We start from the raw sequence: 138,935 nt of genomic DNA on the forward strand, positions 1-138,935 counted from the left end.
GGGCAAGGACAGATGTTTGCCACTTCGATGTAACCCACGAGTACGGGTGTGATGCTGACAAACCTAGAAACATAGTCGGGGCGATCCGGTATTCAAACCCACGATCATAGGACCAACAGTGAGTGAGGGAGTTGGGTTTAACGCCGCTTTTAACAGTATTCCAGTCATATCACGGCGTGTCAGCTTAATGTGGGAGGAAAGCCCGAAGTGATTCCGGTCTCAGACGTTTACCACTTCGGTGAAACCCACGAGCACGGGTATGGTGCTGACAAACCTAGAAACATCATCGGGGCGAACCGGGATTCGAACCTACAATCATAGGTTTCTGGCGTGCCTAAGGGACGCAACTCTGCACAGCGAATCGCGGCGCCTTAGACGACTGGGCCACCCGTGCCCCCATAAGACCAACAGACCACACGTACGTTTGCTTTGGAGGACATTCAAAAGGGTGCCAACCCCCTCGGGTACGTGTGATTCGGGGGTCTATTTCGTGGGTATTAGGGAGCATTCTGCATTTCTAGAATGAATTCTGACATGTGTTTTTGAGATTAGTGTCATGTAATATTCGGGATTCAGGGGTGAGCGAATGAGACTCGAAGTGAAAAACTGATGGTATTCGAGATTCGGAGGAGGGGGTGACCAAGGTCTTCACGCAACCCATATGCTTGCCGTAAAAGGCGACTATGCTTGTCGTAAGAAGCGACTAACATGATCGGGTGGTCAGGCTCGGTGACTTGGTTGATCCATGTCATCGTATCCCAATTGCGTGGATCGATGCTCATGATGTCAATCACTGGATTGTCTGGTCTAGACTCGATTATTTACAGACTGTCATCATATAGCTGGAGTATTGCCGAGTGTGGCGTTAAACAACAAACAAACAGATACATTATTACTAATAAATCTTCACTTTACTAAACTGTAGGGCAAAGGAAAGTCGACTGAAAAAATCACGAACATTATCAAAACATTACTTGGCTAAAAAGTGGCCGAAACACTGTATAAGGTCCAAAACATAACTATTACACCCGTATCAAATATACTACTCAAAATTTGATAAGGATCGTAGATATTTTTCTTAATAAAAAAACAAAATAACTGCATTACTGGCAATATTGTGTTCAAGTGAAATCAAAAACGTCTCCAACACACGTGCACTTGCATTTCATGCCATGGGAAATGCGTTTCACATCACAGTTCATGCTTTTGCTACCATTGCACGATTTCCAATCAGGCAACGGTGTCTGATTCATTGTGAAACTGTAAACTCAATTGAGTGTTTACACTACGTTTATCTACGCAATGCCCCCTCAACGTGTAAGGCGTCGCCTGACGACAGAACAACTGGGCAGATGTATTGGAATGCTTGATGCTGGCTATTCACAACGTGACGTTGCCAATGCACTAAACGTCAGCCAGAGCGTTGTAAGCAGGGCCTGGTCCCGACAGCAAAATTATGGTACAGCAGCACACCGACATGGGGGTGGTCGTCAGAGGTCGACAACCCAACGCCAAGATCATTTTGTGGCTCTTCAGGCACGACGTCATCCCTTCTGGACAGCAACCAGCCTACGTAACGACCTCCTGAACGCCTCGGGGGTGAATGTGTCCACTCAGACGATACGGAATCGTCTTCACAATGCAGGTCTCTACTCGAGAAGGGCATGTGTCCGAATCCCCCTGACTGTTCGACACCGGCGGGAGCGATTGGAATGGGCTGAAGATCATGTCACTTGGACACGGAACGATTGGGTTCCAGTTCTGTTCACCGATGAGTCCAGGTATTGTTTGGACTTTACAGACAGGAGGCAGCGGGTGTGGCGACGACAACGTGAACTTTTCCATGATGCCAACATCAGTGAACATGACCGTTATGGTGGTGGTTCCAACATGGTCTGGGGTGGAATCAACAGAGATCGAAGGACAGATCTTCATGTCCTGGAGAGAGGAACAATGACGGGGGTGAGGTACCGGGATGAGATCCTCGATGTGTACGTCAGAACCTACGCTGGTGTTGTTGGCCCTGAGTTCATCCTGATGGATGATAACGCCCGTCCTCATCGCGCCAGGGTGGTTGAGCAGTACCTTGAGCAGGAGACAATTGTCCGCATGGATTGGCCAGCGCGCTCGCCGGACTTGAACCCGATTGAGCATGTCTTGAACATGCTGCAGGGTGCCGTAGAGCACAACCCACGACTTTGGCAGAGCTCGGACATGCCCTCGTGGAAGAGTGGAACAACCTTCCCATTGGGAACATCCGGGTGCTTATTGACAGCATATCTCGACGTTGTCAGGCCGTCATTGATGCAAGGGGAGGTAATACTCGATATTGACACTTCATCGACTAAGTGTAATGATGGACTATCCCTCATAACTGTGTAATTCTTTCTCTTGTTTGCTGTTAACATTTTTTAATGAAATGCCTTTTGGTGTTTGCAACAACATTCCATATTGATACAAGTTCATGCCGTTCATGAATTTTCATTCATAACATGATTAAACACGTTTCTGAGTCAGAGTCATGTCTTTTGTTATGTTTGTGGTAACTTACACACATATCACCTAGTGATCCTTATCAAATTTTGAGTAGTATATATCACCTTCGAATAACCATTTCTTGTTTGTATCATATTTAACCACCTTCAAACATGGGTTTACAATTTCTTTTGCCTGGCATAGTCTAACTTTTATCAGGCTCTGTGACTTCGTGAGCGCATTATCAAGCTCCTCACAGCGATAGTACGTTCCCGGAGCTCTCTATACCGAGAGTGTAACGAAGGTGTCACGCGCTGGGAAGGAGCTTGGCGCATTATGATCTAAGGGAAACAACTCCATTCATTCGAAAGTTGCCTCCCTTTAATTAGCAGAATCAGTAATGTACACATCTGACGCATAAAATTATTGAATGTTCTTTTGTTTCAAATCACCACTTAACACGTGTGCCATTGTCCAACACTGGTCCACTGTGTAAAAAGCACCATAGATTTGTCAGAAAGGGGGGGGGGGGGGGGGGGGGGGGGTAGTTCCTCCACACGGGCATACTCTGCAGGAACAAAATCACTATTAAATAAACCACACGAGGAAACAAGTCAAATTATCTAGGGGCGGTGGGGTTGCCTAGTAGGGCAGTAGCGGTAGTAAGCGGTCGATCGTTACGCCGTCGCGGTTTCGATTCCCCACATGGGTACAATGTGTGACCCCTATTGCTGGAATATTCTTAAACCCATACTCACTCAAATTATCCAGCCGACATAATACACGCTTGACTCCGCCACGACATACCTATGTAATCAGAGAACACCTGGCAGGTATCATGTTGCGTGATTGCGTGCTGGTCGAACTGATCGAACCAGACAAGCTATGTCTTTGACTTGACGGTTTGCGTGTCTGTGTCATCTCAGAAAGAGTTCGTCTTGCTTCAAACAATTTGTCCCTTAACAGCGTAACCAAACCCAGCTGGGTCACATACATCATTAACCTTGTATTGAAGTATACACCATGCACCCCTTGTAGTCGAAATAACAATATAAATCATAATTGTTTGTTGTTTTTCGAAAAAGTATAAGTTTTGAATCGATGGCTTATATTCATGAGTTGTATCAATTGATGACCGACGCTAAATCAGTGGGTTGTTTTCTCTCTTATTCGCGTTGCATACTAATACAACTACTGACACAGTTCGTTGGTGCATGACATCCCATATCCAATCACTTCCTTGTAACGTATTTCACACTGCTAGACGGTCGTGAAGTAGACCTGTAGTCTACTGCGTATTGCATCGAAGCCGAACAAAGCATTGCAATAATTCTTGGGATCTACCTATAAGTTTGATTCTGATTTCGGATTAATTTACCCTGACGTTTTTCTATCCTAATCGAGACGAGATCCCGGGGTATACGTATAAAGCCATTGTTGAGTCGAGCTTGGAAACTATTGTGATTAAGCGGAACAGTAGAACATGGCTTTTGGAATATTCAGGCTCGTCTGTCTACTCGGAGTGCTGCCTTTTTCAAGTAAGTGAAAACTTTGTCATTTCCTGCTAATATCGAGCTTAATTAATACAATTAATACAATTCACACATCTACAAATTTATACACAGTGATATCCGCTTGTTCCAGACCCCGTTATTACGTAGAATCTCATCTTCTGGACTGTTACCATTGGCAACGTACCTGTATAATTATACCTTTTGATAATCCGGAACTGTGGTACAGTCTTGAATAACGGGGTTTCAATTGATTTCTACTTTAGATCACAAGTTAAGCATATCTGTATATTTATGGTTTATTAATTTTATTGGTAAAAAAAGCGATATTAGCCGGCAAGTTTTGTATTTGTATAAACGACAAACGATCCGGTTTCGTTGTTATTGTGCGGCCTAAACTCTAAATGGCAGAGCGGGCCTGGTCATCGCTTGGCAAGGGGCCATTGGGCATATTGACTGTACCGTCACGCTACGAATGGCGGGTGTGCTTTGTATGGGACCCTAGAAGAGACATCGTCGCGATGTCGCCCTTAAACACTCACTACAAAATAACGAAAACAACCAAAACAATAGCCGCGGTTCACATTGTCGCGTTTTGAATATTTATTTATTTTAACCAAAGGGCCACAATGGATAATTTTATAACGGAATAAATAAAGGTAAAAAAGCGAACTGTGGATCCTTGAGCCCATCATGCGCGCTGGTATAAACGAGGTTACGCTATTAAAGTATATATTCCCATGGCAGAAAGGAGCTTCCATACTATTCAAAGTAGAAACAAATAAAGGACAAACAGTAAATAAGGATGGATGAGTGAATTGGGTTTAACACCACATTGAACAGAATTCCTCTTCTAGAAACCAAGAACGTAAGTGGTGATTACTAGTATTTAAGAAAGTTGGCCGTGTCACATGTACTTTGACTTCTTGTTCGGGGCTGACAGTCACAAATTATTTGCTTTGGAAATTGGACCGCCTCCGTGGTCTAGTGGTAGAGCGTCCGCCCGGAGAGCGGAAGGTCCAGGGTTCGATCCCCGACCGCGTCATACCAATAGGTGTTAAAAGATGGTACTTGCCGTTACCCTGCCTGGCGCTCGGCACAAAGAGGCTAAGACAAGGAATGGTAGACTCGGAGTCAGTATACTGTGTCTGAGTGGGGTTTCATGTTAAACTGCGGCATGGTATCTCAGTGAGCTAGCACTATAAATCGGCATCAGTCCGGACTAGTACAATCAGCCACAAACACACACACGCGCATGCACGTCGCTATATAAGTACAATAATGATGGACGCGACGTCACTCCATTTCACCTCACTTCACCTTTGGAAATTGAAATACATGAATGAAGTAAAGTTACACTTATGACCTAAAATCTGAGTGAACCTTTTCCATGATTTGGAAGTTTATTCAAGATTAAGATACAGCTTGTGTAGTCTAAGTATCTGCAGCCAGAGAGAGTAAGTAGAAACAGCTGGAAATAAAACAGAATACTCTTATCACATCAATTGTCAAATGGTATCTTGCCCCAGGCACAAAGTATATATAGCTCTGCAAAGCAAGGGAGACGCGCACTCTGGTTGCGGTATTTACCAATATAGGCCCGTGAAGATCCGGGGAAGAATAGATCTTCAGCAACCCATGCTTGCCGTAACAGGCCACTATGCTTGTCGTAAAAGGTGACTAACGGGATCGGGTGTTCAGGCTCGCTGACTTGGTTGATGCATGTTATCGATCCCAATTGCGTGGATCGATGCTCGTGATATTAATCACTGGATTGTCTTGTCCAGACTCGATTATTTACAGACCGCCGTCTGGAATATTGCTGAGTGCGGCGTTAAACAACAAACCAACCAACCAACTATTTATCAATATTACCAATAGTCTTTAACTCAAACCGATGCTCCTAGCAGAGGTAGGCACAAACAGAACATACAATACTAACCCACAGTCATATCAATATTATAATAACTTGTGTTGCAATTGTAAGAACTGCAACTGGTATATCTAACAATTCCAAAGCGTCAAGAAGACGCTGATTGAGTATGTCGTATAATCATGATTGTAAACTTTAACGTGTTTGTGCAACCATTATGTTTTCAGGTTGTCTTCTGTGCTATCAGTGCAGTTCTTCTGGGGGTAAAGGGGACTGTATTGACGGGCATCAAAATTTCCTGACTGTGGCTAAACAGGTCTTTGATGCCAAAAACAACAGCAACGCGGTTATTGTGGATGATTCCGGCAGTCAGGCTCTTCACTACAAGAACTGCGATACCTTCGTCAACAGAACCATGTGTATGATCGAAGAGGTGCGAAATGGAAGTAGGTGCAACTAACTGCCGGATGAAAATTTCTTTGTTTATTGTTAAACGCCGCACTCAGAAATATTCCAGGAATATCATATCATCATGTAAATAAACTGACTGACAAACGATTGATATTATGAGTGAGTGAGTTTGATTTTAGGCCGTTTTTAGCAATATTCCACGGCGGGGGACACCAGAAATGGGCTTCACACATTGGGAATCGAACCCGGGTCTTCGGCGTGACGAGCGAACGCTTTAACCACTAGGCTACCCGACCGCTCCGATTGATATTATGAGCATGTCCCATGCCGTCGGAGTATTAGAGCATACAATAAAATCAAGTCACCAAGGCTGGCCACCCGATCCATTTTGTCGCCTCTCACAAGTATAAGTGACCCGTGAAGATCCGGGGTAGAATAGGTCTTCAGCAACCCATGCTTGTCGTAAAAGGCGACTATGCTTGTCGTAAAAGGCGACTAACGGGATCGGGTGGTCAGGCTCGCTGACTTGGTTGATGCATGTCATCGATCCCAACTGCGTAGATCCATGCTCATACCATTAATCACTGGATTGTCTGGTCCAGACTCGATTATTTACAGACCGCCGTCAAACAGCTGGAATATTGCTGAGTGCGGCGTTAAAAGGCAAACCAACAAGTATTAGTTGGTGTGGGCTATTCTAACCCGGATCACCGGGGTGTCAGATGTACAGTGTTTGGAAGTTCAAAAGAAATTATTGGACACAGAAACATGAAGAGAAAAGTTAGGTGTCATATCTACATTTGATCATATTTGTAGACGGTGCCATGTCACGTGTAGTTGGGCCATTATAGAGACGCAAGAGTGAGATGTTTTACGCCACAATCGGCAATATTCCAGCTACACCACGCCGCCATAATCTAGACATTATCGAGTGTAGACAAGACATTTTATAAAAGATTGATATGTATTCTGAAATAGAACATTTTGACCGAAAAGGCCATTGTGTAACAACCTACTGGCGGCGTTAGTCAGTGTTCACTCTATCGATCGCTGGTCTAGATATGTCTACTACTGGTTTCAAAGCCTCATCCTTCTATCTATCCGCAGTTGCCGGGACTATTTTAAGCTACATCCGGGATTGTTCGGACGGGTGGACGTTTTCTTTCGACCTGTCCATCCTGAAGAACCTCAGCCCGTCCAACTTCACCACCTGCGGCTACGACAACCGCGGCTACCAGGTGTGCATCACTCTGTGCAACTCCACCGACCTCTGCAACGGACCACGGTACATAGCCGGAGCCTCGGGGCGCCCTGCCCTAGATGTGCTGCTGTGTCTTCTGTGTCTATTGGCTGTCTGTTTGAGGGTGTAGATGTTCCCGAAGGAGGTGGCCAGTGGTTGGACATCAATAATAATGATGGAATATAGTTTTTAGAAATGTCACTAAATGGCAAGAGAACCAGAACAATATATATAGATAGGGTCTGACCATGTCATATTCTGAGGGGGGTGTTGCTTGGATCGTTGAGACAATTTTTATTCATTTTTTCTGGGACTGGAAGATGTCACAACACCTGTTTCAGGGCAAGACTCTTTTATTTACATATTATGAAAATATAAAGTAGTTTTTTTTCCTTCCTATCGATTTTTAAGAACGTTTACAAATATAAAAGATACAAAGATCAATAGGGATGTGGGATGGAAAGTAACAAAGTTCATTTTTTAATAATTTTCACTCTTATTGCAAAATATAATATGTCTTTGAAGTCTTATCTTATCATTTATCGAGACATGTAACTCACATGGACAAAGAAACAATGGCTCATGCCGGCAGGTTTCACTGGATTCCGCATGAAAGTTCGCCACTCTTAAAATCGAAGAAATATCAAATGTCATGCAGAACATGTCAAATATCTTCACATACAGTTTCACATTGGAGGTATCTCGGTTAAATAAAAGCAGCAAAACCATTTCCACCAACACAAGAAATCCCCGATAAAAACACAGTTCATTCATTCATGACCGACTCGTGTTATTCCGGGACAAGTCTTCTTGCGAGTGATGACGAATGACAGTCCTTTGTACGATTCGGACTAAACAAATCAAAAGCATCTGTTTCACAATCACTATCAAATAGTGATGAAAAAGGTAGTCGGCAGGGAGAGCGTATCCTGCCCCATCGATTGCACCCTCCACATTGTCATTTCAGCGTCACATGATTTACTACATGTACACTACACCAATTGGTGTTCATATGTCCCGCTCAACTGGGCCGAGAGTACCATTCGTGTAAGCTCAAGTGAGTACCTGTTTCTCTGTTGTCCGCACTACGTGGTTTTCCGTGAACATATCATGAGTGAATTGGGGTGTAAGACCACTTTTAATCTTATCACGGCAAGTCAGATGAAAGTGAGACCAAAGCCTAAAAAGGACACAGGTCGTAAAGGTTAAGTACACTGGTATGGTTTTTCCTGGCCAAGGATCTTAATGGGAATGGACATCGGACTCGAACCAGTAGGAGATCGTGGCACGCCAAAGGGCGTAACTTTGCATAATGATCTTTGGGTCATTGTGCCACCAGTACCCTATCTCCCCTTAATACGTCGAATTGAAGAATATTTAACTTGGCATACCAACAATGACAGCAAAGTTAATTAAAACCATATTACTTCGCTTTGCGCAAAGTAAATATTTGAAATAAAAATCCTTATACACCATCTCTTTAGACACAGGGCTGAAGAAGATCCAGTAAGTACTTCTGTAATACATTGAAGAATAAATATATTTTACAATATCCAAACTAATGATCTTATCTGATACCACAGGGATCAGACAAAATCGATTCTCGCTGCGAGCCATAAGGGCAGTATGTAGCATTTACAAATTGTTCAAAGCAAATTTATTAGCATTTCAGCTATTAGCTTATCAGCTAAAGTGATATAGTGAGTCGATGTTGTTTTGCAGCAATCAGTCATATTCCCTCTATATCACAGCAGCCTGTAAAGTCTGGGCCAGACAAACCAGTGACTATTTCCATAAGAAACAAGCCACGCTGTCGGACGTTCACGCACAATTAGCATGTCACATCCAATTGTCATTCGTCGGATCATACAAGCATGGGGCACTGTGGACTTAAAAAGTCTGCGCCAAGGAGGGTATGTTTGGAACCTATCCTGCGAAGGGGAGACAAGCAGGGAATACGTGAGACCTCTTTAGCGCTGCGATCCCCAAAGGGAGACACGAATGGCTTACCTGGAACTTATTCTGCCCCTCGAAACCCCAGGGGAGACACGAATAGATTACCTGGGACTTATTCTGCCCCTCGAAGTGTGAGTGAGTGAGTGAGTGAGTGAGTGAGTGAGTTGGGTTCAACGCCGCTTTTAACAGTATTCCAGTTATATCACGGCGTGTCAGCTTAATGTGGGAGGAAAGCCCCAAGTGATGCAGGTCTCGGACGTTTACCACTACGGTGAAACCCACGAAAACGGGTATGGTGCCGAAAAACCTAGAAACATAATCGGGGCGAACCGGGATTCGAACCCACAATCATAGGTTTCTGGCGTGCCCGAGGGACGCAACTCTCCACAGCGAATCGCGGCGCCTTAGACGACTGGGCCCTCCGTACCCCCTTGCCCCTCGAAGCCCCAGGGGAGACACGAATAGCTTACCTGGGACTTATCCTGTTCCTCGATACCCAAGGGAAGACAATCATGCCACACTTCGGAGCTCTTCAGCGCCTGTATACCAAGGTGAGAAAAATATGTGACACATGGAAGTACAACTGTTGAGAGCATCATTAGCATCAGGGGGTGAAGTTGGATTCAGAATTTGATAGATAAAATCTTTTCGGTTTTGTTAGCTTTTCGGGGCTAAATTGGTTGGGTTCAAGTTAGTCGCCTCTTACGAAAAGCACAGCCGCCTTTAAGAGCAAGCATGGGTTGCTGAAGACCAATTCTACCTGGGATCTTCACGGGTCTGGTTTTAAATGTATACATGAAAGCCGTGGACCATAATCAGAAACGATTGACCATGATAGGATATGTAAATTCTACAGTGCTGTGCTTTTCTCCACTTCAGGAGAACTCGGAGCAGCATTTATATAAGCGACAAAACCATTTCCAGTATCACAAGAATCTATGCTAAAACTAAAACAGAGGATATTCTATGAATCCACTATACATGTATCATAACCATGCGTTTAGGAACATCACTTTCAAATAGTGATGATGTGCTATGTACTATTTAACTTAAATTCACAAATCACTAATATTCATAGACAAGGTCACACCACAAACTTGTGGTCACATTTAAATTGTTGTGCACATAAATGAAACTAACCAATCACAGTTCATAATACTTGAAATGTTTGATAGGAGTCGACTGACAACAAAGCAAACACACCTTATGGATTGCTTGACAACAGTATAAGGTGAGGTGAGGTGAAATTGGGTTTAACGTCGCGTCCAAGATTATTGCACTTATATAGCGACGTGCATGCACGTGTGTGTGTGTGTGTGTGTGTGTGCGTGTGTGTGTGTGCGTTTGTGGCTGCTTGTGCTAGTCCGGACTGATGCCGATTTATAGTGCTAGCTCACTGAGATACCATGCCGCAGTTTAACATGAATACTGACTCGGAGCCGACCAGTCCTTGTTTTAGTCCATAAATGCCGAGCGCCAGGCAGGGTAACAACATGTACCATCTTTCAACGTCTTGACGTCTCTCCGGGCGGACGCTCTACCACAAAACCACGGAGGCGGCGCAACAGTATAAGGACCAAAACGTCGTAATAACAGTATATTAAAGAAGCTGTTATCCATAAAGTGTGTCTGTTTGTCATCATAACTTGTTTAAAGAACACAAATAGAAGCAGAATTTAAAGTTTTGATACTTTGATTAAGTGAAAATACTGGGTTGGGGCGTTTGGAATCTGTTCTTCAAAATACAAACCAGTACACATTAAATCATCAGAGAAACGGAGTGGTTGATTTAGGTGTTTCTGAAAAATTACAATATTATTCATATACTAATCGTGAGAAGTTAAGGGTCGCCTGCTTCTTGCATACTACTAAAGTTTTTCTGTGGTCATGGCATATCAGACTAACTATAGTAACAGGAAAGAAACAGGTGGTCCTTAACCTTTTTTGAGTAGCATAAGAATATGATCACAGCTACTTTGAATATATATGTTTAAATGAAAATATGAAACACAACATGAAACACGATCATTGAAGAATTGTCTTCGGTTTATTCTTGAAGTTTATAATAATTACATATGCAAAGCAATTGTAATGTATGTGGTATTACAGGACAGAAAATGGCCAACATAATTATCAACATTATCAACCTTACAGTATTTGTCTGTGTGTGTGTGCATCGCGTTGACTCAGTTCCTGCCTGATATATAACCAGATGCCCATCTGAAAGATTGTTATTACACTGGAAGCTCGACAACTCAAGGTATTGTGGATATTAGAAACAATATGGAGTTAAGGTCTTTCGGGAGGAGTGGATTGTCCATACAGAACCATTCTATGGCTAAACATTCTACCAGGACTGTTCATGTTGTAGTGTAAACCGCTGGCATTGTATCTGCTTAATTGGGTAATCTTGTTTGAACTACATGTATATCATACAGCAAGACGTCAAGGAAAGTACTTCAATAATGTGATTCACATTTGCTGAGTACGGAGTCTCTCTTTAAACAAAAAACACACAGATATTCAATAAAGTCAAAAATGACATCACAACAATACATTGTATTAATGTCATACACATGGGGGCATTGGGGAAGCTGACAAACGAATGAGTGACAGGAAACTGGTCACCGTGAAGATGGCAATGGTTGACAGTGCACCATCACGAGTTCTCAATCACGTTTTGGACGCAATTCACTCGCATTTAAATATAGTGTTTACAGTAGTACTAGATGCAAATGTGACTTTGTCAAGAATCATTAGAACATAGCTTCGGCACTGATTTCAACAGTGGACCTGTGACTTATACACTATAATACTCAAGGTTAAGGACACATCAATCGGACAACTCATTAGTCCTATATTCAATATATAACAAGACGAAGACATATTCGTGTCACACTTATCAAGACAACGTTCATAAATTATAGTAGTCATTAACATCCTGTACATAAGTAAATCATCCTGTTCACGTATGCTGACCTAACCGGGCTGTATGAGTATCATGACCTCATTGTTTCAGAGGGGAAGACCTCGGGAGACAGACGGCGGAGACCTGAGGTTCGTGTAAGGGAGGATGGGGTGATACCGGGATCTTGTTTCTTCCAGAAAATACTGGGAAACAATTCTGCCTATTTCTAACACCCTAAAAAGTTTTTGCTGGTCGTCCTTGATGCCTGAAAGTAAAACAACAAGTTACTACATTTCCATAATGTTTCTAAATCTGTAAAATTGAATGCACTATTTGTCAGGGTGCCAACCCCTCCTCTAAATCCTTACACCATCTAAGTTTTCACTCTGGGTATCATTGCTTACTCCTGAATCCTGAATACTCCTTCACACAAATCGCAAAAGCAATGAGAAAAAGGTGCCACTTGGAGGTTCCTGATGACATTTACTGACAATGTTCACTGGACGGACGCGAGACAAACATCCCAGGACAAAAGACCACTTGACTTTCAGTCAGACAAACATCCCAGGACAAAAGACCACTTGACTTTCAGTCAGGTGAGCAAACTTGAGTTGTGAAAAACATATGGTCTGTCCCTAACCATGAAACAGAGAGACAATGGATATGTTACATAGGTTATCTCATCTCAGTGTATTCCTGGAAGAGACATCAGTCAAAACGACCACATGCATACTACTTTAACAATAAAAGGGATTACAACATCCTCATGACAACATTCAGTTACAACACACACAAGATATGTGTTAATACACAACATCAACACTAGAGAACTAGGCCCGACCACCCATCGAAACAGACACTCACCGGGCCCAAAAGGCAAAATAGTGGTGAAAACTATATGAATGGATCACTGTAAATCAGTGATGACACTGGAGCTCCTTCAAAAAAGTGCCAGTGTTCGAAATAATCACTTGTCGGTACACCGTGGCAGGTAGATCATGTGTTGGTCCGCAGTTTCAAATTTGTATGGGTCCTTATGGCCTACAGTTAATTTACATGTTGATTTATTGTCACAAAAAGCTGCATTTTTTTAATGAGGGCCTGAAGAGTTTAGTCAGGGCCTGCAATTTCTAAACTCTGTTGGTCCTGTTGGTCGCCTGATAATTTTATTTATTTCAACACTGGTCAGTACTCATCACTAGGTACAGGTGTACGGCTGTACAAAAAGAAAGAAAGGTGTTAGTCTCAAAACATAATCCTTAATCCCAGTTAATTGTGAGTGCTGGATAATGAAGGTGCTGGTTTAGACAGGGTTATTTCTTCTGTAAAACTGGTAAATAAAGTAAACACTGAAGGTAAAGAGCTGTGTATACTCAGGTACACAACCTTGAACAGCCAACCACATCAATCAAATGTTCCCCTTTCCTCACAGCAAATAACGTGGGCTAGAACAAACTGCAATGCATTATTATATTCTATAACAAAGATATGAAGAAACGTGTCCCAGTAGAAATACCAAGTAGCAGAAAGCAAACACCATCAAGAAGAGTTATCTCCCATGTGTTACGAAAACCCATATGACTTACAACATTTTGTTTTACAAGACTTTAAGTATATTGTCTGATTTTTTCAGCAATCATTCTGAATAATATTACACTCGATTTCTAATATATATATGTTGTTAAATATTGACAAAATATACTGAAAATACAAATCAGCTTTGTCTCTCAAAAGTGTAGACTACACTGTGCAAACAATAGTATTTTGAGTGAGCATAATGAGTTTGTGCATTATATTTTGTTTCCTCCTTCAATAACAAATATGAAAATGAGAATACATGATTACATATAATGCATTATTATGCATGATGAAGGTCAGTGTTTAATATTTCAATATACTGAGGACAAAGATCACCAAATAAACACACTAACTTAATACTGAAGAAAGTAATATCTGGGATTATGTATAACTAATAAAACCTTGATATAAACAGGTAAGACTAAACTGTGGTGATACATTAGGTCAAGTTACTATAAATATGATTGCAAATCTGAAAATCAACAAAATCAAACAAATACAGTTACTGATTCTGATTTAAGCTTTGTTTTGTTTTGTTTGATGATTGACGCCGCACTCAGCAATATTCCAGCTATATGTTGGCGGTTTGTAAATAATCTAGTCTGGACCAGACAATCCAGTGATTGATATCATGATCATCGATCCACGCAATTGGGATCGATGACATGCATCAACCAAGTCAGCGAGCCTGACCACCCGATCCCGTTTGTCGCCTTTTACGACAAGCATAGTCGCCTTTTATGGCAAGCATGGGTTGCTGAAGACCTGTTCTACCCAGGAATCTTCACGGGTCTCTGATTTATGCATTTATGATGCAGCATGACAGTTGATGCCATGTTGACACATTATGGCAGATAAAACTACTAAACTGGTAACAGGGGTTTGGATGACAAGATTCTATTGTGCAAGTAGATGTACCTATAATGAACAATCTGTAGCTTTATGCTTAGTGGAAATACTTTTATGAATTTCTAAATTGTTTCCATGGAAACATAAGAAATTTTTTTTAAAAATTGCCAAATATGAAAAGGCATTAGACCAGCATGTGGTCATTGGCAATGTGTAGTTTCATGCCAACATATTCATTAGCTTGAGAGTTATGGCTCAAAAACGGAGCCTAAATTGTTTGTAAAACTTTAAAATGGCAAAAGGCACCAGTTAAGCTAATCAACATTGCATATGCCAAGTTTTGTTTAAAAACATGTTGAGGTTTTCAACCTGGAAACAAACATTACCCTCATTTAAGACAAAGTCAAATTGTTTTCATGGTAACATAAGAAGATAAAACATAGAAAACTTTCAAAATAGCAAAAGGCACCAGTTAAGTTGATGAGAAATGCAGATGCCAAGTTTCATGGAAAAAGACTGATTGGATTGAACGGACCCTACCCTCGTTTGAGACATGATATGTTGTACATGTAATGCAAATACAAAATACCATTAATACTAAAACTACAACAAATATCAAGTTGTGAGGAGTTCGAGAGAAGCGAGTGCAGTGTGAAACTAGGGTGAGCATACAAGTGACATAAAAGTTGACAGAGTCCTGGTTAACAAGTCTTCACTGAACAGTTATATCCCCATTGCTAAGTGCCAACAAGCAAGATGTCGACATCACATTCGCCACCCCTTGCCAATAGTTATGATCATGAAAGGTAACTTTGAGAACAAAAGAGAATCTTGCTTCATCTGTCTGTTATTGGTATATCTGTTCAGACGATAGATCCCATCTTGTCAGTTCAGGGCGCCTCACTGAACTTTGCAAGGTTCCTCAAGGTCGGCTCGCTCTGAAATGGCAAAACACTGGGTAAGCCCAATGATTTTTATAGTGCATGGATGGTTTGCTATCCAATAAGGTTGAAATAAAAAAATGTGGCACTTAATATGATTTATGTTTAATGACATAACGATATTGGCTGACCAGTTTATTGGGAATACATGGTAATTCTGTTTTCAGTGCAGTGAGTGAGTGAGTTTGGTTTAACACTGCTTTTAACAGTATTCTAGTTTTACCACAGCATGTCAGCTTAATGTGGGAGGAAAGCCCCAAGTGATGCAGGTCTCAGTCGTTTACCACTTCGGTGAAACCCAAGAGCATGGTTATGGTGCTGACAAACCAAGAAACATTATCGAGGCGAACCGGGATTCAAACCCACAATCATAGGGTTCTGGCGTGCTAAGGGATGCAACTTTGCACAGCGAATCGCAGCGCCTCAGACGATTGGGTCACCCGTGCCCCCTCAGGATATACAGAATGTTTACAGCTAGTGCACCTGTGATGAGTTGTGTCAGACAAAACCATGGCTCATGCTCATTATAAAAGTAATTGTAGTTTCACAAACATATAGTATCATCTTTATTTGAGATTGATTCAGAGACACATGCCTTTGATATAGTCGTAATCATACAATGGAGTGTGATTTTAGTAGAGATTTTTTATGATTATGAAAATAATTTTTGTGGACTTCATTCTTACTTGTATTTAGCAGTGGGCCTAACGAATTGAATTTGATTTTTTTTCTGGTTCTGGCTGGTGAAAAATAAAACCATCTCATCTTCCTGGGGGTAACAGGTATTACAACAACAAAAATCATTCACAAGGTGTGCTGTCACTCCAAAAAGTAATTTGTTGTGCTGTTTTAACGGAAAAGAAATAGAAAAGAACAAGTATTTGTCACTAAGTGACGAAATGTCCCCCGCCTGTATATACACCATAGTACCAAATATGAAGACAATCCAGCGATTAGTTCTTGAGATATCGCGGCAACACCGTTTTCCAACTCCAAAAGCAGATTTGCCTGCTGTGACCTTGAAAATGGGGTCAAGGTCACCAAAACCTACTGGTGTCTGCCGTGTCTGTACATACACCATAGTTCCAAATATGAAGACAATCCAGTGTATAGTTCTTGAGATATCGCGGCAACAAACAGGTGGGATGTACGGACAGACATACGGACGGTCGTGAATACTATATCCCCCGCTTCACACTTTCGCGCGGCGGGTGACAAAAAGACATATGTGGGACTATTTTAGATGGTTCCTGCTAGAAGGCGAGCAGGACCTATTTTGCCACGGAACCATCACTGAGATCGTTCACAGGAGTTAATGTTTATCTTGTCTCATGGTGAATCTCACTGCCATCTTATGTCTTACCTTTTTTGGCGAGTCTACGCTCAATGTGGGTCTCACAGAGTGGACATATCTCGGTAGTCAGGCAACACTGTCGACACAAGATCTTGTGCCCACACGGCATCAGGGTGATGTCCGCCATCTTGCTCATACACTTGGCACACGGGAGCTGCATGTCAAACATGGTGGTGCCCAGCCGGACCCTTGACCCACCCCCTCGGGGGTTGGAGGTGACGGAACGCTGGATGGAACCCTGACTGGAAGAGTGTACAATCGTCAACAGTGGGGCTTCTATTATTTTCAGTGTTGGTTCTTCCATGCATACCAATTTAACCATAAGAATATCTATCTCGCCAAAGTGTTCCTTAAACATATTGACACCTGAGGTTCAAACCTGGACAATAATGAAACAACCCACTGCTGTATCAATTACACTGAGTGAGTGAATGTTGTGTTACGTCATATTCAGCAATATTAGAAACAGGGTATGAAACTCCCAAATATTTCAGCCAGACCACAGGACTGGCTAGCTGAAATACTTGCCAGCCCTGACCAAAACCTGCCTGCCCACTATAATCATATGTTTCTCAGGATAAGCTAACGGGGTTTCTCTTTGGTTACATTTTATCATTCATCTTTACATGTGAATTAATGATTATCATCGGGAAATATTTAGAATATTGTAACATATGAAATATAACCCGACCGTCGGGCAGGGGGATTTGAAAATCTGGCAGCCCGAGTTGAAATCAACCCGTCTCGGACGGTCGGGCAGGCAGGTATTTCAAACACTGTTAGAAGCTAACAGTTTTTGTCCACTAGTCCTTATAATAATAACATAAAGCAAAACCTTAAAAAAGGCCAATTTCTACTAGTCCTTTACTACTGGGCAGATTAGTAAGGACTACAGGACTAGTGCCAATTTCTAACGCTGCTGATCCAGGCTACACCAGACAAACCAGTGGTTGACAGCATGAGCACTGATACACATCATCTGGATACAATGACATACCGGTAGCCAGGGCACACAATCTAACAATGCAATAGGCTTTGATCGTCTCTTGCGAGTAGGAAACTGGGGGCCTATTCTCTCATCAATCTTTAAACTCTCCAGGGAGACACATGCAAGTGATGAGGGATTTATTTTGCCAAGACGTGCCAACAGGGGGACAAGCATGGGATACGGGGACTTATTCTTCCCCCGAACCCAAACAGGGAGACAAGCAACTGACACAGGGAGCTATTCTACCCCTGAAACCCAACAGAGTGACAAGTATGGGGTACAAGGACCTATTCTATCCCTGAACCCCAACAGAGTGACAAGTAGGGGGTGCAAGGACCTATTCTATCCCTGAAACCCAACAGAGTGACAAGTAGGGGGTACAAGGACCTATTCTACCCCTGAACCCCAACAGAGTGACAAGTATGGGGTACAAGGACCTATTCTATCCCTGAACCCCAACAGAGTGACAAGTATGGGGTCCAGGGACCTATTCTACCCCTGAACCCCAACAGAGTGACAAGTAGGGGGTACAAGGACCTATTCTACCCCTGAACCCCAACAGAGTGACAAGTAGGGGGTACAAGGACCTATTCTACCCCAGAACCCCAACAGAGTGACAAGTAGGGGGTACGAGAACCTATTCTACCCCTGAACCCCAACAGTGACAATTATGGGGTATAGTGCCCTGGGGACTTCTTCTGCCCCTGATATTTCAATAGGGAGACAAGTATTGAATACTGGGGACCTATTCTGCCTCAGAATCCTTGGAAACCCTTAGAAAGTGAGGGAGCTTCACACTGCTTTGAACGTTATTTCACGACAAGTCAGCTTAATGTTGTGGGATAACCCAAACTGACACAGCTTCTAGACCTTTACCTAATTGTTTAAACCAATGAGCACAGGTATAGGGTGGACAGACCAGTATCATTTTGGGGTTAATCTGGGATTTGAACCCACAACTAAGTACTTAACACAAGTTTTCATTATGAGCTTTAAATGATCTCACTTTTGTCTGACAAAAAGCTGTACGGCCTGCCTAACTGTGGGACTCTTGGCCACCTCCAGTGGTGTGGCGCCACAGTTGTTCTTAGCGTCCACGATGGCGTTCTTCTGCAGCAACAGACACGCCAGCTTCACGCGTGCCTCGTCATCAGTGCGTGACGTCAGTCCAAGCAGCGCCGCCAACTGAAACATGACATGCCCTGAGCTTGAAGACTTAGGGTTTAATGTTGTTTTATGCCGCAGTCACCAACATTCTGGTTACTGTCAGTTATACCAGGTCCAGTCTGGATCAGGCAAACCAATGGTTGATAGAGTAAGCACCCTCACTTATTTTGGTTGGTTGGTTGGTTTGTCTTTTAACGCCGCACTCAGCAATATTCCAGCTATATGACAGCGGTCTGTAAATAATCGAGTCCGGACCAGACAATCCAGTGATCAACTGATGACATGCATCAACCAAGTCAGCGAGCCTGACCACCCGATCCCGTTGTCGCCTTTTACGACAAGCAAAGTCGCCTTTTACGGCAAGCATGGGTTGCTGAAGACCTATTCTACCCCGGATCTTCAGGGGTCCCTCACTTATTTGGGTACAATAACACTCAGTCAGCCAAACCACATGACCTGAACACCTGATCCCATTTCAGTCGGTTCTTACAAACATGATCATCCTGAAACCATGTCTGACCCAGAATCCCTATATGTCTGTGTTATTTCTCGTTATTAAAGTTCACTATAGGTATTTTTTTATGGGTACAACACTTGTGTTCACCCACTGATCTTCCAAATATTGATAACAGCTGATCTTTTCGAGGGTACCCTACAGCAATGATTAACACGCACACACTGTTCAGGTAAATGTTTCACTTTGGCAAGTGCATGAACAAGATATCAGTTCTGTTTTGTAAAGGTCACAGCCAGTTCATAACGTACCTCAAATATGTAACTGGTTAAGGGGACAAGACATCTAACACAGCAATGATCACAAGCAAACATAATTTAAGTCATGTCACCAGGGGTCCGGAAAATTCAAAATCCCAATCGGACATTTACATTTATGCCACGCCCCCTTCAAACAGTGTGTTTTAGTACGACTTTTTACACACAAATTACAAGTTGTTACGTATTCATAATATGATAAATTATGAATTGTTTCAATTTAAATTGTTTAATTCACCGGACAATTAATAACAAATAATATCATTTTAGATATATATGGAAAACATACGTTTGTTTCTGTTATAATAACGATCTGTCAACGTTGTGAACGGTCTAATTAATATTCATGAGTCTGCTCAAGTGTACGCGTTGTAACATTTGGATCGAGACTATTATCCCATAACCTTTGATTGGGCACTGTGATAACAAGAATTTTTCCTCTCACTTCTCTAATTTTTTTCAGTACTTGTATGCCACGAGCCTTTGTTTACAAACAAAATACAACTTAGGTACAAACAGTATAAAATACAACATATTTCTTCGGGATTTTTTTCACAAAAGCAGTTTTAACATATTTGCATATTGTCAAATTATTTGGATTCTAAACGCATTGGTATAAAACAAGTACTTTGCTGTATTCATATTGACAACAAGAATTAGATTTAAGTTAAAAAATTTGACCAATAATTATATCCATTTTTACAAACATTGATAACACTAGATAAGAAAATAGATTATTATAACAATCTGTATCTAAGTGACATGCAGAATCATCGCACAAGAGGTGAGTTCAATTGTCAGTTTAAATAAGATGGAATTCAAGTCAAAGGCTTAACCATGGGTTAGATCAGGGCCCCGTTTCACAAAGTCATGATATCTCCTTTACTTAAACACAGAAATACGTTCAGAGCATATAGATGCAAGCTCTAAGTGCATTGAATGTCGAGCCTGTTGACACCAAGCTAAATCTGGTCTCACCAGTTGATGCTCTGTGCCTCTTCCTGTAGATTTGTCTGCGCCCATGGCGATGTGTAACGCTGTGTTGCCGCTCTCATCCTTCACGTTGGGGTCGGCACCTGCGTCAACACGAACATGGCAGGTACACAGGAACAAGGCAAATGCTGGAGTGAATGTTGTTTACGCCACAGGTAGCTTTTACCCACATCATTGATGGTGGTATTACAAGAATCAAGTCTGGCAGTGTGTGATGGCTTAAGAAACAATCCTCCTCATGAAAGGCAATCAATAAAGTCACAGGGCCTGACCTACCACAATTCAAGTGTGCTCCCATGACAAGAATGATCTGATGGGGCCTTTTCTTACACTGAATCCCGAAAGAGACAATAAATAACAAAGGTTACTTAAAGTGAACTTCTTTCAGTGGCGTTTAAAAGTTGGTGTGATAAAGCAAGTGATTTACAGAGTCAACAAGCAGACTGATAGAGATGCTTGATAAAGGTGTTAGGATCTACACCAAAACGTCGCACTAATTTGAATAAAGAAGTTGTTCATCCATAGAACTTGTCTTTCTACTTAAAGTGAAGTTTTGTACAACTGATCAAAATAGGGCACCTGCAAAATTTGTCGGAGAGATTTATATCAATCCAAATCGATTTCAAATAAGTGCTCAATTTGATTGTGCTTTCAAAAAAAGAGGGTCAGTTAACTGAGGGGAGATGGAGATGTTATTCTATCAATGACCTTGACAACCTGAAGCGCTGTGTTGGTTGGTTGGTTTGTTGTTTAACACCGCACTCAGCAATATTCCAGCTATATGACGGCGGTCTGTAAATAATCGAGTCTGGACCAGACAATCCAGTGATTGACAACATGAGCATCCATCCACGCTATTGGAACCGATGACATGCATCAACCAAGTCAGTGAGCCTGACCACCCGATCCCGCTAGTCGCCTTTTACAACAAACGTAGTCGCCTTTTACTGCAAGCATGGGTTGCTGAAGACCTATTCTACCCCAGATCTTCACGGACCTGAAGCGCTGTGTGACAGTAATGTGTGTACCTTTCTCCAAGAGCAACTCTGCTGTCCTGTATAGGGCCTCGTGGCAGGCGAGGTGGAGGGCTGTGGTTCCATTGGCACCCTGGATATTCACCTTGGCCTTCCCCTGTCAACACAAGGTGTGTACAGTTATATCTCAATGTGTCAGCTTAATGTGGGAGGCACGTCCTAGGTGATGTAGTTCTAAGACCTTTACCACTTTGGTGAAACCCATGAGCACAGGCATGGTGCTGACAAACATAAAACCATAATCGGGGTGAACCCACGAACATTGGTTTCTGATCTGCCCTAAGGACGCAGCTCTGCACAGTGATTGCAGCACCTTACTTGACTGGGCCATCCGTGCCCCTGGTTATGACTGGGAATCCGGATCATTGAGATCCTTCACTATTACCGTTACATGAGTGGAAAATCTAACCCCGTCAATCAGGGTTTAGGACGTGGATGTTGTACTGATTGCCTACAACTAGCTCGTCTCTCATCTTTAGAAAGGAGGCATATATCTTTTACCAGTCATAAAGTAGAACAGACAGAAAATAAATCTGCGATCTAGCCTGTCAAAGATAACCTTGGTAGGTTTTGGATAGCTTAGCCTTATAATGATAACTTATGAGTCTTCTGGAAAGCCCACCCTATTAATTGTAAATCTTGTAACATCTGTACCGAATGCCTTACAATGTCAGTTCACATTTTCAAAGCTTATTAGTAAGTCTACTAACTTCCGGAATGCATACCATGTACGTGACAAGTCTGGTCGGTCTTCAAAAGCCTACCATGTACGTAACAAGTCTGGTCAGCCTTCAAAAGCCTACCATGTATGTGACAAGTCTGGTCAGGCTTCAAAAGCCTACCATGTATGTGACAAGTCTGGTCAGCCTTCAAAAGCCTACCATGTATGTGACAAGTCTGGTCAGGCTTCAAAAGCCTACCATGTACAGGACAAGTCTGGTCAGCCCTCAAAAGCCTACCACATCAATGAGAAGTCTGGCACATTCCACATGGTCGTTGATGGCAGCGATGTGGAGAGCGGCGAATCTGTCCTCACCCTTCTGAAGATTAACCACAGAGGTGTCTCTCTTCAAGATGGCCTGAGTAGCGCTGAATCACAATAGCATCTTACAGTTAAACTTTGAAGAGTTACATTCCTATGCTTAGTCAGTGACATGTCAACTATAGCTGTATGAGAACTTATTTGATGTCATCATAAAGCAGTGACACAAGGATTGTCTCAAGTTTAAATCGGAGATAGGGGAAGTTGTCAAACACTTATCACTTAAACGTTATTATTTTGAGGCTTACTCAATTGCTTAGTGACACATGTAATACTGTTTAACACAGAAAAATAATTGTTTATATTATTCATAATGGGCATTATCAATTCTCGGTCACATGACTGTCCTGTGTGGAGTGAGTGAGTGAGTGAGTGAGTGAGTGAGTGAGTGAGTGAGAAATCAGCAATATTCCGCTACATCATGGCAGCCTGTAAATAGCTGTTTCAAGGAAACCTGCTGTGTTTGTTTTGCTTGTAGATACCATGACAAGCGCACCTTTCTTGAGACAGGTGGGAGGGCATATAAAATTAATCACATAAATTGGTAATAAATACGTTGTGAGCAAAAAATAAGTCAATTAATTGTCATTTTGGTTGAAAAGATGTCACCAAATGATTAGGCAAGTTGTTTTATTTACGTAAACATGATTGGCATGCTTCAAAAAGTGTAGCTAATAGGTCCATAACAGACTTCAGATCAGTGCGCGCGCATGCACGCACGCACGCATGCACGTCAATACATGCAACAACCTTCAATGATATGTTAAACTCCATTTCATCGCCATCAAAGCCAAACAATCAGCCACATCACACATTGTTCAGGCCCACAGTCTCTGGTCAAGTCTAACAATCACAGGGTACCTCGTCTGCCCCTGAAGCCCCTTGGGGATGAATCTACACTGCTAGACAAAGCTATCATGACTTTATACCCCGATACTGAGCACTCGGAATCCAGTTGTCTCTACGGCATGGTAGAAACAATCCGAGATGAAGCTACCCATATCTTGATAAACAAGTGTCATTAGAACATGACAAATTCCCCCAGCCCCTTCAATAGTAAAAGGCACCACTTCAGCCACAGACAAATACATATACCAAATTTGGTTGAGTGAGTACGGTTTTATCCCGCTTTTAGCAATATTCCAGCAATATCACAGTGGGGGACACCAGAAATGGACTTCTCACATTGTACCCCTGTTGGGAATCGAACCAGGGTCTTTGCCATGACGAGCGAACGCTTTAACCACTAGGCTACCCGACCGCCCTAAATTTGGATGAAACATCTTTCACGTTTTTCAAGTGATGCTTCAGAAATGAAAGACGGGTGGACAGACGGACAGATGGACAGACAGACCAGATGATGACTTCGAGTGGATGAAAAGGATGATGTTTAAAGAAGTACATGATTTACCTTGTGTTTCCAGTGAAGGCAGCAAACTGCAATGGGTTGAAGCCTTTGTTGTTGGGAATGCTGAGGTCAATCTTGGCAGCTCTCATCAGAAGTTCAATGGCCTCCCTGTTGCCCTTCTGAATGGCGTCATGAAGAGCTGTGTCACCTGCCACATCCTGAAATTTATAGAAGTTAATTATGTATACAAATTGAGACTGAAGTTGAAATATATTTTGCGGATTGAGATTGTGTTGACGAAAAAATTAAAATACAGCCGGTTGTTTAAACATTGGAAAAAAGTAACTTAAGTGTTGGTTTATGCCGAAGTACCGTACATGACCATAGATAAGCCGATCTCGTAGTTAAGCCGAGGTATTAACTTGGTCCTTGAAATCTGTATAAAAATGTTATGTGCGGTACATAAGCTGGACCACCAACCTCAAATTATGTTTTCTCATCATGATCCCTCATCAGAAATAGAATATCAACAAATCCGTATTGATTTACTCAAGTTAAAAATCCTATTGTTACACCATCTGGTAATAAAATGTGTTCATTATATATCTGGACGTATGTTTGTAATGTATTATATTAATTTTCACCAAAATCATGTGTCCCAATAGTTACAACTTCCATTTTCCCCATTCCATAAGGTCTGCTTTACCACATACTGTGACAGCACCAACTCACACTATTCACAGCAACAACGATCATATTACTGCTATTGAGTAAATTTGAAGTTTACGATAATATTACTTTCCATCATTGCATCAAAATATTCTTTTCCTTTATATAATGGTATGTTTTAACACGATCACCAGTAGATTGGGAGAAAACATGTGTAGAGCTGATGGCTATTTCAGGCTTAGTTGATGAAACAATACACACATTAATCTTAATCCCTACATATAAAACAATGCCTAGCATAACAGAAAATACAATCGAAATGGTAAATCATCATGACTAGAGATGTTAAATCCCAAATTTCACATTTTCATTGTCAAAGTTTGTTATAGCGTTCTTTGTTCACCTGAAGTGATTTGATGTAGTTTTTTACCAACAGAAATACAGTTGGATGAAGGTGTAACCCTTACATAGGCCGACCCCTTTTACAGAATCTTCTGGTCCTCAAAATTCAGCTTATCTCCTTTCATGAACAGTAATTGGTACAGTATGTGAAGTCCATTCTTGGTGACAGCCTCCGTGGTCTAGTGGTAGAGGGTCCGCCCGGAGAGCGGAAGGTCCCGGAGTTCGATCCCCGGCCGCGTCATACCAAGAGACGTTAATAGATGGTACTTGTTGTTACCCTGTCTGGCGCTCGGCATTAAGGGGCTCAAACAAGGACTGGTCGGCTCGGAGTCAGTATACTGTGTCTGAGTGGGGTATTCATGTTAAACTGCGGCATGGTATCTCAGTGGGCTAGCACTATAAATTGGCATCAGTCCGGACTAGTTCAAGCAGCCACACACACACGCACACACATGTGCAAGCACGTCGCTATATAAGTGCAATAATCTTGGATGCGACGTTAAACCCCAATTCACCTCACCTCACCCATTCTTGGTATCCCCCGCCATTATAAAGATGGAATTCTGCTCTCTCACCTTTATCATGTTGACACCAAACTATTATTGTACTTCAAATACATAAGGAGACAATTTTTATCAACCATACTAAATTCAAGTATCGTATGTGTTTTGAATTAATAAAAGATCATAAACTGTAAAGAAGACATTATTGCAAAGCCATGTGTGAAAATCGGGTTGGTTGACCAGTCAGTCTCACCTTTGCATTGACGTTACTTCCCCTCTTGATGAGATCCTCCATGACACGTGGGAGGCTGGCGAAGGCAGCGAAGTGGAGGGCTGACCTCTTTTGATGGTTACACACCTGTACATTGGCACCTTTCTCCAACAGCAGCTGAGCTGTTTTCTCCTTTTTTCTGAATGATGAAGAGTCAGCATGTAGAGTTTAATGTCCTACTCAGTTGCCTTGCGGCTTGGCATCTTACAACTGAAGCAAGTGACCATGATGCAGGAGGACGAAGATACAATTTTGATGATGCCCACGAGCAGGGTATGATATTCCAGGCAAATTTTGAAATCGAACAAACAGTGAATGAGTCATGGTAAAGGAACTTAATTCTGCACAGTGAATTTAAACAATTGAACCACTACTGCCCTGGAACTGATTGTCTTTTTTGTTGTGTAATGCCTCACTCAATATAATCTAGCTATATGACTGTCGTTTGTAAATAATCAAGTCTGGAACAGACAATACAGTGATTGACACTATGAGCATCTATCTACGCCATTGGGATACGATGAAATGCATTACCAAGTCAGCATTAGAAATTGGCACTAGTCAAGTAGTCTTTACCAAACTGCCCAATAGTAAAGGTATCCTAAGGACTAGTAGAAATTAGCCCATTTTAAGGGTTTTGCTATATGTTATCATTATAAGGACTAGTGGACAAAAACTGTTAGTTTCTAACCCTCCAAGTCAGCGAGCCTGACCACCCGATCCTGTTAGTTTCTAACCCTCCAAGTCAGCGAGCCTGACCACCCGATCCTGTTAGTTTCTAACCCTCCAAGTCAGCGAGCCTGACCACCCGATCCTGTTAGTTCACCTCTCACAACACGCATGAGTTGCTGGAGATCAAATCTGACCCTGATCTTGGCTGGGCAGTGTACAGATAAATGGAATATTGCTTTCTGGCTTTTTCCAAATGGACTTGATCTCATTATTTGGCTGAGATGGTCCTCATCCTATTCAGGCAACAGACATGACCCTTCCTCACTCACTCACTCACTCTTTCACTCACTCACTCCCCTTGTCTTAAAATTCTAGTGCAGAATATCATTCCTCTACAATCACATGTTAGATACCGTATTCGACAGAAGAAGCACCCAGGGCGCTCTCAATATTAGAAATAGGGGGCTCTTATTAGAATATTATTTTGGTGGAAAAAACACCGGTTGAAAGATAAATTTTGTGGTTTATGCTGACAGCCTGAAATGTTTATGTACGACAGATATATTTTTCCAGAATTTCATTGCCCATAATTAAGGGTGCATATAACACACGAGTGCGTATTATACACGAATAAATAAGTCTTGTGTACATCAATCGGAAGGGGTGCTAATTGGGATTGTTCACTAGTCAATATGTTAGCAATTATCGCTGTGGGCGCTTATTAGAGCAGGGCGCTTATTACGTCGAAAATGGTACTTACCAGGACTTTCAAACTTTCAATTAGCCAGAGCCTACACTCCCCCACCCACACACACAACCCCCCATCCCGCCCCACCCCAACCTACAACCACCACCCACCCAATGAGAGCAGCATGGAGAGCAGTATGGCCCTTCCCATCTGTAGGGCTGGTGTCCGCCCCCAGCTCCAGCAACGCCTTCACAACCTCCATCTGACCCTCATGGGCAGCCAGTATCAGTGGGGTCACACCCTTGTGGTTGACGTTCAGCTGAAAGTGGAATTCAGCAGGTGTTATCATTCAACCAGAATTGGAAATTCTTGAAAATTAATCAAAATCATCTGATGCTCTAACTGTTTTTTTCTTATGTAATCTAATTGTATTATTTATAAATCAACTAATAAATCATTCTGTTTAAATTCATCATCCTTCCAGCTGCGGGAGAAGTGATTTTTCTCGGAATGAATGATCAAAACATATATATACAGTTCCACAGCGTTAGAAACTGGCACTAGTCCTATGGTCCTTGCCAAACTGCCCAATAGTTAAGGTATCATAAGGACTAGAAGAAATTTGCCCTTTTTAAGGATTTTGCTTTATGTTATCATTATAAGGACAAGTGGACGAAAACTATTAGTTTCTACCACTGTTCCACATGACCTCTTTTGCCCCCCGACCCCCCCACCACCCCCCCTGCACTCTGTGTATGTTGAGGCAGGACCTAAGGCTGTGGTGACCAAGGCAACCATACATCTAAGGCTGTGGTGACCAAGGCAACCATACATGTAAATAAGTGATATATAAGTCTCTACAATGATACAGTCAACAAGTCCCTAGCATCTTACCAGTTTAGGGGTTTTGCTGACAATGGACCTGACCATGCCAGCATCGCCTTTCCCAATTGCCTGATACATCATATCTGGGTCAGCGACAGTCATGTGCTGATGAAAATCTTTCATCATCATTGCTGCCATCAGCTTCAAGAGGTCGCCATGTGTTTCTACAAGGACAAGGGTTAGCTTAAAGGTCAAGGTCACATAATATATGCTTCCATGAAATGAAATAAAATGCATCCGGGAAAACCAGGCAATAATACAGATTTGTTTTTTCATTCTTTGTTGGTTGGTTGGTTGGTTCCCACACTCAGCAATATTCCAGTTATATGACGGCGCCCTGTAAATAATCGAGTCTGGACCAGACAATCCACTGATTCATATCATGAGCATCGATCCACGCAATTGGGATCGATGACATGCATTAACAAAGTCAGTGAGCCTGACCACCCGATCCCGTTAGTCGCCTTTTACGACAAGCATAGTCGCCTTTTATGGCAAGCATGGGTTGCTGAAGACCTATTCTACCCCGGAATCTTCACGGGTCTTTCATTCTTTGTAAAGTATTTTGTGGCAAATGACTGACAAAAGTAACCCCCCCTACCTGTGATCCCTGACCCAGAGGACCTGGGAGCAGACAAAGATTCCGCCAGTTCGAACACTCTCTCCCCTGGAGCTGGCACACAGCTAGCTGGGTTCAACAGGAACGTCCTCTTGCCAAACGCCACCACAACATCCCCATCGTCGTCGACCTTCACAACCTTTCCACACTTTCCTAAGACCTGAAATGGTGTTGGTTAAAGTTAGTCATTTCAAAGGGTGTCCTCGTTCAATGGGGTATCTAAATAATTCACTCTTGATTTTGCTTGATTTCATGTGACATGTGACCGAACTCTAATTTGATACATGTCAATCGTACTCAACAATTTCATCCCAAATAACCAGGGACTCCTTCCACAAAGCATTCTTAGCGATGAGACTGTCACAAATAAGGAAATACTTACATAAGGAAATAGCTGTATTGAACCCCTTGTGGGGCTGGCCCGAATTAGTTCTACAGAGATTGCTGTCTTTGCTGGGTAAAACATGTGTCATAGCGACAGATAACTGACCTGTTTCATGTCGGAAGTCCACTCCCCATGGCCATCTTGAAGAGCCTTGACCCGGTCTTCCTCGCTGATCAACTGGACAACCTCGCCTTGTTTCAAGGTCGGAATCTAGCACAACAGCTACACATTAATAGGTTGAACATTAATTTCAAGTTCAATTCATTAAGAGCCCAGGGTGATTCTGCTTAAGAATATAGGACCAGTGCTTGTCAAAGAAGGCAACCAAATAAATCAGGTGTTCAGGCACACTTGTGATGTCAATCAAAGGAATGTCTGGTCGACACTCAAATATTTACAGACTGCCTTCATACAGCTTGATTAGTGCTGTATGTTCAGATTAATAACAAAATAATTCCTACAGGTAAGGCATTTGCTGTTATTGTCCACAGTAAAATTTGATAAAATCAAATAAATTATGTCTGAAAACATGAGTCAGGCTTGACATTGCCATGGTTATTATTTTACAGTAGGGGTCAGAACTGTTTAGTGTCATATCTACAAGGGGCGGTCGGGTAGCCTAGTGGTTAAAGCGTTCGCTCATCACGCCAAGGCCCGGGTTCAATTCCCGACATGGGTACAATGTGTGAAGCCCATTTCTGGTGTCCCCGTTGTGATATTGCTAGAATATTGCAAAAAGCGGTGTAAAACCATACTCACTCACTCATATCTACAAGGTTCAAGATGTTTCTAGTTTAGAGCTCGAAGACACATGAATCTTTTGTTGGAAACTAATCAATCATTTATTGATGAATTCAAGTTACTGTGTCAACTACAGTGAACCATTCAAATTTACAATCATTTTTATAAATGTAATTGTGAAATTGTCATGGATCATAGTTGTAGAGGCTATTTATGTCACAGTGACGTCCAAGTCGGAATGTATCCTACCTTTCTCAGTGCTGCAGGGGTGAATCGGAACCGCATGCCCCCAAACTCTACAGTGGCATCCCCAGACGATGCAAACCCTTTCAGGATCCCGACCTTGCCGATACACTGATACAAAAAAACAACAAGCGTATATCAGGGACAGTTCAAACTACACCCATCAATCACTAGATTGTCTGGTCCAGACTCCATAATCTACAGACCGACATCATACAGCCTGAATATTGATGTGAAAAAACAAACAAGAAAACAGTGTTATTACTTTCCCCATTAGGCACATTAGAAGTTTGTTTGATCATATAGAAGTAAACATAAACTATAAAAAAGAGCCCCATAAAGCCTTATGAATAGAAAGAAAAAAATATTAAATGTGAATCTAAAATACACAAAAGTCCCTTCTCTGGAAAAAATAACTCTATCTTGATAAGTGCCCCCATTGCACAAAAAACATGGACCAAAGGCCGTAACTCAGTGGACAAGTGAGGTCTGTCATCTTCTGTGTGTAGCAGTCGAGACCGGGTGCTCAAAATAATTCAAGACAAGAAACAAGTACGAACAGCTAAGACGCAGATGACATCCTGCTCCACAAGCTTAGAAGTCAGCTTGGTGTCTACTTACATTGGCCATCCCTGATGTCCAGCCTGACCGGTCGCTCTGTAGAGCCTTGAGGGAGGCTGCAGGAACATGGATATACACTTTGTCTCCTACTTGCAGAACTTCCGCTTGTTTGACCGGGGTCTGCTTGGCACTCTCTGCATCTACGATCATTTCAAAATCACCTTGATGTGACCAATTAACATATCACTATTGTGGCAACCTCGACAGGGCTAATGAGGCCACCTAGACATAGCTAATGTGATACCTAGACAGTTTTATGTGACACCTAGATTGTGTAATATGACACCTAGACAGTGTAATGTGACACCTAGACAGTGTAATGAGACACCTAGGCAGTGTAATGTGACACCTAGACAGTGTGATGTGACACCTTGACAGTGTAATATGACACCTAGACAGTGTAATGTGGCACCTAGGCAGTGTAATGTGACACATAGACAGTGTAATATGACACCTAGACAGTGTAATGTGACACCTAGACAGTGTAATGTGACACCTAGACAGTGTAATGTGGCACCTAGGCAGTGTAATGTGACACCTAGACAGTGTAATGTGACACCTAGACAGTGTAATGTGACACTTAGAGAGTGTAATGTGACACCTAGGCAGTGTAATGTGACACTTAGAGAGTGTAATGTGACACCTAGACAGTGTAATGTGACACCTAGACAGTGTAATGTGACACCTAGACAGTGTAATGTGACACCTAGACAGTGTAATGTGACACCTAGACAGTGTAATGTGACACTTAGAGAGTGTAATGTGACACCTAGGCAGTGTAATGTGACACCTAGACAGTGTAATGTGACACCTAGACAGTGTAATGTGACACCTGGACAGTGTAATGTGACACTTAGAGAGTGTAATGTGACACCTAGACAGTGTAATGTGACACCTAGACGGTGTAATGCGACACCTAGACAGTGTAATGCGACACCTAGACAGTGTACTATGACACCAAGACTGTGTAATGTGACATCTACACAGTGTAACGTGACACCTAGACAGTGTAATATGACACCTCGACAGTTTAATGTGACACATAGACAGTTTAATGAGCCACATGGACAGTGTAATGTGATACCTTGACTGTGTAACGTGACACCCAGACTAGGTAACATGACCCACCTAGATAGGGCAGGTGCTCCTTGTAGTAATAAGTCCCGGGGCTCTGCTCTGTGTACTGCAGGTCAACCTTCCCTTGATAGCCCACTCTGTGGGTACTCACTTCACCGCTTGGCCACTTCACCTTGACCATGTTGCGTGTGGAGGGGGTGGAGACGCTGTTGATGAGGGTGATGATATCTCCAACATTCCCGGGCCCACCTGTCAACAAACTCTCACAATGATCACCCAGACAGCACAGAGGTCCTAACACAGCAACACTTATGTTGTGCGTTGCAGGTTATATGTTCATGTAGAGCAGGAGGAGGATTTTTTCTATTTCCCGCTATACAATCTCAATTATGATGCTTGCTACGATAAAAGAAAATTAAATGTAAAGGCAATAATTCCACTGAACTTAGACATCACAGGATAACTATGTCATGACGTAATGATACAACACAACCTGTTTTAGTCTGTCAGTTATGGCCCAATGAGCCAAGTAAATATCAGCGTTAAAAACTGGCACTAGTCCTGAAGTCCTTACCAAACTGCCCAATGGTAAAGGTATCCTAATGACTAGTAGAAATTGGCCCATTTTAAGGGTTTTGCTATATGTTATCATCATAAGGACTAGAGGACAAAAACTGTTAGTTTCTAACCCTGAATATTGTTCTTACTGTTGAAGGCGCTAGCCACTTAAAACAGACAGTCTGAACTCAGAAAATAATGTGATGAACCTGTACGTACTCAGCCAAAATAGCAGCAGCCCCAGATATTCAGAGCAGTATGTCTTGTAACATTTTTAACTTAAAGTTCGAACATGCGTTTGATACAAAGAAACTCTATAATCGCTACATTCCCCTATTGGCTACATGATCACAGTTGGTAGGTTTTGTCTTAATATGTGCTACACAGAACAGTGTAGAACAAAGAAGAAAACAGTTTTGCAGCACTTGTAAACGGTTATTTGGCTGCATGTAATCCGATTATGAACCAGTAACATTAACTATTATACTCCCGACTAGCGGTGTCACGATAAATCGAAATATCGATATATCGCTATTGGTAAGCACTTAAAGTCAATTAATCGATTGTTAAATCAGTTTCCGATCAATAGTATCGATTTCAATTAGGAATATCGATAGTTTCGATTGTTTTACAGTTTCAATAAAATACATGCAATGCTGTTCAAATTTGTTTTTCATTTGATCATGAGTGGTAGTAATTTACACATGGTAATGTCGAAATTTCTTTTTCTTAAATTATTAGGGTAAAGAAAAAACAAATCAGTCATATCTCAAACTCTTCTTTTTATTTGTTATGGTTATCACATCAAAGAAAACTTCAGTTCCAAGGTTTAATTCAACTCTAAAATCCATCTAAAACGATACACTGAAAACTATCGAAATTTATCGCAATAGTTGCTTGCAATATCAATAGTTATCACAATAGTTTCTTTCAATATCAATAGTTATCACAATAGTTTCTTTCAATATCAATAGTTATCGCAATAGTGATTTCCAGACCAATAGTCACCCCTACTCCTGACTAAATTTTTCTTGCTTCCAGTGTGGGGATCAGTCTAGGATGGCGCTGTCCACGTATCTACGGTTATGCATAAATATTCACATACCGTCTAGGTTGGCACTGTTCCAGTCTGCACCTCGCTTGACCTGCGACCCAGGGAACATTCCCATAGCCCGGATCTTCAGACTCGCAGAACGCTTCTTGACCTTCACACTGTCCACAGCAAGACATTGATGAACAATTATCCCACGACAATATGGTTAACAATTAATTAATTATTAAGTGTACTTTCCGTAGAAGATGATCCATGTTTTACACACACAGTAAAACCTTGTTAGTCTGGAACCTCACAATCTGATCGTATATTGTTAAGTACATCTATGGGCATATAAAAAATTTGTCTGTTGTCTAATGGCACACTAAGCAATACTCCAGCTATATGACGGTGGGCTGTAAATAATCCAGTTTGGACCAGACAATCAAGTGATTTGAGCATTGATCTAAACAATTGGGATATGATGACAAGCATTAACAAAGTCTGCAAATCTGATCGCTTTAGTTGCGCTTTCAACAAGCATGGGTTGCTGAAGACAAATTCTAACCTGGATCTTGACTTATGGTGCAGAAATAGGTGTGGACAAATTGGCCCTTTGAATGGTCCTGTCTTGACTGTCACATTTCACTGTGAACAGTTACTTATCAAAGAGGTAGGTCCTTGGTCAATTGAAAGCAACATACCCTTCAGAGGTGGGCGTATCATATCTCAGGAACTCGTGAGCAAGGTCGTGTTTGTCAGTGACGTAGCACAATGAGCACAGGTTGCATCGCTTGCACTTGGTACACGTCCATCGCATCCCAGCAATACCCTGAGACTCACATCCGTCACAGCAGACATCAGGGTGGCGGACTCCTGAAATACACCAACCAACACAAGATGACGAAAATACATACATGATAGACATGCATACACGAACCATCAGGTGGCAAACATCTGCATGTGTGTACCCCAAACAGCCTCCTCATCCTCATCAAGTGCAGATGGCTCAAGTGTCAGCATTTGCAGGACGAGGAAGGGTCATCAGGTTCAACATTTCTCAGATTACTATGCTTACACTTGTTGATATGGACCCTGTTGTGGACTAGATGTCAATCACACTTTCTTCTTAGTATAACATATATTTTTGAGACTTTCTTGTCTGACCTGTTACCAACACATGACGATAAAGACACTGTATCTCCAAATGAGGTAAGTGTTTAGTCATATTTCAATTCTCGGCCATATCTTATTTTCGATCCATCAGAGTCAGAGTAGCCCCATTGCTCAACACTTCCATGACTTCAAGGAGTGGAACAATAAATATTCGAAGCAATGGTTTTAGGAATTTTAGTGTTCTCAGGGAGCATCCATGGACCAATAAAATGGAAAGCATTCTGAACAATATTTGGACAGTGAAGCTGTGATTGTAGACGTCATACCTTCACTTTGAACATTACAGGATGGGTGATATCTTCTAGTCTGGGTTTTCTTGATTTTCAGAATGTTGCATGGCTCTTTTTCAATATTACTCAAGTAAAAAAACCTTGTTCTTCTATCGGATTGAAAGCGGTTGAGAATGCCATGCCTTCATATAATATTCGCTTTTACTGAAGCCTGCACATTTAGTTGGGATATAAACAATGTATGTCTTCATAATCTCTGTTTCAGACAGGATCACATAAATATTGTTGAAACTTATTGTATAGTCTGTGAGGATTAACTGGGACATGCTGCAACAATGTTTGAAACAACATGAGTGCAGAACCTTGCATTAAAATGGCCATTAAAAAAAATGAAACATATATGCGTTCAATTTGACGGTTGCAAATTCGTTTGGGTTATGATATTACAAACACCCCTGTACTGCCCATGCTTGTATCTTTGTTAACCACATGGTTGCATGAAGTCTGACTCTAAAATACATCTACTTTGTTGTTCGGGAGCTTCATATTGGCAGTGAAAGTGGAAAGAGAACAAAAGTCATCTCAACCATGTGTGTCGTTTGTGTCGTTTGAGACGAATCAAGAAGATCTTCTTTCTTCCACACCATCTTGTATTCATCCCCAAGGGAAGTCACTCTCATCGGTACATCAACATCATCAATAAAGGCCAATGAGATTATCTCCCCTTGACCGTTCCCCGACATAATGGCATTCTTACTTATTTTTGGTTCCCATCTCTCTGAACCGGTTCTTTGGCATGGAGAACTTTCTTCAATTTCTGGGTCGGAACTATCTTTCTTGTTGCAAGAGATGCATTCCAGCCTGCTATATAAAATCGATTTTCCTTTCAAGGGGTGAGAGGCGGTCTGGTAGCCTTGTTGTTAAAGCGTTTACTTGTTACGCGAAGACGTGCCCGATTCCCGACATGGGTACAATGTGTGAAGTCCATTTCTGGTGTCCCCCGCTGTGATATTGCTGGAATATTGCAATAAGCAGTGTAAAACCATACTCACTCACTCACTCATGGAGGTGATGTTTGTGGTCAAAGGGAAATAATTCAGCATGGTAAGTAGACTGTGGTCCTGTCTCGCTAAAAACACTGAACAGTGGAACCTTTATTCTTGGTAATTTCAAACGGAGTTACGCCCTTTCTGTAAACCCCCTTCGTGTTCCAAATGCACTTTTTAACTGCGACTGTACTTTATCAAAGGTAATTATTTGTGTTCAGAAAACAATATCAGACTCGTATCCTGTCCTAAGTGCTTGTTGTGAGGCAAGGAGCGCAGGAAAACCAGTTTTAAATAATGTGCGTGCTTGACCGTACGCAAGTTGTGACGTCGTTCGACCTTGTAGCAAGGGAGATAACTTGCAATTTCTAAGCTCCTTCACAGTGCGTGAATGAGCTATCCCAAGCTCCTCACAGCGATAGTACGTTCCCGGAGCTCTCTATATACCGAGAGTGTAACGAAGGTGTCACGCGCTGGGAAGGAGCTTGGAGCTATCCCTGTGAAGAGACTGAGTTTGCCTATAGAATTCGGATCAATCCAAACGATGTGGGGAAGTTACTTCAATACACTGTATGGAGCTCATACAAGGGACTTTACTCTTATTTATAAGTAATATATAAAAATATGATTATATCTCTCAGATCACAAACTGCATTGATTGCGCAGCGCGACACGGCTTGCTGTCTTTACATCAGACCCCGCTGGCAGAGTGACATTTCAACGACGAGTATATAAACGTTTGTTTCTACTACTATCTTGATTCATTGTTCAATTTATTGGGATCATGTGACGACATTTTACATTACACAACAGACCTACCTGAAATATCAAAATTTAAGCTTCTGACGCCTTGAGACAAACGTGGCACAGTGAATAAATATCATAGTTACCGATTTACCCAAAAGCATGTTTGCACAAAACACAACTCACACTTTATCATATAATGGATGGGTTTCTCGGCAGGATAAAGCTAATGGATAAAAACGATATATATGTCATTTGCGGATAGAGATGCAAATATCAAAGGTCAAGTATGGACTACTTTCAGTGTTAACAAACAAACATGGCGTCGCCCTTGTCATTCGGAGATCGAGGAACCATAGTGAATTTGGAGAAACTACAGGGATAGTTGCTATCATTACCAAAAGAACAGTCTAATACCTAAGGCTTGGTTGGTTGGTTTGTTGTTTAACGCCACACTTAGCAATATTCCAGCTATATGACGGCGGTCTGTAAATAATCGAGTCTGGACCAGACAATCCAGTGATTGATATCTTGAACATCGATCCACGTAATTGGGATTCGATGACATGTATCAACCAAGTCAGCGACCCTGACCACCCGATCCCGTAAGTCGCCTTTTACGACAAGCTTGTGTGTTTGGGGTTGGTAAATATCCGGTATAAGGAATATACACTATGTATTCCTAATACAGGATATTTACCATCCCCAAACACACTCGCGTGATAACCTCTGTTGATCGAAACTTTGACGTCACAATATATTTTGTTATAATCGCAAGTAATATGCAGACGACATTACGTATATTTTAGGATTCATCAATCATAAGCCAAGCAGTTAGTAGCAGTAAGGCCGCCTTTACTTGTTTTAGTGTTTCTCTCCTCCAGGTATGTTTTTTCCAGAGGGGGGCGGTGGGCCGCAAAAGGGAAAAAAGGGTTTCTTACAGCAGAATACCTATTCAAGGCTTTGACGATCTATACCAAATATTCGACGAATCAAAAATATGTCTCGTCCACTATTGAGACTCAGAGCAAGCTGAACCCGAAAAAAACGAAATTTATACACATTGTGGAAACGATTTAAAAGTGGAAAACACATGAAGATTAAAAAAGGTAACCATCACCATAAAGTCATTTTGTAGTTGAAAAACATTCTTATCATTTACCTATTTTAAGTCATGAAACATAACACTGATTCGAAAAAGTTCCGAAATCCCGTTAATTTGAAACAAATTTGTATCTTCTGTCGGGCAAAATAGAACTGGATACTATAAATTAATAAAAAAGGGAAAAGAATTTCTACACAGGTTGAGATCTAGATATGTTAAATAAGTTTGGATGTTGTAAATAAGAACGACAGGTGGACCTGATCTAGTTTAATTAAGTTTTACAACAACGTATTGCAAAATATTCTTTCCTTAGTGAAGCCGATTTCATAGTTTAAAACCATTCGTGTAATATATTACTACAATATTAACATGGATTTTATATTCAATGTTTGTTTTGGCTTTTCACGGCTGAACGAAATTAGGACTACAATTTAGTAATAACTTCATTCGACTCATGTCCCGTAAATCCCAGAACTGTTTATTAATAACAGGTTTCTGCAAGGAATATATGAATCAGGAGGTCTTGAATCTTCATTAAATAAGACGGTATCGAAGCACGCACTGGTGATTATTTCTAATTGTGGTAACTGGCACAGTTGCCGTATATATACTTATGTAAAATATGAGATGAATACGTTTCATCAAGAATCGGCATACAAAATTTAATACAGATGGACGGCGATAATTCAGAATAAACAAAACAACTTCTTTTCTTTCTGCGGGGGGGAAATTTCCAGGCGGCGGGAGATGTGTAACAAAAAAATAAGAAAAGACGCCCTAACTCACACTCCAGCGCATTGACGACTTGGCATGATTTATACAACTGCAACAGGCTAATTTGCATATCACGTGACCAGATTTTCCCGTTGTTTGTAAAATAAACGCGCTTATTGTGAAATCAGAACAGACTGTCCTAATGCAAGCTTTTTTCGGTGGCCTCAATATTGTTCAGCTTAATAACATAGATATCTTACTAAAACTACATTGAGGAGCATGACAAGATATCTTTATACATCAAAGATCTACACAGGGCTTCGATGACAGCACGTGGAGCCGAACAACCAATGTAAACAAAGGATTAATACGCAAATGGAAATAGTTGTTTACGTTTTAGGATGTTTTCTATAAGAAAGTTAACCATTTCGTGACATATGTTTGTCTTATTGTGTAGACTTTTCAAAAATGAAACGTATGACAAACGTTTGTAATTTGTTGAAAGGAGATGGGACATTTACAATCCCAACATTTCGCTGGCCTGTAGCAGAGGTACTAGGCGTGTCAGCTGAATGTGGGAGGAAAGCCCGACGTGATGGTCTCAGACGTTTACCACTTCGGTGAAACCCACGGGTATGATACTGACAAACCTAGAACCATTATCGGGGCGAACCGGGATTCGAACCCACAATCATAGGTTTCTGGCGTGCCCAAAGGGACGCAACTCTGCACAGCGAATCGCGGCGCCTTAGCCGACTGGACCACCCGTGCCCCCCAATTACATAAGACCAACGTATGACATCACATTATCGAGGTGTAAGAAAAATATGTCTTCACACATCCAACGTGACATATATCACAACGACTCTGAAGGTCAGAAGTGCAGCCATGATAGTAAACGTGGGCTCCTTGCCAACACTTCAACACTGGGTAGCTATTATCTGGCCTGTGTCAACAATGGCATCGCACAATGTTTACAATGTTCGCACACTGCATGATATGTAACATCTGATATGTCACGCATGCGAGATATATACGAGATGCAAGACGAGTGAGTGTGTTAAAATTTAACGTCACATCGGCAATATTTCAGCCATATCGTGACGAGAACTGAGACAAAATACATCGATTTAGATGGAATAAAAACTGTCAGCGAAGGACAGTAGAATAACTTGAGTATCACAATTTCGATTTTAAAACTAGTTGAGAACATTTAAAAGAATACATTTTCAATCAACAATTCAATATGAAAATAGATCACAAGCAACCAAATTTAAGCCACCTTACTAGGAGTGAGTGAGTGAGTGAGTTGGTTTTTATGCCGCTTTTAACAGTATTCCAGTTATATCACGGCGTGTCAGCTTAATGTGGGAGGAAAGCCCGAAGTGATGCAGGTCTCAGACGTTTACCACTTCGGTGAAACCCACGAGCACGGGTATGGTGCTGACAAACCTAGAAACATAATCGGGGCGAACCGGGATTCGAACCCACAATCATAGGTTTCTGGCTTGCCCAAGGGACGCAACTCTGCACAGCGAATCGCGGCGCCTTAGACGACTGGGCCACCCGTGCCCCCCACCTTACTAGGAACCGTGGGGACTTACAATACTTCTGCTACCTGCACGGCTCCCCAGGATTTACACCATCCCTTCAGCTGCTGGTGATGGTACAACTTTCTTTGAATTATGTGGTTTTATATATCCTCTCAAGGGACGATGGAAGACGAAAAAGTGATCATGTTGTTCGTGCTGTTCTCATGGTGTTCTGAAGCGTGCTTCATCTGCATTTTAGTTAATATATAGCTAGAATTGGCCTCATATTATTTTGCATGTTTGTTGGTGTCAATGCCAAACAATATAGTTTTTAAATATTTGTAAGTGGACAATAATAATTTTACAAACTATGATTTAATCATCAACATAAAATACTGAAGACAACGATGCGAAATCATTGACATTGTTCAGCACACTAATACAACACAAAACCCGACCACTCTTTTATCAGCTAATCAGGAAACAGTACTCTGCTAGTAGGCGTGGTCAAATGTATTTTAGGTTTAGGGAAACAACAGGAAAATAGTTTGCTTGTCACAATCCACATAATCATTTTCAATTATATGTACATGGACATTGCTGTGTAAGTGATTAATTCTCAATCACCAACAACCCTTATTTTCTGTAAGAGGGGCACGGCGGCGTTAAACCCGATTCACTCGTTCATTATTTGCTTTAACAACATTATGAAATGGAAATCCTATGTAGAGTGAGTGAGTGAGTGTTGTTAAACGTCTCAATCCATGTTCCATCTACATCACGGAATGGCCCGGGATTGACATTTCAACAGGACAACGCTCGTCCTCACACGGCTAGGGTCGCAATGGATTTTCTTCACCATAACAATGTCATGTTACTGCCATTGCCTGCAAATTCTCCAGATCTCTCCCCAATAGAGCATGTGTGGGATGAAATGGAGCGCCGTCTGCGTCGTCTTCCACATCCTCCAGATAAAGTCCGTGACTTGGCACAGGATTTGAGGAGGATATGGCAGGCCATTCCCAAGGCCTTCCATGCCCATTTGATGGACTCCACGCGCCGCCGTTGCACTGCTGTGATTCACGCACAGGGTGGTCATACCCGTTATTGACTTGTGACTTTGCCGTTTGACCCCCTACTCCATTTTGATCTTCTGACGTCATCGTAACAGATGTTGTTCAGGTCCCGTTGACATTTTCTTATGGTCCGATCATTCAGCTGCTACAGCGTCTGCATCATTTTGTTCTTGCTGTGTTGTATTTCAATCCAGGAATATATGTTCTCCGTGCACAGTTTCTTTATGTGGCTAGTATAGATTAAAAGCGTCTCGTGCCACATGGGAGCAAATTAGAACTTGTTTAAATTTCCACTCTACAAATTTGAGTAATCAGATGCAGGACATACAATTGTGAGCCTTTTGTACTCCCATATCTCCTACGTTTATTACACAATCTGTCAGGCAAAAAGAATATATTGTTTCATGAATTGTTTCATTTTAGGTCACCAGCCAACATTGGCATATACATTCTTTTGTGTGTGTGTGAAATACATACAACCGTCCTACAATGTGTGAAGACCCCCGACCCAGTTTCTGGTTTCCCCCGCCTGTATATTGCTGGACTCAACGCATCTTCCCGAAGCAAGGGAGTTAACTGACTATAAAAGTCCCGTTTCCACCCTTGCCGAACTCGGCTGGTATTATGGAGTTAGATTTTGGCTGGACTAACGAGTCTCTGTATAGTCCAATTAAAATCGCGAACCGATATCGAAACCCGGTTCGTAAACTGTCATGCAGAGTTCGGTCGATTGCAGGAATTGCAAAGCATGTCCACGGCCAACTCGTTGTCAACAGATATTTTCCAAATCTGTTCAAGTTTTTAATATCAAGGTTCTCACATGATTTGATGCACTTCCCGTTTTATCATAATATAGATTGTCGATCAGATCGTCTTGTCTTTTGTTTGAAACAAATGCAAGTGACACGAGAGGTGGAATCTGATTGGTTCATAAGAGAGGCAGAGAAGGGACATAACTCGCAACAGCCACTGGTGGCGCTACAAACGAGTCCAGGAATTCCAGCCCAGTTCGACAAGGATGGAAACTGGACTTTTAAAGTCAGTTAACTCTCTTGCCTCGGGAAGATGGCCCAACGCGGCGTAAAACCACACTCACTAACATATAACCGTCCTATCTAATGGACTCATAAGTTGGGGCAATTCTACTGGAAGTTACTGTTGAGAAGGACGAAGACGGTCCTGTCACTTTTAAAACGAAGTTATTGTAGCGAAAGGGTATTTATCATAAGTGAGGTGAGGTGAAATGGGGTTTAACGTCACGTCCAAGATTATTGCACTTACATAGCGACGTGCATGCACGTGTGTGTGTGTGTGTGTGGCTGCTTGTACTAGTCCGGACTGATGCCGATTTATAGTGCTAGCCCACTGAGATACCATGCCGCAGTTTAACATGAATACCCCACTCAGACACAGTATACTGACTCCGAGCTGACCAGTCTTTGTTTTAGCCCCTTAATGCCGAGCGCCAGACAGGGTAACAACAAGTACCATCTTTTAACGTCTTTTGGTATGACGCGGCCGGGGATCGAACCCCGTACCTTCCGCTCTCCGGGTGGATGCTCTACCACTAGACCACGGAGGCGGTCTTATCATAAGTGAGTGAATGCGGTTTTACACAGCTTTTAGCAATATTCAAGCAATACGACGGAGGAGACACCAGAAACGGGCTTCCCACATTGTACCCATGTGGGAAAACGAACCCATGTTTTCGACGAGACCAACGAACACTTTAAACAGCAGGCTATCCCAACGCCCCTATCATAAGTGAGATAATACATTGGATAATCAACAAGGCTGCCAACACGTAATCTTACCAATTGTAGCGTTATCGAAAATCCTGAGGTCGTGTTTGCCGAACTTTCCTATTCGACACATGCATCTGTCGCCGCTGTCCCAGAGAACCTCGCACGTGCCCTCGCCGCCCACGCTGGCCACCGTGCCCACGTGACCTTCACCTCCATCACGGTCTTCACTCGACCAATCAGGGCCTCGCAAGACGCGGAGGCCTACTGACATATTCTTAGGTCAGTGGGTCAAGGTCAGAAGGAATATTCTGCAATCATACAAATAACTAGAGTTGTTTGTCCTTCCCAAAATGGAGGCAGAACCCTTCACTAATATTTCTTCAAAGCCCCAATATCATAACATATCAGCAGTCCAAAACATTGAATTTATTTCAGCCCTCGATATGACCTTAATCGAGACAAGTAAAGTTGTAACAGTGTCTGACAATAAATGCTACACTCTCTTTTCACAATAACATGAATACCGATCTGGCCATGTTATTGTTAGAAGGGGGAAACCGGCATTGCTGCCTTACCACAAAGAGGCAGGATGTCTTACTACCAAGGGGCGTGGATGTCTTACTACCAAGGGGCGTGGATGTCTTACTACCAAGGGACATGGATGTCTTACTACCAAGGGGCATGGCTGTCTCAACACCAAGGGGCGTGGATGTCTTACTACCAAGAGGCATGGATGTCTTACCACCAAGAGGCGTGGATGTCTTACTACCAAGGGGCGTGGATGTCTTACTACCAAGAGGCGTGGATGTCTTACTACCAAGAGGCGTGGATGTCTTACTACAAAGGGGCGTGGATGTCTTACTACCAAGAGGCGTGGATGTCTTACTACCAAGAGGCGTGGATGTCTTACTACCAAGAGGCGTGGATGTCTTACTACCAAGGGGCGTGGATGTCGTACTACCAAGGGGCGTGGATGTCTTACTACCAAGGGACGTGGATGTCTTACTACCAAGAGGCGTGGATGTCGTACTACCAAGGGGCGTGGATGTCTTACTACCAAGGGGCGTGGATGTCTTACCGCCAAGAGGCAGGATGTCTTACAACCAGGGGGCGTGGATGTCTTACAACCAAGGGGCGTGGATGTCTTACGGCCAAGAAGCAGGATGTCTTACAACCAAGGGGCGTGGATGTCTTACCGCCAAGAAGCAGGATGTCTTATAACCAAGGGGCGTGGATGTCTTACGGCAAGAAGCAGGATGTCTTACAACCAAGGGGCGTGGATGTCTTACTACCAAGGGGCATGGATGTCTTACTACCAAGAGGCGTGGATGTCTTACTACCAAGGGGCGTGGGTGTCTTACCGCCATGAAGCAGGATGTCTTACAACCAAGGGGCGTGGGTGTCTTACTACCAAGGGGCGTGGATGTCTTACCGCCAAGAAGCAGGATGTCTTACAACCAAGGGGCGTGGATGTCTTACAACCAGGGGGCGCGGATGTCTCAACACCAAGGGGCGTGGATGTCTTACAACCAGGGGGCGCGGATGTCTTACTACAAAGGGGCGTGGCTGTCTCAACACCAAGGGGCGTGAATGTCTTACAACCAAGGGGCGTGGATGTCTTACTACCAAGAGGCGTGGATGTCTTACAACCAAGGGGCGTGGATGTCTTACAACCAAGAGGCGTGGATGTCTTACTACCAAGGGGCGTGGATGTCTTACTACCAAGGGGCGTGGATGTCTTACTACCAAGGGGAGTGGATGTCTTACTACCAAGGGGCGTGGTTGTCTCTCTTAGTCGTTGAAGGGACCGGTGCCCAGTAAAAGTGGTAGACGTCTACGATCTGTGGCACCATGGGTTTTCCTCCGAGGCGCGCTAACACAATGACGCTGTAGAGAAAGGCCAGCCGGCTTAAACTCCCCATAAGGACACAATGTATACCCCCTGCCACGAACTCGCTTGACTGGTCACAACGATCGATCTGTTGTTAAACCCCACCGACAAGATTGGTTTGTTGTTTAACGCCGCAATATTCTAGCTACATGACGGTGGTCTGTAAATAATAGAGTCTGGACCAGACAATCCACTGATTGATATCCGATGAGCATCGATCCACGCAATTGGAATACGATGACATGCATCAACCAAGTCAGCGAGCCTGACCACCCGATTCCGTTAGTCGCCTTTTACGACAAGCATAGTCGCCTTTTACGGCAAGCATGGGTTGCTGAAGACCTATTCTACCCAGGAATCTTCACGGGTCTCACCGACAAGAGCGTGTTTCTTGTACAGTATAGCATTCAATAGGGACACTAGTAACTTCGAATGAGAGTGTAACCTGGTCTACAGGGGCATTTATATGTATTATAGCCGGGTTGGCTCTCTACCAAGGGGTACTTTGACACGTTTACAGCTGCTCACTGGGTGAGCGGTGTGTAATACAATATGGCATTCCTAAGAAGTTTATGATAAAAACCACACACGACTGTGTTCAAACAGTTTTCCTTTTTTGATCGGCACTCTCTTAAGTTGAATATATTCCTTTAGATAAATTGTTAGAGTTAGAATTATTCCTATAATTCTAGTCGGAAATATTTATCTGTATAGCTATGCATGAAAATAAACTGAAATACTCCGTCAATATGTATAATACAATACAAGTGACGACATAATGCAGACAGCAGCATATTACGGAGTGTGGCGTTAAACAACCAAAACAAACATGCTTGATAACGGTAGTGAGGTGAGGTGAAATGGGGTTTAACGTCGCGTCCAAGATTATTACACTTATATAGCGATGTGCATGCACGTGTGTGTGTGTGGCTGCTTGTACTAGACCGGACTGATGCCGATTTATAGTGCTAGCCCACTGAGATACCATGCCGCAGTTTAACATGAATACCCCACTCAGACACAGTATTCTGACTCCGAGCCGACCAGTCCTTGTTTTAGCCCCTTAATGCCGAGCGCCAGACTGGGTAACAACAAGTACCATCTTTTAACGTCTTTTGGTATGACGCGGCCGGGGATCGAACCCCGGACCTTCCGCACTCCGGGCGGACGCTCTACCTCTAGACCACGGAGGCGGTCGGATAACGGTAGTAGCATCTGTACCATAACATCACATTGGAAGAGAAAAGGGACTTAAATTCACGTATTCTGTCTTAATTTAAAAAGCTTTTAAAATACCAATTAAATATATTTCTTTGTTCATTCCGGGCAGGGGATGCGATGCGGGGTCCGACGTGATATATCTTGAAACTAAGTTAATATATATTTTTTTAAATAGATATAATAAATAGATGTAATTTAACTGTAACAACCCAGCTTCCTGCTTTTTGAAACAGTGGTTACATACATCATGACAGAATGTATGTCCGGTCCATCAAACGACCAGCAGTGAACGGATACAAGGCCTTACATCAAACCGAGATACCACTAGTTATTCAAAAACTGTAATTTTATCTAAAATTAATATACTGGTAAATACTAAATAGCACAGAGAGCAAAACTGTCCGAGAGAAGATAGGATTGGAACAGTATCACAGTATATAGCACTCTTATCAAATGTGGAATTATTGTTGAGTGTTATTTTGCCACATATCATATGAAACTAATTATACTGATAGCAGTATCATTGTGACAATCTAACACACTTTGCCTGAAATTGTCCCTTCGTTGGATTTAACATGTTTAATGTCTTCCACTATATTTGTCAACATATATATATTTTGTTTGTAGGAACAGGTTTTCCGCTCATCGTGTATTTGTTGTGTTTTCATTCCCAAACAGTGTAGGGGTGTTGTCCTTCATTCCCCCAGGCGTTATTCCCTTGACACAGCGGACAAATGCGTCACAAAATATGTTATTCAGCTGAAATGTGAATAACGACAATTGACAACATTAAAGGGAATATTGCTCCCCTAAATAGCGTTATAACGAGGTATGAAACATAAAATGATACGCAATATGTAAACATATTGGCCCACCCAATTACTTAATATTACCTCAACACTATTGATCATAACATTTCACTCTTTGGTTTGCAGAACAATAGATACGACCACGTCGACAGAGCTCTATTTTTAGGACAAAGGTAAGATATCGTACTTATTATGCGTCACACTGGCATTGCAGTCAGTTTAGTTCAACGACAATGATAAATCTTGCCCTTCACAACATACACGAGATCACCGTCGTTTTGTCGGGTTCCGATTTCAGTGTAGCGTCGCACAAAGATGAGGCTTTCCAAACCCTTTTTGTATTCGTTCTTCAGATCACTGAGACGATACAAACACGTGCCAATTGTTCTTGTTTCGACATCACATGTAATTTGTCAATCTGTGATCACTTGATTAATGGTAATACGTACTCACCTCGCTGCGAAATATGTCCACACAAGGAAGTGTAACTGCCCTTGTCAGGGTTATTCAAGACAGGTGGGTTTTCCCCACAACTTTCGTTTTACTATTTTGAGGTTGTGAAATTGGGTTTAACGTCACGTTCAATAATATTGCACAATGTAGCGACGTGCATGAATGTGTGTCTGTGTGTGTGTGTGTGTGTGTGTGTGTGTGTGCGCGCGCGCGTTAGTGCTTGTACTAAACTGATGCCGGTATCATTGTGCTTGCCCACTGAGATACCATGCCCCAGTTTAACATGAATACCCCACTAAGACGCAGTATACAAACTCCGAGCCGACCCAATCTCATTAAAATCAGATCTAGGTTCTCGCTGCCGCTAAACAAAGACTTTGTTTAGCGGCAGCGAGAACTAAGATCTTATTTTAATGAGATTGGAGCCGACCAGTCCTTGTTTTTAATCCCCTTAATGCCGAGTGCCAGACAGGGAAACAACAAGTATCATCGTTTAACGTCTTTTGGCAATATCTTTTAAAGTACATTTAAGGGCTAGTTAGTTACAGTTATAGTTACTAGTTATGGCGTCTTGTCTTACGTTTGCACCTAAATTCCCTATCAACTATATGAGATTCAACACTTTGGGATTCCAGGTAAGAATATGGTCCCCAGAAACCTATGTTTGTGGTAAGATGGGGGGGGGGGGGGGCAGGCCCCATGACTTAAGGATGCTCATAATGTCAACCATTTAATTATTATATCTGACCCAGACTCAATTTTCAACAAGCCAATGTGATAAAACTGGCATGTTTGCTGAAGACATGGTAAATAAAAGCTACTAAACCATCTCCATAATCATACGAAATGTCTGCCTAAAGTATAGTCAATTGTATGATTCCAACTATTTCATAAGCAAAAGTGCATGAATCACTGTAGTGATGATACCAGGTGTTTGACAAAACGTGAGCTATCCTTCCCAACTGGAGGCTCCCATCACAAACACATGCAAAGGCAAGTCAAGTGTTCACCTGAAAAGAAACACTGGATCATATCGTAGAAGTCAAAATAGGGAACTGCATGCACAGTCAATGATGGTCAAATTTGAAATACCAGAACACATTAGGAAAGCCTTGCAAAGTCCTTGAATGTTGTAACAACTTTTGAGCAAGAGTAGTAAAATGGAAACAACAAACAAGCTGAAATGACGGCTGATGAAACTTCCAGTGGTTGACAACACAATCATGCCAATGCCATATATAAGATAGCAAGGCAATAACAAACATTGTTCTGTCATGACATCATTTCTGGAGATTCGAACATGCGCTCGCAAGTTGATTTTTCGGAGGTGAATGTCTAGCGAGTTGTTCCCCATAGGTGTAGCTGGACAATGCAGATAAACACAATGGTTGAACGATCGCATTCCAAACGCGGGAGAATAATGACAATCAGTTTGGGGTGAAAAGGTACAGGTAATCGATGTGAGGATTGTGAAAATATTCGGGAAATACCAAAGTGCATAAAATGGACGTGACCAACATTGCAGATGTCAGATTCTATTGAGGGAGTCATCATTATTAAATTATGCATAATTATTTAAAGCTTGTACATTTTGTCATCATCCTTAAAGGGTCTGTACATAAAATTGTCATCTCATATAAGAAATTAACGACTCATCATTGATCGTTCATTAAATCAATCATGGTTTATTCTCCCTGCAGTATTTTAATGGACCATAAACAACTCACACTCATCGTTGATTTCTTAAATAGATAGAGATGTTGGTCCATAACACATTGCTATTAAACCAGACAATCAGAAAAGGATGGCAGGGGAGCAAGGTTGTTGTCTCATGTTGATGTGGCCTGTATTTTCAAAAATACAGTGGTATTATTCTATTGGTTCATGTCATGGCAGTTGATCTTTCCCTCTTTCCCAATAACAACAGTTCTGCCTAATTCCAACCTCATATTCACAACAGGACAGCCAGCTTTCCTTGTGAAACATGTATTTTATTTGACATAACTGTACATCATAAGTATGCCTGTACATCACATAACTCGCTCACATCTTTCATATACATATATACAACCACACCATGAATACCTCAACATATACTTTCAAAACAACAATATTTGGGAGTAGAGATTGCTCTAACTATTGATGAGTTGTCATTGTGCATTGCCCAATGGACAAACTGATGACAAATGAACCAGCTGACAGGGGTACCATGCTAGACTGTCAAACGCTTTGGAAGAGGTCAAGACTGAAGCCCTATCAGTAAAAGTTCCAGTGGGTACTTCACCATTCCATGGTTCATACAAAACATGAACCCCCAAATTTAAGACCTTTTCAAGACAATGGTGATACTTTTCCAGGCAAAAAGTAAGACCCAAGTGCACCTTCAAACAGATCATTCTTCCTTTACTTCACCAGAATAGGTCTTCATCAACCCATGCTTGCTATAAAAAGCGACTATGCTTGTCGCAAGAGGCGACTAACAGGATCAGGTGGTCAGACTCGCTGACTTGGTTGATGCTCATGATGTCAATCAGTGGATTGTCTGGTCCAGACTCAATTATTTACAGACCGCCGTCATATAGCTTGAATATTGCTGAGTGAGGCATTAAACAACAAACAAACAAATCCTTTACTTTGGTCACTTCACTGGACAGACTGGCATGTGCAATGTTGAGCCAACACCAGGTGCTTTATCTGGACCATGTATGTCTTACATGTATGCATGGGGGATGCACTTTGCACAGCAAATTCCAGCGCTTTAGACAATTGGACTACCCTTCCCACAGATAAATCTAAGAATATTCTCTCCATGACAGCTAACTTCTTCAGAAAGACAGGTAAACTAACTGTCGTGATTTGTCACCTTGTTAAAGTAACATCAGTTGGCATGATGTGTGTGTGTCTGTCTGAGATACCATGCCGCACTCCAACATGGATACCCCACTCAGACAGAGGGCGGTCGGGTAGCCCAATAGTTAAAGCGTTCGCTCATCACACTGAAACCCGGGTTCGATTCCTGACATGGGTACAATGTGTGAAGCCCATTTCTGGTGTTCCCCGCCATGATATTGCTGGAATATTGCTAAAAGCAGCGTAAAACCATACTCACTCACTCACTCACTCACAGTATATTGGCTCTGAGCTGATCAGTCCTTGTTTTATCTTGTTAATGACAAACATCAGGCAGGGCAACAAAAAGTACTGTTTTAAAATACTTTGGCATGACTTGCCTGGGGATGGAACACCGAACCTTCCACTCCAGGCAGACACTCTCTCTCTCCACTGGGCCACGGAGGCAGTCCCCGAGGGACTGAACGTCAAAGACGTCTTGTAGTCTTCTAGATAAATATCCCCAAATCTAACAACGCTTCTTAGCTCCTTGTTAATTTGTTTTGTAACACTCAGCAATATTGCAGCAAACTGATGTCAGTCCATAAAAAATTGAGTCTGAACCAGACAGTCTAATGATTCATTTTGATCAATGCAATTGGGATAAAATGACATGAATCAATCAAGTCAGAAAGCCTGACCACACATTCTTGTCAGTTTCCTCGAACGACAAGCATTTGTTGCTGAAGACCAATTCTAACGACTCTTAATTTTCAAGTCTACTCAGACAGTTGAAAATAACTTAGCCAAGATAACGTGATCCCTGCTGAAACTGATAATTTACACCTGATCCTTTCCTTCATCTTTATAGCCTTACAAGAGGTGATGGAGCCTCCCCAGAGAGACAGTGAGATGCAGTGACGATGTGGTGCTATCTGTGGCCATGTCCTGTTTCTCTAATGCTTCTTGTGGCCTCGACCCTGGGGCCCGCCGCGGTTGTAGGTGAAACTTTTGTTCCCTCGGGAGCTGTTGCGTTTCTGATTCTGATAAAAAGAGACAGTGTGAGATTTAATGCAATTGCCAGATCTTTTACAGTTGTATCATACTAACCTTTCCTAAAAACAACATTCCATCATTGATAAAGCTGGAATATTGCTGAATGCAGAGGAAAACAATACTTCATCAAGCAGGTCACATGACACACAATCAACCGGGTCACATGATTCACCAACAACCGGGTCACATGACACACCATCAACCAGGTCACATGACACAACAACAACCAGGTCACATGACACACCATCAGCCAGGTCAAAGTGACACACCATCAGCCAGGTCACATGACACACCATCAGCCAGGTCACAGTGACACAACATCAGCCAGGTCAAAGTGACACACCATCAAGTAGGTCACAGTGACACACCATCAAGTAGGTCACAGTGACACACCAGCAAGTAGGTCACAGTGACACACAAGCAAGTAGGTCACAGTGACACACAATCAACCAGGTCACAGTGACACACAATCAACCAGGTCACAGTTACACACAATCAACCAGGTCACAGTGACACACCATCAATTACACATGACAGCTGATCTGTCACCCAATAAAGTACAAACATTGTTTTCTGGATTTAAAATATGTTGAGATGAATTTCCAACTGAAATTTTTGCATTGCTTACCTTATTCTTTTTTCCTTTCTTGAATTTTCCAGCAGGATTAAACTCATCTTTAGCTTTTGAAGTTCCTGAAATATTGCAGTCAGCATTTTATCACAAGTGGGTGAGAAGTAAGATTCATTGAAACACAAGTACACCACAACACTCAACGATTCAATACACTATATCCTGCAGTCTGTATCTATCACATGTATTTAATCATGATGAACAAAAAAAGAAAATAACTATAAAATTTGTCATTCAGCTCCTGCAGCTAGAGTGAAACCTTGTTAATCTTGAGACCCATCTTTTGTCTGCTTGTGTTGGCAATGTTTATATACATGTATAGTATAGTATACATACCGCTTACCAACGATTCGTTAATCAGGAACTTCTTAAAACGACTTAAATTTGAACAGTACTGTCTGGATTAACAAGGTTCCACTGTATAAAGCTACAATCAAACAGGATACATCCTCCAACAAACATTAAACACTGAACACAAACCTTGAAATATTTTGCTGTAAGAACCGCTGTAATCATGTGGCACAAACTCCTTGGTTTTCCTCCCCTTCTTCTTTGGCACCTCTTCTTCTTCTCCTTCTTCCTCCTCCTCTGGTTCTTCTCCCACCTCTTCCCCAAGGGATGGCTCTTCAACCACTCCCTCGTCCATGGCCCCTGGAAGACTTGCCTCATACAATGGGTCCTTTTTCTTCTTCTTTTTCTTCTTCTGCAAAAGAATAATAGCCATGTTGGAATGTATTTATTTTTGTGGTTGTTGCTTAATGCCACACTCAGCAAATACTCCAGCCCTATGACGGTGGTCTGTAAATAATCAAGTCTGGACCAGACAATCCAACTATTGAGCATCGATCTATGCAGTTGAGATACGATGACAAGTATCAACCAAGTCAGCAACCCGTTAGTTGCCTCTTACAACAAGCACGGTTGCAGAAGACCAATTCTAACCTGGTTTTTAACGGATATACCTGGTCAGAAACTTGTTTGGGGCATTACAAGTGTACGATTTCTTCAAGCCAAGTTGCAAATGTCAAACTGATTGCATGAAACTTTTTTTGTGACAGTGAGGAAAACACTACCTGCTTTACACATAAATGATGAAAACAGGGAAATATGGTGGAAACTGATAATATTCCCAAGTGCTGTAAACTAGTCTTGCTCACTGGACCATTGATGTTCAGTGTTGTCTGGCCCAATTGGATCAACTGTTGGAGTCTTCCAAGGTTATTAAAGATTTAAGTGTTAGTCATACTTTGAAGCCATTTTTGTTTACCCAATTCATTTTCACGTTGTCTGACACAGATTTATCTGGTCCTGCTTAAATTTGTTTGTTTGATGTGTAACACCACACTCAGCAATATTCCTCTTATATCATGGCGGTCTGTAAATAATCGAGTTGGGACCAGCATAGCATAGTCGTCTCTTACGACAAGCATGGGTTGCTGAAGACCTATTCTACCCCGGATCTTCACAGGTGAAAAACTGCTTAGAACTTCTATTTCGCATCAAGTCTGCAACTGTCACATGGGAATCAGACATTTCCGAGTTCATGCCGTTATACAATTAAAATAGGACCAATATGGAGGAGTGAGTGAGTTTTGTTTTACGCCACATTTAGCAATATTCCAGCAATATCACAGCGGGGGACACCAGAAATGGGTTTCACACATTGTACCCATATCAGGAATCAAACCCCGGTCTTCCGGGAGACGAGCAAACGCTTTAACCACTAGGCTACCCGACAGACCCCATTATGGAGGAAGAGGCTTGACTGCTAAATTGTATATTGAATGCTATGTGATAATACCTCTGAATTTAGAAAAACATGAACAACAAAAATCCCAATTTTGAAGAAGAAAAAAATTCCCTATTTGCCTACCATTGGAACTTACATAAATCACTGCCTTACAAGCATGAGATACATGGGCCATATTGAGTGCAGAGGTGTGGAGACATCTTATGTGTCAACCTGTCCCAATCACACAATCAATGAGAAAAATTTAAATGTCCGGTAAGCAATATTTTAGACCGGACATTTGAGATTCCCAATCGGACATGTCCGGCGCATATGACGGTTTCCGGACCCCTGGTTTTACACCTCTTTCAGCAATATCGTGACGGGAAACACCAGAAATTATGTTCACACATTGTAAACATGTGGGGTGTTCAGCATAACGAGTTGGTTATCCCAACCCCTCAACCCCCCCAGTGGCAGGAGCTTCACCGCTAACACCATCAACATGTATTACCTGAGCCTGCTCCCGCAACACAAACTCATTGGTGCTGATGGGAATAGTGTCAACCTTCACTCTCTTGGCAGGTGGTTCTGAAAAGAAATCAGCTGGGCATTAAACCAGTGAGTGACTATGCTTAGTCAGTGACACGTCAACTACAGCTGTATGAACACATATTTGATGTCATCATAAAGCAGTGAAACAAGGATTGTCTCAAGTTTAAATCGGAGATAGGGGAAGTTGTCAAACACTTATCACTTAAACGTTATCATTTTGAGGCTTACCGGTACTCAATTGCTAAGTGACGCATGTAATACTGTTTAACACTGAAAAATAATTGTTCATATTATTCATAATGGGCACTGTCAATTCTCGGTCACATGACTGTCCTGTGTGGAGTGAGTGAGTGAGTGAGTGAGTGAGTGAGTGAGTGAGTGGGTGGGTGGGTGGGCGGGCGGGTGAGTGGGTGGGTGAGGGAGGGAGGGAGTTGGATTTTGAATACCATTGTTGGTATTTTTCTATGCATAGTACATCAGGGGACACACAAGTGGGTTTCACATATTGTACCCTGGTGGGGGAATGAGACAAGCCACAAGGTATAAACCACTGGCCCCCATTTACATATGGAGCTTTCAGTGTGCGATAATAACAATAAAATAAAGAATCCATTTAGAGTTTGTGTCTTCTGGTGGTCTCCACCTTGAAAGCCTATAAAAGTGAACAGAATATCTTACTGATCTTGTGAAGCAACATGTTTATCTCACCTCTTGAAAATGTGCACTTTTTGTAACATCACGGACAATGAGAACACATTTCACTTCACACAACAAGTCAAACATAATTTCAATGTATAGCCTGTCACAATGAGTGAATTAGTGAGTATGGTTTTACGCCGCTTTTAGTAATATTCCAGCAATATCACATCGGGGGACACCAGAAATGGGTTTCACACATCATATCTATGTCGGGAATCAACCCAGGTCTTCGGCGTGACGAGCGAATGCTTTAACCACAATGCTACCCGACCGCCCCTCCAGTCACAATGAACACACACTGGTAGACCAAACACTCTATGCTATTGACATTAAAAGTGGCTTTTGAATAATTGAGTCAGGGTCCCATTTCACAAAGCGTTTGAAGCACTTCGACCTGTCGTAACTATAGAGCTTATCATAGCATACGGATGTTGTAGCCCAATGAACACTTAGTGGGCTGGGCCCTTGGCCATAAACCAGTGACTTTATGAATGGGCAATGTCATACGCCATCAGGGTGTGAGGACATGCAATAAAACAAAACCTTCTGTACTAGATTCATTCACTCAACTCTTATGACGAATAAAGTGCTCGGGACTGATTCTAACCTAGGCTACTTGTCACTCACCATATATATGCACTGGTTGACCTGTGACCGGGTCGATCTCGGTGTCTGATGTGTGTTCTGTCGGAGGCTTCACACCCTTCTCTGTGACTGTGTTTGGTTTCAACTTCCAGGGACTTACATTCTAAAACAAGAGAAAGGGAGTATGTTAATCACCACTTAATCACCAATAGAGGAACACAGAAAATGGGCCATACGGAGAATTGAACCTGGCCCTAAGCATGAAGATCTCATTACTCACCTCATACGACAAGTATAGTCACCTGTTACGGTAATCATGGCTTGCTGAAGACCTATTCTAACCTGGATCTTCGACCATGATTGATAAAGAAGTACTTTCCTATAAACAGTAGCTGCTACAATGATGACCAATCAAAATCCAGTATTTTCCAAAGCCATGATAGAATTAGATATAACACCACTTTAAACATGACATTGTAACATCACATCAAGTCATATCTTTTCCCGCATGGCACATGTAGCATAAATCGTTGTGACTCGTAGGATTTGTTTGTTTGATTGTTCTTTACACCGCATTCAGCAATATGCCAGCTATATGAAGGCAGCCAGATAATCCAGTGATTGCACATCATATCCATTTACCTGCAGTTTCAAGATTAAATTTTTTTTTTACAAACCTGTAGAGGTTATGAATTCTCTGATGAAATCCTCCTTGGGGCACTTATTGCATTTTCCTTGCTCAAGAAAATCTACATGACATAGTTGTAACCATTTTCCTTCATAAAAAATGTTACCACACAAAAAACTTCGTTTTTGTATGATATACGACCACCCTTACGGGGCCTCACCCCCAACGGCGCCTCACGCCAGGGGGGGCAACTCTCACCCAAATCACTTTAATCTGAAAGAGAATTTACAATTCAAAATCACTTTCGCAATGAAACTTAAATGTCAGGGTCATGATGTCCCCACTAGATTTTTCTTCTTCACCTACCTGAATCGATGGTTGTGTTTGTGACAACTCTTTGGTCTTTGTTGACTTCTCATCTGGTTGTAAATACTGAAAGATGGAGCAAATAATCACAATATATCTCCACCTGACATGACAAATAATATTCTTTGAACATCAAGGAGTGAAAGGGTGAGGTTTTACGCCGCTTTTAGCAATATTTGCGCAATATAACGGTAGGGGACACCACAAATGGGCGATGTCATATCGGGATTCGAACCTGGGTCTTCGGCGTGACGAGCGAACGTTTTAACCACAAGGCTACCCGACTGCCACATTGAACATCAAGGAACCAATGGATACATGAAATCAAATTTCTCATTACAGCATTTCAGTAACACAAGTCGTAAATAGGACTTTCTTAAAGTTCTTATTTTTAGAGATTGTTGACCGTGACAAGCCATCACATTAGCCATAACTATATTACATGAAATGGGAAATTCCTAATTCCCTTTTGGGAAGTTTTACTGAAAAATGCTTCATTTAGACTCTGAGGTCTAGATAATTCCAAGGGAGGATGCTGATAAAAAAAGGCTCATAATCAAGCCAATTGTTGGATTCAAACCATATGACAACAGATCCTGGTACAACCAAGGGAGGCAACTCTGCACAGTCATTATCTCTTATTACCCCAACAACAGAACCATGATCTGACCTACCATCTGAAAAGGACTCAAGAACATCCCCTTTATTTCTTCTGCCTTCTTCTGAACAGTTGACATAAAACTGTTTGTTCTCTGAAATAAAAAAACATAACATACCGGTATGTATTCTTCACTGGAACACAAAAACGATACATTGTTTCAGAAACTGTTCATTGTTGATCAATTATTTCAAAAGACAACAACTGAAAAAACGAGTGAATGTTGTTTTACACATTAGTCAGTCACATTCCTGCTGCATATCATGACAAGCCGGGGGTGTTATTGATTGGAAATCTTAGGATCAATACGTCAACTATATTAGTATTTCAATCAATAAATCTAGCTTAGACCATGGAACATATGACATATGTTTTTGATCTATTTCATTTTTAAAAAGTCAACACATTTAGATAAACATATGTCACAAAATCGTTTTATTTCATCGAGTAAATATCCCTAACACGAAAAAATATTTCCATTTGTGTATTTATACTTTGATCAGCTCCACGAACATCGACATCAAAACCATTCCAGTAGCTTCCAGTAATTTCTATGTGTACATCATATTGTCACACTGCCGGAGTTGAAGTAATGTTTTCATAATGCTTGCAGTGAAACTCTATTTCAGAATGAATGTGTTTGTTTACAATCAAGAGAAAGTGTGTGTGTATGGTTTTAGGCCTCTTTCAGCAATATTTCAGCAATATAACAGCTGGGGACACCAGAAATGGCCTTCACACAATTTTACCCATGTCGGGAATCGAACCCGGGTCTTCGGCGTGACGAGCAAACGCTCTAACCACTAGGCTACCCGACCGCCCCACAATCAAGAGAAAGGTCTGATCACATGATGTGTCATGCTATGTCATCACCACACAGGAGTGTGTTGAGAGTGATCACCTTCCTCGTCCAGCTGAAGGCGGAGATGATAGGATTGTCCTGGAGGGGTATCTTGTCACTGCCGTCCCGGAACACAGACGATGTTGTAGAAATCAGGGAGGAATCTGAAATAGTAAATGAATGCTGGTTTACACCCCTTTGAAAACGTAGTTTCTTTCGCAACATCATGTTAACTAAGTATGACAGGAAGGTCTCTCAGTGTTTACAATCAGATTTAAACACATAACCAGCAGATCCTGTCAGGGCTAAGGGATGCAACTCTGCACCATGCCAAGAGATAGGGACAAGATGGAAGCTCATCATCGTCATTCAATGTATTGTCTGTGATGGTGAAGGCCCATGTGTCAGGTAGTTAATCTCCATGTTAAATCAGTGTATTTAGTTTATTTCAAGCAGGCGAAAGCAGCAAGAAGGGAGTTGCTTCATCATATTTTTTTTTTGTTTTTGTTTTTTTGTTTGTTTGATTATTTGTTTGTTGTTCCAGCTGTGTGACGGCGGCCTGTTAATAATTGAGTCTGGACCAGACAATCCAGTCATTGACATCATGAGCATCGATCCACGATTTGGGACACGATGACAAGCATCAACCAAGTCAGCGAGCCTGACCACCGGATCCCATTAGTCGCCTCTTACGATAAGCATAGTCGCCTTTTATGGCAAGCATGGGTTGCTGAAGACCTGTTCTACCCCGGATCTTCACGGCAAGCATGGGTTGCTGAAGACCTTTTCTACCCCGGAATCTTCACGGGTTGCTTCATCATGTGAAAGTGAGGACTGGGAACTCTGGGATGCGTGACATCACTCAGCACCTTATTTCTATGAAGGGATAAGATAGACAGCGAGAGAAAATCTGTACAGTCATGGATTAAACCGTATCTGTCTGTTGATTACCTGGTTGAGTTTCATCATCTGTAACCATGGCAACAGCCTTGTTAATGTGAGAGGTGTCATGAGGACAGTTAAGAAGGCTCTCTGAGTCATACTTTGGATGCTGGGCAGCCGAGGGGAACTGGACTTTGGGCCGGTCAACCTGAAGTACAATTCAGCTTTCATTCATTCATTTTCACAAATGCATAAAGTAACCAACAGTGTTGACAATTCACCTGGATGTGCTTGAAATGTTTCAATTTACTTCCACATGATCGAAATGATCAGAGAGTGACTGGAAGGTCCAAACAACCAAGCAATCAAATGCATTACTTGGAGAGAAAAGCGCTAAGTAAGCAATTGTGTTTATTTTTTCAAATCACACCAAAATTGTAAGCGTGACAACCATCATCACTCGACTACACTTGCTAGAATCAGTGGGCAAATGTTCTGTTACCATTATTACAGCTTTACACATATAATATTGTCAGAACATTAAAAAAACGTAGGTAAAGTCAATTCATAGTATTCAAAGTCTCTTCTTTTGTGAAAGTGAGTGGATTTACTTTGCAATCCGCAATACATTAGTGTCAAGTTCAGGATCACTATCACCATCACCATAAGAGTGATGACGAACAATCATATCCTAATATATATCATGACTTGTGACACAGAAAAAAAAGATCTGCTCCCAAAATGAGCACTTCTGCCATTTTCAGTCTAAGTCGCTGCTATGGCACCTTGAAAGATTTTTTTTTTTTAAATCCCAAAATATCAAAAGGCACCAGTTCACCACTAGACCTATCTACGTGCCAAGTTTGGTTAAGATATCACTCATGTTTTTTTTAGTTCTGCTCCGGAAACAAAATGTGCTGGACAGTCGACATCACCCATTCCTATATCCACCTTCCACATTGTGGCAGGGGATAATAGAAATGAGTAAGTTGTGTTTAACGCTGTTTTGAACAGCAATCGAGTTATATCATGGTGTCAGCTTAATGTAAGAGGACAGCCCGAAGTGATGCAGGTCTTCGACGTATACCACTTTGGCGAAACCAATGAGCATGAGTATTGAGTATGGTCAGAGCAAACTGGGATTCAAACTGATCGGTTCCTGGCACGCATAAGGGATGCAACTCTGCACAATGAACTGTGGTTCCTTAGACGACTGTTCCACCCGTGCCCCTACTGTAAGTCTGAGGTGACTGACCTTGACAAGGGAGACACTTCTGGCCTCCATGATGATGCTGTGAATCTCGGACAGGTTCTGTCGGACGAGGGGGGGGATGGGCCTGCAGCATGCCAACACACCCTGCTGTTCACGGGGCAGTACCTGGGCACTCTGCAGCAGCATGTGGTTGGGGAACACATACCTACAACACACACAATCTGTCAACACCAACACACATTGCAGTCAATGAGTGTTTAATAGTGAAACATCAACTTGAATACAGTACAAAGGATACACCGAAAGAAGAACAAAACAGCTTGTCAACTCGTAGTCAAATGATCTAGATACATATATACTACTCAAAATTTGATAAGGATCGTAGATATTTTTCTTAATAAAAAAACAAAATAACTGCATAACTGGCAATATTGTGTTCAAGTGAAATCAAAAACGTCTCCAACACATGTGCACGTGCATTTCATGCCATGGGAAATGCGTTTCACATCACAGTTCATGCTTTTGCTACCATTGCACGATTTCCAATCAGGCAACGGTGTCTGATTCATTGTGAAACTGTAAACTCAATTGAGTGTTTACACTACGTTTATCTACGCAATGCCCCCTCAACGTGTAAGGCGTCGCCTGACGACAGAACAACTGGGCAGATGTATTGGAATGCTTGATGCTGGCTATTCACAACGTGACGTTGCCAATGCGCTAAACGTCAGCCAGAGCGTTGTAAGCAGGGCCTGGTCCCAACAGCAAAATTTTGGTACAGCAGCACACCGACATGGGGGTGGTCGTCAGAGGTCGACAACCCAACGCCAAGATCATTTTGTGGCTCTTCAGGCACGACGTCATCCCTTCTGGACAGCAACCAGCCTACGTAACGACCTCCTGAACGCCTCGGGGGTGAATGTGTCCACTCAGACGATACGGAATCGTCTTCACAATGCAGGTCTCTACTCGAGAAGGGCATGTGTCCGAATCCCCCTGACTGTTCGACACCGGCGGGAGCGATTGGAATGGGCTGAAGATCATGTCACTTGGACACGGAACGATTGGGTTCCAGTTCTGTTCACCGATGAGTCCAGGTATTGTTTGGACTTTACAGACAGGAGGCAGCGGGTGTGGCAATGACAACGTGAACGTTTCCATGATGCCAACATCAGTGAACATGACCGTTATGGTGGTGGTTCCAACATGGTCTGGGGTGGAATCAACAGAGATGGAAGGACAGATCTTCATGTCCTGGAGAGAGGAACAATGACGGGGGTGAGGTACCGGGATGAGATCCTCGATGTGTACGTCAGACCCTACGCTGGTGCTGTTGGCCCTGAGTTCATCCTGATGGATGATAACGCCCGTCCTCATCGCGCCAGGGTGGTTGAGCAGTACCTTGAGCAGGAGACAATTGTCCGCATGGATTGGCCAGCGCGCTCGCCGGACTTGAACCCGATTGAGCATGTCTGGAACATGCTGCAGGTTGCCTTTTCACGCCGTAGAGCACAACCCACGACTTTGGCAGAGCTCGGACATGCCCTCGTGGATGAGTGGAACAACCTTCCTATTGGGAACATCCGGGTGCTTACTGACAGCATATCTCGACGTTGTCAGGCCGTCATTGATGCAAGGGGAGGTCATACTCGATATTGACACTTCATCGACTAAGCGTAATGATGGACTATCCCTCATAACTGTGTAATTCTTTCTCTTGTTTGCTGTTAACATTTTTTAATGAAATGCCTTTTGGTGTTTGCAGATTTCAAACATTCCATATTGATACAAGTTCATGCCGTTCATGCATTTTCATTCATAACATGATTAAACACGTTTCTGAGTCAGAGTCATGTCTTTTGTTATGTTTGTGGTAACTTACACACATATCACCTAGTGATCCTTATCAAATTTTGAGTAGTATATGTACCCACAGTTCCCAGTATCAGGTACATCTTGATCAGTAAACGAAGTCCTCATCTTCTGATTACCCGTTGGTTACCGACAGAGAAAGGAAGATAAGTGGTATGTAGATAGGATGCAGAGCTCCAGATAAGCTTTTGGTGTTGTGGGTATTTTACCCATGCATTTTAAAATCATTGGGTATCAGTAATTCTATCTGGGTATTCAAACTTCTGTTACCCACTAGTTTTTACACATGTGGGTATTTAAGTTAAATATTTCAAAACACTATTCATCTAGTCCCTGCAAACTGGTGTCGTGTGGGTTCAAGAGCTTTATAGGACTCAAAAATACCACAATACTTCCACAAGAAAGTGTGATGGCATATGATCATGATGTAACTGTCATCGTGGAGTTTGGCAAGGTTGACGGAATGCCCGTTTATAATTTCAAAATAAGTTGCTGATTTGCTGATCGAATACGCAGGGTTACTTCACAATATTTTGATCATACGCACAAGTGTTATTTTTGTAGCGTATCTGTAATGTTTGTTGCATATTTGATAAGCTTGGATTTTATTTTACTGCATATTTCTGAATTTCTGATACGTATTTTACGCAGATACGCAGCTTATCTGGAGCTCTGGGATGGGATGTCTCTAATTTCTTGTTGAGCAGAAATATGGACTATTAACTTAACAATAATTTTAGGTTATGCATGTAATTGTCCAGACAGAATCCTTATCGACACTACAGGCTTCTCTAGGTCATACACTGTAACAATAAGGGTGTTCCACAAAGTGATCTTTGTGTTTCGGTGTTTGGAACTCCCATACTTTAACATAGATTTACGAGAATCGTAACACTGAGATTGTTTTGTGGAACGGGACCCTGATCCCCATGTTAGTCAGAGAGTACAATCCCATGAGTGAATGAGTGAGTTGGGTTTAACGCCCGTGCCCCCGTACAATCCCATGAAACAACAGGGACAAGTCTGCCCCAGAGTTGCCACAGGGCCAGCACTCACTGAGTGAGTGAGTGAGTAAAATTTTACGCCGCTTTTAGCAATATTCCAGCAATATCACGACGGGGGACACCAGAAATGGGCTTCACACATTGTACCCATGTCAGGAATCGAACCCGGGTCTTCGGTGTGACGAGCGAACGCTTTAACCACTGCTACCCGACTGCCCCCCAGCACTGACTGATGACGTTCACCTACCAGGGACTCTCTTCCTCCTGTCTGGCAATCTTATTCCGCCAGGCATACAGATCCCGGAGAGCCTGGTGCTGCTGGGAGTTGAACAGTTTCTTACTCTTCCTGTACAGGTCCAGGTACTGGCTCTCCTCAAACACGGGCTTCCTGTACACCTGCAGAACACATAGACAGCTAGTTAGAGGGGCTTTTATGCCACAGTATTCAGTGTTAACAAGGCGTGTCAGTTTATTGTAGGAGAAAAGCTCAATGAAACACGGGTTACACTTTGGCAGAGCATGTGGGCACTGTTGTCAATCAACCAATCAGGACCTACCCTAGCACAGATGCAGGCACTGTGTAAATCAACCAATCAGGCACACACGTGGGCACTGTTGTCAATCAACCAGTCAGGACCTACCCTGGTGTAGATGCTGGCACTCCTGTGTAAATCAACCAATCAGGCACACATGTGGGCACTGTTGTCAATCAACCAATCAGGACCTACCCTGGTGTAGATGCTGGCACTGTTGTCTTTCAACCAATCAGGACCTACCCTGGCACATATGTGGGCACTGTTGTCAATCAACCAATCAGGACCTACCCTGACACAGATGTGGGCAGTGTTGTCAATCAATCAATCAGGATCTATCCTGGCACAGATGCTGGCACTGTTGTGTCAATCAACCAATCAGGACCTACCCTGGTGTAGATGCTGGCACTGTTGTCTTTCAACCAATCAGGACCTACCCTGGCACATATGTGGGCACTGTTGTCAATCAACCAATCAGGACCTACCCTGACACAGATGTGGGCAGTGTTGTCAATCAATCAATCAGGATCTATCCTGGCACAGATGCTGGCACTGTTGTGTCAATCAACCAATCAGGACCTACCCTGACACAGATGCTGACTCTGTTATGTCAATCAACCAATCAGCTGTCAGGACCTACCCATGTACAGGTGCAGACACTGTTTTGTCAATCGACCAATCAACCAATCAGAACCTACCCTGGCACAGATGTGCACGCTTTTAGACAGGACATGGTGGAGGAGGTTCTTCTGCTCATTGCCCTTCTGAAGCAGTTCGTTCTTCATCTTGTCGTAGATGTACAGTAGGTAGTGTGTGTCAGTCCTTGCATACTTCACCATTAGCTCTGGCAATGGCCTGAGGAAAGTATCAGAATCTTTCTTTACTAAAATCAGGCATTAACACCTCTTGACTCAGCTGTGTAGAATTACCTCCAATAGAAATCATCCTGTCATGCTTTGGCTACCATAAACAATTAATGACAACAGAAAATAGGAAAATTGCTTTGAATACACAAAACATATGAGAAATACAACTGCTAGACAGTTTCCAAATTTTTTCTTTTCTCTAATATTTTATAAAGCATATCACATTATAAAGACTTAATCAACTTAGTGTGTGTACTTTACTCGAGCATTCAATCTCATTAAAATCAGATCACAGTTTTCGCTACCGCTAAACAAAGATCGGAGGACATCCCATTACGGGTCACGTCAGAACGACCTTTCGCAAATTTTGACCGACCAATGAAATGACAGACAAGAAATCGACATTAGCCAATCAGAAGGCAGCTTTCTCGAGCTTTACAACACTAGTTTCAAACTGGTGACTACGCTTCGAAACATATTTTGATGTATTCTCGATTAAATAAATTTCAAACTGACAAGAAGAATATTCTGGAATGGCTTATAGATTGCCTAGATTGTATGGATATAATCATAAAACCTGTAACTGTCGTTCGGAATACTCCATGTTAAATATTTTGTGGTTGCATGATTAGAAAACACATTCCAACTGTCACTTTCATGATCTGGTAAGCAACGCTCTGATTGGTTGGATGAAAGGTCGTTAATGACCCTTAAAGGGATGTCCTCAGATCTTTGTTTAGCGACAGCGAGAACTAAGTTTGATTTTAATGAGATTGCTGGAGCGTTTGGACCCAAATATCAATGTCATTTAGATACCTTTCTTCCTTCAATTATCATATTAACTCTACCCCATTGATATTGCAAAAGACCTTTTGATTGGCTGCTGATATCACATGATTTACCTGATCCTCCAATCAGCAAGCTGATACTTCTTGTCTGTTGTCACCTGACAGTACACATTCAGGAGGTGAGCCAGTGATGCTCTAGAATGTTCCAGAGTCCGAGCTGCCTCCCCTGTGTCAAACATGTTGACCACATACAAGTTGAAGTCACGTTGAAGCCATTCAATGTCAGATTGAGCACCATGGAATACCTGACAAGAGAGACTGAGTGAGTGAGAAAATATACTAATAGCTGCAGTAAGCAATATTACAGATACATCATTCATATATATATATATCATGGATGACTATAGCCCAGCCAGTGCACAAGTCACAAAGTGTAACCTCATTAGTCAGCTTTTACAACAAGAATGGGAAACTTGAGACCTATTCTGCCCTGAAATACCCAGGGGTATGAAACCTATTCTGCCCTGAAATAACCAGGGGTATCTAACCTTTTCTGACCTGAAATACCCAGGGGGCATCTAACCTTTTCTGCCCTGAAATACCCAGGGGGCATCTCCTTTTCTGCCCTGAAATACCCAGGGGGCATCTAACCTATTCTGCCCTGAAATACCCAGGGGGCATCCTATTTTTTCTGCCCTGAAATACCCAGGGGGCATCTAACCTTTTCTGCCCTGAAATACCCAGGGGGCATCTCCTTTTCTGCCCTGAAATACCCAGGGGGCATCTAACCTATTCTGCCCTGAAATACCCAGGGGGCTTCTAACCTATTCTGCCCTGAAATACCCAGGGGGCATCTCCTCTTCTGCCCTGAAATACCCATGGGGCAAATAACCTATTCTGCCCTGAAATACCCAGGGGCATCTAACCTATTTTGCCCTGAAATGCCCTGAGATCCCAACTAGCTCCAGTGTTTATGACATAGCCATCCTTACCTTTACAGTGTTGGGGTCTGTGAACACTTCATTAAGGATGTGCATGTTGTGTCGGAGCTCCAGTGTGTCGATGATGTAGTCCTGTTCTCGTGTCGACACCTGCATCAGGCATGTCAGCCCCTGAAAACTCCTGTATGTGTGAGCCTGGAAAAAATCAAACCTCATTATATAAACTGTTTGAGATTCCCTGTGTTGGTTCAAAGTAGAAAAAGTGGTGAGATGAAAATGGCATCTAATGTTGAGTTCAAGATTACTGCGCTTCTTATAACATGCTGTGCTGTGCGTGGCTGCTTGTACTAATCTGGACTACTGCCGGTCTTAAAGTGCCAGCCGACTGACATATACCATGCTACAGTTTAAAATGTACACCCCACTCAGACACAGTACACATCTCTTAATGTCTTTTGGTATGACGCACCCAAGGATCGAACCACCAACCTTCCTTTCTCTGGGGCAGCTGCCTTACCCACAAAATCAAGGTGGCAGTCCGTACAATAAAAATATATTTAATTCTAAAAATGACAGGAATATTACCTGTACGTCCTCAGGTGTATTTTGTACCCAGTTTGATCAACTTGCTCGCATACTAATACAAGAAACTTGTAACCATTTGCAGAAGTTAAACACAGTAATTTGACAAGAAACCACATTCTCACCTTAAGCTATCTTAAAGCCCTGTTGTGATAGATGTTTTTCAGAATACAAGCATCATGGAAGAGGTGGTTAAGTACTTTAAGCTGTAGTCAGCAATATTTCAGCCACATCACAGACTCCTGTATACAATATAACAAGGCCAGACAAACTAGTGGTTGATATCATGAGCAACAATCAACACCCCTGGGTTAGTAAAACATTAGCCAGGTCAGACATCAGAAACACCAAATGAGAGAACCTCTTGAACATGTGATATGCTCACCTCCAGGTCTATAGCCAATGCCGGAACAGTCTTCAGATGGTCACACAGCTCCTTCAGCTCTGACTCTGTGTCAATGAGGGTCAGAGGTGTCGAGTCTATGGGACGAGGCTCCTGGAAGTACAAAAAATATGAGTTCAGTATGGTAACTACTGAATAATAGAGTCTGAACCAGACAATCCAGTAACTGATACAATGAGCAACAATCTAGGCTATCAGGTATCAGTTACATGGACACAACATCATCAAAGCCTGACAATCTGATCCGTAAGTCACCTCTACCCACTAGCATTGCCTACTGGGAACCAAGTCTAGACCATGTGCATAATGGGTACCCGAGAGGTGATAATGGTAGTATGACTGATAACTAAATTATTATTTCTTAAAGGTTGGTTGGTTGTTCGTTGTTTTACGTTGCACTCAAAAATATTCAAGCTGTGTGACGGCAGTCTGTAAATAATCGAGTCTGGACCAGACACTCCAGTGATCGATCGCAATTGGGATCAACAACATGCATCAACAAAGTCAGCGAGCCTGACCACCCAATCCCGTTAGTCGCCTTTTACGACAAGCACAGTCGCCTTTTATGGCAAGCATGGGTTGCTGAAGACCTATTCTACTCCGGGTCAGATGAAACACGGTGCTTTCGTCACTTTTGCTATCCAAATTGTGTACCATATCGCAGGAAATGACAATTGTTCCAATTGATTTGTTTTGCAACGATTCAGTCATTTATTTCCCAGAGAAGGCGGCGTGTTTGCCATGTGCAGCAGCCAGAAAATGTTGACGAGTAACCAGAAGCATATTCTAAACTCTAAATTAAAGTTGCGATTTGGGCACCAGAAATAGTAAAAAATTCGCCTGAACTACCCCGGATCTTCACAGGTCAAAAGGGGTTTGAGTGGGTATGGATTACTGCTTTCAGCAACCACATCGCTGAGGGCGTACCAATAATGGACACCCACTGCACCCATGGTGAGAATAGAACCTAATGTTTTCAGCCTGATCTGCAAATGCTTTAATCTGTCTGCTATTCCAATGCAACCACCTACTGTCCAGATCTTAGACGTTGCCTGGTAACTGACACATACCTGAACTTCCGTCTCCATCAGATGCTGGGGATTATACTGAAGGTGATCAAGCTCATACTGGTAGGGATGTGGGTAGCTGAAATACAGTAAATAAGTGAGTGAGTGAGTGAGTTGGGTTTAACGCCGCTTTTAACAGTATTACAGTTATATCACGGCGTGTCAACTTAATGTAGGAGGAAAGCCCGAAGTGATGCAGGTCTCAGAAGTTTACCACTTTGGTGAAACCAACGAGCATGGGTATGGTGCTGACAAACCTAGAAACATAATCGGGGCGAACCAGGATTCGAACACACAATCATAGGTTTCTGGCGTGGCCAAGGGACGCAACTCTGCACAGCGAATCGCGGTGCCTTAGACGACTGGGCCACCCGTGCCCCCTACAGTAAATAAACTACTGCCAAGTCCATTAACTAATTTTAGTAAGAAACATACTGTGCAGGTGAAGGTCTTATGAGAGCTTTTTTCTTTACTTCATATTTATCTTAAAGTACACCAGTACTTAAAAATAATGTCTTTATTTTCACAACTGTTCATACAATTGATTAAACATGTTAAAGGAAAACTGTAAAAGAATTAGTTTAAACAATGAGTCTGATCACACAGACAACCTTAGCTTTAATGTATGCCATAAAAGTATTTTTCATAATGAGCTTGTAGTCACAAGGTGATATAACTCAACTTACACAAACGTAGGACTCTCCATATCAAGCGGTGTGATTTTCTCTGGTAACCGCAAACTGTCTGTTAAAAGAAAACATTGATAATTTCATGTACAAAGTTTACAATTAGTAAATAGAGATTATTAGCTGAGGGGTTTCAGCATTGTAAAGATTATCTCCTGTGAGTGAGTGAGTGAGTAAGTGGGTGAGTGGGAGGGCGGGCGAGCAAGCGAGTGAGTGAATGAGTAAGTGAGTGAGTGAGTGAGTTGGGTTTAATGCCGCTTTTAACAGTATTATATTCCAGTTACATCGCAGCGTGTCGGCTTTATGTGGGAAGAAATCCCAAAGTTATGCAGGTCTCATATGTTTACAACTTCAGTGGAACCCACGAACTTGAATATGGTGCTGACAAACCTAGAAACATAACCGGGGCAAACAGGGATTTGAACCCACAATCATAGGTTTCTGGAATCTTGTTCACCCATGCCCCCAACAGATCAAGATATAAAACCAACAGACATTGCCTCTCGTAAGCACTACACCATTTCACACAGTTTAAATCTTTGCTGCCATGGTGACAACCAACCTACCTGCAAGAGACTGTTGAGCATTTGGCTTGTGTTTAATCTGTGGGATGAAGGGCCGGTTGCTGTTGTCTATCTTCACTTTAAACTTGAGCTGGGGACGTTCAATGTTCCGTGCCGCCAGCAGTCTGTATGTGTTGTCCCCCGCTGTGCTCTTCTCCTGAAAGAGTGAAAGGAGTGAATGTTGTTTTACGCCACAGTCAACAATGTGACAGCTGTTGATTGAAACATGTCAACCTGGAAATAAATGTCTGTTAAGAGATGGGTTTTTTCTGTAGAAACTGGTACTGACTGATACAAATGTTTTGCATCAATACGCGGGTCCTAATGGTGGGTCACAAGCCTGTTGTCTGTAAAACTTTGGGCCAATAATCAGTAGTCAATATACTTCTGGCTTTGTCAGTAAAAACACTACAAACCAGAATCTAAAATGCAAAATCATCTCTATGTGAATGTGGATTGTCAGTCTGTCTGGAGGAAAATATTTGGACAGGTAGTTCTGATTTCATTTCATTACTGTCATTTGTGTTTGGCAAATACCTAGTCATCTAGTCATGTAAGACCTTTATAAGATTTTAACATGATTATGAAAAACAGTTAAGTTTCAAATTACGCACACCAGATTTTTTATGAACATTTTACATTAAATTATTTCAGAACTAATAACAGCCATCCCGGTACCCAGCCCTCTTCACTTGATAATATTGTTTCAATAAGGAAAAACAGAGTTTAACGTCACGTTCAAGATTATCTGCACTAATATAGCAATATGCATGCTTGTATGTGTGTGGCTGCTTGTACTAGTCTGAACAAATACTGGCCCACTGAGATATAATGCCACAGTTTAACATGGATACCCCACTCAGACACAGTACATGTTCCGCTGATGTGATTCCAGACTGACCACAACCCACGATTAAAGTTTAACAATTGACGTTATATTCTGATTTCTGAGTCGGCATTATTAGCATTCATCAAGTGAGTGAGTGAGTGAGTGAGTGAGTGAGTGAGTGAGTGAGTGAGTGAGTGAGTGAGTTTTTAGGCCACTATTAGCAATATTCCAGCAATATCACAGCGGAGGACACCAGAAATGGGCTTCACACATTGTACCATATCAGGAATCGAACCCTGGTCTTGGGCTCGATGAGCGAACGCTTTGACCTCTAGGCTACCCAACTGCCTCGGCATTCATGAAAGTAACCATGGAAAGTGTTCCTACCTTTTTGTTCCAACTAGCTGCTGTTGATGTCCTCGCTGTGGCTGTGGCAAACACCAAGTCAGCCTCCGGTTTCTTGATCCCAGAGGCTTCATCCAGGCTCGAACCCTGATGTGAAAAAAATTCAGTTACACAAAGTTTGAACAAGTGTGTGCACAAATACTTCTACTGTCTACAACAATAACTTTCCAGACCATATATTTAATCATGGCCACAAAAAATACCTGTAGACAATATGAAATCAGTGACATCATTCAGTGAAATGATACAACACAAGCCCCGCCCATTCTTTTATCAGCCAATCAAGCAGCAGTAGTCCATTAGTGGGTGTGGTTTATGTTTTTTCGGATAATGGAAACATAAATGCCAAAATATATGAGCCTATCAAGCCATGGAACCACTTGCCCTTTATTCATAATAAACTTACAATCATGATAAATTCAGCACCTAGATCACCAACTGAACATTTGACTGTAAAGCGAAGTGACTGATTGAAGCATTGTTCATCAAACACTCTAAGCAAGTTTTTGTCCTGTGACATATGAAAAAGGCCATTTAACAAAGACTTTTTACTTACAACTCTCTCAAGAATCTGATCATTAGCATCCATGACAGCATCAAACTTGTCCTCAAACTCAATAACATCACTGTTGGTCGATATTTTGGCCTTGACGCTCTGTTGGCGTAGGATGCTCTCTATCCTGAAATATTGTATCATAAACATGATTATGTATGCAAATAATTATCAGAGGAACAAAAGAACATGAAGAAAGATTTCTGCCAAACCCATTAGCATTAACTGACCCATGAAGATCCGGGGTAGAATAGGTCTTCAGCAACCCATGCTTGCCGTAAAAGGCAACTAAGCTTGTAAGAGGTGACTTCCGGATCAGGTGCACAGGTTCGCTGACTTGGTTGATACATGTCATCCCAATTTTAGTGGATCGATGCTCATGATATCAATCACAGGATTGTCTGGTCCAGACTCAATTATTTACAGACCGCCGTCATATAGCTGGAATATTGCTGAGTGCGGCGTTTAGCGTTAACTGACCTGTGAAGACCCGGGGGAGATAGTAGGGCTGGGACGGGTAACTCGGGTACCCGGGTCCGGTGGGTACTGAGTAGGACCTGGATACCCACAGGACTACCCGGATCCGTGGTTAGTCACGTGATATATTGTTTCATGACAAATATTCACTACATAACTACATGGTTACACGACACTTTTAAGTCTCTGATATTCGCATTTCTCCATGGCTATGAACACGTTCCTTCTGACATAAATCTGTTTGAACAAAGCTAAAACTGACCATGACCACATCGTTTTGTACGTGTATCTAAAAACATTCTGCCAGGGCTACTGTCAAACTATTCCCAATCAGACTTTTGTACCTATCTCTTGACACCAACAGCATGAACAGTGGGTACCCGGGTAGGGTCGGGTAATAGGGGTGCCCAATGGAATAGGTCTTCCTCAACCCATGCTTGCCGTAAAAGGCGACTAAGCTTTTCAGAGGCGACTAACGGGATCGGGTGGTCAGGCTTGCTTACTTGGATGATACATGTCATCCCAATTGCGTGGATCGATGCTCATGATATCAATCACTGGATTGTCTGGTCCAGACTCGATTATTTACATACCCCATCATGTAATTGAGTGTGATGTTAAACAAACAAACACACATTTGCATCAACTCGAACAATGCTGACACCCAGATTGAAAACTGTGTTCCTCACAAAGAGATTTCATTCTATGTGTCCTGTTTGTGCCTCTGTTCACTCAGCATATGGGTATCTGGCAGTGATATGAAATTGTGGAAGCTTAAAGAGCCACCCTGACTATCAATAACCTGTAAGGTAGCAGTGTTTCAGTTTCCAACAATGTCTGACAACATTAACACCATGGAGAGTTGAGAGAAGCTTTTCAATTACGGGTCACAAACAAAAGATGTCAAATATTGTATTAACTTGCATAAACAAACTTAAGATACCCAAAACAGCAAAATAATCACAAAATCTTATATCACTATGCATGCCCACAGTGAGTTTGGGTTGTGTCATGATCAAAACAAATGAGAAACGTCTTTGTTTGACATGCATCCATCCATACCTTGCATTGATACAAACATATTTGTCATCAAATCTTGCATTATTATGAAGGCTTGAAATTCATTGCAAAACCGACCACATTGATGAAGTGTAATCCCCCAAATCACAGATCCTGACCACCTGATCTCAATTCAGTCGGCTCTCACAACAAGCATGAGGTAAGCATGGTAAGATGATATAACTTGCAATATAAATGATAAGAAGTAAGGTCTTACAGCTGCAAGATTCTCCTGCCCTCAATGTCCAGCACATCCTTGACAGATCTGAATGTAGAGTAGAAGTCATAGTCGTCGCCTGTCGGTAGACTATTGGAGGACCGGGTGGCCTGTAGAACACTTTTCAAGACTTTCTGAAAAAAAGGGTAAGGGCATATACATATACGTTACAGAAGTGGAATGAATGAGTGAGTGAGTATGGTTTCACACCGCTTTTAGCAATTTTTCAGCAATATCACGGTGGGGGACACCAGGAATGGGTTTCACACATCATATCTATGTCGGGAATCGAACCTGGGTCTTCGTCGTGACAAGCGAAAGCTTTAACCAGGGGCTACCCGATCACCCGACAGAAGTGGAATGATTCTTAGGCTCAGGACCAAATCCATAAAGCTGGATGAACACTCTATTACAAAAATACTAATCGCCATTCAAAATGAGTGAGTGAGTGAGTGAGTGAGTGAGTATGGTTTTACGCCGCTTTTAGCAATATTCCAGCAATATCACGGCGGGGGACACCAGAAATGGGCTTCACACATTGTACCCATGTCGGGAATCGAACCCGGGTCTTCAACGTGACGAGCGAACGCTTTAACCACTAGGCTACCCGACCGCCCTCCATTCAAAATGAGTAGAAACACATATTATTTGTAGTGTTCATGTTGTATTCCTGGGTGATTTCCCAATCCTGTTTGGGAGGGGTTCTCCTTATTGGACACAGTCCATTGATATGGAGGTGACAGTGTTTCATGCTGACCAAAATTTATCAAAGGTCCAAAGGACCAGTTCATTGAAAAATCCTGATGGGCCTCACCATGCTCAACAAGATGGGACAATGGTGCTGACCAAAAATGGTTTAAAATGGTATTACTTTATTCTAATTCTACAGGCTACAATGTTTAGTATACTAAACATTGTAGTCTCTAGAATTGGAATAAAGTAATAGAGTGGTATAGATTCTATGAAGAAAGTATTCAAATAACTATTGCTATCAACGATATTTTAGCATTTCTGATTATATTATCTGTCTTGTTTTTAAATAATCTTTAGTTTAAAAAAAACCTTTTCTCGTGAGGTCACGTCATAACCAAATATGGGATAATAGTCTCGATCCAAATGTTACAACGCGTACACGTGAGCAGACTCATGAATATAACTCATGAATATTAATTAGACTGTTCACTACGTTAACAGATCGTTATAAACGTATGTTTTCCATGTACATCTAAAATGATATTATTTGTTATTAATTGCCCGATGAATTAAACAATCTAAATTGAAACAATTCATAATTCATCATATTATGAATATGTAACAACTTGTAATGTGTTTGAAAAGTCGTACTAAAATACACTATTTGAAGGGGGCGTGGCCTAAATGCAAATGTCCGATTGGGATTTTAAATTTTCCAGACCCCTGGTATAGAAACCACTAAGGAAGGCATCCATTGTACCATGCAGCATTGTTTATGTTGCTTGTTTTGCAAAGAGTTCAGAGTCAATCTATCACTGATCTAAAAACTGTACAAACTCAAACTACTTTTTCGTCCCTAAAGTAACACTAGACCCCTGAACCATCATTTTTTAATCTTTACTGGTCCCAAAGAAAATATACAAGACTCCGACCAGTGGACCAGTGTTAGTGTCAATCACTGGATGATCTGAACCAGCAAAGAAAACGACTGCCCTATGTCACCAGCATCTTCCCAAATCAAGGGAGTTAACTGACTATATAAGTCCAGTTTCAACCCTTGACGAACTAGCCTGGAATTATGGAGTTATATTTTGGCTGGACTAACAAGTCTATGCATAGTCCAATCAAAATTGCATCACAAAATGAACATTTGGTTCGTAAACTGCTGTGCAGATTTTGGTCGATTGCAGGATTTGCAAAGCATGTTTACCATCAACATGCCGTCAACAGACATTTTCCAAATCTTTTCATGTTTTTAATCAAGGTGCTCATGTGATTTGATGCACTTCGCAAAGTAAGACCCAATTTATTACAATATGGATTTTTATTATCAATCAGATCGTCTTCACTGGGGCTGCCATTTTGTTTGAAGCAAATGCAAGTGATATGAGATGTGGAACCTGATTGGTCAACAGGAGGGACATAATTCATAATAGCCACTGGTTGAACTATGATCGAGCCTAGAAATACCAGCCAACTCGGCAAGGGTGGAAACTGGACTTTTACAGTCAGTTAACTCGCTTGCCTTGGGAAGATGTGTCACCTGTGACATATCGTGGTTAACTGTAGTAGATGGGTGTATGTAAATTTGTAACCCAAACAAGTTCGTACATCTAGAAATGAAATTCTTTTAACCCAAAATCAAGTGTAATATCATAACCTTATGCAAAAAGCAATGAATTAGGTCTAAACAACATATAATATAAAGGCGGAGGGGCAATCACTCTTAAACAAGAACAACATATGAGGTTTATCTTAAAGAAAACACTGTTTCAATTTAGAATTACTTTTGGGCTCCTTAATCCAAGAAGCTGTTGAGATGGAGATTGGCGATATTTATCTGACAATAATACCAGGTGTAGGTACAAAATACTCAAAACAATGCCATTATCAGTTTATGTATCTTATGTAATTTTGATGTTCGGACGTGACAATAAGAACTTCAGCGTGAAAAATGTGATGGTTGGCAACACTGTTTATGAAATATTTTAGCTAATGATGGCATGATTGCGTGGTGATAAATTTGTTTTTTAAAATCTCAACAGCATCTATTTTGTCCTTTATCCCAGTGCGACTAATAGACTGTTCCCTTGTTCATCTTGTCAATATAATTGTGATAATATAATATTGTGTCTCGTCTGATTTTGAGTCCCTCGACGACAGTCAAGTTTAAAATAGATGCACAACATGATCCGTCACATGATATTACAAACAGGAAGTTTACAAACAGCAGCCGTGTATCTTAATTCGTAACATAACTTCAGCGGCAAATGGCGAACACTTTGATGTATTCAGTGGGCTTTGAACCGTCTTCCTTGATCAATAAATAAAGTTTGTATTGTTTAGGTGCTCGAAAAGAAGTGAAGCTCTCAAACTTGTTACGTGGGGATAATGCAACGATAATATCATTGCATAAACAAATATAAGAGCTGGAAACCTAAAATTTGAAGCATATGGACTATATTGTGAGGCACATAACAACCCCTGATTATGGAGCCATTCCTAGTGTATGGATATGGCACCAGCAACACCACTCTTAAAAGCCAGCATCTTCATTGTGGTCTCTGGATTGTCTTATAGTGAGTGAATGAGTTGGGTTTAACGCCGCTTTTAACAGTATTCCAGTTATACCGCGGCGTGTCAGCTTAATGTGGGAGGAAAGCCTGAAGTGATGCAAGTCTCAGACGTTTACCACTTTGGTGAAACCAACGAGCACGGGTATGGTGCTGACAAACCTAGAAACATAATTGGGGCGAACCGGGATTCGAACCCACAATCATAGGTTTCTGGCATGCCCAAGGGACGTAACTCTGCACAGCGAATCGCGGCGCCTTAGATGACTGGGCCACCCGTGCCCCCAGATTGTCTTATACCTCCCTTACTCATACTAAATCATGACACACATAGAAACATTGCATCCAAAATGATATTGTCTTATAAATGAGTGCTATCCAATAGGTTTACATGGTTTACGAATTTTCTGGTGGAACTGAAATTTAACTGTAACCCAACTGGGGCCACGGGCCCCTGAGCATCTGAGGCAGGATAGTGATATTACTAAAACACTGGAACCACATACATAAATATATGGGACCGGCTTTTCAGTAATATGACTGTACTGCTTCTTGGTCCTGTGACTTTGTTTGTCGCAGCACTCAGCAATATTCCAGCAATATGATAGCGGTCTAAATAATCGACCCTGGACCAGAAAATCCAGTGATTGACATCATGAGCATCGATCTACACAATTGGGATCGATGACATACATCAACCACGTCAGCGAGCCTGACCATCCGATCCCGTTAGTCGCCTCTTATGACAAGCATGGATTGCTGAAGACCTTTTCTACCCCGGCTCTTCACGGGCCCGTGACTGGGGCCTAGATGTTTGGTTGACATCAGATTGAAGAGGTATCTATCCTCAGGTGAAAGCTATATTTTGGTACCTATGAAAAAGTGTATACCTGTGAATATTCATTGATGTCAGCATATCCCGGAATAATCGGTTGGCATTCACTATTGTCGTCTTTCACATCGTCGATGTCCATGCTTTCACGGGACGCCGCCATTTTGATTTCAATATGTAAAGCTATTCTTTATCCAATCAGTTCCCTGAATAAAGTTTCATTACAACTATCAAAGTGGAAATTATTCACATAGATTCTAAATATATACAAATTATTTTATATTTAGAGAATGTATTGTCATTTATGAACCAATTTATACGAAACCAAAATATAGTATTATGAATCGAATCGTTGGACAAGGGCAGTAACAAAGTTAGTATTTAGTCTGAAATGCTTACTTTTAAAAACATTCTGACAACATGTGAGGAATGTGACATTGTCCCCATTGTCTAAAACATGCATTTATCTACCAAAAATAGACATGACAAGGTACTGTTATTTGTTAGATTTCATCTCAAACATTTTTATTTGGTTTGTTGTTGGTAACCATGTGTCACCTGTTTTCGAGACCCTAAAATCACAAAATGAATTTCAATTTTAAAAACTATTTTAGTCAGTGGGAAATTAGAAGGATACACTATTCATACAGATTTTCACATGATTCATTTGTGTTCCAGTCATTCATGAAATTTTGCCAGGTTATGCAGGGTTAATATAAATAAACTGGAAAGCTTTACTTGCCCGGCCGAAGATAAAATGCACTTGTAACGTTAACAATTTGAGAAATGTTATCAAGTTATATCATCTTATATTACTTTTTATGTCCATGAAAAAGACCATGTAACTATCAAAGGAACTTGTTTTATTAAAATTGAAAGGTAAATGACTTTTTTTTTTAAATTGAAAAGAATTGTTTTTCATAAAAATGGGTTCTATTAAGGTTTTTTTAAGGTTTCCATGGCAACAATATATAAAAAGTTAATTTTCTGCTTGATGCTTCAAGATGCTTCAAGAAAAGTACATCATTTACTTTCAATTTTTCAGGATTTTGCATCTTTTGTGGTCAAAGATTGAGTGTAGAACCATTGGATGGAGCAACTATAACTGAGATCCATGTTTGTTTCAGATAGAATGAGCAAGCATCAACCATGGCAGCAGCAAAGGTGGAGGTCAAACTAAAGTGGGAACCTATTGTACCTCTAGGTCCAGAACTGGCATTTCACACTGGCTGCATCATCAAAAACTGTTTGTATCTACATGGTGGCATAACTAGTCAAGGAAGTACACACCCATCAGGCAAATTACACCGACTTAACCTATCTCAGCAAATTTGGGAAGTAGTGCATACTTCTGGAAGTCCAACACTCAGTCACCATGCCTGTATAGCATTAAATGATCGATACGTCCTTCTCATTGGAGGCTGGAATGGCAAAGCACGTACTGGAACACTGTATGCCTACGATACTGCAGCTAATGTCTGGCTGTGTCCGGAACAAAGTGGCTTCCCGCATGACGCAGGACTCAGCTCCCATACTGCGAATCGTTTGGGTGATGGCAGCATCATGATTCTTGGGAGGGAGGGAAGCAGACGTACCCAACGACGAACTGGGAATGCTTACTTACTAAAAGGCAGTGTTGAAAAAGGATTTACGTTTTCTGAATACAGCAGGTCAACTACGTCACGATCTGGTCACACTACACACATCTTAGGATCAAAACTTTATATTATCGGTGGCAGAGATGATAATTTGCTAGAGTTTCAAAACGGGTTCTCCGATGGGTCAATTGGCCCAGCATCATCTTTGAAAACTCTCAAAACTCTGAGTAAAGAGTTAAGACCCATGTCTAAATTACCATGTGGTCGTAGACATCATGTATCCATGTGTGGGCCTGATATCATATTTGTTCATGGTGGAGAAACGTTTGATGGCCGGAGTAGAGAACCTGTTGGTGAAATGTTCTATGTCAAGTTGAAACCAGAAATAACATTTTACAAACTGGGAGACTGTCAGGTTAAAAGAGCTGGGCACTTTTGTTTCACTGATGGAGAGTATGTGTACATCCATGGGGGAATTACTGGTAAAACATCAGTGTGTGGAGATATGCTAAAACTTGTTGTTTAATCTTGGTAAAAGTATACATGTTGGGTTTGCTTCCTAGATCTATTGGTTGTACAGTCGTGCCCCGCTTATACGGACTTCAGATATCCGGAAACCTCGGTTCCCGGACGATTTTCATTCAAAACGAAATAATGACTATATAAATTTACCCGTATATCCGGAACTTCAGTTTCCGGAACCGGACGGTCATTTTCATACACAAAACACTGAAATGCACACAAAATTGTCTCACTTATCCGGACAATACACTTTCGCTGGTGGTAATCCTTCCGCTGATGGTAATCCTTTGACTCGTGAGAAGTCAATTAACACAGTGACACTGAGTTACGTTTGAGACGAGCTTGTTTATTGTACATGTAATCCCCAAGCACAAGTTCGTGGCTTGTATAGAGACCTTGATTACCTATTACGAGAACACAGGCGAACTGGACAATTTGGATTTATTGTTTAAAATTCAAACCTCAAAATGTGGTAAAGTTCAAACTTCCATGACAGACTTCCAGTAAGAAGCTGGTTTCAGTTATACGGAAATTCGTTTATACGGACGAATTGTGAAGTGACGCAAGTGTCCGTATAAACGAGGCACGACTGTATTCAGTTTTGGTCCAGCGTTGGAGCAGTAGTCTGAAGTAGTCATTTATTGTGCGGAGTCAGCTCCCTTTGATTGTGGATTGGAATCCCAGATTGACTGTGGTCATGTGTCATGGTTTGGTAAAACCGGTGAGCTGTGGTACCAACAAAGTCATAAATGTCCAAGACCTGTATCACCTTGGGCTTCCCTCCAGATGAAATTGACACACTGTGATGTATCTTCAATACTGTTAACTCACCTCCAGTGGGCGAAACAGTGGTTTTCCCCAACAAAAATCATGACACAGCAAATCCTCCTTCGCAGATCCATGTCGTTCACATGTACATCTTTATTCCATAGAAATGAGAAAGAAAAACGTTTTGGCTTTAGAGACATTTTTGGGATTGAGTAATTATTTCTCCCGTGACCTGTAACTCATCACTTCTTAAAGCACAGCATGTATAGCAGTCCAGAATTTCCATTACACCCTGTACACAGTGATGTTATATACAAAACCTTTTTGTGAGGGTCAGTGAGGTGGGTGTTCTGCTCCTGTCAACAGTGTTTCAGTTATATCACAGCATGTCAGCATGATGTGTGCATCAGTTGTCAAGCAAAATGTTACCTTTGATTAAAAATGATCATTTCATATGTGTAAGAAGTCGATGCATTATCACCCTCTGTGACAAAGACATTGTAACTTTTGTGACAAGAAAGCAATTTAAAAACTTGAAATGCCAAGTCAGAGAAAGAAAGGTGTGTGTGTGTGTGTTTGTGTGTGTAAGTGCACAATATTTCTGCTTCTTGACAGATGCCTGTAAAAGATCAAGTCTGAGCTGCACAGACCTGTGTCAGAAAGCATGAGCAAACATGGTGATGACATTGGTCCAGCCAGGTCACAAATTATGACCACCCAATGCTCTCATGGCAAACTTTTGTTGCTGGGACCAGCCTCTGAATCCCTGCCAGTCAGGTTGGCCAGTGATTGGCGTCAGCTTGACATGATGGAGACTCCGTGACATCACAGATGAGTTCTGTTTTTGTTAATTTTTTATTTTTTTTTTGGGGGGGGGGGGGGTACAATCTTTGTCTTCTGTGATATTGTTGTGATGTTAGGAAGTTTTCCATTAAACAAATTCATCTTCACAAATGTCAACAATTTTCTTTATTCAGAGTAACAAATTAAAACTCGAATTACCAACCATGGCAGATGTGATGGATTCCTGCAGCACTGACTAAAATACTACAATGGCCAACTCAAGAAAAAATTATCCTGATAAAAACATAAATATTCTCATTATTCTATATGTATGATAGATACAAGGTCACAAAATATTGCTTCTTTGCATAGTCTAAGAGACATTATTTTTTGCATAATCAAATACACCAATATTTGTTGTACCTGTAATACCTCTCTGAAAAGACAAAATTAATACTGATAGTCTTTATATTTTCTTTGACTTTCTGTTTTGCAATGGGGTGAAATGAAAAAACACACAAGATTGTATCATCGCAAGGTGAGGTGAAATTGGGTTTAACGTCACGTCCAAAATTATTGCACTTTTATAGCGATGTGCATGCACGTGTGTGTGTGTGTGTGTGTGTGTTGTACTAGTCCTGACTGATGCCGATTTATAGTGCTACCTCACTGAGATACCATGCCGCAGTTTAACATGAAAACCCCACTCAGACAGTTTTCTGACTCCGAGCCGACCAGTCCTTGTTTTAGCCCCTTAATGCCGAGCGCCAGACAGGGTAACAACAAGTACCCCGGCCCTTCCGCTCTCCGGGCCGACGCTCTACCACAAGACCACAGAGGCGGCCCAATCATCGCAAGAATTGGTGAATAATATGTTTAAAAATCTTTATTATAACAATAAATAAAGCATCTTTTGGTATCGCCTTATGATTGTACTTCCATGACGATGTGACCTACAAGTTTGCTTTTCATTTATATTAGTAGCCCTTCTATTTCGGAGGTTGAAATTTTCTCTTTACCACCTGCACTGAATTTTAGGCCACACATTTTGATGTTACCACTAATACCAAACAAAAGGCCTAAATACTTCGAGTTTTCAACTAGATGGCATCCCTGGCTCAATACTGTGCTCAAAACTTTTAAAACCCCACTTGTTCAAACAAGGAAGAAGTGAGCAAAGCTCACATACCCCCGTTATCCCCGTTGGTCAACAACAAATAGTAAATAGTTAATTTATGAAATATACCTGTTGCTTTCAGTCAGAAGAACTGCCCTTTCCTTTGTAACCCCATGAGGATGCATTATGTTTGAAATGAACACATGTTTTTTTCAAATACATTTCAATCTAGTGTGGTATAATCAATGCTTAGCACAACATACATTCTTGGAATCCTTTCATACTGGAAAGCATGACGAAAGCATGACGCATACTTATTATACATTAAATGAAAAAGAGCAAAAGAGAAAACTTTCAGAATCTTATAAAAGATAAAAAACAATCATAGTGGTTAATGTAGCAAGTTTGCTGAAACTAGGATACATAATATTATAGCAAAAATAAAAAAATTCAGAATCATCAAACTAGCAAAAAGCACAAGTACTCATTGTGGTTAATGAGTGTAGAAAGTTTGGTGAAGCTAGGAAGCATAGTTAAAAAGATATAGGCCGTACAAAACACACGCTAAAAGTTTAAGTTTCTTAATGTTTCCATGGAAACGGCAAAAATTAAAAAGTTCAGAATCTTCAAACTAGCAAAAGGCACAAGTACTCATTGTGGTAAATGTGTGTAGCAAGTTTGGTGAAGCTAGGGTGCGTGGTTAAAAAGTTATAGGCTGGAACACTATATACCCCCAATTTACTTCGTAAACGAGAGGGTATAATAAATGACAACACTACCTCACCATCACTCGGCTCATATGTTCAAAGTATTGTTGAGAAATACTGATCACCAGTACTTCCTGTCTAATTTTCCCAAGCTCAGCTCAGGACATTAACTCACCATCAATAATGAACGAGTCTTGATTCCATGAAAATATCAAATTTTTGTTTTAAACTTCAGGCAACAGTCCACCTCTAGGCTGATACATTCAAAGCTTCACAATGCAGTTTAGAACAGAGTTTGGATACAGACTGAATAAGAAGTGCACATTTCATGACCGAGAATCAATATAAGTAATCGAATTGTTGTGACCTTACAGAGATCACCAATCTCATTAAAACCAGGTGAGGTGAAATTGGGTTTAACGTCACGTCCAAGATTATTGCACTTATATAGCGACATGCATGCACGTGTGTGTGTGTGGCTGCTTGTACTGGTAGTGCTAGCCCACTGAGATGCCATGCCACAGTTTAACAGGAATACCCCACTCAGACACAGTATACTGACTCCGAGCCGACCAGTCCTTGTTTTAGACCCTTAATGCCGAGCGCCAGACAGGGTGACAACAAGTACCATCTTTTAACGTCTTTTGGTAAGATGCGGCCGGGGATCGAACCCCGGACCTTCAGCTCTACGGACGCTCTACCACTAGACCACAGAGGCGGTCTCATTAAAATCAGAGCTTTTACTCTGATATGATATACGTCTCTGCGTGAGGATCTGTTGACCCCTCCATTGCAGGTCATGTCAGATGGACTTTCCAATCAATTAACCCTGAGCGTGTCTATCTTACATATCCGGAAAACGAATAAAAATGAGTAAATTGAATCAAGGTGGTAAAACAATGAGGGTGAATCATTTTGGAAAGCTGACCACAGATTAACTCAAGAACCTACACAGCCTTCACTTACATTGGGCGGTAAAAGTTTGCTCAGGTTTGCCGATCTGTGGAGATGTCCTCTTATCGCAGACAGGTATCGTAGTAAAAGATCTGATTTTGATGAGATAAGATGAACATGACTGCATGGAAACATGACTGCATGGAACCATGACTGAACAAGCATCTCTCGTTACATGTTCAAATATACATTGTGTCACACCCCTGTTGACCATGCTTCACAGACGCTATGGGTTTTGAGCGATAAAATCAATGAAAAGCACTACCAGGGAACAAAGCAGAACTATAGCACTTTGATTGCTTTCCAGGTTTGTTATTTAAAGCTGCACTTGGTAATATTCCAGCAAAATAATGGTACCCTGTTATGGGAGTGGGCCAAACAATCCAGGAATATAGCTGGAATATTGCTGATTGCGGCATAAAACAACAAACAAACCAATCCAGTGATTGATATGATGGCCGAGTACGATGACATGCAATCACCAAAGTCACCATGTGTCACCATCCAATCTTATAAGTAGTCTCTTTTGACGATAAGCATAGCTTGCTGGGGACCAATACTAACTCAGAATCCCCACAGGGCAATGCTAAATGTAAAACAGGGTACTTTTACAGTTTGTCTACTGAATGAAGGGTAACACATTACTTTTATTCTTTAACAAAGGAAAGCTAAGTGAGAAAAATGATTGAATGTCTTTCTATTTTATATTCCTGCCATAATCATGATGACCTTTGATGTGAGTCAATGGACCCGTGAAGATCCGGGGTAGAATAGATCTTCAGCAACCACTGCTTGCCGTTAAGGCGACTATGCTTGTCGTAAGAAGCGACTAATTGGATCGGGTGGTCAGGCTCGCTGACTTGGTTGATGCATGTCATCGTATCCCAATTGCGTGGATCAGTGCTCATGATGTCTATCACTGGATTGTCTGGTCCAGACTCGATTATTTACAGACCGCCGTCATATAGCTGGAATATTGTTGAGTGCGGAGTTAACCAACAAACAAACAAACAAACAAACAAACAAACAAAATTGTGTCACTGAAGTACAATGAGCTGCAAATCCAGTCACCCTGCCTGAACACCACGGAAGCACAAGTTACCATGGTTACTGGGGACTGACACTGGTCCACAATCCCCAGGGATGGCAGCTATTTGATCCCAGAGGGCTATTAGGTTGTTCTCTATATTTCATGAACTCGAAGACAGATGAGATTGGAATCGTGTGAAGTTCTTTCGAAACACATCCTGTTACTATACTTGATTAAAAACATAATATTGATTACAAAACCAAAAACAACTTACAACAGTCACATTTAACATACAAAAGTATGTTTGCTGCATACAAGGCCATCATGAAATAATTAGCACCCTAGTTTTCTTTGAGGCCATTTCCACCAGATAATCATTGCCTCGTGCAGATCAGTACCCAGTCTTTGTATCAAAGATGATAACTTGGACAGTGCTAAAATCACATCAGCCTATCCATAAAACAAAGAAAGTACCACATTGGTATGTCATCTCAAAATGTCTTTTTTCTAACTTCAAGTCATCCACTTGTCGTCCACCTGTCATCGACTTGTCATCCACCTGTCATCGACTTGTCATCCACTGATACTGATTGACGGTGGTGCTGCTGGTTCATCAATTTATTCCAAGACCACATCTAGTATGCACAGAGTGAGTTGACAGAACTTTCAGTTAATATTTTCTGCTTGAAATACTGTGGGAAGAACGCCCAAAGTGACCTGGATCATTTACCAGTTCAGTGAAAGAAATTTCGCTGACAGTGCAAGAATCATAATCTGGGCAAGTCTGGCTTGGGAACACTCGGTCACACCACCCCACAACACATGGACGTCATCCTGTACCAGGAGTCATCATTTTTTCAGCATACAAACGGACACAAAAGACGCCAAGCCTGCCACACCTACATGCATACTTAGGCCTTGTATTGTGGCTTCTTCAACATAAGGCCTGTTGAAATGTTCCAGATTCTTGCAGTAGAAGTAATTGAAGATGAGAGATTTATCAAACTATACGATCAAACCTTTCATCTTGAGAGCATCCATGCATGAAATCCCAGGGCTCACTGGAAACTTTCCCACTTGATACAGTACTTGGATACACACCTGAGGGAGCTTTAGAATCAAACCCATGTTGGGATGCTGAGCATCACGAGAACATTAAATATGTCCAAGATCTTCGTCTGTGGTAACAAGCATCTCAGTGTCTTCGTGGTGAGCTTCAGTACCGGTCATCAAAGTGGAAGACATGCTCAGTAAGGTATCTGACCATGTGGCGTTTCTCTCTGATGACTGCATCCATCTCGTGCTGAACACGCATCAAAGCATTTGGGGACACCTGTCTCAAGCCTGCATGCCATTCTGTCAATAATAGAAGCAGGATGTCAGTCTACATCCTAGATTACCTCGATTACTCAGTGTATTATATCTCCATTCTACACTACTCAACTTTTGATAGGGTTAATCAGATATGTCATTCTACAGTCAAGTCCCGTTAATCCGACATCGTTGGTTGCATATGATTATGTCGGATTAACGAGTATATCGGATAAACAAAATTAAGTAGTATCAACGTTCGGGATCGAAAATCGGACAACTACACGATAGGTAACGATACAAACACGTAATAAAAAAAGAAAAATGAAATATTCATATTGTTTTATTACATTGTTAGCGGAATATGTTTTGTAATCATGCAACCTTTAAAGCTTAGCACAAAACAACTGTTCCCGACTGTATGACTCATTTAAAATAATTTAAAAATGGAAGCCCCAAAGCTTGAGAAAGCTGCTTTCTTAGTGGCTAAGGTTGACTTCCTGTTAGGCATTTCATTGGTCGGTCATAGTTCGCGAAAGGTTGTTCTGTAGTGTCCTGTAACGGGATGTATATAAATATACACTTGACATATGAGAATCAGTTTTGAATATCATGGAAAGATAAAATCCCTATCAGAGGTGGTGTGGTATATGATGACAAATACCCTGGATATTTGCCACCAAAGCTTCATTTTGTGTCTTCGTTTTCACCATCTCCATCATCACTAAAAGCACAATATTTCTATCTCTGATGAGCATTATCTGATTGGATGGCTATTTTTAGCAGCTTGTCTTTCGAACACGTTACAATACAAATCTTTCATAGCTGTTGGTTCCAGGGTATATATTATAATACAATGAAGATATAATTCACTGAATTATGGGTGATGAGTCAACAAACATGGAAACCAAACTAATCCAACTTAGGGATGTCTGCTGGAAAACTCAAACTTTCATGTATGGGAGCATTCTAATAACGATGTTAGTCAACCTACTGCCAACATGAAATGTGGGTGCCAAGAATCAGATCGAAAGTCAAATTATCAAAGAAAGGTTCTGGCTTGAGAAAATAAAAGAATTGGCTCTCAGGCAAAGGCTTTTTTTGGCTTGTTCACACTAGTATGTAACCAAATAAAGAGTTGTGTACCATCAACCTGGAACAGTGCCTCTCAACATAAACAAGCATACAAACTCCTATTGCCGACATTACCATAAGCAGTGCGCATGCAAAGGGAAGTAACTGCATGCTACAGGTTCTACTACACCAAATCAGTACCAGTTTGGAGAGTGCGGTTTTCGTAGGGAGCCTTCAGTGCAGATCGAGAGATATCTGCAGGCTGTGATTGGAGGATATTCTGTAAGATTTTTATGTCTTTCAAATGTACATCCATCCAGTTATTAAAACTGACCATGTTTTTCTATATTTAGTACTGTCTTTTTCAACATGATGACTTATGCTGAATGTGACCACAGCTATTTTCAAGTAGGTGACATTTGGTGCGAAACTGGGGGTGGTGTGTTTAGCTTCCGGTACTCGGAAAAGGAGCTGACTAAGCTAGTCATTTTTATTTTTTTTATTGCTGCTCTAAGGCCAAACTGTGCACACACGTACAGGTAATAGCTGTTGAATGCTTAGTTATTTAAAAAAAAATCATAACGTTACTATAGAAGTCTATGGGAAAACATTTGGTTGTGTGTAACCTGTAGGGTGAGTGCACATTTCAGTAATTCATACTTTACATGCTTTTCTGTTTATATTTCACCATGGACACACCATGGAGGCAAATTTAAAAATAATGACAGTGAAGTTGGGGACATTTTGGGTTGAATGGAGCATTTGGATGGGCTGGAAATGAATGTTGCTTCGTATTGTGGTCGAACTCAGCACGAACCCCCCAGGGTACCTCTGTCCAACAAACCCTCCTCCTGCCTTCTGAATTTGTTGTAACTGATGAATTTGACAACAAATTAGGATAAAGTCACCACTGCCACAACAATTTCTGCCTTGTGTCAATCGCTTGCCAGTCAAGTTACGCGATGCCGTTATCTTGAATATGAAGCATGTACACTGCTGACAGCAGAATATGTCAAACATCCCCTTATTTATAGTAAACAATGTAGCATACCAATATGTCTTTCTGTTAGGTGCTCTTGTGTGAATGAATGATGCTATTTTTCTATTAAGTTTCTTAAAACAGACTTATTTTTCACTCATATAACTTTCAAATAATTATTTTGTCCCCTCAAGAACTGACTCCTGGCTGTCATATCCAAACTGGTTTGCCATTTGATATTGTCTGAACACTTTTTTCAGCTTTTCACATGCCTGATGTTGACTGGGGAGGTATATGTGCACTCACGCAGAAGAAGTAGGAGTTTCGACATCGTATTTGGCATTTGGAGAAGCTGATCCGAAGTCCGGTGTTGGCAGTGTGTGATCGACAACCCTTGTTTTGCCTCGCTGCGCTTTATTACCTTGTAGAAGTTGTGGAACTTGGACATGTAGGTACAGTAAGTACATTTAAGAACCCCAGTCCACTTGAGGCCCCTCTGTTGCTCACTATCAAGTGCCATAATAAGATCACCCTCATGCACTAGACATTTCTGACAGTGCTCCCTTAATGCCTCACTGTGCAGTTTTTAAGTTTGCAAACATGAAGTAAGGGCTATACACCAGTCCCAGAACCTGCTTAGATGAAAATAATATCCACTGGCTCTTTTGGAATGTAACATTATGGTTCTGAAATCATCTGTAAAGAATGTGATAGTGTTCGACAAAACTAAATTATCTCCCCTGTTCAGTAAAATGCATTGTATCTTTCATTCCCCTATAAACCCATAAATTATTGGAGAGAAACACTATTTTAAGCTGGTATTGCATGACACTGTTAATTGTGAATAAAAAGAATTACATTTATGTCAGGATAAGCTGTACATTTTCAAAACTATATGGAATTTTAACTTTGTTTCATTGAAACTGGCAAATAACTGAAATAAGCAAGTTTAGCCACCTTGAAACATTAAACAGTAAGAATGTTTGATGTCCTGTGAGTATTTTAAAGTCTTAACTAAATAAATCAATAGAGTTAAGTGTAATTTCCTTCCATGTTGTGGTTTCAACAAGCTTTTTTCTACTTGAGGGTCCATTTCAATTTCTCGGGTTTAATAGGCGGTATGGTTCACTGGTCAGTGTTTGAGATTGCTGTTAACAATGCACCCCTTTACTTCCTATTTTCTGGTAAAGTTCATTATCCAGCCTTACATATATGATGACTTTAAAGCTGCTTAATGTGTCCCTTGCTTATTGTTGGCCTGAATTCCATGCTCTCTGTCCAATTTTGAGATTTTTTTCTGATTCCTTTCCATGTGTACTTATGTCATCAGCCTATATCATAGAGGATTATACTTTTGATTTTTGGAGTATATGAAAGCACAAACATTTGTGATAGCCCCTCCATAGATGATTTACCAAATGCTGACAGCCATTTGAGTGTTTAATTATATAAACAATGGATGGTGTAAGTTCGAGCAATCTCAAACAATATCAATCGCATCATGTCATGAGTGTCAAAACCATATTCCATGAATGTAGCAGACTCTGCTATGTTCTGATGATGTCAGCAAAGGAAGGCAAACAACAGACCACTACTCATTTTTAAATATGTATTGTAACTGGTTTTGAGGTTTAAAGATTTTTTCAATTTTTTTAGTCGAAAAAATATTTTTGGGTGATATGATCTATGCAGCCTAAATCATTTATAGAATTGACCCCTGACCACCATCTTTTATGAAATATAAATGAACTTCCATGGTCAGTGCATGAAGGTAAAAACTTCTTTATTAATACAGAAATACCTTTTGTAAAACATTGATGAAGTGTACATCATTAAACTCTCACAACTCTTTCTGTGCATCAAAACTATGTATTCTGGTGCCATATAGACATGCTGGATAGGAACAAGTAGTGAAGTTTAATCCAATTTCCATTTTTTTTCTGAGAAGCTACATATATATACAATATATAAATCCCAGATTTGACAAGTGCAAATATATTCTGATTTGTCTACAGGTTCTACTACACCAAATCAGTACCAGTTTGGAGAGTGCGGTTTTCGTAGGGAGCCTTCAGTGCAGATCGAGAGATATCTGCAGGCTGTGATTGGAGGATATTCTGTAAGATTTTTATGTCTTTCAAATGTACATCCATCCAGTTATTAAAACTGACCATGTTTTTCTATATTTAGTACTGTCTTTTTCAACATGATGACTTATGCTGAATGTGACCACAGCTATTTTCAAGTAGGTGACATTTGGTGCGAAACTGGGGGTGGTGTGTTTAGCTTCCGGTACTCGGAAAAGGAGCTGACTAAGCTAGTCATTTTTATTTTTTTTATTGCTGCTCTAAGGCCAAACTGTGCACACACGTACAGGTAATAGCTGTTGAATGCTTAGTTATTTAAAAAAAAATCATAACGTTACTATAGAAGTCTATGGGAAAACATTTGGTTGTGTGTAACCTGTATTGGATCGCATTGGTTGTAAGTATTAGGATTTTTATAATTTTTCTGAAAATGGAAATAGAAACGAAACATGCGGCAGACTTTATGATGATGCGGGCAGTGCCTGAGAACCAAGACTATTATATTATATATATTAAAAAGGGAAATAATTCCCATTTTACGATCCATTTTTACTTCTCTATTTACGACGTGTTATGAAGTGGAATGTGAGTACAATGCTACAACGTTTTTTAACTTTGGCTTCAGTAACTACATGGTAACTGATGTGCCTGACATTATAAGACCAGATAAGATCATCAATGGAATTTTGCAGAAATTAATTTAAAAACACTGATTTGCAAAAAGAATCTCGCACACATATAGATATAGAGATTATAATGTGTTGTCATAAACAGTTTTTTTCCATGTATGGTTAAAATATCTTAAAAAGTTAAATACCATAAATTATACTTAAAAGTGAAACATTAAACACAGGGAAGGATTTCCCAACATGCCTCTAAAGTTAAATGTGAATTTGGCTCGGTAGTTAACAAGTGAGCCAAGCACAATAAAATGCACACTAACCCTTTTCTTTATTTCATTAAGACAGTGATATAAAATATTCAGAGAAAGTTTAATATTCTCACTACAGACTAGACCTGTAATTGAGAATTTGAGACCTGTAATTCAACTCGAAGTCTATTTCAACTGGAAGTCATTACGAAAAACAACAGCAAGGCTGTGATTGAGATCAGTGTATATATCATAATAGAATCCTCTGGATTATAAGGATGAGTTCAGGCCTCAAAGTTTAAATTTTTACCAAGTAGCCATACGGCTACAAGTATTTTTTTTCTAGGTAGCCAGTGGTAAAATCAAGAAGTCAAGCCAATATTGTAGGTAGCCAAAAGCATTTGAAATTATCTTTATCAAGTAACTATCATGATATGTACAAGTTACAGGACAAGTCTTGAAATTGTATCTTAATGGAAACTCTACTTGAATTTTGTTACTTGTGACTTGAACAATGATGCCATTTATGTTACAAGATTATATAGGTAGATCTTCGCTTATCCAATGAGCATTGTCAACTAAAATATCAGCTGTTATTTATTTTTGTGTCTACAGATGTGTAGCAATAGAATTTAGTCGCCACAAGATATTTTTCTTGGTAGTCATTTGGCTACCTCTGAATTTTAGACAGAAGACAAACTGAAATTTAGGTCGCATTGGCTACCGTTTTAGTCACAACTTTGAGGCCTGGAGTTAAGGGGCTCCTAGGGTCCTTGAGGGTTTCTCCTATAGCATTTTTATCCAGGGACCCCCAAAATCTTTCAATAGTGGACTTACCTGCGTAATTTCGAACATACTGCAAGAAGGAGTGTCAGAGCAGCCCTACCTCTTCTCTGTAACACATCCCCAATACTCTGCTTCATCATTTTTAACTAAGATGTATTGTTTGATAGGCATTACATAGAAGTTGACGGATGAAAGGTAGACACAATTTTATGGATAACAACTTCTTTAATACTGTAAAAAGCAACGCTTCGGTATAGATCCTTATACCGTTGTCAAGCAAGACTGAATGAGGGACTTAACAGTAGAGGATTAGCGGTAAGAACAATTGCATATATGAATGGGATAACCTAGGTAAGGTGTTGACAACAAGGGGATAATACTGTCGCAACACGATGGACAGAGAACACATAGGTGGAGGCCAATGGGACATGAAGCCAATTAAACAGGATATTATTGCTTTTTGAGTTCATAGTAGGCGGATGGGATGAAATAGCCTTGATCTCTGTTGATTGATGGCTTGTGGCGGCGAATGTGGACTGCTTCTGTTAGTTTTCTTTTAGTGAAATCATGGAGGTTGTTGGAGAGGATTTGGACGTTGTCCCAGTTGATGTTCTGATCAGGACAGTTGTTGATATGGTCCGAGATGGCTGATTTACTGTCGGATTTAATGGTGGGGGTTTTGTGTTATCCATAAAATTGTATCTACCTTGTAACTAAGATGTGCCTGTTATGTGAAGCAACCAACCCTCATCATTGCAGCAGGCGTGGAAGGCTGTCCAGACAGAGCCTGAGAAGATCTCTTTGGGCAGCGGAAACTCATGGGTCAGGTACAACAGATTGCCCACAAACAGGAACGCATGGCGGTAAATGTTCTGTAGAGAATACAACTAGGTTATATTGCCAAGCAAAGGCTTTACATTTCACTGATAACAGGGCATATAAAGAGAAAGAGGCTTAAATTCCCAGCTTTACCTTACTGCATTGAATGCAATGTTAAAATGCCATGAATTTCAGAAAAAACAATGTTTTTCTACCAATTTGCCATTGAAAGGGCATTAAGTTCAGAATCATAGTAAATAGTAACTTGTCTGAGATTCCCCATCCCACTCCCTGGCTGCAGATAACCATATCCCCTCATTCAACCAATGGTTAGTGTGTCACTACTGGAGATTATTTTGATTAAATATTCAATCTTCACACCCTTTATAATCTTCACACCCTAAGTCGCGAGGTGGGAAAACAGACAGAAGAGATCTTATTTTGTTTTTGTGCTTCAAACAGTTAAGTTATTACAATGGTGGAATGACATATTTTTGTTGATTGAGTTTGTAAACCCGCATATAGAGGGGAGGCTACTCTCATCTGCAAACCGCAGCTCTCTTCTGCATTTCAAATGTTCACTGCAAGACCCAACTCAACCAGCATTGGAAGTGGTGGCATGGTATAATTATCCACATACTTTTGTTTGGGGGAATCAAGTCATTTTGCATTCAGCAGTCAAAAAACAGTGTTTGTGAAATTATCTTTGCATCTTTATAACTTCTCATTTTTATTGGGTCAACAGATCCTTAGAAATATTTTACAGGATAGACTTACAACCACAGAGATTTTGGCAGAAATATACTGTAAACAGCTTTATTTCTGCGCCGTTAAAATATTGAGAATAGCACACCAAAGACAATACTGCGACGAGATATTTTTGTGTTTTGCGAGTTGCCGTGTTGAGATGACCTCTCGATTACCAAACAATAGACAGCTTTTCTCCGAAGCTAGTTAATCTGAGTTGGCCGGAAAGTTGACTGGAAGGGATTGCGACCAATTATCAAATACGATAATTGACTAAACTCAGTGTCATGACTGTGAGTTTGAATGCAAACAAAATTGTGGACAAAATTGCAAAGGACACTGACGCAATCAAGCGAGGTTGGAAGAAGGCAGGATTACTGTGAGGTAACAGTGACACTGATTGGTCTGTTTACACTGTCATTTGTGATGTATTGTGTGACCATTCTGCATTCATTTGTGTTTTTAACTTATTGAGTAACTTGTGGTTCTGGTTGATGATTTCAACATTTGATGACGTGTTGCAATGAATAAAGTATGTATGTATTATTTATACTTATTTTTGCGTTTTTAATTTTTGCTATTGAGTCTCGTTCGCAAAACTCGCAATAATTAAACGGTCGCAAAAAATTCCCTGTTTACAGTATGCATGAAGGGGAAGTCCAGTTCCAGGAAGGGGGATTTCCAATCCACCAGTGAGGGAGTGTATGAAAGTTATAGCTGAGATCATAGATCTATGCGTTTTTGACAGACAGACCGACCGTCTGCATAAGTGAGTGAGTGAGTATGGTTTTACGCCGCTTTAAGCAATATTCCAGCAATATCACGGCAGGGGACACCAGAAATGGCCTTCACACATTGTACCCATGTCGGGAATCGAACCTGGGTCTTCGGCGTGACGAGAGAACGCTTTAACCACTAGGCTAACTGACCGTCCGTCGTCTGCATGAAATCTCAAATGGAGTATTTTTCTGGGGGATCTCTACTGCACAACATGTTTTATAACGTGTGATTTTCATTAAAATAACGTGAATCCTGCGATCGCTTGTCCTGGCAAAATCTAGCTGAGTGGTTCATTGCTTTGAAAAGGTGGCGGACTAAATAATCCAATGTTTCGAGATCACACATAAATTCCAAATACAATGATGCAACACCATGTGCATTACCTGGAACCAGTTGCCAACAGTGACACATCTTGGGGACGGTCTCAAACTGAGTCCTTGGTACCATGCTTCATCTGGATGTCCGAATGCAATGGCAACCAGAGCAAGGAACTCATTTTCTGATATGCGCAGGTTGTAGTCCCAGTTTTGGACGAGGAAGTACCTGAGGATGTAACAGATGAAGCCGTTTTTTCGTCCGTATCTATCAAACCAGGTTTTGGGGAAGGCTGGAACAGAATATACCAGAGGTGTTTGCATGTACTTGCAATAACAGAAGCAGCCCCTTCAATGCCATTTCCACAATCATTACATACAACTGTGCATTTCCGGGATGAAATTATTACTTCTGGATCTTGATTGTTATCAAGAAAACTACCAAATCTATGGAATGTAAAAGGCCAACAGTAATTGGCAATGAGCATTATGAATGTTACAACCGTGAGCTACATTTGAAAATAACTTTAAAATGACCTTGACCTATGACAGACATATCACTGACATTTGATGTGGTGGAAATTGTTAGACACAAGCAAGTTTAAAGTTTCGTTTTTATGACCTTTGACCAGAGCACCAGAGGAGCAGCATAGTTGAGTGACATATACAAAATGAATAACCATTTCTCAATTAGTTGTGAGTTACTTGCATACAAATCTGTATGAACATTTTATTTGAAATATAGTATGATAATACATAAAGATAGCTATCAATTCCTAATATGAATGATGAAAATTAAAACTCAAAAAAAAAACTAAAAAAAATTATCTGTTACCCTGCCTTCGTCCTCATGTGACATTTTGAAGAAGTCAATGGCAGAAATAATTTCTGAAGTCAGTAATCCTAACCACTAAGTCCTCATTATCCTCACAATTTATACCTAATCGGAACAAATTACTGGACAGAATTAGGGCTGGGATGGGTAACTCGGGTACCCGGGTCGGGTGGGTACTGAGTAGGACCCGGGTACCCACAGGACTACCCAGACCCGTGGTTAGTCACGTGATATATTGTTTAATGACCAAAATTATCTTGAACTCTATGGTAACACTACAAGTCACGAATGTTTGCATTTCTTTCTGACTATGCACCCATTCCTTCTGATTTTTCATACGTTTATTCAAAATAAAGATATAAGTTAATTCAACTTCAGTGTATGAATGACCAGATTGTTCAATACATGTATCTAAATACTTTTTGCCAGGGCTAAAAATGCTCCCATTTGGACATTTAGAGACATCTCCTGAGACCTACAGAGGGTACCCGGGTAGGGTCGGGTAATAGTGAAGTGGGTACCCGGGTAGTAAATTTGGACTCATCCTAGCCCCAGACAGAAAATGTTTGTTTGACTGATGTAATTTTGAATAAACACTGCCTGTATGTGTCTATGGCATGTGTTACCATTTCAGAAAGTCTCACCTTAAAGGGGCAGTACATCGATGGTTCTGTGTATTCTTAAATCATGCATGGGGAGTAGTGCACTTTACCGGGCGCACTTTTTCAGATCCAATTAGCGCTGTGGGGGCTCGAAAGCGCTTCGCCGGCTCACCGGCTCTGCTAATTAATGCGTTAATTAGCCGACGCTCTACCACTGGACCACAGGTGCTATCACGTGTTATCAGTACTCGTTTAACGGGTCATTAGAATCCCCATTGACATGCATGCGTAATTCAGTAAACAATGAATTGCGCATGCGTGTGATGTCACTGCCCGCTCTCCCATTCATCTTTTCTTGAAACCACACCCGCAATTGTTTATGTCAACATGACCAACCAATGGGATTAACTGGATTAACGCTTGAAAAGGTAAGAATTTATGGCTAACCCTTGCCCAAAGCCAGCTGACCCTAATGACCGAAAAGGGGTTTTGGATCGTAAAGACGTGTAAGTTTCCCTAAGACCGAAAAACGGGTGTTGGATCGTAAAGTTGTATAAGTTTCCCTAAGACCTAGAACGGGTGTTTGATCTCAGAGATGTGTAAGTTTCCCTAAGACCGAGAACGGGTGTTTGATCGTAAAGATGTGTAAGTTTCCCTAAGACCAAGAACGGGTGTTGGATCGTGAAGCGAGAGTCACCAGAGCGTGAGGCACGGTAACGGTATAACGAGACAGCGGTGGCACTATAGCGCGGTAATTGAGCGGATGGTAGAGCTCGGGCTGCGCCCGGTAAACTGCATTGTTGCCCATGCATGTAATAATTTCCGTGTGTGACGTCACATGACCAATACAAACCAAAACAATAAAGCTCCACACACTGCGGACAACACAAGCGCTGCCAGAGTAATTGGCTTCAGTCATGTTTCTTTAATAAGGGGCAAATTGAAGAGAGAGCGTGTGTGTTTCTTGAGGATGTCTTACAAGATAGTAATTGCCAGCTTGATTAGATTAGAAGCCAGTGTTTATCTAACTCTAGATTACAACATAAATATACCTCAGTCTTATGAAGCCAACCACACTCCTACCCAGAGTTGACCCATGAAGATTCCGCCGTAGAATAGGTCTTCAGCAACCCATGCTTGCAGTAAAAGGTGACTATGCTTGTCGTAAAAGGATCGGGTGATCAGACTCGCTGACTTGGTTGATGCATGTCATCAATCCCAATTGCGTGAGTTGATGCTCATGATTTTAATCACTGGATTGTCTAGTCCAGACTCAATTATTTACAGACCGCCGTCATATAGCTGGAATATTGCTGAGTGTGGCGTTTAACAGCAAACCAAACCAAACCTACCCAGAGTTCCTTGAAACCTGCCTTGTACCTCTGTCACATCATCTCATCTTGTATATTTCATTTAGGTATTTTTCATCTGTTTCATTTTGGACGAGTCTACACGTTTAGATAACCATACCTTTCATTGAGAAAATATCCTTAACGTGAAAAACTATTTCTATTTGCGTAATTTTTCTCCTGTCATGCTAGCAATACAGTCACTTTGATGAGTAAAGCTATATTGTCATCTTCCTCACTGTCTCAGTTTCAGTAGAGTATCTAAATAATAATATGTAAACAATATGTAAAGTGCACAGATGGGCTTACATTAGGCCTGTCTGTTCTTATTTCAGAATAAGTGAGTTTGTTTACAACCAAGAGAAATGTCCGGTCATGTGATAAGCCAACATCCGTGGTGTGGTCACTGGAACAGAACCTTCTGCTGGAGGCGGCGAGCAAAGACGAGTAAGCTATTTACTATTATAGCTAAAATGGATAGAATTATCATTAAAAACGCCTGCATGTTATCAGAAATGAGCAGGCCACTGTAACTTGATAATGCCCTCATATTACTTGACGACGGGCCATTATCACGCCCGTTGTTAGGTGACGTCATAGGATAGGGATAGGTGTCGTAACGTTCAATAGTGACGTCATCTGGTTTGTTCTATGACGTTTCCATATTTGTAAAAGTGGGTCAGTGACATTCGTGTTGATTGCAGTAAATGTTTCAAAATCGACATTGTTGTTTCTTTTTATTTGATAACAAATTCCCTCGATTTTAGCTATAATAACGGTAACGCTATTTTTCAGGGCATTATCGTTTGCAGAAGCCCTCGGTCTTTTCAACTGCCCTCCTTCGACGGGCAGTTAATGGAAGACCTCAGGCTTCTGCAAATGATAATGCCCTGAAAAATAGCGTTACAGTCGTGCCTCGTTTATACGGACACTTGCGTCATTTCACAATTCGTCCGTATAAACGAATTTCCGTATAACTGAAACCAGCTTCTTACTGGAAGAGTTACTTCCCTTCAATTATGTAAAATACACAAGGTAATCTTAATCCCTAGATATAAAACAATTCCTCTTAATGTTCTCGTAATACGTAATCAAGGTCAACTTTGACCTCTGACCTCCACAGACGCCATATTTATCGAAGGGGATTACATGTACAATAAACAAGCTCGTCTCAAACGTAACTCAGTGTCACTTGGTTAATTGACTTCTCACGAATCAAAGGATTTCCACCAGCGGAAGTGTATTGTCCGGATAAGTGAGACAATTTTGAGTGCATTTCAGTGTTTTGTGTATGAAAATGACCGTCCGGTTCCGGAAACTGAATTTCCGGATATACGGGTAAATTTGTATAGTAATTATTTCGTTTTGAATGAAAATCGTCCGGGAACCGAGGTTTCCGGATATCTGAAGTCCGTATAAGCGGGGCACGACTGTACCCTTATATTATAACTATTATTTAAGCTGTTATATATTTACAAACAAAACTTGATAACGGTTGACGTCATGTCCCATTATCATGTAATCATTTCATGTAGTTCATAGAAAAAATACTTCTGATTCTGTTCCTTCTAACTCCTTTGTGATGTCCTAATGTTTCAGCATCATCACGACACCTTACTCACCCTGAGGTTCCTGATGGGACATAATGCGATCAAAGTGCTTCAGATTCTTGAATATTTCCTGAGGTTTTACATTGTTGATTGAAGGAATCATCCTGTCTTCTGTTGCATTGATCTGAAGGATAGGGAAAGTGAGTGAGTGAGTTGGGTTTTACGCCGCTTTTCATAGTATTCCAGTTATGACAGGGGGTCAGCTTATGTGGGAGGAAAGCCCGAAGTGATGCAGGTCTCAGACGTTTACAACTTTGGTGAAACCCACGAGCACGGGTATGGTGCTGACAAACCTAGAAAACATAATCGGGGCGAACCGGGATTCAAACCCACAATCATAGGTTTCTGGCATGCCCAAGGGACGCAACTCTGCACAGCGAATCGCGGCGCCTTAGACAACTGGGCTACCCGTGCCCCCAGGATAGGGAAAGAAAGTAAATATCACTACTCACAAGATGTCGCCCACTCATCATTTACTTTTGCCTCAACATTAAATACCAGGAGTGTGGAAATAACAAAAATTATGGGGAAAGTGATCTGTCAAAAATTTAATTGTCCAAAGTCGAAGGCTTCTTGTCCGTTAATGTACAGGCACAATATATTTCAGCTTGTGTATTGGACAATTGGCTGGCCCTGGATGTTAATAGTCCTCGTCACTTGAAATGGAATCACAAAATATCACGTTTTTTAATTTAAGAAGATAACTGCATGTGTGCAAATAAAGTGAAAACAGACGGAATATTATTCACAGTTATGACAAAAATCATAAAGGGCGCTTTTAAGGAATATAGATTTTACGAGCGATAAACATCAAGACATAACTGAGTTTTTGGTTACATAGTTACAATCAAGGTAAGATTTAGCAAGCGGTTGTATCAAAACTGACTGCCAATCCTTTTCAATTCTTGTTGAACATGTGTCATGGCGTGTCAGCTTGTGGGATAGACAAAAGTGATGCAGGTCTTTGTCAGTGACCACTCTGGCGAATGCCATAGCAGGGGTATGGTGCTGACACCCCTCAGAAAAAAATCAGGGAATATCTGGGATTCAAATCCACCATATTTGGTTTCTGGCATCCAGTGGGATGCGACTCTGCACAATGAAATGTGGCACCTCAGACAACAAGCTACCTTATCAATAACCTACCCTCACATATTCATAGTCCCTGTGATCTGATCTACCGTATTCTGTGACCTGATAATTGTGTCTTGGTAGAACCATCCTATAGATGTACGTCCTCAGACCAACTAAAGCCACTTCAGAGGATGGGTGTCCGTGAGCTGACTCTTCAACAAGCATGCGGCGCCAATAGAAGCCATTATGGAGCCCAAGGACGTGCGGGGAGAAGGTGCCGTCCTGTATCCCCTCCCACAGCAGGTTGTGGATGAACCCCCGTGCACTCTTGTCTTCCGCGGGGCAAGTCAGCATGTAGAAGTTGCGTGTGTGGGTCACAGCAGCTGCGAAGTGATGATCTCGTTGCTGAAAAAGCAACATTGGTTGGTTTTGGTTGGTTTGTTGTTTTATGCCGCACTCTGGAATATTCCAGCTATATGACGGCAGTCTGTAAATAATCGAGTCTGGACCAGACAATCTAGTGATTCATATCATGAGCATCGATCCACACTATTGGGATCGATGACTTGCATCAACCAAGTCAGCTAGCCTGACCACCCGATCCCGTTCGTAGCCTTTTACAACAAGCATAGTCGCCTTTTATGGCAAGCATGGGTTGCTGAAGACCTATTCTACCTCGGATCTTCATGGGTCCCGTGGCTAACAAAGATATAGGTGACTCTGCTCCGCGACAACATGCATTTGTTGGTGTTGAGCTCTGTCACTCACCAATAAATCAGGTCTTAAAATATATTGGCAAGCAAACTTGCCGGAGTACTTTTCAACAATCTTTCCATTTTAAATGAAAATCATTTTCCAAACTTATCACATAAAGTTGTAACTTCACCAGACCTACCTTCTGGTCAACGATACCTTTTCACCATGTTTTAAAACATGCAGAGCTTCGACATATTTTAGCTCAACTAACATTTGTCTTTTAATGGACATTTTCTTCTATGGTGTGTATGTCCAATTCAATGTGTACTGTTAGCACTTGTATGAAGAATTCCATGTTTATGGTAATAAAGAATTGTCACTGTCGTCCTTGTCAAATCATTTGCCACTATTGTTAACAGATTTTGTAGTCACTGGATAAAAATACTATAGGGGGTCATTTAAAGACACTTGGACCTGTCTTAAATCATCCTTGATAATCCTGTGTAATCTAATCTTGGGAAAGGCATTAGTCATGTGCCGACAGCCGAAGCCTTTGTTTAAATGGTGCATAGTTATGCAAAGTTGAAACATGAAAACAATACTGAGAAAAGGCAGATATAAACAATTATGAGTTCTGATGACTTACGTTGGTACGATCTGCAGACTTTTTCACAGATGATCTCACCAAAATTAATGTTAAATATCTTGAATTAAATTTTGAATAACAGTAACAAATTAGAACAACCATCAAGGTAAATAAACAACAAATACTTCTCAGATTGCGAAACAACAGGATTAAGATGCGTATTCAGACTTGTTGACAAGCTATTTTTGGTGTTACATGGTGGTGATAATTGTCTCTTCTTTGATATGGGGACAAAAATCAAAACTCATTGTCTGCATTGACCATGCACACGCCACTCTAAACCGTTGAGAAGTGTGCATTAAACCTCTGAAAATATGGTATTATCACTCAGATGTTTCCTATGTATTCATCATTAGTGTGACTTGGTAAGCAAAGAGTTTAACAAAATAAAAAAACTAAATTCTGTTTGTTTCTCTTCTTATTTATTGTTCAGAATATTTTGACGGATTCTAAAAAAATTAATTTTCCTCACTTTTTTTTAACAATGTTCAGAATGTCGCATGAAAATAGTTGTCAATAAGCAGTTGGCCCATACTGATTCACAATTGTCAACATACCACATGATTCACGATTGTCAACATACCACATGATTCACGATTGTCAACATACCACATGATTCACGATCGTCAACATACCACATGATTCAAGATCGTCAACATACCACATGATTCACGATCATCAACATACCACATGATTCACGATTGTCAACATACCACATGATTCACGATCGTCAACATACCACATGATTCATGATCGTCAACATACCACATGATTCACGATTGTCAACATACCACATGATTCATGATCGTCAACATACCACATGATTCATGATCGTCAACATACCACATGATTCATGATTGTCAACATACCACATGATTCATGATTGTCAACATACCACATGATTCATGATCATCAACATACCATACATGGTGGTTTCCAACATGCTATCATGGACCCAATAGCATCTGATTTAGAACTTCCAACATACCATGTATGAGAGATGATTTCCAACATACCATATTTGATTCATGATTTCAAACAGTGGGGTGGAGATAATTATAATACATATCCCGACAATATGGGTGAGATACGATTCGTATTATGATACAGTGCTTATATTTCATAAGTTGATATTCTTTCCTTTTGCAGGTGAATCATAACCCTGCATCATTTGTTTATAAATTTCAGAGATCGAAGGTGGGATATTGTAGGGCAGAAACATATTGGCTAGAGGGCGCTGTGAATGTTATGCCATTTATAGCCAAACAAGAAATATGATTTATCATTTAGATTCTGTTATTATTCACATTTATTCACCAAAATAACCTGTAATGTAATGTATCGTATGTATCGGGATATTTGGGGGGCATATCAATGTATTGTATCATGAGGATCATATCATACTGAATTGGTGTATCATTACACCACCACCAAATATGATACACGACTTCCAACATACCATATGTGAAACATGACTTCAAATAGACATGATTCATGGTTTCCAACATGTGATTAATTTTGTTCAACATTTGATTCATGGTGCTTAACATACCATACGGTTGAGGATTGCGGGATGGTTTTCCACACTCCTGTAGTTCTTCACCCATGAGGCCAGCTTCTCAATAGTGCGATATCCTTCGATGCCAAGCGAATGATTCAGTCCACTCCTCATGAACGGTCCAGTGAAGTCATTGCCTGCCACGATGCTCAGCTCCACGGTCTGCCTGTGTTCCGTCAACTGAGCATACACACAACAAGGTCAGACACGATGGAATGATAACAAAATGTAATTACAACATGAACCAAGGGTCAATGTCTTCCACAATACACAGAATAAACAAAACAAATCCAGTAAGGTACCTGTCAATATATACACAAAGAAAAAAGTTAAGCACACCCTAATATAGGTCATTATTGTTTGGTCCCAATATATGTAACAGTTAAGAAAGATATCTTTATGGTAAGAATGATATTTTCTTGAGATGATGTAATCAGTCATGCGTGACGAAACCTCACGTGCCATGCATGGTATGCACGTGCAGCATGCTACCCTCGAGTATCTCCAAAAGCAGTATATCCAAACGTTACAATTGCTTTCTTAAGCTCGGTTTTAAACAGTTATTCCATGACATTGTGTGACCATGGCACGAAGGTGAATGTCAAACGCTACAAGTTGGCGAATCATCAGCATGCATAAAGCAGGAATGTCCTGTAATGCCATTGGTCGGAATTTGGGGGATCGTCACACTGTCGTAAGCCGTTTAGTTGAGAAACAAACAAACAAACATGGATTTCTCTACTATTATCTAAGCATTTAAAAAGGCCAACATTTGGCTCCAGAGCATTGTCCGAAATATCTGCCTGCTGCCGGCCCGTGACTGGTAACTTTTCTGTTGGGATGCATGACATTTTCCTTCACCTGCCCTGACTGTCTGGCAGATAATTGTAAGACTACTTAGTTATGTATTCAGTTTTATTATCAAGATTATAACTCCTTGTAGATTCTCAAGTAATCATTTGTAATTATTTCAACTGAATGAAGATGCAGTTTGCCTATATTTTTTGCGATTTTTCAATATTTATAACGAATGCGAGCAGGTAACTTTGAAGATGGGCAGGCAACACTTATGGGTCACCTGCCCAACTGTCTTGCTGGGTTTCAAACTTATTTCAAACACTTTACAAATTGGACATATGTCGCAGGTTAAGTTTTACTAATCTGTTAATCAATTATGTCACCAACTTTTTTCCATATCTATCTAATATTGGCTTGAACAGCCCACCTTAACTGTGGTCTGTGAGGTACATTCTGGGCCCTGGCACATGCAGTCCCTGCAAATGATATAGAGGCAGATCACATGACTGTCCTCTATAAAGACTGCAAGTGTTAGGAACCCAGCACACAACCATGCCGGACCACCAAGCCACATAACATGTCATTTTGTTATAATTACAGGTATGTTGAATGAGTTGCGTGAATGCTCTTTTAATCTTTTTTTTTATCTAAATTGAAATAGGTTAATTCTTCATGTGTGAATTATATAAGTCCAGATAACTGTTTATTCATTGAAATGAATTCAATAATATAGTAGATAACTGTTTAATTATTGAAATAAATATCAATAATATAGTAGTGAGTGAGTGAGTATGGTTTTACGCCGCTTTTAGCAATATTCCAGCAATATCACGGCGGTGGACACCAGAAATAGGCTTCACACATTGTACCCATGTCGGGAATCAAACCCAGGTCTTCGGTGTGACGAGCGAACGCTTTAACCACTAGGCTACCCGACCGCCCCCAATAATATAGTAGTTAAAAACAACTACATGGTCAGTGTAAAGACACACCATGCCGGACCACCAAGCCATGTAACATGTCATTTTGTTATAATTACAGGACTCTTCATCATCAATAAAACATCAGCCCAGAACTTTGTTGTTCCTGTGACACATAAACAGTTTCTCAATTTATGTTAAGACAATAATTTGTTTAATGCAACATTGTTAACTATATTAACACAGCTGATGTTGTCATGACTTGCATTTCAATGACAATGGTGCCATTCAAGAGAAAAGGCTACAACATTTCGGTCTACACCAAAGACTTTTGTGACCACTAGCCCAAACTTGGCCACAAGCATCATTTTTAGTCGAGTTATTATTATGTGGTCAGTTTACACCTGCGCTTACTAGAATAAACTGAATTTTACCAGATTCTGGTTTCAGGCTCATGGCTAAAGTTTCATACTGACAGTTTGTTTTTATTGTAATAATCAAATTTTTGTTGTGTTTATTGAAATTCCTGCATTCTGATTAGCTAAATTGGTCAAGTGTTATTGCATTCATTTCCCAATGAATGTAAAAAAATTAAGCCACGTCCACCGAGGCGGACTACTTTTATTTCTACGGAATGTCGGGGAATCACAATATCACAGTCGAGGGAATTCCCTTTCTGCTCACGTGTATCGTCATGTATCATATTCATTGTCCAGTCAATCCTTAACTGAATGCAAAAAAGTATTGCTGAAATACCTCTAAAATTATATCATAAAAATATTCAAAAGTTCATAAACAATTTTGGTGTTTAAAACAAGTACACCCATGCACAGTTTGCAAAATTTTCTGTTACCATAGTTACCATCATAAATAAATTGATTACAGAGTCTGAATTGGTTTAAAGAAGGCGTATCCATGTACTGACAATTTGCTTTAATAGCAATTACTAATCACTCACCCCAAGGCTCCAAGCTACTTTTTCTGCCTTTAAGACATGACATACAAGTCTGAGAGGTTTTTCTGGCAGCAAGATCGGTCTCCCAAGTTGAAGGTCACCATGTATATCGAACATCTCATTCGAAATCATTGCACCGTTCCGAAACACTAAGAAGTCTGTATCATTACTCAGAACAGCCAGGGCCTTTTGATTTGTCTGTAATTCTTGTGCAATGACGTAATCTGCCTCCCCTGAAGGCAGTTGATGTACTGTACATCCACAAGCTTTCAGGGTATTCTGAAACTGGATCTCCAGCAGCACTGGCCTCATGCGCACCTCATGGTGTAGATGTTCAATAGGAAACGCCCCCCGACACATATCCGTTATCTCTCTCAGTTTCTGAACTTCCTTCATATGCCGATTCTGCCATGTTTCAAGCTTCTGCTTTGTCCCTTCATATGAACTTCCCTTAGCACCATCAACATAGAACACAAGCCCTATTCCTAAACTTTTCAAATCATTTACAAACTTTGACAGGTAGGAGTCAAGAGTTTTGTATTCACCCCCATCAAACTTGAGGTAGGGGTTGTGACGCATGTCCGAGAGACCACGCCAGAAGTGTTCCAGGATGAGGTGTTCGAAGGAGAAGAAGTCAACAAGAATCAAGATTCCATCCCTCTGACGTGCCACCTGGACCAGGTCAATGGTGTCAGCACATGTTGGAATATGTTCTCGACAGTATGATAACAGTCCCCGGATCCCCATGTTGGATTGCTAGTGTGAGGTTCATGCACTACATGGCCATACTTGACCAAATTGTCTGAAATAAAAAAATGAAACATGTACTTGACATAAATAAAATAGAAACCCTGGAACCAGGAATTTGTCCAGGAATTAAGAAACCCTTTCTCTATGTTCTGAGCATTACCTAAGTCCTGCATTGGATAGTATGTATGTCTTACTTGAATATTTTGTCTCAAACGGAAGGAAAATGTCTTATGTACCCTTTATCTTCGTGCTTAACATTAACAGAGCATCTACCGAGAGAGTGAAATGTTGGTGGTTCAATTCCTTGCCGCATCACACCAAAAGACATTGAAAGATGTTACTTGTTGTTACCTTGCCTGGCGCTTGGGTGTGAGTGGATGAAACAAGGACAGACCCAGAGTCAGCATACTGTGTGAGTGGGGTATTCATGCTGAACAGCGGTCCGGACCAGTACAAGAAGCCACAAACATCTGCATGCACGTCGCTCATATAAGTGCAAATATCTTGCATGCGATGTTATTCATCCCATTTCATGTCCCTTAGCTTTAACATTAACATAACAACTTTCTCAAGGTACTTTCAGTGACCGGAGCACACTGTCTCTGAGGTCGGGAAACTTTCCCTTCCTGAGCACACTCCGTCGCAGTGGTGACTCAGCATAACACCACTGCCACAGGCTAATTTGCATATCACGTGACCGGACTTTTCTCTTATTTGTAAACAAACGCGCTTTTTCAGAAATCAGTATAGAACGGACTAATGCAAGTATTTGGGGGCGCTTTACATATTGTTTTGCATAACTATATAGATATGCTACTACAACTGCGACAGTGAGTTGCATGACAATATATATTTATGCATGAAAGTGACCGTGTCGCTAGCTCTCCGTTAGGCTTCGATGACAGCACGTGGAGCCGTACAACCAATGTAAACATAGGATAACTACGCAAAAACAAGTAGATTTTTACGTATTTGCATACTTTCTCAATGAAAGATAACCATTCTTTGACATTTGTTTATGAAAATGTGTAGACTTGTCGAACATGAAACGGATGAAAAGCATATGCAATATCTTGAATGGACTGTGAAAGATGTGACGAATCGTCACATGGCGCTGGCCTGTGGCAGAGGTACTATGCTGGCTGGCTGTCGGCCAAAAGGAACTCTGGGTAGGAGAGTGCTTCCTGAGGAGACTTACTTTGGATGGTGCAGCTTGCCCTGAAGCATGTTGCCTCACCATGATTGGAGAACAAGAGCCTGCAGTTTGAGTACCAGAAACTTGAACGGCAATGGAGATGGTGCTAAGAGCCTGTTCAGTGTTCCTGACAAATGGGAGATTACGAAAATCCTCCTAATCAGTACCCCTAAGGTTTCTCAAACATGCACTATCTTCTGAGCCAGTGTCCGATGCTTCCCTAAAGTATTCTTGCTCTTGTACAACCTTAGGTAAGACAAAGCTGACCTGTAGGTACTTACATGGTAGCTGTATAACATTAAACTAAAGAGATGCCAATATTATGGATATGACAAACTATGTACATGTCAAAGTATAGAATAATGGAAGTTATAACCTGTATCACGATAATATAGAATTGCTATTGAAATAATACAAAGTCTTGACATCTTAGAAATCGTGAACAATGACATGTATTATTTAAAATACTATGTTTTCAGTTTAGAAAGTACTAAATAGGTTGTTATACACTTTTTCTACACCCTAAAGTTTGAAACGTTGTTAAATTTTGAAAATACTTGCCTCCACTGCGGTATGTAGGCATGTCTGATGTGTGATGAATATGTCAAGTGCTATAAACATTATATAACCTCTCTGGCTGTCAATCATGCTGTTCACTAATCAATGTCCCATATGACACATTGGGTGTTGAACACTGTTAAAACAACACATTGACATTAATACCTTGGGTGTTGAAGGCTGGTAAAACTACAGCCCCCAGTCCTAAAGGCTGTTAATTAAGTACAAACATCAACAGTGATTATAGTTTGTATTGAAAAAGAAATATAGTTTTTGTCTTGAAATGTAAGTCTTAATGAAATCAGATTAAGACATAGATGAATTTAACGTCATTGACATAATCAATAGCAGTAAGATTGACAGCATAAGTGAATACATTTTAGTCATTCCTTCAGAAATGAATACATGAATTTGGGATTTACCTGGAACTTCTTAGCATATATCCACAGCAGTGTTAACCTGACAAGGGCAAGGAGACAACTTTCCCCACCAGCTGTCAGACCAGGCAAACTGTGTGTGTGTGTGTGGGGGGGGGGGGGGGGGGGGGTTGTCGTGGCCCAGTCACTTGTAATCATCACGTGGGTATGACTGTTAAATCAGCAACTGCCTACCTGTGAAATTTCTTACCTGGCTTTTGTTATCAGTGTTTGATAGGAAGTTGACAATACTGCAACCTGGTTTAATTCATAATCTGAGACAGGTGACAGTTGGATGTCGTTATTGAAATGGACAACTAATTGATTAGCCAGCAGGTGTCATGATCATTATCATGGGGAATTTGATAATTGTTTGATGATATAATCAAATAGAATACCATCATGACTTAACCTAGAGAGATACAAGAGATATCCCTGTGCTGCTTTGTGACAGGATAGGAACTGTGATATATGGACTTGTGTGGCCGGGATGCTGGGGAGGAGTGATTGGTGGTTATATATCACCCAGCTGTCTCATACTAAGAGACATTCAAAGATGGTACTTGTTCTTACCCTGCCTGGTGCTTGGCATTATGGGATTAAAAAGAGGACTGGTTGGCTCGGAGTCAGTGAACTGTGTCTGAGTGGGCCATCCATGTGAAACGGTGCATGGTTGCAGTGTGGTAGCATGATAAAACTAATATGTGTCCGGAATAGTTCAAGAGTACGGAATAGTTGCTCGTACAAGCAACCACACCCAGGTGCATGCATGTTGCTATGAAAGTGAAATAAACGTAATGATCAACCCCATTTCACCTCACCCCACCTCACCCTTGTATCCCCTTTGCACCTCACCCTTCAAAGCCCATTGCACTTCCCACCTCACCCTTCTTGCCCCATCTCACCTCACCCTTCTGGCCCCATTTCACCTCACCCTTTAAAGCCCATTGCACCTCACCTCACCCTTTCAGCTTAATTTCACCTCACCCTTCTAGCCCTTCTAGCCCATAAGGTGTGCATCTGCAATAATACCGAATAACTCACCTTTTATGTTTGTGATGATAAATATGTGATGATATTGAAATCAAAGTGTAACCATATCTTAAAAAAATGTTATGTTACAGATGAAAAACACTGTATAATAGATAAAACTATTCAGATTTATGGCAATCGTATCCATGCTGTTTACTTATCAATGCTACTTCAAAGTTTCACCAGTGATTAACATATTACCTAAGTGAATGATTAATTACATCACAAGTATGAAGCACACTTATCAATATAGCACGCTTGTAATCAGCATGAGCTGTCACACCAGAATATCTGGTATATTACTGTTGATAAATAATATACCTGTGAGCATGTGTATGGCAAGCTACACTTTAGCCAGAGAGACCATGGCTGCATAGAAGACCCAAGATACACCATAAAAAGAAACAACCATTGGAGAACTAATATCAACACAAACAATACTGTGCAACACGTTGCTGATCGGGTGAGGTAGTGGCAGACGACCCATCATCGGAAGAAGGATAGTGAGTGAGTGAGTATGTTTTTACGCCGCTTTTAGCAATATTCCAGCCATATCACGGCGGGGGACACCAGAAATGGGCTTCACACATTGTACCCATGTCGGGAATCGAACCCGGGTCTTTGGTGTGACGAGCGAACGCTTTAACCACTAGGCAACCCCACAGCCCCTTTGATTAAGATGGAGTGCCTAATTGATTGTGAACAAAAGCTCCATGTTGTTGAAAATACTGACTGCAGGCTAATAAATAAAAATAATTATAAAACACACCAGAAAACATCCGAACAACACCAGATGATTAATCCGATGTTATCTGACATACACAGGGCTTGTACATATTTCAGTCATATAAAATCATCTCTAATCAAATTCAATTAAATACTGTATTTTCTTGAGTATAGTACCAATGCAAGCATTTTGATTCAGTACTTTGGAAAAAAGTATTCGAGTATTAACTATTATGCACACAAAAATAACATCGTAACACTCCAGCGAATTCATGCAAGCAAACAAGCCGCTGATAACAAACTTGGTCAATACAAATTTGAAATCAAACATCAAAAGACAGTATTATTTACCATTTAAACTGTATTTCCTGTTCTGCTAGGCATTGTTTAATATGCATAGATTAAGATTACTATGTATTTACTCTAAGCCAGAAACATAAATCAGCTGTACACACTTTTTTTCTCAATCAACCGGTCATTTGGTTATAAAGTACTCAATAATAACCTGGTCCCCCAGGTTTATACGACTGATGGCTATTGACAGATACAATTTGACCAGTTACTGTCCAGGCTCCCGCCCTTCCGATCGAGAGAACTTTATGTTGACATATTATAGTCGAACTACAACAAATGGGACTTTGAACACATTCTCTGTCAAACAAAGTTCGTTTCAAGGCATCAATAGCGGTAATCTGTCTGTGATTGCTGTAATTAACAGTGAGTTATGCAATCTACCGATCACTTCACAAACGATTTCGCAGAAATTAATGTAAATAAAAGGGAATGAAATTTTTAATACAATTAATGAAATAGGTTACAAACATAAACCCAGATATATAGTTAACAAATTTATAACTAGACAGTGTAATTACACAATGAATTTGCGTACTTCAGTACGGATTTCTTGACGTGGTATTTCCGATGTGACGTGCTCATGGTAATGTCTTTGCGTCGGGAAAATATACATCACATATTATGATGACGTGTATTTATAATGCGAACCCCTCTCAAGACAGCTGGGTATTTGTTTTGAAAAAGTGTGCAGGTTAGAAACAAAGTACAGTATACAAAATATTTTCTAATCCGCTTTTCTCCCGCACGTTCTTAGAAATAATAACGATGTACACGACTCATATCATAAATGAAGGAACACTTGGCAATTGTCTCTTAAAAAAATATACAGAAGTTTTTAAAGGAATGTAATTATATTTACCATATTTGTTGTAAACAAATTGGCGAATATGAATGTGGATGGCAGGGACTATGAATTATTTTGTACTGTCTGCCTTAAATATCCTATCAGATCCAAATTCTTGATTGGTGATTGGGTTAAACAGTAAGTTCTGAAAAGAAACATTAAGTTTCAAGGGGAACAAGTTATGAATTAACTTCAGTCAGCACAATTCCATGCAAAACAACTGAATATATTTGCAAATTTTGACTTTAAGGTTAATTGCAAATGGTAATAATAACTGAGAACATAAAACTTTATAAAATTTATAAGGGCAAGTGAAAACATTGAAGGAGTGAGTATGGTTTTACGACGTTTTTAGCAATATTCCAGCCATATCACGGCGGGGGACACCAGAAATGGGCTTTACACATTGTACCCATGTCGGGAATCAAACCCGGGTCTTCGCGAGTGACAAGCAAACACTTTAACCACTAGGCTACCCGACTGACCCTAAACATCGAAGGATGAGTTCAAAATAATATCTTCTCCCCCTGCAGGACAAGTTATATTTGAGAATTTTTTCTAGCCCTGATACGAGTGCAGAAACACCGTTCACAACAATGATTGGGGTTAGGTACTCCTTTCTGATCAAACAACCCTTGACGCTCCTTAGAATTTGGCACCACTTCCCAATCAAAAAACCCTTTACAATCCTTGTGGTTATTTTTGAGGTAGGGTATGGATTAGCTTAACTCTTTGACCAAATTTAACCTCTTGGTACCACAGGATCATGTATGGTCTCTCACTTTTCACACCCTCTTAGTGCAACGGGGCCATATATGGTCCCGTGAAAATGTCCCTTTTCAACTGTGAATTAAGATGTCAAACACTTAGTGCACAAAATCAAAATTATAACTGTCATCATTCTTATCATCTCCGCTTTAACATTGTGTAACTCATGTTTTATACAGTGCTACAGATTGCGGAAATATGGTGAGAATAGTAAAGTGGTTATCACGCTTCTCAACCTTCTGCCATGTTGAACTTCATTTGAATGACGACAAATTTTTTATTATGCACCCATGTCACATACACGCAACTGTTACAATATCAGACAGCCTATTTGAAAAAGAAATTTATCAGACTGGTCAGAAAGATGTACTTTTCCTTATTATACAGTCATAGGCTTAAGACGTTTAGTCTGCAATGGAAGTTCATTGTTCAAGCATTGCATATTTTTATCGACTGTATGTCATGGCGATTTTAACAAGGCATTAGAGACAAAACGACAGTGCAGATTGTCTTTCTGTTTATGATGCTGATTTACAGAAAATATTCAAATCTTATGGAAAGATAATCGTTAATATTAAGGTGATACAGTGAATATTTATGAGCAGGAACTTCATGATCAAACCATTGAATGGCCAAGCCCGACGTGATCGACAGGGCATGTTCACATCATACAGCTGTGCCACGATTTGTCTACCAGTTGTCCTACATGTGTGGCCACAACATCAAGAACGTGAGTCGATGCCATATTGTAAACAAATTGGACAAGACTGCAGTTTACCGGGCGCAAGTTAGTCTACAGAGCAAATATTGGAGCCCGCAGTGGATCTCGCTTGCCTCATTGTTTGTGTTGGCTGTGTTTGGGTTAGGGTGAAAACTGGAAGTAATGCACGTTACCGGGTGCACTTTTTCGGATTTCAATTAGCATTGAGTGGAGGATCGAACTCACGTTGCCAGCTTGAAGCTATGTTATGAATTGGCGTGGTTGCAACATAACAAACTATTTACAGATATCTCGGAAACGAGTGCTATTGAAAATATCACAATTTTCATTGATATTATCTGCCGATCGGGTCCAAGGTTTTGGAGCCAGGGTTTGGCATACGCCTAATATCAGCTGTTTTTGTGTTTATAGGCCTCCTCCTTAAAATCTTACTCTTACATCAGTCGTTGAATATCTTGAGATCGTTTCTGTTCCTCCATTCTTCATTCATCATAACTCGGGGGATACATAAGTTATACCAACGACGAGGAATAGCCTTTCGCGCTGACATTTGGCTTTCGCTGCGTCTGTTGATGTATTTGAAAACTTCCGGTCTCTTAGAATCCGGAAGAAACAGAAATCATGTTGCGTTCGATCGATTTGCCAGGAACGCGAGAACTCACATAAGGCGTTAATGATCTCTGTTTCTGGTAAGGCCAAAGGATGTGTGTTTTAGTCGTTGTTTCAGATTTTATATTCATAAAAGCAACTATTCAATGTGAAATCAAAGTAGACTGGAAGTAGATAAGTGCACAACTGCGGCATTAAATCTGTCAAAGGAAATGCACTGACCAAGAACGCCTAGCTGTTGTTGGTTGGTTGGTTGGTTGATTAACGCTGCACTCAGCAATATTCCAACTACATGACGGCGGTCTATAAATAATCGAGTCTGGACCAGACAATCCAGTGATTAATATCATGATCATCGATCCACGCAGTTGGGATCGATGACATGTATCAACCAAGTCAGCGAGCCTGACCATCCGATCCCGTTAGTCGCCTTTTACGGCAAGCATAGTCACCTTTTACGGCATGCATGGGTTGCTGAAGACCTATTCTACCCCGGAATCTTCACAGGTCAGCTGACAATGTTAAAATGGTTGCACTACAGTTAAAAAAGACGATCATCATGATAATAAAAATGCGAACATCGGTGTTTATTACCCATATGGGCTCAAATATGCAGTGTAATAACTTTTTGATATTTGCACAGTGTGCAATTAGTGATTCTCGAAGCTGATTGGTCAGTTAAACAAATGTCATTTTTCACTGGTCGACGGGACTATTTTTCTCATTGAGTTCATTCACAAATCCAGGGCATTCATTCCCATGTTTCACGTGCTACAATCTCACTCAATCGAGATTTATAAGACTGAACATAGTTTCATATCAACCAGATGATTTCACATTATAATGAATAAAGCATTTATTTCGCACGAGTTTTAGTTTACAATAAGCGTAATAACAAAAAACAAAACTACGTCTGCGTTGTTTGTAAATAAACATGGCTGACCATTTGACACCTTTCAAAGTAAATGACCTCGTTAAAGTGGACGGAGATAAGACAGGAAGAGTTGAGTAATGCGGTTGGAGTGAGTGGACAGTGTTTTTTCACACGCGGATTGATACAAAACAGCTGATTCTTGATCGGCGACAGTTGATTGGTTTTTTTCGTGAAACATGTCTTTAATATGAATATGGGTAATCATAAACCCGTATGCAAAATGTCTTCTGATATAAAGGCATAAAGAAAAAAAGGTGGGTTGACTACCCCCAGACCCAGCAGGGTCAAATGTACGATTTCGACATCTATCGTATATTCGTCCCAATTTTGACTTGTACCATATATATCCTCACACGCAAAAGAAACGCAAGTGGTTTTAAGAAAATAGGTAACAAACACGGAACCATAAATTGATACGAGTTTTAGCATGTAGTGAAGCCTGATGGTCTTATCAATATTTTTGGTTGCATTTTGAAAGCCCCGATAAAAAACGCAACATAAAAAACGAATCGCCAAAACGCACCATTTCAATGAATATGTGGGTATCATGCACCCATTTCTCGCGAAATTGAAAATGCAAGAACTGTCACGAACTGTAGTGGGTATAAAACTGTGGCCGATTTTTGGACCTACCACTCCTTGGTCAACAATGCCACGCCTAACTAAAATTCAGAGAAACCAGGCTATCGGACGTTTGGAAGCTGGAGAGTCTGTCCAAGATGTTGCCCGTCATTTCAACGTTAACATAACCACAATTTACCGTCTCCTGCATCGATACAATGCTACACAGACCGCAGATGACCTTCCTCGGCGCGGTCGTCCTAGGGTCACTACACCTCGACAAGATCGGCAGATTACCCGTCAACACCAGCGACATCCGTTCCTAACTGCAAGTGAAAGTGCTCGACAGACCATAGGAACACATAATCGACACATTAGCCGGGACACTGTGATTCGACGTCTCCGTTCCAACAACCTCAGATGTCGCCGACAAGCATGTTGTCCTGTTCTCCAACCACGGCATCGACAAGCACGACTTCAGTGTGCACAGAGTCATCACAATTGGCGTCATCGTGAGGGGAGGCGTGTCATCTTCTCTGATGAGTTTTTACGCCGCTTTCAGCATTATTCCAGCAATATCACGGCGGGGGACACCAGAAATGGGCTTCACACATTGTACCCATGTCGGGAATCGAACCGGGGTCTTCGGCGTGACGAGCGAACGTTAGGCTACCCGACCGCCCCTCTTCTCTGATGAAAGTCGTTTTTGTGTCTCCCATGCAGACGGAAGTGTCAGAATTTGGCGGCGTCGAGGTGATCGTTTCGCTGACAGAAACGTTGTGGAAAGGGATCCATGGGGTGGACCTAGCGTCATGATATGGACAGGGATTGGACTTAATGCGAGACTAGGACCCATGTGCTTTCTGAATGTTGGTCAAGGTTGGGGACACGGCGTCACTGCTCAGCGGTATATCGACCAAGTGATCAGACCCCAAGTTGTTCCATTTTTGGCACAACATCAACAACACATGTTCCAGCAGGACAAGGCTCGTCCCCATGCTGCCAGAGCTACCATGGCCTTTCTGCAACAACACAACATCCGTGTTCTACCGTGGCCTACCGTGGCCAGCCCTCAGTCCTGATCTGAACCCCATCGAACACTTGTGGGATGAGGTTCAAAGGCGTCTGCACAATGTGCGCCCAGTCATGTGTGACAGTGATCAATGCTAATGGTGGTCACACCAGGTATTGAATGACATTTTCGGTATTGACCCGAAACTGTGTAAGCCCTTAACATTTGAAAAAACAATTATGTCATCTGTCTTCAGTCAAATTTTTGTCAATCTTGCCCTATTAGTATTTACTGTTGAAAATAAATAACATGTATACTGCATACTCGACTTGCGTTTCTTTTGTGTGTGAGTATACATGAGCTTGTGTCGCGAAAGGGAGAGCGTATCGTGCCCCACCGGTGGCATCCGTCACGGACACATGCAATATACAATTCAATTGCTCACCTGAAAAAAGTATCGGAAGATATGGTACAAGTCAAAATTGGGAATTATCAATTTAGTCACAAAAGTCACCCCCACATCAAACCAGCGCGTTGGCAAAGCAACCATATAGCGCAACACAGCGACAAAGCGACGGCAGTAAAAAAATAATCGCTAAAACAGTTATTTTTACTGCTTGCTGAACGACGCCTTAGGAAATCCTTTTTTTATGATTTGCATGTACTTCATGCCCGTGTTACGAGTGGATCCATTACAAGTCTCAATACATACCAAAGACAGATCACTCAACAATATCCAAAACAATGAAAGTCCGACAACCACATTACATTATTCACAAAAGTCAAGAGCAAGTATCAGAGTTCACGATTAAAAAGTCTTACTTCATGCTAAAATGCACTCATGTCCCAACAAGATCCATTGAATTTGTCATTGCACATAATCCATTTTAATCCATTTGTTGCAGATATTGACGACATGGCGTATACCTGTACCATCCATGAAGCTTCTACTCTGCAGATGATTCAGAGCAAGGTGTTCTGGTTCTGTACAATAATGGCATGATATAACAAGGCTTGGTTTATTTCACGATAAACATTGTTCTATCATAACGTCATTTCTGGAGATTCGAAAATACGCTCATTACTTGAAGATGTAAATATTGGAAGATGCTATTTATGAGTGAGTCAGTGAGTGGGTTTTACGCCGCTTTTAGCAATATTCCAGCAATATCACAGAGGGGGACACCAGAAATGGGCTTCACACATTGTACCCATGTCGGGAATCGAACCCGGGTCTTCGGCGTGACGAGCTAACGCCTTAACCACTAGGCTACCCGATCGCCCCTCTTACTCTGATGAGTGCAGTGAACTGTTCCCCTTAGATGTTGCTGTGCAGCGCAGATAAACGCAATGGCATCCAAATGTTGGCGATACATGTACGACACGAGGAGCGAATGTCACAGTTCAGTGTTCATAAAATTGACTTGTCCAACATTGCCGAGATCAGATTGTATTCAGGGAGTCTTCATATTTACTTTAGGATGGACTGTGTATTTTTTTCGGTTCATTGAGGTATGAATCGAAAAACCGATGTGCAAACTGTGTGAATCCGCAACAAACAAACGTAACTGTGGAACAATTACCATACGTGTTTTCAGCCATACTTGTTAGCAGTCATTAACAGAAAAAGATAAACACAAGTAAACAAAAGTCTTTACGGCCATTTGTCATGCCACGCCTTTCAAATGTGCAACGTGAACGTGCCATGGTCATGTTGCAGACGGGAACGTCCGTAGCTGAAGTCGCAAGGACGATGGGTTGTAGTCGACGGACTGTTTATGATTTACAGATGCGTCTACAGCAAACTGGTACCACCGCTGATCGCCCTCGGCCAGGTCGACCACGAGTGACGTCACATGCAGAGGATCGTCAGATTGTCTTACTTCACCTCCGTAACCGATTTTTGACGGCTACATCAACCAGAAATGAACTGTTTAGGGGTAGACTGAGTGCGCAAACTGTTCGAAACCGTCTGAGAACTGCTCACCTTCAAGCACGACGGCCATACTGCGGGCCGATTCTGACTCAATTACACAGACGTCAACGTCAATTGTGGGCACAGCGACACTTACAATGGACTTAGAGGAATTGGAATCAAGTCGTCTTCAGTGATGAATCCTGATTTAATCTTCGATTAGCTGATGGTAGGGCGAGGGTGTGGAGCATGGTCATGAACGTTACGCCCAGTGTTGTGTACAGGAAGTTGACAGATTTCGAGGCGGAAGTGTCATGGTGTGGGGTGCTTTCTGTGGCAATGCACGTTCCAGGCTTCTTGTCATCCGTGGCAACCTCAACGCTGCTGCTTACCGCGACCAGGTACTGGCACCAGAACGTCTTCCTTTTATGGCAGCACATGGACCCGGTTTGATCTTCCAACACGACAATGCCAGACCCCACACAGCAATTTTGACAAGGAATTTCCTTCAGAATGCGGGAGTCAACGTCATGGACTGGCCGTCAAGGTATCCCGACCTCAATCCCATTGATCACGTCTGGGATGCTCTTGGCAGACGTCTGCGCACTCTCCAGAACCAACCACAGAATTTGCAAGATCTTGGCACCATTTTGCAGCAACAATGGCGTCGTCTTCCCAATCATGTGTTCACAAGCATCACAAGGTCCATGCGGAGGCCTTGTGTGGCAGTTGTCAACGCACATGGTGGCCATACACGCTACTGAACTTGTGTGCCATCAGATAATCGTGCTTGGGACTTATGACATAAACTGTTGATGTTATCACCGAATACCGTAGGTGCTTGGAACAATTTATGGTTACCATCGTTAATTAAAATCCTTCTTTGGACATTAATGATTAAAAATTACCATTTCTGATACATTTGTCCGTTGTACATCATATATGGGATTCCTTTTAAAAATGTGAAGTTTTTAATTTGACTCAGTATATTTCTTCTCAATTTTAAACATTATTCCAGAAACATCATGGTGTCTGGCACCAAGAAATTGTGCCCATTTTGGGAAGAGAACCCTGGCTTTCGACGTGACGAGCTAACGCTTTCACAGCTACTCAGTATACAAACCGAAAAAGCCACAATGTAACAATCCAAATGAAATTCTAATATCTGCTTCTCCTATTTATCATATTTTAACGTATGTTATACCTCATAAGATAAGAGTCGAGAAGGCTAACCTGACCACCTCTTTGGGTGGGGCAGCATGCGCTCACCTTTTAGCGAACACCTGGTACCACCAGAATCTGAGAGTGATTCATAAACGCATACTTCTGATAAAGTCGGAATTGTACAATTTTTTGTTGTTTGTGTTGATGAAAGCAATGATGAAAGCGTTCTTTCGGGAAACAGAGTACTAACATACTCTGGTGGTGGTCCCTGTGGCATCTACTAGTGATGTATCTTTACTAACAGAGTTGTTTTATGACAAAAATTATCTAGAACTCTATGGTTACACTACAAGCCACTAATGTTCGCATTTCTTTCTGACTATGCACCCATTCCTTCTGATTTTTCATATGGTTGAATAAAGATATAACTTAATTCAACTTCAGTGTATGAAAGACAGGTTGTTCAATACATCTAAATACGTTTTGCCAGGGCTATGCTTAACATGTTCCCAATCGGACATTTTGAGACATCTCCTGAGACACAGAGAGGGTACCCGGGTAGGGTCGGGTAATAGGGAGGTGGGTACCCGGGTAGTAAATTGTCCCAGCCCTACAAGTGAAACTCCCCACATGTTCAAGGTCTCTCTGTATAAATTAAAACTTACCGGAATACAGAGCCAACAAACGATGCACGTATATGATTTAGCTTTGTCCAGAGTGAGTACAGCCCTTATCGATCGACATAAACAGTATCTAAATACTGCGAACATCATTCATGCCATATTGTTGAATCAAAACAGAAACTAAATACTCAGAAACTCATTTATACCAAGAAGTGTAACCTAGACTAACGCTTACTCTCTACAAATATATAATTCTTTATAGAAACATATAACTCCATTTCAATTGAAAAGGATCCCCAGTGAGATGGAAGATTCAGGACCTTTGGAAAATCTAGATTTGCTTCATTATGGTCTTTTTCATTACAGTAAGCTTAGCGAAAGGGAAAATGAAAAGGTTCGGGGACTGTGAGAAAGGCTATTGTGTAACTTCACGCTGGTATCTGCGCTGGCAAGACACACACCATACATACACTGAAGAGGGCGACCTAGCTCGCTATCCTAACATTTTCCAGGTTGCTATCTAAGTTTATCTATCTGTTGAGTAATCGCCAACAAAACCAAGTGTATGATCAAGAGACAGACGATCTTGCATGGAGGAAAATGTGCTGAAGCCTTGTGTGTGACTTGAAAATACTTCTTTAACCTTGATTACTGTTGAGGGGGCAGTCATTCGTTATAGAGTGGGTTTGAGGGAATCAGGCGAGGATCACCCCAAAATATGACAGTCTCTTGGAGTGAGCGAGTGTGTATTTACGCCGCTTTTAGCATTATTCCAGCAATATCACGGCGGGAAACACCAGAAATGGGCTTCACACATTGTACCCATATCGGGAATCGAACCCGGGTGTTCGGCGTGACGAGCGAACGCTTTAACTACTAGGCTACCCGACCGCCCCTAGTCTCTTGGAGAGATAAATAACACTTATATAAGGAAAGTCTCGTGAAAAAATGCACAAGGACAAAGTCTTGGGGGGAAGGGGTGGTCGGTATTTTCAGTAGATAAGTACCTCAGAAACCTCTGAGACAACCGCACCCCCATCCCATCCCAAAAGCGTTCCCTAATTCTGTTTATATTTGTGTTGTTATCTTTTTATTTCCCGTTGGTTAAGAATTAAGTCCCGTTTAAATATAATAAAAATTGTCTTTATATCTCCATCCAGTCACTATTCTGACTGAAGCATTCCGCTCTGGAGAAATCAGAATAAATAAAAGCGTCTACTAATGATGTACGTTACTAACAGATTGGTGGTGGTTCATGTAGCATCTACTACTGATGTACGTTACTAACAGACTGGTGGTGGTTCATGTAGCATCTACTACTGATGTACGTTACTAACAGACTTTGGTGGTGGTCCATATGGCATCTACTGATGTACGTTACTAACAGACTTTGGTGGTGGTCCATGTGGCATCTACTGATGTACGTTACTAACAGACTTTGGTGGTGGTCCATGTGGCATCTACTGATGTACGTTACTAACAGACTGGTGGTGGTCCATGTGGCATCTACTGATGTACGTTACTAACAGACTGGTGGTGGTCTATGTGGCATCTACTGATGTACGTTACTAACAGACTTTGGTGGTGGTCCATGTGGCATCTACTACTGATGTACGTTACTAACAGACTTTGGTGGTGGTCCACGTGGCATCTACTGATGTACGTTACTAACAGACTGGTGGTGGTCCATGTGGCATCTACTGATGTACGTTACTAACAGACTGGTGGTGGTCCATGTGGCATCTACTACTGATGTACATTACTAACAGACTTTGGTGGTGGTCCATGTGGCATCTACTGATGTACGTTACTAACAGACTTTGGTGGTGGTCCATGTGGCATCTACTACTGATGTACGTTACTAACAGACTTTGGTGGTGGTCCACGTGGCATCTACTGATGTACGTTACTAACAGACTGGTGGTGGTCCATGTGGCATCTACTGATGTACGTTACTAACAGACTGGTGGTGGTCCATGTGGCATCTACTACTGATGTACCTTACTAACAGACTGTGGTGGTGGTCCACGTGGCATCTACTACTGATGTACGTTACTAACAGACTGGTGGTGGTTCATGTGGCATCTACTACTGATGTACGTTACTAACGGACTGGTGGTGGTCCATGTGGCATCTACTACTGATGTACGTTACTAACAGACACTGGTGGTTCATATGGCATCTACTACTGATGTACGTTACTAACAGACTGTGGTGGTGGTCCACGTGGCATCTACTTCTGGTGTACGTTACTAACAGACTGGTGGTGGTCCGTGTGGCATCTACTACTGATGTACGTTACTAACAGACTGGTGGTGGTTCATGTGGCATCTACTACTGATGTACGTTACTAACGGACTGGTGGTGGTCCATGTGGCATCTACTACTGATTTACGTTACTAACAGACTGGTGGTGGTCCATGTGTCATCTACTGATGTACGTTACTAACGGACTGGTGGTGGTTCATGTGGCATCTACTACTGATGTACGTTACTAACGGACTGGTGGTGGTCCATGTGGCATCTACTACTGATGTACGTTACTAACAGACTGATGGTGGTTCATGTGGCATCTACTACTGATGTACGTTACTAACATACTGGTGGTGGTCGTGGTCCATGTGGCATCTAGTACTGATGTACGTTACTAACAGACTGATGGTGGTTCATGTGGCATCTACTACTGATGTACGTTACTAACAGACACTGGTGGTTCATGTGGCATCTACTGATGTACGTTACTAACATACTGGTGGTGGTCGTGGTCCATGTGGCATCTACTACTGATGTACGTTACTAACAGACTGATGGTGGTTCATGTGGCATCTACTACTGATGTACGTTACTAACAGACTCTTGTGATGGTTCACGTGGCATCTACACTAGTGATGTACGTTACTAACAGACTCTGGTGGTAGTCTATGTGGCATCTACTAGTAATATACTACTGGACGGAGGATGTCATTTCTATAGCGTTGCGCACTGAAGTTTCCATTTATGACTACGAGTGGCGTTGTCTGATCTCCACCCGACACACTAACGCCACCTCCACAGTAAGGAACGATTTCTTGAACGCAAGTAGCTGTCTGTTCATCTCTGCGACGGTAAACACGCCGTCTGCTATCAAACAGAGCCTGCTTTTGTCCATAAAGACCACGCGTTGGGAATCCCGACGCTGCCACCGTTGCACTGTATCAGCCCATTGTATGCGTCTGCGTCGATGTTCAGGGGTCAACATTTGTCCTCTGAGAGGTCGGTAGGAACAGACACCAGCTGCCCGAAATATTCTGGTGAATATTCCCTTGAGGAAGCGGTTGCGGATACTGTTCTACCTGTGGCGTTGTGACCCGTAGTCTCCCTGTCCCGGGCCTGTACGATGTCCTTACAACCGTCTGTCTGAAACGCTGCAACAACTTTCCAAAGGCAACACGGGAACAGCCAAAGGTTCGTGGGTGTGCATGGGTGTGCTTGGCCCCCATCTGGACCATTCCAATTGCTCGCTGACGTTAGTCTTGGCATTTCAAATGTGTTGGGTTTTTTACAATGTGGATGTTTGACATTGCTGTGGCACGTGTATTTCCACCAGCAATGACATCACGTGATTGTATATTTTTCGCATTTTCTCAAACGAGTGAGTGAGTTGGGTTTAACGCCGCTTTTAACAGTATTCCAGTTATATCACGGCGTGTCAGTTTAATGTGGGAGGAAAGCCTGAAGTGATGCAGGTCTCAGACGTTTACTACTTCGTTGAAACCCACGAGCACGGGTATGGTGCTGATATACCTAGAAACATAATTGCGGCGAACCGGGATTCCAACCCACAATCATACGTTTCTGGCGTGCCCAAGGGACGCAACTCTGCACAGCGATTCAGGCGCCTTAGACGACTGGGCATCCCATTGCCCCAGTAAGTATTATAGGTTCAATAACAATGCGTTTAGGCTGTGTGTTTGTGCCTATTTCAGTTTGATCCAGTACAACTTATTAAAAAATCACATTAATTTCAAATGTGCAAAGTTTCTTTGCAGTTCAGTTTAGGTTCTCTTTAAATATAATTCAGGCTTATAGTTTCATATGAAAAATCATCTGGTTTTGTAGCTGAAATAACATCCAGCCTCGACACAAAATCCCAGCCCCACAAGAATATAAAATGGCCCTATATACGGCAAAAAAAATCCCTATATATGCTACATGAGTGTTTCAAGTACATACATTCACGGTGATGAAACCATTGTCACGGTGGTTATCAAGCTGCCAAAAAAAACTTATGAAAGTCAATTCCGTGGTCATGTGACTGACCTGTCAAAGTAACGCAAATTGACCTGATCTAGCCTATTCTAACTGACACTGAAATTACCCTTAAAATGTACTTTTACAGGTAGAATGATGATAAACTTGGAAAATATGAAACGGCCTATAACCCGAGGACATTACCGAACACCTGTCCCGTGCATTCTCACGGGTGCAAAATTTGATTGGTGAGAGTGATTTTACGCCGCTTTTAGCAATATTACATTAATATCACAAATGGGCTTCACACATAGTACCCATGTCGGGAATCGAACCCGGGTCTTCAGCGTGACGAACGTGCACTTTAACCACTAGACTTACCGACCACCCCCTGTAAATTATCGTCTGGGCCAGACAATCCAGTGATTGACATCATGAGCATCGGTCAACGCAATTGGGGTACGATGACATGCATCAACCAAGTCACCTTTTACGACAAGTACGGGTTGCCGAGGACCTATTCTACCCCAGGAATCTTCAAGGGTCGACCGTGTTGTGCCACCAGCACTTGTTTTGTACTTTATTGGTTTCTTATTCACCCGAATTGTCTCCATGAACTTTCGTTTCAGATGGCCTGATGTCGACAATGCCATATATTAGTTGATGGTCGCCTTCAGACTACTCATGGTTGGCGCGACTGCATCTGGTCCCCGGACGTTGAATAACAGGCGTTATCCATGAGGTTGTTTAAAATGGGTAATAGCTGATGTTCCAAACAGACTCGGAACACATCTCCTACACTTCCTGAATGGAAATCACGGGTTGCAGCGTGCAAACAAACGATTACCTTTATTCTGCTCATGAAGCATGTACACTATACACCAAGTCACCATGCATTATGGGAGCAGTATTGATAAAAAAAAAAAACGCAGCGTAATTTTGTTAATTTAAAAGATGCACATCGAAAATGTTCTCCATGTGATTTTGTGTGTGTTGATTAGATGTTTTCGGAAGACTATATTATTATCATTATGACGGAGTCACGTGCGCAAATTTTTATAGTCCGTTTTAGACTGCCATTTATTCGATATTTCAAACGCATTTTCGACGTTACTTTCGAAAAGAATACCCTGACGGCGCGGACGCTGCTCATAATATCAATCAGACAGACAGACAGAAGTTTATTCAATATTTTAGGCCATATGACCTATAGTACAGTAGTGTTGTTTTTTGGTATCAACATTGTACAGTCACGTGTAGGTAATAATAAGTTTACATAAAATATTAACGTCTAATTTCAAAAATCTTCTTCAGGAATATTGACAGAGATGATATTGTATTTGCATTGCAGGAGTTCAACAAATTTCTCATCAGTTGTTCATCTTTGTACATAGTTGAATCATAGGGAGGTATCTATTTCTAAGAAACTGATAATATTTACAAATGAGAAGTACATGAAACTCATCCTCAACATAGCCTTCATTACAATAACGGCATAAACTACTTTCTTTATCTTGTACAGTTTTCTTTCTGAGATTATTAACATCAAAATTATGTAATGATACACGTAATTTACACAAAGATCTTCTCAAAGTTCTATCCTGAAGTACAGATACATATTTTTCAGGAACAAGTGAAGATTTTATATTCGTATAATGGCATAAAAACCTTGAGGATGATATTTGACAGTGCCAATCTTGTGAAAATATATCAACTAATCTTTCCTTAAGCATGAAGATAAATAGTTTATCATTTCCAACATCTTGAGATATCCATGCAAGAGAAAAACCAGACATACAAAGAATATTGATATCAATCATTAGTTTATGTATCCAGTATCGAATGGATATTTCATCTGTCATCTTTGCTTGCCACCACAAATATCAGTATATCGTAACACTCCTGTTGATGAATGTGAACTACAATGTACAGAGTTTGAACTTCAGGTTGTTTCTTTGCAGCAACATACGAAGGACGCGCGTAAGTGGAAGCTTGTGTGAAGATAATCGTGCCAGACAAGTGGAGGAGGGCGAAGGAAAACGTGTGTGACGGGCATGTTTCTTCCCTGGATCATCTGTCCAGCTTTTCCTGGATCACCTGTCAAGCACGTAACTTACAAATCTCCTGTCATAACTGATTAAATTAACCACTGCGACGGTACGGAAACTTGTGTACTGCTTATGAAATACATCATGATTGTAAATTGTAACACGAATGGTAGTGTGTGCCATCATCTGATTGTTGAGTGAGTGAGTGAGTTTGTTGTTAACGCTGCATTCAGCAACATTCCAGTTATGTGACGGCGATCTGTAAATAATCAAGTCGGGACCAGACAATCCAGTGATTGATGTCATGAGCAACAAAAGACACCATGGACTGCTACAACAAGACACCATGGACTGCTTCAACAAGAGACCATGAACTGCTTCAACAAGAGACACCTTGGACTGCTTCAACAAATGACAAGATGGACTGCTGCAACAAGTAGACACCATGCACCGGTAAAACAAATGACATCATGGACTGCTTCAACAAGAGACACCATGCAAGTCTGCAACAAGAGACACCATGCAAGTCTGCAACAAGAGACACCATGGACTGCTGCAACAAAAGACACAATTGACTCCTGCAACAAAAGACACCATGGAATACTGCAACAAGAGACACCATGGACTGCTACAACAAGACACCAGGGACTGCTGCAACAAAAGACACCAGGGACTGCTGCAACAAAAGACACCATGGAATGCTGCAACAAAAGACACCATGGAATGCTGCAACAAAAGACACAATAAAATGCTGCAACAAAAGACACCATGGAATGCTACAACAAATGACACCAGGACTACTGCAACAAAATACACAATGCACTGCTGCAAAAAATACATCATGGACTGCTGCAACAAAAGACACCATGGAATGCTGCATAAAAGACACCATAGAATGCTGCAACAAAATACACCATGGAATGCTGCAACAAAATACACCATCCACTGCTTCATCAAGACACGTGGAATGCTGCAACAAAAGACACCATGGAATGCTGCAATAAGAGACACCATGGACTGCTGCAACAAGTAGACACCATGCACTGGTAAAACAAATGATACCATGCAAATCTGCAACAAAAGACACCATGCAAATCTGCAACAAAAGACACCATGCAATTCTGCAACAAAAGACCCCATGCAATTCTGCAACAAAAGACACCATGGAATGCTGCAACAAAAGACACCATGGAATGCTGCAACAAAATACACCATGCACTGCTTCAAGACAATATGGACTGCTGCAACAAATGACACCGGGACTACTGCAACAAAATACACCATGCACTGCTGCAAAAAATACACCATGCACTGCTTCATCAAGACAATATGGAATGCTGAAACAAAAGACACCAGGGACTGCTTCATCAAAAGACACCATGGAATACTGCAACAAAAGACACCATAAAATGCTGCAACAAAAGACACCATGGAATGCTGCAATAAGAGACACCATGGACTGCTGCAACAAGTAGACACCATGCACTGGTAAAACAAATGATACCATGCAAATCTGCAACAAATGACACCATGCAAATCTGCAACAAAAGACACCATGGACTCCTGCAACAAAAGACACCATGGACTCCTGCAACAAAAGACACCATGGAATGCTGCAACAAAAGACACCATGGAATGCTGCAATAAGAGACAGCATGGACTGCTGCAACAAAAGACACCATGCACTGGTAAAACAAATGATACCATGCAAATATGCAACAAAAGACACCATGCAAATCTGCAACAAAAGACACCATGCAATTCTGCAACAAAAGACACCATGGACTCCTGCAACAAAAGACACCATGGACTCCTGCAACAAAAGACACCATGGACTCCTGCAACAAAAGACACCATGGAATGCTGCAACAAAAGACACCATGGACTCCTGCAACAAAAGACACCATGGAATGCTGCAATAAGAGACAGCATGGACTGCTGCAACAAAAGACACCATGCACTGGTAAAACAAATGATACCATGCAAATATGCAACAAAAGACACCATGCAAATATGCAACAAAAGACACCATGCAATTCTGCAACAAAAGACACCATGGACTCCTGCAACAAAAGACACCATGAAATGCTGCAACAAAAGACACCATGGAATGCTGCAACAAAATACACCATGCACTGCTTCATCAAGACAATATGGAATGCTGCAACAAAAGACACCATGGACTGCTGCAACAAATGACACCATGACTACTGCAACAAAATACACCATGCACTGCTGCAAAAAATACACCATGCACTGCTGCAAAAAATACACCATGCACTGCTGCAAAAAATACATCATGGACTGCTGCAACAAAAGACACCATAAAATGCTGCAACAAAAGACACCATGCACTGCTGCAAAAAATACATCATAGACTACTGCAACAAAAGACACCAGGGACTGCTTAATCAAAAGACACCATGGAATTCAGCAACAAAAGACACCATGGAATGCTGCAACAAAATACACCATGCACTGCTTCATCAAGACAATATGGAATGCTGCAACAAAAGACACCATGGACTGCTGCAACAAATGACACCATGACTACTGCAACAAAATACACCATGCACTGCTGCAAAAAATACACCATGCACTGCTGCAAAAAATACATCATGGACTGCTGCAACAAAAGACACCATAAAATGCTGCAACAAAAGACACCATGGAATGCTGCAAAAAAAAATACAACATGCACTGCTGCAAAAAATACATCATAGACTACTGCAACAAAAGACACCATGGAATGCTGCAACAAAAGACACCATGCACTGCTTCATCAAGACAACATAGAATCCTGCAAGAAAAGACACCATGGAATGCTGCAACAAGAGACACCAGGGACTGCTGCAACAAAAGACACCATGGAATGCTGCAACAAAAGACACCATGGAATGCTGCAACAAAAGACACAATAAAATGCTGCAACAAAAGACACAATAAAATGCTGCAACAAAAGACACCATGGACTCCTGCAACAAAAGACACCATGGACTCCTGCAACAAAAGACACCATGGATTCCTGCAACAAAAGACACCATGGAATGCTGCAACAAAAGACACCATGGAATGCTGATACAAAAGACACCATGGAATTCTGCAACAAAAGACACCATGAAATACTGCAACAAAAGACACCATGCACTGCTTCATCAAGACAACATAGAATGCTGCAAGAAAAGACACGATGGAATGCTGCAACAAAAGACACCATGCACTGCTTCATCAAGACAACATAGAATGCTGCAAGAAAAGACACCATGGACTCCTGCAACAAAAGACACCATGGACTCCTGCAACAAAAGACACCATGGAATTCTGCAACAAAAGACACCATGGACTCCTGCAACAAAAGACACCATGGAATTCTGCAACAAAAGACACCATGGACTCCTGCAACAAAAGACACCATGGAATTCTGCAACAAAAGACACCATGGACTCCTGCAACAAAAGACACCATGGAATTCTGCAACAAAAGACACCATGGACTCCTGCAACCAAAGACACCATGGAATTCTGCAACAAAAGACACCATGGACTCCTGCAACAAAAGACACCATGGAATACTGCAACAAAAGACACCATGGAATTCTGCAACAAAAGACACCATGGACTCCTGCAACAAAAGACACCATGGATTCCTGCAACAAAAGACACCATGGAATACTGCAACAAAAGACACCATGGACTCCTGCAACAAAAGACACCATGGAATTCTGCAACAAAAGAGACCATGGACTCCTGCAACAAAAGACACCATGGAATACTGCAACAAAAGACACCATGGAATGCTGATACAAAAGACACCATGGAATACTGCAACAAAAGACACCATGGAATGTTGCAACAAAAAACAACATGGAATGCTGCAACAAAAGACACCATGGAATGCTTCAATAAATGACACCAGGACTACAGCATCAAAATACACCATGCACTGCTGCAAAAAATACATTATGGACTGCTGCAAATAAAGACACCATGGAATGCTTCAACAAAATACACCATGCACTGCTTCATCAAGACACCATTGAATGCTGCAACAAAATACACCATGGAATGCTGCAACAAATGACACCAGGACCACTGCAGCAAAACACCATGCACTGTTGCAAAAAATACATCATGGACTGCTGCAACAAAATACACCATGCACTGCTTCATCAAGACAACATGGAATGCTGCAACAAAAGGCACCATACACTGCTCCAACAACAAAAAACATGGGCTGCCTCAACAAAAGACACTATAGATAGCTGTTTAAAGTGAGTGAGTATGGTTTTACGCCGCTTTTAGCAATATTCCAGCAATATCACGGCGGGGGACACCAGAAATGGGCTTCACACATTGTACCCATGTCGGGAATCGAACCAGGGTCTTCGGCGTGACGAGCGAACGCTTTAACAAATATGCTACCCGACCGCCCAAGCTGTAAAAAGACAACATGGGCTTCTGCAACAAAAGACACCTTGAATGCTGCAACAAAAGACACTATGGAATGCTGCAACAAAAGACTCCAGGGACTGCTGCAACAAAAGACAATGGACTGTGGCATCGAATGACACCATGCACTGCTGCAACAAAATACACCATGGAATTCTGCAACAAAAGTCACTAAGGATTGCTGCAACAAAAGACACCTTGGAATGCTGCAACAAGACACCATGGAATGCTGCTACAAAAGACATCATAGAATGCTGCAACAAAAGACATCATAGAATGCTGCAACGAAAGACATCATGGAATGCTGCAACAAAAGACACCATGCGATTCTGCAACAAAAGACACCAGGAACTGCTTCATCAAAAGACACCATGCAATTCTGCAACAACAAACACCATGGACTCCTGCAACAAATGGCAACATGACCTTCTGCAACAAAAGACACCATGGACTGCTACAACAAGACACCATGGACTGCTGCAACAAAAGACACCATGGACTGCTACAACAAGACACCATGGACTGCTGCAACAAAAGACACCATGGACTGCTACAACAAGACACCATGGACTGCTGCAACAAAAGACACCATGGACTGCTGCAACAAGACACCATGGACTGCTACAACAAGACACCATGGACTGCTGCAACAAAAGACACCATGGACTGCTACAACAAAAGACACCATGGACTGCTACAACAAGACACCATGGACTGCTACAACAAGACACCATGGACTGCTGCAACAAAAGACACCATGGACTGCTACAACAAGACACCATGGACTGCTGCAACAAAAGACACCATGGACTGCTACAACAAGACAACAAGACACCATGGAATGCTGCAACAAAAGACACCATGGACTGCTACAACAAGACACCATGGACTCCTGCAACAAAAGACACCATGGACTGCTACAACAAGACACCATGGACTCCTGCAACAAATGGCAACATGACCTTCTGCAACAAGACACCATGGACTGCTACAACAAGACACCATGGACTGCTGCAACAAAAGACACCATGGACTGCTGCAACAAAAGACACCATGGACTGCTACAACAAGACACCATGGACTGCTGCAACAAAAGACACCATGGACTGCTACAACAAGACAACAAGACACCATGGACTGCTGCAACAAAAGACACCATGGACTGCTACAACAAGACACCATGGACTCCTGCAACAAAAGGCACCATACACTGCTCCATCAACAAAAAACATGGGCTGCTTCAACAAAAGACACTATAGATTGCTGCAAAAAGACACCATGGGCTGCTGCAAAGAAGACACCGTGGAATGCTGCAATATTCCAGCTATAAGTCAGTGATCTGTAAATATTCAAGTCTGGACCAGTCAATCCAGTGATTGATGTCATGAGCATCGATCCGAGCAATTGGGATACGATGATATGCATCAACTAGTCAGCGAGCCTGACCACCCGATCCCGTTAGTCACCACTTCCAACAAGCATAGTCGCCTGTTACAGCAAGCATGGATTGCTGAAGACCTATTCTAACATGGATCATCACAGGTCTGCAACAGGTGACACCAGGGACTGCTGCAACAAATAACGTTCCAATGCAACATTGCTACATGCTGTTAGTTTTCCCTTCAGAGTATCAGTGTGGCACAGGTATTCCAAGTGAACCTTCTGTAAGACTCAAAAATTAATTGTCACGTGGGCTTTCTCAGCTGACCCTTAAGACTTGACACCTATGTGAAACACCTGAAACAATCCAAGTGATCAGTTGAGAAACGAACACGGGTTAAAATATCCCAAAACGATATGTATTTTTAAAAATATGTGATTGTTACAGAGACACGTGACATCGAATAAGTTTCTTTGTACAGCTGCAGACGAGTGGGATATTGTTCCTTTGTGTGGATATTCATGGATACATTCCTCGAACCAGGAAGCTGCCTAAAATTTATACACATAAATTTGGTAGGTTGTAATTATGGTATTTGCATTTTGTTTTCCTTCATTTGCTGTAGCATTGAACCGATTCGTCCTTGTTTCTCTAAGTCTTGGTTGGGAAATTCTTCAATGCGCGATAGACATTGTTTTCACAGGCCTTTTCCTTTGTAAGCGTGTATATATTACCGTCAATTTGTAAAACGTGATTCTCTCAGGCAATTTATAAAATGTGTAAATATTTCAGTCATTTTTACTGAAAAATCTGCCCAGATTGATTAAGACGATCAAAAGGGCCTACAAACATCACAACTGATTATTATGTAGGATTAGAAGCCAAACAACATAGAAATGTACTTTTCAATGTAACATTTTCAGTCTCTTGGTGATGACATTAAACATCAAAATGTTTGGAATTCATTATCATAATAATACAGATGGAAATGTTCTTCAGTCACTTTGTAAAATAACTGAATATTTAGGCGTTTAATAAATTTGAAAATACACACTATATAAAAGCAATGCTCAGGTGAAATAATTACTTTGTGTTGCAAGTCAAAATAGTGTAAACGAAAATCGCAAAATTACCAAGCAAGTGTCTTATCAAAACTTCGTCACCATTACCGATGCTACCCACAAAGATACCTACATTTCCTTATTATCTCGAAAACTGTATTTCATTTTGTTGATCAATGTGACCATACGCCATTATTACTACCCATACAAGTGACTAATGCGCTTACGAATGCCGCAGCAGAGGTCGCGAACTAGTCTAGATTTCTGCTATACATCCGGAAAAAACAATAACAAAGGCAACAACCAGTCCCGGGGAATTGCGTTAGATCAGTGCCCCTTTAAAGAGAGGTGGGTTGGTTGGTTGGTTGGTTTTTGTTGTTTAGTGCCGCACTCAGCAAAATTCCAGCTATACGACGGTGGTCTGTAAATAAATCAAGCCTGGACCAGACAGCCCAGTCATTGACATCATGAGCATCGATCCATGCAAATGAGGTCAATGACATGCATCAAGCAAGTCAGCGTGCCTGACCACCCGATCCCCTTAGTCGCCTCTTACGACAAGCATAGTCGCCTTTTACATCAAGCATGAGTTGCTGAAAAGCCCTATTCTACCCGGGATCTTCACGGGTAGCAGGTAAAGTTGCTAATACTGGTGTAATAGCCTAAATTCACCAACTGTTGCTAGCGTTTCAAATCAGGTCTTGAAATAAGGGATCTGTTCTTTCCAAGTTATTACTCAATTTCTGTTGATTCAAGACTATAACTTTACTGAAGACCAGCCACAGTAAGTATAAAAGCGAGGCTGTTTTTTGGTCGCTAAATGCAACCAATTTCCCATAATCACTGTTAGGCAAAACATGAATGAGGTTCAATCTTGTTCCCTTATGAGGAAATCCAACCCGAGTTAACCGTATGGCAAGACAACGCCTTAAACCACGAGGTTACCCAAACACACCCACTTTGGAATTGATACCCCAAGTATAACAAGTATAATCCGAATGTTTGAGAATGTCAGACCAACTGGTGTGGCCTTACCTATGGCATTGCCTTTTTCTTGTATGTTAACAATGATTGTTTGTTTGTTGTTTAATGCAACACAATATTCCAGCTTTTTGTCTTGAACCACACAATCCAGTGATTGACATCATGAGCATCGATCCAATTAATTGGAGTGAGTGAGTTTGGTTTAACGCCGCTTTTAACAGTATTCCAGTTATATCGCGGCGTGTCAGCTTAATGTAGGAGGAAGTGATGCAGGTCTCAGACGTTTACCACCTTGGTGAAACACACGAGCACGGGTATGGTGCTGACAAACCTAGAAACATAATCGGGGCGAACCGGAATTCGAACCTCACAATCATAGGTTTCTGGCGTGCCCAAGGGATGCAACTCTGCACAGCTAATTGCGGCGCTTTAGAAGACTGGGCCACCCATGCCCCCCATGCAATTGGAATATGATGACATGCATCAACCAAGTCAGCGAGCCTGACCACCCGATCCGTTTGTCGCCTCTTATAACAAGCATGGGTTGTTGAACAAAAATTCTAATCAGGATCTTCTCAGGTTTAAATGATATCAAGTATAGGGTAATCAGTTGACAATAAAATTAGAAATATGATCTCCTTCAATCTGAGAGAAGGTATTGAAACTCACATTGAGATCCTTTCTTCCTTCATTAAACTGCTTGGCTTCCATCCTAGGTATCTCCCTCGTCTGCAGAGAGAAGGAACAATGAAATTCAAGAGGGTTTGTCATCGCGTTATGGCTGAATTGATGCCGATACGACAATAAAATTAAACTCATTTTAGGTTTAATATTTGTCATGCCATCTAATCCAGTTTTTCACATCATTGATGTCTTTGATAAATGTATGCAAAAATGTGACTTACCAAGATGACGGGCTGACCCACTTGCAAATATCTTCTGCTTTGATGCATTCAACTGATCATGTAACATCTTGGTATCTCCCTCGTCTGCAGAAGAAGAAACAATGAAATTCAAAAGGGTTTGTCATCACGTTATGGCTGAATTAATGCCGATACGACAATAAATTAAACTCATTTTAGGTTTAATATTTGTCATGCCATCTAATCCAGTTTTTTACATCATTGATGTTTTTGATAAATGTATGCAAAAATGTGACTTACCAAGATGACAGGGGCCGACGCACTTGCAAATATCTTCTGCTTTGACGCATTCAACTGATCACGTAACATCGGGAAGTTGTCAGTACTCGCGCGGAAAGCTATCTCGTCAGTCGGTTTGAGTTTAGGTTGTTTAAATTTTAATATTTCCTTTCAAATAAAGTCTAATGATTCATAATGGAACTTCTACTTAATGTCTCCGAGGCAACGCTTTAAACCACAAGGCTACCCAACACCCCTACATTGGATATAATGCCCCAAGAATTACAAATATTCATTAATGCTTACATGTTGTCTTGCCTTACTCCAAGGTACGACCTGCAAAAAATTCAAACAGTACATAATACATTGTACTTTACTTGTATGTTAACAATGAAAAGTAATTTACAATATTAGTCCATAAAGTTATGTTCGTAAGTGTAAAGTCAGCGTTAGAATCTAACAGTTTTAGTCCATTAGACCATTTAATAACAAACAGTAAAACCCTAAAAAATGAAAAGTTTGATTAGTCCTTATGATACTATATTGTGCATTTCAGCAAGAACTTTTGGACTAGTGAAAGATTCTGGTGCTGTCATGTGTACATCAGCTGTGAAATTGGATGAGTAAGTGAGTCTGGTTTTACGTCGCTTTTAGCAATATTCCAGCAATTTCACGGTGGGGAACACCAGACATGAGCTTCACACATTGTACCCATCTTGGGAATCGAACCCGCTTTAACCACTTGGCTACCCGACTACCAAGTTAAATTGGATGATGAAAGTAAGGTAAACATCACTCCGAGAGAAGGTATGGAAACTCACATTTGGGATCTTTTCAAGGTTGAAATGACTTTCTTCTTTCATAGAACTGCTTGGCTACCACTCAAATGTTAATCTCCATTTTACGCCTTTGTGAAGGTAATGTCTGCAGAAGGAAGAAACGATCAATGTTAATAGAATTTGTCAATAATTTCAGTCAATGGATACATAAAAGCAATATTACAGATATCAATATTTATTCCGAGTTTGATATTTGCCTTTTATGCCATTTATGAACAGCCAATAAAATAAAATAAAATGACTGGATTGTCTGGTCCAGACTTGATTTTTTACAGACTGCTGTCATATAGCTGGAATATTGCTGAAGGTTAATTAACAAACACACAAACATCATTCATATTTTTGATAAATGAAAGCAAAAATGTGGCTCACCAAGATGACAGTCGGAGGCCAGTGAAAATAATATATCTTCTTTGGCGCGTTAAATTGATCAGGTAACGCGGGCGATCTTTCGACACTAGCGTGAAAAGGTATCATATTAGTTTGAATTGGGTGTCTTTGAGAGTATGAAGTTTTGAGGCAAATTTCAACTGTTCCAGGGCTAACATGAACTGTAATAAAGAATACAACAATGAAATTTTAAGAAAATGTGTGTCTTACCTTTATCTTCCTCTTTGACGCTCTCATGAAGATGTGTTGTGTCTTGTCAGGCTGTCTGTGTTATTGTTGTGTGAACTGCTATACTAAGCGCTTGCTATATGCTACAGAGTTTTGAATAATAACATAAGTGCTTGCTATATTCTAAAGTGTTTTCAAGAATAACCTAAGCGCTTGCTATATTCTAAATACCCAAATCAGTAGGTACTATTAAAAAACATTTGATAAAAAACAAGTTTTGAGAGGTACTGAACTGTACCACAATGCACAATTTCTATAGGTGGTTCACAAACAATTATATTTTCTTCCTTTGAAAATCACTCTCTTCTTGAAACTGACTGTACACAGTTTGACAAACCATGATTGATTGGAGCTAATCCACTGATACCCCCTCATGTAATAGTGGCAGAAGCATTACCACAGGGAGTTTTTGAGGAAATGTCTATGATCAAGAAAGCAATCTCATGGTAATTATTGTCAAACGTGTTTTGAAAATTAAGCGCTTGCAAAATTCTATGGAGTTTTGTTGAATTACCTAAGCGCTTGCTATACGCTAAGAGATTTTCGTGAATAAACTAAGTGCTTGCTATACGCTAAGAGATTTTGTTGAATAAACTAAGTGCTTGCTATGAGTCTGGTTCATGTTCATTAATACATGCTATATTCATGTCGGCACTGGGAAGGACTCCAGTGTAGAAAGGAATGTATGTCACAGATAACGGTGACAGACAAGATGCATCGATGGTCCAGCGATGTCTTCCATCAAGTGGAAAAAGAAAAACCGATACACGTTTGTGATATACACAATACGACCGACAACTGCCACAGTGACAGAACGAAAACAACAGCGGGGGTTCCTGTTGGACAGTTTTCTAAATTTTAAGTAACAAATTCTGCACCAAGTTCTAAGTTCTATCCCTCAGCCTACGTTTTAAGAACGACGTGATTTCTAAGTATGCAAAGTCGGCAATAGTTCCTTTAATTCCATCCCACCTTTTTCGATGAGGAGCATCGTTGGTCGGGAGGATCCAAACGAACTACTTCCCAAACTTTTGCTGTTTTTTGCACATATGGTTAACTTTTGTATTGTATATTTTGTATATTGTAAGACCTGAATTGATCACAATATGTTCTACCATGTAGCATAGAAGGTGGACCACCGTATGAAATGTCATTTGGTGATTCAATAAAAATAACGTGATTTCCTACCTTTCTCCGCCGATGTCATTTGTCCTGTGTCTCCATCGTTCTTAGTCCACAAAGATGCAGTCACACAAAATGTGTCCACAACAATTATGTCCAATCCACATGCAACTGGAGAGCATTGAGAAACTTCAAACACTGTCTTCAAATCACAACAACACATTTTTAATCCACTTATGAGTGAGTGAGTTTGGTTTTACGCCGCTTTTAGCAATATTCCAGCAATGTCACGGCGGGGGACACCAGAAATGGGCTTCACACATTGTACCCATGTCGGGAATCGAACCCGGGTCTTCGGCGTGACGAGCGAACGCTTTAACTACTAGACTACTAGGCTACCCGACCCGCCCCTAATCCACTAATGAAACTGACTTGTAAGTTTGGTGTCGTCTGCCAACCTTGTGAAGAGCGAGCCAAGCAACTCTTGAAAACCGCGACAAGCAAGGGTCGCATTTAGGAGGGTGTTAGGCATAACGGGAACATGTTCCACTGCCGATGTCATTTTTCAAGTCTCCATCGTTCTCAGTCCACCAAATGCAATCGCACAAAATGTGAACACAAGAATTACGTCCAATCCACTTGAAACTGTACTGCTGGTGAAAGTTCAAACATTGTATCTTCAATTCCATTTATCAAAATCCCCATGCTTTTTGTCCACAAAGATGCAATCGCACAAAATGTGTACACTAGAATTATGTCCAATTCACATGAAACTGTACTGCATGGTGAAAGTTCAAACATTGTATCTTCGATTCACAAAAAAACATCCTCCCTCATGATACTGACGTTAACATATGGTGACACAATGCTATGAAGTATCGTCTGCCCAAACCATTGGTGACCAAAAGCGTGCCGCACGTGAAGTGGGGTCGTGTTTGGGAGAGTGTTAGGCGTATCTGGGACGTGTTCCCGTATAATTTGCTTCGAGTTTGTAATGCCATAATGTGTAAACCTAACGTTCAAGGATTATAAGACCGCATTAAACTTGTCGATCTCACTTAAATAATTATCTGATTATAATTGCAAACCACATCATACCGATATTGCAATCAGATGCCATAGTGTGGTGTTAAACAACAGTCAAACAAACAAGTTACTGCATACCATACCATGACGTGGGTAAACGTAAACAAGCGGGTGTTTACAATGGGTTTTTTGTCTAAATTCTTTTTACATACATAGAGGTATCAGGTTGCACTCAAGACAATTGGATTTCAAAAGCTTTTTGTGAACTAATTACGCTACATTATAAAAACAATTCAAAGACCTTTAGATGATTTGGTTGGTTTGTTGTTTAACGCCGCACTCAGCAATATTCCAGCTATATGAGGGCGGTCTGTAAATAATGGAGTCTGGACCAAACAATC

General features: G+C 41.3%; 5 protein-coding genes and 1 long non-coding RNA gene across 9 annotated transcripts; 3 read left to right on the top strand and 3 right to left on the bottom strand.

Moving 5' to 3' along the window:
- The first annotated feature begins 3,958 nt into the window (after positions 1-3,958).
- Positions 3,959-7,815, top strand: LOC139477783 (uncharacterized). The gene is made up of 3 exons (XM_071260200.1): positions 3,959-4,013; positions 6,087-6,305; positions 7,378-7,815. Exons 1-3 carry the CDS (start codon positions 3,959-3,961, stop codon positions 7,638-7,640), a joined length of 537 nt encoding a protein of 178 aa, XP_071116301.1. The 3' UTR covers positions 7,641-7,815.
- A 7,019-nt stretch (positions 7,816-14,834) lies between these two features.
- LOC139477735 (E3 ubiquitin-protein ligase MIB2-like) lies at positions 14,835-47,589 on the bottom strand. 3 transcript variants are annotated; one of them, XM_071260133.1, is made up of 19 exons: positions 47,549-47,589; positions 43,244-43,482; positions 34,511-34,682; positions 33,879-33,985; positions 32,267-32,464; positions 31,139-31,278; positions 30,524-30,628; positions 29,639-29,743; positions 29,131-29,308; positions 28,539-28,693; positions 27,815-27,963; positions 26,267-26,423; positions 24,503-24,657; positions 23,009-23,138; positions 22,044-22,146; positions 21,001-21,098; positions 19,091-19,269; positions 17,106-17,338; positions 14,835-15,739 (listed from the first exon to the last, which is right to left on the bottom strand). In XM_071260133.1, the coding sequence occupies exons 2-19, from the start codon at positions 43,443-43,445 to the stop codon at positions 15,702-15,704; spliced, it is 2,604 nt and encodes an 867-aa protein (XP_071116234.1). In that variant the 5' UTR covers positions 43,446-43,482; positions 47,549-47,589; the 3' UTR covers positions 14,835-15,701. The 3 variants fall into 3 exon arrangements, with proteins under 3 accessions (XP_071116234.1, XP_071116235.1, XP_071116236.1); XM_071260134.1 differs by having other exon boundaries at positions 47,545-47,567; XM_071260135.1 differs by lacking the exon at positions 47,549-47,589 and adding an exon at positions 47,357-47,446.
- A 3,240-nt stretch (positions 47,590-50,829) lies between these two features.
- Positions 50,830-77,326, bottom strand: LOC139477767 (exosome complex component 10-like). The gene is made up of 22 exons (XM_071260180.1): positions 77,222-77,326; positions 73,066-73,199; positions 71,316-71,439; positions 70,742-70,846; positions 69,529-69,682; positions 68,963-69,020; positions 68,280-68,355; positions 67,192-67,302; positions 66,276-66,419; positions 65,398-65,588; positions 64,328-64,484; positions 63,344-63,492; positions 60,263-60,425; positions 59,077-59,215; positions 58,186-58,289; positions 57,301-57,378; positions 56,627-56,692; positions 55,675-55,795; positions 54,308-54,384; positions 52,545-52,767; positions 52,062-52,126; positions 50,830-51,420 (listed from the first exon to the last, which is right to left on the bottom strand). The coding sequence occupies exons 1-22, from the start codon at positions 77,324-77,326 to the stop codon at positions 51,334-51,336; spliced, it is 2,631 nt and encodes an 876-aa protein (XP_071116281.1). The 3' UTR covers positions 50,830-51,333.
- Positions 77,327-77,521: 195 nt separating this feature from the next.
- Positions 77,522-79,506, top strand: LOC139477766 (kelch domain-containing protein 9-like). Of its 2 annotated transcripts, none has more exons than XM_071260179.1 (2): positions 77,522-77,536; positions 78,291-79,506. In XM_071260179.1, the coding sequence occupies exon 2, from the start codon at positions 78,313-78,315 to the stop codon at positions 79,285-79,287; it is 975 nt and encodes a 324-aa protein (XP_071116280.1). In that variant the 5' UTR covers positions 77,522-77,536; positions 78,291-78,312; the 3' UTR covers positions 79,288-79,506. The 2 variants fall into 2 exon arrangements, with proteins under 2 accessions (XP_071116280.1, XP_071116279.1); XM_071260178.1 differs by lacking the exon at positions 77,522-77,536 and adding an exon at positions 77,998-78,042.
- Positions 79,507-84,463: 4,957 nt separating this feature from the next.
- On the bottom strand, positions 84,464-113,372 carry LOC139477765 (uncharacterized). Its single transcript, XM_071260177.1, has 8 exons — positions 113,256-113,372; positions 105,457-106,255; positions 102,775-102,960; positions 99,953-100,285; positions 98,819-98,930; positions 94,480-94,703; positions 92,496-92,622; positions 84,464-85,998 (listed from the first exon to the last, which is right to left on the bottom strand). The coding sequence occupies exons 2-8, from the start codon at positions 106,198-106,200 to the stop codon at positions 85,859-85,861; spliced, it is 1,866 nt and encodes a 621-aa protein (XP_071116278.1). The 5' UTR covers positions 106,201-106,255; positions 113,256-113,372; the 3' UTR covers positions 84,464-85,858.
- On the top strand, positions 87,212-90,169 carry LOC139477770 (uncharacterized). Its single transcript, XR_011654156.1, has 3 exons — positions 87,212-87,309; positions 88,267-88,463; positions 90,022-90,169. It is a non-coding gene; the product is annotated as an uncharacterized lncRNA (long non-coding RNA).
- Positions 113,373-138,935: the final 25,563 nt, after the last annotated feature.

The sequence above is a fragment of the Haliotis cracherodii genome, unplaced genomic scaffold (assembly GCF_022045235.1).
Source record: "Haliotis cracherodii isolate W230 unplaced genomic scaffold, xgHalCrac1.p SCAF_35, whole genome shotgun sequence".
Taxonomy (NCBI): Eukaryota; Metazoa; Mollusca; class Gastropoda; order Lepetellida; family Haliotidae; genus Haliotis; species Haliotis cracherodii.

Coding starts and splice junctions, on each gene's coding strand:
- LOC139477765 (XM_071260177.1), bottom strand. CDS start 106,200: ATGGGGATCCGGGGACTGTTATCATACTGTCGAGAACATATTCCAACA. Junction 92,623..94,479: donor CTGTTGGCAACTGGTTCCAG/GTAATGCACATG, acceptor TATTCTCTACAG/AACATTTACCGCCATGCGTT. Junction 85,999..92,495: donor CGCCTGCTGCAATGATGAGG/GTTGGTTGCTTC, acceptor TATTATTGACAG/AATGGCATGCAGGCTTGAGA.
- LOC139477783 (XM_071260200.1), top strand. CDS start 3,959: ATGGCTTTTGGAATATTCAGGCTCGTCTGTCTACTCGGAGTGCTGCCT. Junction 4,014..6,086: donor CGGAGTGCTGCCTTTTTCAA/GTAAGTGAAAAC, acceptor TTATGTTTTCAG/GTTGTCTTCTGTGCTATCAG. Junction 6,306..7,377: donor CGAAGAGGTGCGAAATGGAA/GTAGGTGCAACT, acceptor ATCTATCCGCAG/TTGCCGGGACTATTTTAAGC.
- LOC139477767 (XM_071260180.1), bottom strand. CDS start 77,326: ATGGCGGCGTCCCGTGAAAGCATGGACATCGACGATGTGAAAGACGAC. Junction 70,847..71,315: donor ATCAGATTCTTGAGAGAGTT/GTAAGTAAAAAG, acceptor TTTTCACATCAG/GGTTCGAGCCTGGATGAAGC. Junction 59,216..60,262: donor GAAGTGTCTCCCTTGTCAAG/GTCAGTCACCTC, acceptor ATTGTACTTCAG/GTTGACCGGCCCAAAGTCCA.
- LOC139477766 (XM_071260179.1), top strand. CDS start 78,313: ATGGCAGCAGCAAAGGTGGAGGTCAAACTAAAGTGGGAACCTATTGTA.
- LOC139477735 (XM_071260133.1), bottom strand. CDS start 43,445: ATGTCAGTAGGCCTCCGCGTCTTGCGAGGCCCTGATTGGTCGAGTGAA. Junction 32,465..33,878: donor GAACAGTGCCAACCTAGACG/GTATGTGAATAT, acceptor GTTTGTTGACAG/GTGGGCCCGGGAATGTTGGA. Junction 28,694..29,130: donor CTCTGGGTCAGGGATCACAG/GTAGGGGGGGTT, acceptor TTGTCCTTGTAG/AAACACATGGCGACCTCTTG.